The sequence below is a fragment of the Humulus lupulus genome, chromosome 2 (genome assembly GCF_963169125.1).
Source record: "Humulus lupulus chromosome 2, drHumLupu1.1, whole genome shotgun sequence".
NCBI classification, from domain to species: Eukaryota; Viridiplantae; Streptophyta; class Magnoliopsida; order Rosales; family Cannabaceae; genus Humulus; species Humulus lupulus.
In genome coordinates this window covers 224,380,121-224,524,299 of record NC_084794.1, presented here as the reverse complement: position 1 = coordinate 224,524,299, position 144,179 = coordinate 224,380,121, and the positions used below count along the sequence as shown (strand labels likewise).

General features: G+C 38.1%; 1 long non-coding RNA gene, 1 other non-coding gene and 1 pseudogene across 2 annotated transcripts; 2 read left to right on the top strand and 1 right to left on the bottom strand.

Moving 5' to 3' along the window:
* Nucleotides 1-31,518: 31,518 nt before the first annotated feature.
* Nucleotides 31,519-31,624, top strand: LOC133820784 (small nucleolar RNA R71). The gene has a single exon (XR_009887183.1). It is a non-coding gene; the product is annotated as a small nucleolar RNA R71 (small nucleolar RNA).
* Nucleotides 31,625-32,974: 1,350 nt separating this feature from the next.
* On the bottom strand, nucleotides 32,975-35,377 carry LOC133819001 (uncharacterized). Its single transcript, XR_009886224.1, has 3 exons — nucleotides 35,109-35,377; nucleotides 34,730-34,764; nucleotides 32,975-33,561 (listed from the first exon to the last, which is right to left on the bottom strand). It is a non-coding gene; the product is annotated as an uncharacterized LOC133819001 (long non-coding RNA).
* A 25,452-nt stretch (nucleotides 35,378-60,829) lies between these two features.
* On the top strand, nucleotides 60,830-98,463 carry LOC133815208 (mitochondrial arginine transporter BAC1-like; annotated as a pseudogene).
* The last annotated feature ends 45,716 nt before the right edge of the window (nucleotides 98,464-144,179 follow it).

Genomic DNA, 144,179 nt, shown 5'->3' with positions numbered 1-144,179 from the left:
TGTAGCTGGGGAGAACACTTATCATTGGTGGAATTCACTTATAATAATAGCTACCATGCAAGTATAGGCATGGCTCCTTATAAGGCCTTATATGGGAGACCATGCAGATCACCTTTGTGTTAGGCAGAATCAGATGAGAATCTCACAATTGGACCTCAAATTATCGCTAGTATTGCTGAGAAGATCAAAGACATCCAAGAGAGACTTAAGGTTGTTCAAAGTCTTCAGAAGAGTTATGCCGATCTCCACCGACGAGAAGTTGAGTTAAAGGTTGGTGACTATGTCTTCTTGAAAGTTACTCCAATGCGTGGTGTGATGAGATTTGGAGTGAAGGGTAAGCTAGCTCCGAGGTATATTGGACCTTTGGAGGTTATCGAGAGGGTTGGGGAGGTCACTTATCGATGGAACTTACCAGCGCAGTCGGGGCATGTTCACAATGTGTTCCACGTATCGATGCTGAGGAAGTATACTCCAAATCCATCGCACATCATTGAGTACGAGACTATGTCCTTCTTCAAGAGGACATGACATATGAAGAACAACCTATCAGAATCCTGGGAAGAGAGTTAAAGGTGCTAAGGAATAGAGAGATTCCAGTAGTCAAGGTCTTATGGCGAATCCATAGAGAAGATGAGGCTGCTTGGGAGTTAGAGTCGAAGATGTATGAGAAGTATCCTCATTTGTTTAGTTTTCATCTTGAGGTTGTACTTTGAAAATTTTGGGACAAAATTTCTCTAAGGAGGGAAGAATATAAAGACTTATTTTTTTTCCTTATATATTAAATTTATTTTTTTAAGAAAGGTGGGACCCACCAAGTAAATGAGACTAAGTCTCTTTGTTTTTCTTTTTTTCTTCTTCCCTTCCCCGACTACTCTCTCTCTCTCTCTTTTCTTTCTCTTTCTCTTATCTTATTTTTCTCTTCTCTCCACGGCAACACACCACCACATAGACCCAACCACTGTTGACGACCATTTTTAACTCATTGGATTCCCCTTGCTCCGGTGACCTCAACCACCAAGCAGCATTGGCTAACTCGCCGTCATCTGTTCGGAATAGTCAGCCAAAATTTTGGTCTATCAACTTTGACTGTGTTTTTTGGCCTACTCTGACCACCTATCAACGAGTGGTTGGTACCTTTGGAACCACTATGGAGAGAGAAACAAAACCCACTAAGCCATTTTTGGTCAACTCGCCATTTTTCTCTAGCGAGATTTTGGGTATCTCCGCCACTTTCCGGCGAGTCTGAGCACTTTTTCACTGATGGTTGCCATGAACATGATCTACTCCCTGATGTGGTAATTTTGATATAGGTCACACCTACCTTTGTAGACGTTTTCGATACACTGCTCATTGCCGCCACCAACCGCTGCTATGCACCGCTTAGGTGAGGTTCCAGAACTTGAAATTTTAAATATGGTCATATTATATGTCGTTGGGCACAATTTTGAATAAGGAAATCAATGATGATAATCGTTTGCTCATTTAATGCACGTAGGAAAAATATGATATTAACAATTGGACTAAATCACTATAGGATCATCGTTAAGCTTAGGAGCGTCGCCTTGGGATCAGATTGAAAATTCTAAGGAGATAGGGACTCAAATTGACTATTACACTTATTTTACTCATATTGAATGGCATTAAACATATTCCAATTTCGATATTTATAAAATATTTGAAAATTTGAAACTTAATCTGCATGTTTTCTGATATGTTCTGAGGGCATTGAGTGCCAAATATATTTTTGTTAACTTATTTATGCAAGTTGTGATTTTTAGGTTTTATTCAAATGCAGCCGTTATGCTGCCCAATTTTCTAAAATATAAAGGGAATATGTTTATTTCTTTTCATGTTTAACTGTATTTTATTATACTGATGAGAGCCATAGTGATCATGATTTCTAAATGTTGTTGTTTCATGACTTAGTCTCTGTGTCGTCATAGGTAGATCAGGTGTGCACTCACCTGTAGGTGTAAAGACCTAGAATCTGTATATATGAAGTGTTATGAGCCTCCCCCTTGTGGTGGTTATTAGGTTCAGCTACCCGATTTAGGATGTTGGTTTTTCTATGATGGTTAACGGGAACTAGGGATCTAGTGGACGGTGTGATCTACACATGTAGCTATGCTCTTGTGATTATGTGTGGTTTCTCTCTCTATTTTTGTTTATACATGGTGATGTATGTTTTATTTTTAAAGCTAAGTTATGGATATTACAAATCTGTCACACCCTAGGGCTCGGGTAGTGACAATATTATTCAAATCACACATTTATGATTGGAGAAGAATCTTGTTTATTCTTGATAGAAGATAAATATTATTCTAATTTCTTATGTAGTTACACATGTATACTATTTGTACACACACGACACTTATATATATAATGTATTTATAATGTTTGTTATTATTTAATATTAATATATATTTAGTTAAGTTACTTTAAGTAATAAAAAAACATGTTTTCTTTATTAATATAAATGATACACATTTCAATAAAAATTATTAAGATTATGTATAATATATATTATTATAATAATGATATTTTATAATATTTTAATTTATATTAATATAATTAATAAATATCTACTTTTATAGTTGTTAAAGGTATATTCCGTTAAAATTAACAAAAAAAAAAAAACACCGTTAAAACAAAAAATTTCTATTATCTACACAATTTCTTATATATAAAACCTATATTTCTATGTTAGTAATTAAGTAATCAATGCAATTTTTATTAGTTAGTTAAATTGTTATTTTAAAATTACTTTTTAAATAATTATTAAAGATAAAAATTGAAATACTAATATTTTGGGCCTTTTGCCTAAGGAGCCTTGTGCCTAGGCCCAAATAGCCCTACCCTTGAGCTACCCTTGACTCTAAGCATTTTTTGAGATCAAATGTTCGAAACAAGACTCTTGAGATCACAACATCCATCAATAGCATATTTTTTTATCCAAATCAGAGCAAACATAAATTTTGTTGACGTGGTGTTTTGTCAACAAGGGATTTAGAAATCCGAGACAGAGAGATTAAGCATTCTATAAACCTAATATATAAGAAATAACAAAAAATAAGAACACAAAGCACTCACACAATTTTACGTGGTTTAGTGGTTAAAATCCACCTAGTCCACCAGTGACTCTTATTGATCTGTTATGGAATCTTGATGAAATTGTTTATGAACGTTTTAGCAAAGTTTTGGCATACAGAATGTTGGTCCTTTTTACATCCATTCCCTTTATATTTATAGGGAAAAAGTGGTGGACACTATTGGGCAATCGTTCATTAATATGATAATTGACAAATTTGGGTAACTTCTCATTTACATAAATACATAATTCCCTATTAATTCATTTTCTTTTATATCGAGTAATAAATACATGATAAAATCTGGGCATTTATTAGGCATATGAGGAATCTTCAATTCTTTTGGGATCCTTCACTCTACGTCATAGTCAAGCTTTCGCAAGTTGAACATACTCCTCAAGCTGTATGTTGTAAGTCCAATGCAAACTGACGCGGGTCATATCCGGAGTTTCACGAGGGCGATCCGGACATTATATACCTTGAACTAAGTGGTTGGCATAAGAGGCGATCTAGAAACCCGGGTTGCCATAGGCTGTCAAGTAAGCTCGAGCTACTCACTCAAGAGTTAAGAAAATACTTTATATGTATATTTTCTCCATGCGCTTGTCTGCCAGTTGTACCTCGTGCTGAGTAATTAAGCCGTTATTTTTGGGGTACAACAAGTTCAATAAATCCATTATTATGGTTTAAAAATTGTATTGAACTTGAATATGTGGAATATGGGTTGCAAACCAAATTAAACTTTTGATGAATATGTTAAATAATATGGCTATGAATTATTTTCTATGTTTTGAATTGCGTTTTAGTGTTGTTGGCAGAGGTTTTGGTCAACTAATAAAAATAAGCTGGCACTGTTCAAGAATGATAACTAAAAAAGTAAAATACAGAGCACTGACACATGTCTTTTTAACATGGTTCGATTAAGACAATTGCCTATTTCACAATTATGGTATTAATCAGAGATAAGCCTCTGTTTGATAGTTAATATCAGTGACAAAATCATAAACTCAATTGATCCTACAACTAGGGTTCAAAACCCTTATTTATAGAGATTTTCAGTTGTGACCTTGCGTGGGGATCTTTTCTCCCAAGCTCGCCATAGGGTACTCAAGTAGATTTTATCACAACCTTATCTTTGTTTAGAGCTCATCGGGGGTACTCGAGTATCTCTGTTGAGTGAGATCCTTGCTGATTAGAAAGGTGTGAAGTGCAGCCTTGAGATATTTATGGGTACACATGTCTATGTATGATTGGAAAGGATTTTTCCCATGCAACAACTACCCCGGCTCTAGTCATTTTCGTGGTTGCGACAAGAAGGTCGAGAGTTTTCTTTGGAAGATGGAAAGGTCAAATTCGCTACGAGGTCATCGTTTCCCTTTTAAATGGTGGATAGGTGTCCATTTTTCATAAGTCGTAATCTAAAAGGTCATATCCGCATTAAATGCATATCCGACGACTTTTGCCCGTCTCGAGTTGCAGAAGTCAAATCAACCCCTCTTTTGATTTTTCTCACCTGTGACCTCCACGCTTCCATGTGAACTGTTGGATTGAGGAGCTGCTGCCACATGGACAACATCAGTTCATCTACCGTTTTCATCTACAAATACTCAGGGATTTCAAACATTTCATTTACAAAAGCCCCCATTTTCACTCATTTTCTTAGCCCACGTCGCCCATCTCGGTTGTTTCTCGAACTTCAATCAAGTGTTTTGCTTTCGTTTTGTGCTTAGACGACAGTGATATTGACTATCATAGTCCACGAGCTCACACGACTTATAATAATGTACAAGACTCTCTACTACAAAATGCATTTTGATGACTTCATATAATGTCTTATACTATAAATGTAAGACATTAATAATTAGAAGGGATCTTTAATGTCTTATGTTAGGACACATTGAAAGTGTTTATTTATGATTGAGTGGGTAAGACATTTAAAGGGTTGAGAGGAGTTAAAAATTAAATAAGGCTAAACTTGAACTGCTTGACATGTATACCCTATGGAGACGTGAAAGTGTATTATAAAAAATAAATAAGTAAAAACTATTTCAAGCTCACACCATCAACAAAACATTTCCACTTTACATTTTCTCTCTCACACATTTCTACCAAAAAGGATGACAGCCCATACACATGAGTTAACACATTTAAAAAAAAAACATCTATATAGCATACAAGACTCTCTCTCTCCCCCCGTCTATGTTTTTTATAGTTCATTTATTTTTTTCTCTCTCTTTTTATATTAAAAATAAATCATAAATAAACTAAAATATATACACAAACCCTAAAACTCTCACTTTCTTTCTCTCATAACTTCACTGTCGTGCCCCTTCCCTTCTTCATCTTTTTCTCTCAAGACTATTCCATCTCTTTCTCTATATCTCTCTTTGTCTCATTGTTTCTTCTCAGTTTAGCAACGAACGAGGTCGAGCACAGCGTAAACAGTGGGGTTGAGAAAGGTCTGGGGCGACTCTTGGCGACATGCTCTCGACGGTGGGATCTCAATGTTTGTTTGGGGGTTTTGGTTCTTTTTTGTATATATTTAATCTTCTTCTTGGTACATTTTTGACAGATCTAGTTTTCTTTGTTTTATAAGTTATATTTTTATCTTCTATTTGTTTTTGGTGTAAATATATTATTGTTCTTTGTTGGTGTAAATTTGTATTATTGTGATTTTTTATTTAGATTTGGATTGTGGTTTGGATATGTATTTTTTGTTGTAGAATAATTTGTTGATGGGTGATTAAATTTTATTTTTTGGAACTTTTGAAGTCATTTATGAATCATTGTTTTTTTAATGTGATTATATTCAATCCAACTTGCTTTAAGGTGTTTTAGCTTATGTTGGGTAGGGTGGAAAGAAAGCAGGAAAGATTGAAAAAATAAAGTGGATTGAAAAAGTAAAGGAAAGAAAAGAAAGGTATTTTCTCACCCACTTGTTTGGTAGAAAGAGATGAAAAAAATTTACTTTATTTCATTTGTTTGGTATTAGAGTTGAAATTGAGAGGAAAGAAATATATTTTGACATTTTTGCCCTTATATTTATATGTTATTTATACTCATATTAATTTTTATATGTATTACTTCTTATTTTGACTCCAAAGTTTTATAAATTATCCTGCCTATTATTGAAAATTAGAATTTTTTTTAAATAAAATAAATAACTATGCCTACCCTTTTCTATTTTTGTTTCTTTCTTTTCTTTCGTATTCTTAAAATAAAACATATAAATAATTTATATTACAAAATTTAGAATAAAAATAAATAAAGGACCAAATATAAAAAGCTAAAATTATATATATATATATATATATATTATTTTTTAGTGGTATATAAAAATATGAAGATAAAACATAAATGAATGATTTTAACTTACAAGTTAAAAAAAAGTATTGTGAATAAATTAGTGAAATAAATATAAATAGGATGTTTATATTGGTAGTAGTAATGATATTCATGTATAAATAAAATAAAATAATATCTTTAAAGAATTAATTTATTAAAATGGAAATAGACAAATGTAGGAGTAACACAAGGTTAGTTTAGTCAAATAAAATTATTAAGATTTTTCTCTCTAGTTTTCTCTCCAATTTGGAGAGAAAATATTTGTTGTGGTCCCACCTTTTTTTTCCTCACACTTTTCTTTCCCTCCACTTTTTCTCTTCTACCAAACAACCTTCACTTTTGTTTCTCTCCAATTTTCTCTCCAAAACTTTATTTCCTCCAATTTTTCTTTCCTAACAAACAAAGGGTTAGAGAGAGTGGCGATGAGAGGAGAGAGTACCAAATAAAAAAAAATTAGGTAATGGGTATATACCAATTTCAATATAATTAATTTAAAACAATTTCAATTTAATAAAATATATATTTTAATTGAATTAATTAATTTCAATATCAAATTAATTAATTTAAATTTAAATATCAATATCAATAAAAAATGGCTTTATAAAAAAAAGATTCTATAATGTCTCCCATATGGAGACATTAAAAGTCTCTCATGTCTTTATAAGAGAGATGTGAAATCTACACCTACAATGACTCCCTCTGTTTCTTTTCCCCTACCATGTCTTCCAAATGGAGTCATAGAACCTCTCATTTTATTATAGTTATTTTATGCTTCATGTGCGACTTTTGTCGTATGTGAGGCCGCAAATCACCCTGCCTGGTCATTATGCCATTTTTGAGGCACTTATGAAATTTGTCCTAAATCCTCATCTCCCCAAATTCATAGTGGACGTGCTTAATTATCATGACATCGCACCCTTGCAACTCACCCCAACTCTAATAAAGCCTTGGTTGGGATGTACATTGTCTATCACAAGTGTTGACGCCGTTTTTCGTCAACTTAAAATGTAAAGCAATTAAACAATAGGAACTATGGCGCAGATAAATAATATGGTAGAACAACAAGAGTTTTACGTGGTTTAGCAGTTAACTCTGCCTAGTCCACGAGTCAATTTTATTAAGACTTGGAGTTTTCTAGAAATCCTTCAGAGGTGAATTCTCCAGAGTTTCTCTCAAGATAGCAAAAAATCCCTCCTCTACAAGTGTTCATAACCTCTCTATTTATAGAGAGTTTTCAAAGTTCATTCCCACATATTTCGGGAAGATACTCCTGCTTATTAATTAAAATAATGATATTAAATGCTATAACTCCTATATACAAGAAAACGTCCCCTGAAGACCAGGAAAATGGATAACAGACTTGTTAATATTCCTTTAATGTCGGGACGTTACAACAATAAATATATTTAATGATTCATCAAATCTCCGAGATCAGCAATCAACATCGCATCAGTCAAGGTTTACAGACAGGTTACGAACTGGCCATTTTATTCCAAGACCTGCTCAGAGCAGATAAATTCTATCAAGGCTGTCATGATTCGAGCCTGCACTCTTTATGCTCGGACTATTCGATCTGAAGGCACTTGGTAACGGATGTATCCCGATGCTATGCCTTTCGAGCCTGGAAAGAATCTCTAGGTTACATGTCTTCAAGATTTCCATCTTGCCTCGGAGGTTTGACCTTAAACATGTGTTTTATATATCTCGAGCTCATACTTGACGAGTCCAGCTTTCGAGGTCATAATTTCTAGTCTCGAAAACAGGGTGTATTTGTTCGAATCCTATGAGAGGGAAACTTTTGAACTACTTCCATTGGGAACCGTACCATCAAATATACACGAGTGTGGACACGCACCAGCTGGGTATTTATCACTCAAAGTACTTGAGTACCTTGGAAACCTGCCCACGCCTATCCGTCTGCCATCCTGTATAGTACCATCGAATCAATTGTCCCTGACCGTTGGATCGGATACGAAATATGGCCAATGGCTCAGAACAATTTGACCTTTGATATTTCCAGGGGCCTATATATACATCCCCACTCTACTTTCATTTGTGCTTTCAAAGAAAAAAGAAGAAGAAACCAGAGTTCAATTTTTCCTAGTTCTTGCATGTTCTCCAAACCAAGAAAACAAAATAACGTTAGCTTATTCGACTCTGTGAGATTGTTCTTGCAACCACTCCTTTGGTCTTCGATTTCTCAATACCCGCCAGCTTCATTGTGTAAGTATATGTTCTTAACCTCTTATATCCGCATTCATACTATATCTTTGCATGCACGTTTATGCTTCTGTTGCACTTTAGCACTAGGATTTATTTTTGGTCCATTCATTAGTTTAATGCACCAGGATGCTTCGAATGATAGAGATTAGATTCAAACCCAATTCTTGTGTGAAAAGGTTCAAATATAGTTCCTTCTCTGGGTTTTCAAACTTCAGAGTACATATCTTGCACACCAAGATATCAAGTACAAAATAAGGGCTTTTTAAAAAAAAAACAAAAGAATGCATGATTCCAAAAATACCACCCTTTTAATAACCGCCACCATTTTTCCCCGATATTTTGGGATTTCCCATAACATATCCACCTTCTTTCCTTTCGGTGGTATACACACTTTGAGATTAGCCTCATCCTTTGGATCGAGCTTGCCTTGTAGCCTCGATCATTTGAGCTTAGGTATTATTTATCTCATTATTTCTTGCTCTCTTGGCCCTCACCCTTTTGCTTTCTTGTTAGATGCCGCAGAATTCGGGAAAGTGGAGGGGGTCAAAGCTCGCGATTCCTTACTGACCAGTAGCTTCGAGCCTGGAGTGTCCTTTTACTCGGAACCAGCTCTTAATTCGGGAGCACGAACTGAGGCGTGAGCAAGAGGACACCCGAGACCACTTCCGATGTCAGATAGACAAGGTCGAAGAAGGGAAAAGGAAAAGACTAAGAGTCGCCCTTTATCCAGATCCGGACACCGAGCCTAGACCGATTCCTCTCGACCCTACATTCAAAGTAATAATTGCCTTCAAGCTGGGTGATCTTCAATTTTCACTGATGGGGGAACCTTCTACCTCGCAGCCGAGGAGAGAATTTTTAAAGGCCGAGCATCATTGGAGCTCGGTTACGTCGGTAGGTCAGATAACTGATATTTTGGCCTTTCATGGCATAGGATTATCGGGCTCGCTGAGGTGTCGGGCTCCAACCTCCCATGAGCAGAGTTATCCCGCTCTAGGAGATGGAAATCCTGACAGCAAGCTGAGATACGCAGCTTGGAGCCAGGAGCATATGAAGGCAGGGGCAATACTGCCCTTGAAGTCTTTTTTCAAAGACTTCACAGACTTTGTTGGGCTGGCTCCCTTCCAGCTCAACACCAATTCTTATAGGGTTTTGTTTGCCCTGCGGTTGCTGTACTATGAGCTGAAGTGGGCAGGACCTCCACCAGAAGAGATTTTGTATCTCTTTTGCTTGAAAAGAAATCCCTCCCGAGCTCGGGGAGGGGACGACTTCTATTACCTTTCGAGCTATCCCAAGGAGCCAAAGATCTATGGGGATTTACCCAATCATCCACCAAACTTCAATAAAGCCTTCTTCTAGACGGATGGCCTTGCTCCGTCTAGATATTACGCGTTTAGACGAATTCGTAAGTATCTCAACTTCTTTCTTTTTTGTGCTCGAATTTCGCTTAGGCTCGTATTTAGTTGAAATTTGTTTGATCTTCCAGCCAATTACCATCACCCTACTTCCACCAAGGAGATGAGGGAGCACAGAGAGACTTTGCTCTAGCTTCCCTATGGCAAGAGGTCCCTTTCCTATCTCCTGCATGAAGACAAGCTCTGGGCATGCGAACTTTTGGGGGAGGATCAGTCTACATCTGATTGGTCCAATAAGAAGTACGACCAGTGGGAGCTCGTGCCTCTTCCAACAAGCAACCTTCCTCTGAGGAGAAATGCGAGGCCTCCATCTCCAGCTCAGCGTCGCAGGAGTCCACAATCGGGGAATGAGGCCAATGATGAGGCCTCCAGCTCGGGCTCGGATGAACAAGGTACAGTCATCCTTAGCTCAGATTTGTGGTCTCCCTCATTACTTAAACATAAACCCGATAGATTAATATTGTGCGAGGACGATAGGAACCATTTCTATGTATGGTCTTGGGTAGATGAGAGGGTACATAGGTTCGATAGCTGGCTCGGGAAATACGACACCATGTATAGCCTAAACGAGGTATGGGACGGAATAGCCGTCCAATATGGGACTAATGATTATAGGGACCTTTCGAGGTTGACATCCACCTATAAGGAAGGCACTCCCCCCACCTCTTTTGAAGATGGAGGAATTTCGTGGTCGCCGAGCACAAGCTCGGGGGAGAGCTCCAGTTAGGTTTCTCTCCACTTGTCTGTCTACATCATGTTAATTTATTTTGTTTTGGGATAACTCATAATGTGGTGTAAATGTGCAGGTGAGATGGACTCCGACCTTGACAACATCCTAGTGAGTGGCGGAGCCAAGAGGAGTAAGCACCCGAGGGGGTTGCGAAAAACAGACCGGCCTGCTAAGGTCCTTAAGAGGACCGAGAAAACGCCTCCTCCCCTAGCTCCGGTTGCTCCGAGCCCCGTTTTGAGTCCACCTACTCTGGCTGAGATGTCCTCTTCGACCTTACCTCCTACTCCTCCCGTAATCCAGGTCCATTCCACACTTGGCCTACCTCCGAAGAAACCCTCAGCCTCAAGAACACAGTTGCTTTCGATTTCTACTCACGTCGATGAGTATGTGATTGACAATGCAGCTGGATCCCACGGAGCTACGCTAGGCTCGGACGTTCTATTTTGGGTGGGCCAGAGTTTTGGTAGGTTTGATGCCTCTCACTGGCAGTTTTTAAACAATGCTCGATATTGCAATACTCTTTACGAGAAGAGCATTGAGCTTACTGCTGCAGTAACCTTTCTTCTCTTGCTTCTAGCTGTATCTATATTTGGTTCATATGCTGATTTGATTTCTTCATATGCCAGACTCTTGCTATCTCTACTGAACTTAATTACAGGTTGAACCACGAGGTCCACACGAGTATGTCTTTTGCTCAGGAGGCAAAGGATCTCCAACTCAAACTGAGTGACAAGCTCAAGGCCACAAAGGCAAAGGTGGAGGCAGGAGCTGAGGAGCTAAAGGTCAAGACATCTGAGCTTGAAAAGCTGAATGCCCGGCTCGTAGAGCTTGACAAGGAGAATGCTCGGGCCAAGGAGATCAATACCAAGCTCGAAGAAGAGAAGGCTGCCACTTTCGAGATCATGGAGGGTGAAAAGACTCGTCTTCTTGAAGAGTTTAAGGAGAAGAAGGATCGGCCAGTCGACATGGCCATGTACAGAATCTGGGCCAACAATGTCGACCTCGACACCAGCTTCTTAGGCCCTCTTGAAGCAAAGCTCGTGGCTAAATGGCAAGCTTGGCTTGATGAGGTGGAGACCGCTCGGGATGAGGCAGAGGGAGCCAGGGGTGATGCCGATGCTGAGAAGGCCAAGGAGAACGCTTCCTCTTCTTAAATCTTGCCTCGGGGCTGCGTCCCTCTGAATCTCTTGTAACAGTTTTTTATGTTTGATTTTTCATTTTTTATGCCCCCGGGGCCAAGACAATTTTACAGCTTGTGAAAGAGCTGCCTTTTATGATATTTGAGATATCATTTTTTGAATTTATTTTAATACATTTGCTTTACATTTCTTGGGTTGAAATATTTTGCGCATTTTATATTAAAGTGTCATATATGCCTATTTATTCATACAAACATAGTTTGGATTTCAGCTTGAGGTTCAATGCATTCATTCACAGTTTGCTCGAAATATCTATTTTCGATCTCGTTATATTATCAAGGTCGGCGATTACTTTTACCATGCACCCGAAGGTACTTATATGGTGTGTAATGCAAATGGTTTAGTTATATCTTACTTTTTAGTTACTTTTTCTCATCCTCGGGTAGCTCCCTGAGGTTATCAGGTCGAAACTATTATTTTGCAAGATACTCCAGCCTCGATCTCGACTTAACGCGAAGTGGGTTATGCTCCAACTTACTGTCGATTAGTTTTAGCTGGTTTGTTCCAAACCTATTAAGGTCATGTTTGGTTTGTAATCCATACACTTATCTTGATAATTTGATTATGTTCAGACTTTCTTATCTCGCGCATTTGGTTACGTCCAAACACTTGTATGTTTTTGATAGTTTGGAAATATCCAAACTATCTTAGCTCGCGCATTTGGTTATAGCCAAACACTTGTCTGTTTTTTCCTATATGCTATTTTATTTTTTCGTGCTAATGGTATATATACCGCTAATGCCCCCTTAATATCTTATGAATGAGACCATAGGTTATTAAATTAAGAGAGATTGCAAAAAAATACAGCATATTAAAAAAAAATCAAACTTTATTTAAAAAATTCAAAAATAGAAAAACAGTACAGATAAACAAGCACAGTTATAGGCGACATCCTTCCTACACTATTGATAGTAAAGTCGTAGGTGTTCGCCATTCCATGCTCGTGGTACCAGATTTCCATCTAATCTTGCCAACTTGTACACGCCGGGTCGGATGACTGAATCAATCTGATAAGGTCCTTCCCAATTTGGCCTGAGCACGCCAGCTGCTGGATCTTGTGTTGCCAAGAATACCCGCCTCAACACCAAATCTCCTACGCCGAATTTTCTATCTCAAACTTGTTTGTTGAAGTACCAGGTAGCTCGCTGTTGGTATACAGCATATTTTAATTGAGCTTCGTTCCTTCTTTCTTTGATTAGGTCTAGAGTTTCTTCGAGCTGAGAGTGGTTCGAGGTTTGATCATAAGCGAGGGCTCGAATTGTGGGAATTTCGACCTCGTTTGGCAACATAGCCTCGCAACCGTACGCTAAAGAGAATGGGGTATGTCCTGTTGATGTACGGGCTGTGGTCCTATACGCCCATAGAACTTGGGGCAATTCTTTGGGCCATCTTCCTTTAGCTTCTTCCAACTTTTTCTTTAGTGAACTCTTTAGGGTCTTATTTATAGCTTCGACTTGGCCATTCGCCTGGGGATGGGCCACCGATGAGAAGCTCTTTATTATCCCATTTTTTTTTCGCAAAAGTTGGTAAATAGATCGCTGTCAAATTGGGTACCGTTATTGGACACAATCTTCCTTGGCATCCCATATCGGCATATGATGTTCTTCACCACGAAGTCAAGGACTTTCTTCGAGGTTATTGTTGCCAAAGGTTCGACTTCAGTCCACTTCGTGAAGTAATCTACGGCGACTACTGCGTATTTTACTCCGCCCTTGCCAGTCGGCAGTGAGCGTATGAGGTCGATTCCCCAGACCGCAAATGGCCACGGGGAGGTCATCATAGTTAGCTCGGATGGTGGAGCTCGAGGAATTGTGGCGAACCGTTGGCATTTATTACACCTCTTGACGTAATCAAATGAATCTGATTTGATGGTAGGCCAGAAGTATCCCTGACACATGATCTTCTTGGAGAGGCTATGCCCCCCAGTATGGTCTCCACAGAACCCTTCATGAATTTCTTCTATGATTTTCTTAGCTTCAGGTGGGGTCACACACCGGAGTAGCGGCATGGAATATCCTCTTCTATACAGCTTTCCATCTACAATGGTATACCTAGGGATTTGATACATCAATTTTCGAGCCTTGGTCCGTTCTTCTGGGAGAACGCCGGTCTCAAGGTATTCAACTATCGGAGTCATCTAGGTTGGCTCGGAATTGACCAGACACACATCCTCCTGTTCTGGCTCGTCTATACTGGGCGTCGCGAGATGTTCGATTGGCACGACATTCAGTTCGTTATTCTAGATAGAGGTAGCAAGCCTGGCTAAGGCGTCCACGTTCGAGTTCTGTTCTCGGGGGACCTGTTCTATTGCATAGAACTCGAAATGCTCCAGTGCCAATTTTTCCTTTTCTAAATATGCCACCATTCTCGTACCACGAGCCTGGTACTCTCCCAAAATTTGATTAACCACTAGCTAGGAGTCGCTATAGCAATGTATGGCTTTGGCTTTGAGCTCCTTGGCTATGCGGAGTCCTGCCAGTAGAGCCTCGTACTCGGCCTCTTTATTCGACTCGTCGAAGTCAAATCTTAAGGCAGAGTGAAATCGGCTTCCTACAGGGGTGATCATAATTACTCCTGCTCCCGATCTATTTTCATTAGAAGACCCGTCAACATAAAGTTCCCACAGCTCGCGGGCTGGGGTTATAACTTTGTCGTTGGCCATGCTAGTGCACTCTACTATGAAGTTTGACAAGGCCTGTCCTCTTATGGTCGTCCTTGGGTAATAAGTGATCTCGAATTGTCCGAGTTCAACGCCCCATTTGAGCAGTCGCCTGAGGCTTCTGGCTTGGATAGGACTTGTCTTAGTGGTTGATCGGTAAGCACATGGATGGGGTGCCCTTGAAAATAGGGTCAAAGCTTTCGAGATTAGTGAATTAGGCTGAGAGCTAACTTCTCCATTAAGGGATATCTCAATTATACCCCCCAGTAACCTTTTACTGACATAATATACTGGTCTTTGCACTTTTTCTTCTTCCCGCACGAGTACCACGCTTATGGCGTGCTCGGTCGTGGCAAGGTACAGGTACAGAACTTCTCCAGTAATGTGTTTTGACAAGATGGGGGGGTTTTGCGAGGTGTTTCTTCAGTTCTTGAAAAGCTAACTCGCATTTCTCCGTCCATTCGAATTTCTTGCCTCCCCTCAAAAGGTTGAAAAATGGAAGACACCTGTCCGTAGATTTCGAGATAAACCTACTTAGCGCCGCCATCCTGCTAGTCAAACTTTGGACATCTTTATGCTTCCGAGGTGAGGGCATATCAATCAGAGCCTGGATTTTTTCTGGATTAGCTTCTATTCCCCGAGCATTTACAATGAAGCCCAGGAATTTTCCTAAACATACTTTGAAAGAGCACTTCTGAGGGTTAAGTTTCTCGTTATATCTCTGTAACACGGCGAAGCATTCTTCGAGGTCATCCACATGGTTATTGTTAAGTTGAGATTTAACTAACATATCGTCAACATAAACTTCCATGTTATTACCTATATGTTCAGAGAACATCATGTTCACAAGTCGCTGGTAAGTGGCTCCAGCATTTTTGAGTCCGAATGGCATGACGTTATAACAATACAACCCTTTGTCTGTTATGAAATTCGTATGCTCTTGGTCAAGGGAATGCATGGCAATATGGTTATATCCAGAATAGGCATCCATGAACGACATGAGTCCATGCCCTGCCATGGCATCCACGAGCTGGTCGATCTGTGGTAAAGGGAAGCAGTCCTTAGGACAGGCCTCGTCGAGGTCCGAGTAGTCAATACAGGTCTGCCATGTCCTGTTAGGCTTCGGGACTAGTACCGGGTTGGCTACCCAATCGGGGTAAAAAGCATCCCTGATGAATCAGTTTACTTTTAACTTGTGGACTTCCTCTTTAAGGGCCTTCTTCCTATCGTCATCCAGTAGTCTTTGCTTTTGCTGCTTCGGCGGGAAGCTTTTGTCGAGATTTAACGCTTGGCTCACCACATTTGGACTTATCCCTATCATGTCCGAATGTGACCATGCGAAGACATCCTGGTTCTTCTTCAAAAAGCAAATTAATTTCTATTTGGTTTCTTTAGGGAGGTTTTTCCCGACCTTTACTATTTTCGGGGGGTCTGCTTCTTCGAGCCTGATTTCTTCGAGCTCTCCCAATGGTTCGAGATCAACTCTTTCCTCTACTCTTGGATCGATTTCTTCATCTATCTCCAAGAATGTCCCATCCTTATTCTGAATAACGACGAGCGCTTGTGCGCTTGTCTGCTTCTTTCCTCTTATGAAAATGTTATAGCATTCCCTTCCGGCTAACTGGTCTCCCTTTAGTGTCCCGATGCCACTAGAAGTTGGGAACTTGATGGCCAAATGCCTTACAGACAAGACTGCCCCTAGCCCTACTAGGGCAGGTCTCCCGAGCAGCACGTTGTAGGCCGATGGCAGGTCCACTACTACGAACTCCATCATCTTGGTTGTTGAGACAGGGTAGTCTCCCAAGGTCACACGGAGTTCAATGGACCCCATACAGGCAACCCCTTCTCCTGAAAAACCATATAGCGTCGTTGCACAAGCTTTTAGGTCACAAAGTGTGAGTCCCATCTTTTCTAAGGTGGCCTTATAGAGAATGTTCATTGAGCTCCCATTGTCAATGAGAACTCGGTGAACCCTCTTGTTCGCGAGCTGGAGAGTGATGACCAGTGGGTCGTTGTGAAGAAATTGGACATGGGACGCATCGTCCTCAGTAAAGGTTATAGGCTGATATTCAACCTTTTGGTACTTTGGAGCTCTGGGTTCGGGTTCATAAGGGGACCTGTCCCCAGTTTTTAGCTCGTTCACGTATCGCTTTTGGGCATTCTTGCCCGATCCTGCGAGGTGAGGCCCGCCCGAGATGGTTACCACATCTTCTCCATCAATCGGAGGGGGTCTCTCTTCTTCCCTAGCCCGGGAATTGTTGTTTTGGGCAGGCAGTAGTGCAGTTGTCCTCTGGCTGGTAGAAGCCTGATTATTGTTCTGGTTCCTGACATACTGTGTGAAGTATCCTCTCGAGATCAGACCTTCGATCTCGTCCTTCAATTTCCTGCACTCATCAGTAGTGTGTCCAGTATCTCTGTGAAATCGACAGTATTTACTGCAGTCTCTCTTGGACTTTTGGTTTCTCATGGGGTCTGGACGCATGAAAGGGACCTGGTTTTCATTAGCCAGGTAAATATTCTCCCAAGACTCGTTGAGCCCGGTGTACACCTTGTACACGGAGAAATACCTTTCCCCTTTCTTCTTCTTTCCCCCTTTCGCCTTGGGTTTACTTCCTTCATTATTCTTCCTTTTGGAAGGGTTTTCTGCAGGGGGTTTCGAGGCTGAGTTTATGTTTGTCATTGTATTTATTGGCTGAGAGGTCATATTCAGTGTTAACCTCACCTCTTCTACATTGACAAACCTCTGAGCTCGCCTATTAAACTCGGTTATTGACCTCACAGGCTTCCTCTGCATATCTTCCCAGAGGGGACTTCCCAGCATTACCCCAGCTCGGACGACCATTAAATGACCGCTTTCGTCTACATCCCGAGCTCGGACAACTTCTAGATTGAATCTTGTAAGGTAGCTTTTCAGCGTTTCATTTGGTTGTTGCCAGACATTGGCCAGGGCCGATACCTCAGGCCTTATCCTGATCATGGCTCGAAATTGCTTCTTGAAATCTTTTGACAACTGATCCCAAGAAGTGATTGAATGCCTCTTATATTTTTCGAACCAGTTTTTCGCTACTCCTGTAAGCGATGCTGGAAACAGCATGCATCTGAGCTCGTAACCCACATTACTTGCTCTCATTATAGTGTTAAATGTACTTAAATGACTGTACAGGTCAGATTTTCCTTCAAAAGGTGGGACATGGGGAATCCGAAACCCTTGAGGAAACGGAGTGTTGGAAATGCGGGGAGCAAATGGTTCGAGCTCCTCATCAGAATCTTCGTCTTGATTCCGACCTCACTCATTTTATAAGAGCCTAAATGCTCTTTCCAGTTGATCAATTCTTTCCTGAACTGGATCCACAGGGGGTCTCGCCTGAAATTGGTTATCGTTGATCACAATTCCAGGCTCGCGCCTTCACATGGGATCCTTGTGTCTATTTAGGTGATCTCTCAGGTCTGGGTTCGAGGGATTACCAGTACCACGATTTTGATTTAGGTGTTCTCGCAAGTCAGGGTGGTTCCTTTGGTTCCCAGTATTTCTGCATCCTTGATCATACATACTGACTGATCCGGTGTCCCCTGATTCGTCGCTGGCGAGGCTCGTCGCATGATTGTTTTGAGATGGACTCCTTTTAGGCTGCCTCGTCTCTACAGTACGAGATCAAGACATTTGGCTTCTCGTAGGCTGGGCGCCTCTCCGTTCTCTAGCAGCTTCTCCATTTCCCTGCTTCCGTCCAACCCGCCTTTCCCTATCACCCTGAGTCGGTTGTGTGTTTCTTCGAGGCGGTGAGGGATACCTTATTGGCGATGGAGGGAACTGTATGGGTGATGGTGGCTGCCACCCATTTCGGGGTCTGGATGGTTTCGAGTTTGCCTGTGCCGGCTTGGTAATATTCTGCGTGTTACCAGGATTCTGAGTCCGAGCCTCTGTAGGGGGTCGGTTATTCCCAGTTTCAACTGGTAACTCTGCAGTTGAGTTAATCGGAGCTCTATCCCAGGTGTTTCTTCGAGGCCTTGAAGGAGCAGGCTGTTTTGCTGGTGGTGGAGGTTGCTCCGTTCTTCTTGTGGCAGTGTTTTTGCGAGGTCACCCACGAGGCCTGCGGGGAGGAACATGAACATCCCGCGGAGGTGGGGCTTGGACCTCAGGTGGAGGTTGGGGCTGAGCCGCCTGCGCTTCCATAACTAATCTAGCCAGCTCCTCTTCACTTCTTGGCCTCAACCAATTGTTTCTTAACTGTCAGTTTTTGAGTTCCACAATGGGGACATACCGCTCAGGATTATAATACATTTCCTCGTCGTCCCTGGGAGCCGGAGGTGCCGGAGGTCCTCGAGAATCGGAGGACTTACTTCTCTCTTTTGGTTCTGGATTCGTCATCGGCTGCTTCCCCAAGGTGGCGTGGATAGTTTTCTTCAGGAATATTCTGATCATTTGCACCCATAGCTAATAAGGGATTGTACTGCTTAAGGCTCTCACTGAAAGCACCAAACTATTGACGCCGTTTTTCGTCAACCTAAAATGTAGAGCAATTAAACAATAGGAACTATGGCACAGATAAATAATATGGTAGAACAACAAGAGTTTTACGTGGTTCAGCAGTTAACTCTGCCTAGTCCACGAGTCAATTTTATTAAGACTTGGAGTTTTCTGGAAATCCTGCAGAGATGAATTCTCCAGAGTTTCTCTCAAGATAGCAAAAAATCCCTCATCTACAAGTGTTCATAACCTCTCTATTTATAGACAGTTTTCAAAGTTCATTCCCACATATTTCGGGAAGATACTCCTGCTTATTAATTGAAATAATGATATTAAATATTGTAACTCCTATATACAAGGAAACTTCCCCTGAAGACCAGGAAAACAGATAACAAACTTGTTAATATCCCTTTAATTTCGGGACGTTACAACAATAAATATCTTTAAATGTACAAAGCGTGTTATATCAGATGATTCATCCACTACTACAAAACAGACATTTTAGGACTAGCATTACGAGTCCTAAAAAAGTTTTTAGGACTCGCAGAGTGCGAGTCCTCTATTTGAGAGTCTTAAAAACTGAAATTTTTTAGGACTTGCGTTGCAAGTCCTAAAAAAATGATTTTAGGACTCGTGTTGAGAGTCCTAAAAACTCTCGTTGAGTGCCTTTAAGTAAGTTTTTAGGACTCACATTGCGAGTCCTAAAAAATCGAGTTGAGTACCTTTAAGTAATTTTTTAGGACTCACAAGGCTAGTCCTAAAATATCCCGTTGAGTGTCTTTAAATTAAGATTTTAGGACTCATTTTGCATGCCCTTAAAAATAAATTTTTTTTAAAAAAGAGGGCTGCTAAAATTTTCATTTTGATTTAAAAAAATAATATATCCCTTTGAGAGTCCTAAATATATTATATATGTTAGATTTCTAAAATTTTCAAAAGAAAATACAACAAAATAACAAAACTTATACATTCCATGAGATAGTTACAAATCTAAAAAAAAAAAAAATTAGGAACAAAGATGAACATTCAATCTTATCACATTTATAATACAAAACTAGGAAATTTAATCAATCTAATGATTTTGCAAAAATTCTCATCATGACATCTACATCATTAAGATCCACACCCAAGAGCTCACAAACACATCTTCTAGACTTCCCTACTGCTCCAATACTATGGGCCTCATCAAAGTACGTAGATGTCTAGGATATAAGAAAACAAATATTGAGATTCAGTAATTTGAAAAAGAGAGAAAGTAACACATTCTTAGTAGAAGTAAATATCATAGACTTAGCAAACCTGAAATGATATATATATATATATATCAAGTATTAGGCTCTTAATACAAGAAAGTTTACCATAAGAAGTTCTAAAATTATTTCTATAGGAATTAATGTGCATACATCACAACTAAGAGCAATTGATCTAGGAATACCGAAAATTGATTCTTTCTAAGGCAAACTTAATCAAGCAAAATATGGTATTTAATCTATTCATATCTTATACTCACTTCAAAATTAATATTTTGTATTAATCTTACTTTTTTGAATTATCACATATAACTTATCATCATCTCAAGTCCTAGTGTTGTGAAAATTGATTCAATTAAAATGTGCAAGTGTACACAGTCACAAAACAAGTAATAAAGTAGTAAGTATTCAAGATCGTCTCCACAGGGATTGCAAATTAAAACTCAATGCAAAAATTAATTACTAAACAATTACACTAGTGAACAATTTGAATGTCTTTGATTTTCCAATTTAACCCAATAAAGTAAAATTACTCAAAGTAAACTGAACAAGAACCTTGAGAGAAATATATAAATTTTAAAATGGACTTGAATCATTGAATCCCCCTATATTATTTTTCCTGAACACATTGCGAACTTATTGCTGCAGCATTTTTCTAGCAAAACTCCCAGGATAACAAAAAGTTCATTTAACACGCATAAAACTTTCCCAAATCTTATGACCTTAATTCTTCTACCTAATTAAACATATTCCTATGCAAAAATCAGATTTAAGAATGCAATCACATTTCACTTCTCATATGTTACACAAGGTAATTAACATATCCCTATATTAATTACTCACATAACCTAACCTAGATTATGACTTGTGTCATTCAAGCTTTTCCAATTACATTCAACCTTTCCAGCATTAAATATAATTAAAATAACTTGCCATTGCTGGCCAAACAACAACAAGAAATCAATTTAAGCACACTTGAATGATCAAGGGAGATTTTACTAAAATAAAGTGCAAGAAATGGATAGATAATAACATAGGGTTCATCAATAATTCAAGCCACCAAGAAATTAGTTCATGGCTGATTTCATATACATTAATTCATAATCAAAACAGCCCATAATATTCAGATAAAATCCAACTCAGAAATTAATACAATAGAGTTTAGAAAGAAGAGAAAAACAAATCCAAAATGATGCTTTAGTTTCTTTGGTTGGACTCCTTCTTTCTTGAACCTCTCTTCTATTTCTTCCTGGCATTTTTTTATCTGATATTCTCTTTGGTTTTCTACAGTAACCTTCTGGCTCAAGTCTTGTCAAAAATGGAGGCTACTCCTTCCTTAATTAGCTAGGGTACAACCCTCTCCTTTTTCCTTCTTTTAATTTCTCTATTTTCCCCTCCTTCTTTCTCTCACACGTGGCCCACTTACTAAAATAACTACTGATTTAATATCTTTTTCCACACTGCCACGTCAGACTCCTTTACAGCTGGATAAATGATGCCACATGACCTCCTTTTTGAGCTACTGATTCCTCCTTCTTTTGCTAAAAAAATGCTGCAGCAAAAGCTCCTATCTTCAACAATCCCTATATTTTATCACAAGCAACACCTAATAAAAATCTGTTTGCTTTTCTTGCTTTCTTCAGAGAGCACCATGTAAAAACTCTCTAAGTGCTATTAAATGTTCAGATATTTCAAAAAAGATTAAAGGATAAGATAAGACCAAAAAATGGATAATAAAATGAGATGAAACCATTAAAAAGTATCACTCAGCTGATTCTTTTTTTGTTTATCATAGGCTTAAAAGTATGACAAATAACTCTTTATTCAAGAGTTATCACACCCCGAAACTTAAGACATTACTCACCCTCGAGTGATGAATCTCAAAAGATGATGCACGACACACAATAACAACAAATGAAAAGACTGAACAGAACAACTAAATAAACAAACAACACAGAGGATATACTTTGCCTAGCTAATGATTAAAAAGGGTAAAAGCTCTCAGGAATGTTGGTTTGAAAATGGGAAGCTGAATTTCAATCTTACACAAGTTTTAAATCAAATCCTTCAAGTATTAATGTTGCTGCCAAAAATATGAATCAAGTGCTTCACCCTTTAGTGCATGCATAGCTTTTCCTAAACAATTTCAATCACCAAAAATCAAGCTAGACCTTGGTCCTCAAGCTTAAATAATGTCTCCATAAGTTACTTAGTGATTCCCTCTCCACTAATGTAGACAAACACCACACCAAAGATCAATAGGACTTTATCAAGCTTGTAATGATAGGCTAGGGTAAAAGTAGGATAAGAGAGATAAATTTTTGGCTCAAATCACCCTAAACACCTCAATCTTTCTAGGACCTAAATACATAAATGCACACATTAGTTTCCCCCAAGAAAACCCCACAACACAATATAAATCTTGCCACTAGCCTTTATTACTAACATAATAAGACAATAACTCAAACACCTTTTTCCTTTTTTTTTTGAAAAGTACACCCCAAACTTATTTACAAACATACATACTTCTCTTTTTTTCTTTTCTTTTCCTTTGATTTCTGATATTTTTTTTTTTTAGAAGCTTTGATGCAAGGGAGTGTACTTCTTAATTTCTCTCTTCTTTTTTTCTATATATATATATTTTTTATTTTTTATTTTTTTTTATAAAAATAAACAACTAAATGGCAAGATTACAAGAAGATTGAGAACACACTCTCCCCCCCAAACTTAAAATCAACATTGTCCCCAATGGTGAAAACAAGCAAAATAAGAAAAGGAAAACGCTCACCCAAGTTTCCTGCTCACACTCAACTCATCACAACCCCCAAAATGCACAACAAATAAATCCTATAAAGATCAAGGTGCTAAAAGGGTGTGGTGAAAAGATGTGAATATATATATGTAAATCTAGGCTAATGAGTGGCTAAGAAAGAAAAATGACACTTAAGCTCAATAGGGTGACTAGGGATAAAAATGCATACAAGGTAGGCTGCAAAGGCTCAAACGGTCCAAAGATGGCCTAAATCATGTCATCGGTGTGGTATTGTCTAGGATTTCGCCTCAAGGAAAATCACTAAGTAATTCTAGAAACTTAAGCTTTCACAAGGACCTAACTTTCACTAGGTTCTCAAAACTGCTTAGTCAATCTATGCACATGCTAAAGAGAGAAACAGAGTCATCAAGCAGTGGCAAGCAACACTCACACCAAAAGGATATAATTTAAAACGAAAGTAAGATAGACATTCAGCTTCAACCTAAGGGGAATATATGGTCATATTATGCAATTCGTCATCGAGCCCCCTAATTAATATTAACAAGACAAAATATATCCTCAGAACAACACAAACATAAGACAAAATATACATCGAGTCTAAATCAAAATATCAACAAACATGACAACAATGAAGTCAAAAGTACAAAATAGCAACAATATAAAAGTACTGAATAAAATAAAAATTAAACAAGTTAAGACAAGAAACTCCCTCCGCCTATTCCTCGGAAGTGTCCTCCGAAGGAGTAGGGTCGTCTGGCGGCAGCGGGATGGTCCATTCCTTCAAGATGGCATCAGGAAACTCAGGGAAAGGCGCTGTGGGCCTGGCGAAGTTCCGCTGAAGAGACTTAATCAAGGCAGCATCCCTCTTCTTTGCATACTTAAAATACTCAATCTGCTGCTGCTCATTGTATGCCACATGACTCAGGATCATAGACAACATCATGGCGTTAGTGGAGGTAGGCAACACTTCATCAGTCACAGGTGCTTTGCCACGATCTGATTTAGCACCATGGCCTTGCACGCGGTGAATGGAGACCAAGTCATTGTCGACACGCCCTTGCAACAATTCCTCCGAAGGGCTGATAGTGACGCCAGCCTTCAAATATAGCTGCGTAATCAGCGCAGGAAAGAACAAACGCCCAGAATTTTTTTTGGCACAGCTGAAGATTTCTTGCGTAATTATCTGCCCAACATCGATAGTTTTGTCGGCCATAATACAATAAAGTAGCAGTACGCGGTCTTGATTTACTGTCGTATCATGGGTGATTGGTTGCAGTGCCCATTTGATAAAGGCCAGCCATGTACTGGCTTCAGGAGTCACGACAGCATAGGATAAGGTACGACGACCAGTGGCGGACACAGTCCACGAGGCAGTAGGAATTGCCACTGTACGGAGTGCCTCCTCAAAGTGCTCTGCCGTGGGGGCAACAACTAATTCCTGGAAGTCAGCATCGATATAAATAGGCAACCCATAAAATTCATTAATAACCTCTGCTGAGAAGGACACAGAGGTACCACGGACTAATACTTCAGGGCTGGCGTCGTTCACCAAGTTGGCATAGAACTCACGCACAAGGGGCACACACGCCCGCTTGGGCTTCAAACAGAACCTGGCCCACCGGTGCTTCTCGATAACTGCTGTGATGTAGGCTGGCAACTCAAAGGCAGCAGGCAAAAACCCCCGTTCAGGCCAAAACTTTTTATTTTTAAGCTTCTCAAAGTGCTTGGCAGCCTCGGCGTAATGAAATGTCTCTGCATTGCGGGGTTCAGTAGATGGACCCGCCGTGGTGTGCTCGTTGGCCCTGGATTGGGTCTTGCGTTTCCGTGGCGTTGTTTCGGGAGGGGATGGTATAGGGTGGGTGGTCTCTTTTTGCTTGGATTTGTGGGTTTGTTTGGGCTGCTGTTTCTTGGGATGTGCTGGAGTGGTTTGTTCTGTTGTAGCTTGTGATGGCTGAGGAGCAGGTGGTCTGGGGTCAGGTGTGGTAGTGGAGGCCTCAAGGTTGGTGAAATTTGGTGAGGCTGATGGTGGGGCAGGGGAAAGTGGTGTAGATTTTTGTTTCTTTCTCTGGGCTCTCGTTTTAGTGGTCATGCTGTAAAATCAAAAATCCAAATCGACAAAGACAATCGGTGCCTCACAAGACAAACCAACAACCACAAATAGCTCAAATGATGCCTGATATCAATCAAAGTACCCCAGGGCCTAGAACAGGTCACAACAGATTAATCAGAAGATTAACACAATGCACAAACGGCTGAGAAATCAAAGCTGCTCAATACTCAATGCAACACTACTAACTCGACTTCATCAGAAGGAATAATCACATCTGTGCCAAACTCATAGAGGAGCCCAAAATTTCCAGAACAGCACAACAGAACCCAGCTAGTAAGGAGGAGATTTACCCAGTAGGAGTCGAGTCGTGGTAATGAATACCCGGTGCAAAATGGAGAGAAATGGCTCTCGGCTGTGACACACGGAGCAGTGACGCTGTAGGCTTGGGTCTCGTCTGACCACAATTGAGGCAGGGACTTTCGGATGTGCTTGGGGAGACGCACGAAGGGGTCGTGGCTCACTGGGTTGTGTCGCGCGAAGGGCAGGGGCCTGTGGTAGTGGGTTTTCTGGTGCTGGGTGGCTCAGGGTTCGACGGGGTGGCGCGGTGAGACGAGGGCAGAGACTCGCCTGGACTGAGGCGCGGCTTGCTCGGTTCGTGGTGCGGCTGAGTGGCGGGGCCGACTGGTGGGGTCGACTGGGAGGTCAATGGGGGTAGTGAGCTAGTGGGGTCGGGACTGGGTTGGAGGAGGTGGGGCCGGTGGGGTCGGTGTGGGGTCGCGAGTGTAGAAGAGAGAAGGGTATGGGGTATTAGGTAATATACAGATATATATATATATATATATATATATTATAAAGTAAAAATAAAATAGATAAAAATCATATACAGTAAATTGATAATATATATATATTATACTGATAGATAAAACGCTCCTCTCTTTTTTTTTTTTTTTGTATTTTTCTATTGAGGTGTATATGCCTGTAGTTATATAAATATATATATATATAAAGTAAAACATGTAGAAAGGATATTAAATATAGCACATATATGTATATATGGATAATTTTTTTTTTTATAGTAATATATATATATATCTGAATGGCACCATGACCTAGGTTTGTTTCTCTGCCCAGATTGCTACAGTGCCCAAGATGTGCTTCAGCAACCCAACATTGACGAAACTCCTCATTTTTTTTAGAAATACTTGCTGCCATTTTGCTGCAGCAAAAATTTCGCAAAACCTTCAGACTTCAAACTCACTTCCAAACACCCTGTTTCTTGCTTTCTTAACTCCTGAAACACCAAAATACACATAAAACTACTCCAAAACATCACACTAAAATGAAATTAAAATTACAAAAAATAAAACTAGGAATAAAAACAATTAAAAACACTCATATGTATGTATATATATATATATTTTTCTCTTTCTTTTTTTTTTCTTTTCTTATACATATAAACTAATATTTCACACTTTCTTCTTTCTGGGTCGTCCTTAAATTAGTGCCTGAATCACTTGACAACCCAAAATAACCTCAGCCTTATGGATCCTCCAAGGTGATGGAGGTCTTCTCTCGGTCGACCTCACCTCCCAAATAATGCTTAAGTCGCTGGCCATTCACTTTAAACTCTCTACCAGACTGATCTTCCCTTACTTCAACAGCCCCATGAGGATACACCTTGATGATTGTGAATGGCCCCGACCACCTAGATTTCAATTTACCAGGAAATAACTTCAGCCGCGAGTTAAAGAGCAAAACTCGCTGTCCTTCTTCAAAAACTCGAGGTTGAATCCTCTTATCATGCCATCTCTTAGTCTTTTCTTTATACAACTTGGCATTTTCATAAGAGAACAACCTCATCTCTTCAAGCTCATTCAATTGCAACATGCGAGCTTCCCCAGCAGCTTGAAGATCCATGTTAAGCTTCTTAATGGCCCAATAAGCTCGATGCTCTAACTCCACGGGCAAGTGACAAGCCTTCCCATAAACCAAGCGGTAAGGGGACATTCCCAATGGTGTTTTAAATGCAGTTCGGTAAGCCCAAAGAGAGTCATCTAATCTTTGAGACCAATCTTTGCGAGATGGATTAACAACTTTCTCTAGCACACCCTTGATCTCTCTATTGAAAAGCTCGGCTTGACCATTTGTTTAAGGATGGTAGGCAGTGGCGATCTTATGTTTCACACTGTATTTAGCCAACAAGGCTGCCAAAATCTTATTCACAAAGTGGGTGCCCTCATCACTTATTAGAGCTCTTGGAGTGCCAAAGCGGGTGAACACATGCTTATGTAGGAACTTTATGACCACCTTGGAATCATTGGTAGGACTTGCCACTGCCTCAACCCACTTATAGACGTAATCTACCGCCACCAAGATATACAAATTGCCAAATGACTGTGGAAATGGCCCCATGAAGTCGATTCCCCAAACATCAAACAATTCCACTTCAAGGATGCTATTCAAGGGCATTTCATTCCTTGCTGAAATATTTCAAACACGCTGGCAATGATCACATCTCTTAGCAAATTCATGAGCGTCCTTGAAGATAGAAGGCCAATAGTACCCCGATTGAAAAACCTTAGCGGCTGTCCGCTGCCCCCCAAAATGTCCACCATAAGGAGCTGAATGACAATGCTCTAGGATGCTAGAAACTTCCTCCTCAGGCACACAACGCCTCATGATTCTATCTGAACATTGTTTGTACAAATAGGGCTCATCCCAATAATAGAATCTCACTTCATGAAAGAACTTCTTGAGTTGCTGCCTATTCAAATCAGTTGGCTGCAAACCACTCACCAAATAGTTGACAAAATCAGCGTACCATGGAGTAGTGGTTTGGTTCACAACCAACAATTGCTCATTGGGGAATGTCTCTTTAATAGGCCCTTCATTTTGTTTTTCACTTCCAGCTTCAAGTCTAGATAAGTGGTCAGCCACTTGGTTCTCCATTCCTTTTCTATCTCGAATTTCCAAGTCAAATTCTTGAAGAAGCAACACCCATCGAATAAGTCGTGGCTTAGCATCCTTTTTGGCAATTAGATACTTGATTGCTGAATGGTCTGTATAAACTACCACTTTAGTCCCCACAAGATAAGCTCTAAACTTGTCAAAAGCAAACACCACCGCCAAAAGCTCTTTCTCGGTGGTAGTATAGTTCAATTGGGCATCGGCTAATGTCTTGCTTGCATAATAAATGGAATGAAAAACCTTATCTTTTCGCTGCCCAAGTACAGCCCCCAAAGCAAAGTCACTAGCATCGCACATCAATTCAAAGGGGAGAGACCAATCCGGAGCTACAATGATGGGTGCGGTGATAAGAGCCTTTTTTAAAGTCACAAATGTTTCTTGACACTCCTTGGTGAACTCAAATGCTCGATTTTGCTCAAGTAAAGAACAAAGGAGCTTAGAAATCTTTGAAAAATCTTTTATAAACCTCCTATAGAAGCCCCCATGCCCCAAAAAGCTTCTAATCCCCTTGACTATAGTAGGTGGTGGCAATTTTTCTATAACTTCCAGCTTTGCTCTATCCACTTCTATGCCCTTGTTAGAAATTCTATGGCCCAACACAATGCCTTCTTGAACCATGTAATGGCATTTTTCCCAATTGAGTACCAAGTTTGTTTCTTCACATCTAGCCAAAACTTGCTCCAAGTTAGCCGAACAAGTGTCAAAAGACTCCCCAAATACTGAAAAATCATCCATGAAGACTTCAAGAGACTTCTCCACCATATCTGAGAATATTGCCATCATACAACGTTGGAAAGTGGCGGGGGCGTTGCACAGCCCAAAAGGCATCCTCCTAAAGGCAAAGGTGCCATAAGGACAAGTAAAGGTAGTCTTCTCTTGGTCTTTCGGCGCGATGGAAATTTGATTATAGCCTGAATACCCATCAAGGAAACAATAGAACTCCTTTCCCGCCAATCGATCAAGCATTTGGTCAATAAATGGCAGCGGGAAGTGGTCTTTGCGAGTAGCCTTATTCAACTTCCGATAGTCCATACAAACACGCCAGCCCGTCACTTGTCTTGTGGGAATCAACTCATTGTTTTCATTAGCCACCACCGTGACTCCACCTTTTTTAGGAACACACTGAATCGGGCTGACCCAAGAACTGTCTGAAATTGGGTAAACAATGCCATAATCCAGCCACTTAATTATCTCTTTTCTAACCACTTCCTTCATGATAGGATTAAGCCTTCGCTGCTGCTCAACAGAATTATTACAGCAATCTTCCAACAGAATTTTATGCATACAAAATGAAGGACTTATCCCCTTGATATCCGCCATAGTCCAACCAATAGCCCTTGTGTATTTCTTCAAAACAGCCAGCAACAAACTCTCTTTTCCAGCTCCTAACATGGCTGAAATAATCACAGGCAAGGTCTCATCATCTCTCAAATAGGCATACTTCAAGTGACTAGGCAAAGGCTTCAACTCTAATTTTGGTGGCTCTTGAATAGAAGGCTTAGGAGGCTTGAAATTCCCTTCCGAAAAGTTCAATGACTCAAAAGGCCTCCTAAATTTGGCAAAAGGCTACTTTGACTCCACCCATGTAACTTAGCTTTCTTCCTCTTCACTTAAGCTTTCAAGCTCTTCAAGTGACCTCACCCCCATTCCATCTTTACAAACTTCCTTGTGGAATTTTTTTAGCAACAATAGACTCAATTACACTTAGCCTATTACATTCCTCAACCTCATCCGGAAACTTCATAGCATTGAACACGTTGAAAGTCACTTGTTGGTCATTCACCCTCATAGTAAGCTCCCCTTTTTGTACATCAATCAAGGTCCTCCCGGTAGCTAGAAATGGCCTACCCAAGATAATAGGGACATCTATATCCGCTTCATAATCAAGGATGATGAAATCAGCCGGAAAGATGAATTTGTCAACTTGCACAAGTACATCTTCAATTTTTCCTTCCGGGTGCGCCATAGAACGATCCGCTAATTGCAAAGTTATTGTGGTTGGTCTTGCTTCTCCAATCCCCAACTTCTTGAAAATTGACATGGGCATCAAATTGATACTAGCCCCCAAGTCACAAAGTGCTCTACCAACGTCTCTACCACCAATAGAACAAGGAATTGTGAAGCTGCCCGGATCCTTCAATTTAGGAGGAATTTTACTCTTTAATATGGCACTACACCCTTCAGTCAACGCCACTGTTTCAAACTCACCAAGCCTCCTCTTTTTAGTTAAAATGTCTTTCAAAAACTTCACATAGTTGGGCATTTGCTCCAAAGCTTACACCAACGGTATATTGATGCGAAGTTGCTTCAAAACATCTAAAAATTTCCGGAATTGGCTGTCTTGCTGCTGCTTTTGAAAGCACTGAGGAAATGGTGGAGGTGGCTTGCTTGTAGGCTCTCCTGTAGCATTTTGCGGAGGAATTGCTGCAGCAATTGCTTCAGGATCAGCATTTAATTTTTTTGATTTCACATCTTTGTCTCCTTTGTCCACACTACTTTGGATTGAAGTGGGCTCGCTGTTTCTAGTACAATTATCCTCAGTCAATTCCACATTTTTGCCACTTCTCAAGGTAACCGCCTTGCAATGTTCCTTGCCATCTTCTCTTGGATTTTCTGTATCACTAGGCAAAGTGCCTTGTGGTCTATTCCTTAGCTCATTAGCAAGCTGCCCCAGCTGAGTTTCTAGATTCCTCAAGGATGCCGCTTGACTCTGAATTACAACATCGTTCTTGGCCATATATTCCTTCATTAAACTCTCCAAAGAGCTTGATTGAGACACTTGAGGATGAAATGGTTGAGCTCTTTGTTGTTGATGTTGAGAAAACCCCGGTGGATATGTAGGCTTGTTTTGCATGGGTGCTCCGCTTGAACTAGCTACTTGACCCCCCCATGAGAAGTTCGGATGGTTCCTCCAACCCGGATTGTAAGAGTTCGAATATGGGTTGTTACGGCTCACATTTTGATTCCCCAAGTAACAAACTGATGCAGGATTTGATGGACAGCGGTCAAATGTGTGCCCATCTCCACAATAAACACAAGAAACATCTGCCACTTGGCCCATAGCAGCTGGCTGTACCATTCCCCCCAAACTCATATTCTTGAGAAGGTTAGTCATTGAAGAAACTTGAGCTGTCAAAGCTGTCAATGCATCAACTTCAAGTAAACCAGCCACTTTTCAACTTGTTGAGGCTCTAACATTGGACCATTGATAATTGTTGCTAGCTATCCTCTCCAAAATCTCATAGGCTTCATTGTAGGACTTAGAGAGAATAGCCCCATTGGCTGAGGCGTCTAACACCATACGAGTGGAAGAATTGAGCCCATTGTAGAAAGTCTCCATTTGTATACAATGTGGGATCCCGTGGTGTGGGCACTTTCTCAATAATTCCTTGAATCTCTCCCACGCTTCACAGAATGATTCATCTTCCAGCTGCTGAAATGACATGATTTCATTGCGAAACTTGGCATTTTTGGTAGGGGGAAAGTACTTCATCAGGAATTTTTCAGCCAACTCATTCCATGTAGTCACCGAGTCGGGAGGAAGAGTGTTGAGCCAAGCTCTAGCTCGATCCCGCAAAGAGAAAGGGAACAATTTCAACCTTAGGGCCTCATCAGTCACTCCTTGTAGCTTGAAGGAGTCACTCACCTCCAAAAATGAACGAAGATGAAGGTGAGGATCCTCAGTAGGCAGCCCACTAAATTGACCCACTATTTGCAACATTTGGAACATCACGGGCTTTAACTCAAATTGGGGTGCTTGAATTTCAGGCCTAACAATGCCCGGGTTTAACTCATTAAACATGGGGGCAGCGTACTCCCTTATGGCTCTCTCTCTATCATCAGCCATAGCAATTGTATTAGTGAAATTATTAGCACCCTCAACTCCTTCAACCTCTTCAGCCATATTAAGGCGATTTTGAGCCCGTTGTTCCCTTAGTCTTCTTCTAATTGTTCTTTCAATCTCGGGGTCAATAGGAGCTAGTTCAATGTCTTCTTGCTCGTTCATATAGTAAATCACCTAAGAAAACACAAGAGCAAGCAAACAAAGTCAGCTCAACAAAGAAACAGAAAAAAATTAAAAATAAATTGCAAGTAATTGATTTTACAAGAAATTCTAATTTCAATCCCCGGCAACGGCGCCAAAAACTTGTTGTGAAAATTGATTCAATTAAAATGTGCAAGTGTACACAGTCACAAAACAAGTAATAAAGTAGTAAGTATTCAAGATCGTCTCCACAGGGATTGCAAATTAAAACTCAATGCAAAAATTAATTACTAAACAATTACACTAGTGAACAATTTGAATGTCTTTGATTTTCCAATTTAACCCAATAAAAAGAAAGTAAAATTACTCAAAGTAAACTGAACAAGATTCTTGAGAGAAATATATAAATTTTAAAATGGACTTGAATCATTGAATCCCCCTATATTATTTTTCCTGAACACATTGCGAACGTATTGCTGCAGCATTTTTTTAGCAAAACTCCCAGGATAACAAAAAGTTCATTTAACACGCATAAAACTTTCCCAAATCTTATGACCGTAATTCTTCTACCTAATTAAACATATTCCTATGCAAAAATCAGATTTAAGAATGCAATCACAGTTCACTTCTCATATGTTACACAAGGTAATTAACATATCCCTATATTAATTACTCACATAACCTAACCTAGATTATGACTTGTGTCATTCAAGCTTTTCCTATTACATTCAACCTTTCCAGCATTAAATATAATTAAAATAACTTGCCATTGCTGGCCAAACAACAACAAGAAATCAATTTAAGCACACTTGAATGATCAAGGGAGATTTTACTAAAATAAAGTGCAAGAAATGGATAGATAATAACATAGGGTTCATCAACAATTCAAGCCACCAAGAAATTAGTTCATGGCTGATTTCATATACATTAATTCATAATCAAAACAGCCCATAATATTCAGATAAAATCCAACTCAGAAATTAATACAATAGAGTTTAGAAAGAAGAGAAAAACAAATCCAAAATGATGCTTTAGTTTCTTTGGTTGGACTCCTTTCTTGAACCTCTCTTCTATTTCTTCCTGGCATTTTTTTATCTGATATTCTCTTTGGTTTTCTACAGTAACCTTCTGGCTCAAGTCTTGTCAAAAATGGAGGCTGCTCCTTCCTTAATTAGCTAGGGTACAACCCTCTCCTTTTTCCTTCTTTTAATTTCTCTATTTTGCCCTCCTTCTTTCTCTCACACGTGGCCCACTTACTAAAATAACTGCTGATTTAATATCTTTTTCCACACTGCCACGTCAGACTCCTTTACAGCTGGATAAATGATGCCACATGACCTCCTTTTTGAGCTGCTGATTCCTCCTTCTTTTGCTAAAAAAATGCTGCAGCAAAAGCTCCTATCTTCAACAATCCCTATATTTTATCACAAGCAACACCTAATAAAAATCTGTTTGCTTTTCTTGCTTTCTTCAGAGAGCACCATGTAAAAACTCTCTAAGTGCTATTAAATGTTCAGATATTTCAAAAAAGATTAAAGGATAAGATAAGACCAAAAAATGGATAATAAAATGAGATGAAACCATTAAAAAGTATCACTCAGCTGATTCTTTTTTTGTTTATCATAAGCTTAAAAGTATGACAAATAACTCTTTATTCAAGAGTTATCACCTAGCAATCAGCATTTATTCAATAAAAACCAATACTATAAAATTAAAAAATTATATGAGCACATTTATTATCAAACAGGTTATGTGCCATCTTCTATACTAAAAAGATGATCAATAATTAAATCAAACAATAATACTTAAATACATCTAAAACTATACAAGATCATCAATTAAATATAATTTTATCTCAGAGGTACCTTTCATCAAACAAATTCAAGACACAAATTAGTACTTCTTTTCACAATAATCCTTCGGGTCAAATAAAGCTTCAACAATGAATAAAATTCAGATACAAAATCAAAATATATACTTTACCATAATGTTATCTATTATAAAAGAATCATATCTATTATAAATGCCATGCATTATTTTAATCACGTGACAGAAGAATTACATATATATATTGATTCTATTAGATTAAAATTACATACACAAAACTTTATCCAAACATGTGCTCATATCAACTACCCGACAGTATAATAAATATGAGTTAGAAAAGAAAAATATGAATAAAGAAATTAATTTGGTAAGAGATATAAAGAAGAAACAAAAGCAACTTTCTTTGCTCACTAAAAGTTTCAAGAGACCAAAAATTAAACAAATTCAACAAGTGTATACACATGCAAGAAATAGAAGTATTGCCAAGCAAACCAGAAGCATCAAATTCAAAATGTTATACACTACAAATTTAAAGAGTAGGCAAAAAATGGTTAACATAAAGAACACACACAAACAAATTGACAAAGATGATCCCATGCCACCATAATAAAGTAAAGAACAAATAGTTAGAGATTTTTTTTTCATAACTTTGAAATAAAGAGTTTCAGCACCATATAGTTTAAACAAATGCCATATACCATATACCAACATATCGAATTGGACAAGAAGGCAGAAAAGTAAAAGATTAAGCTTACCCGCTTAAAAAATGATTGGGTCCTTCATTTCTGCACTGCCAAAACAATTATAATGAACAAAAAGAAAAACACTAAGTCATAAAACAATGCGTATATAATAGAGGTAGTTATGACTTGACATTAAATTTGAATGAACATTATTTCATAATGATTCTAAACAGTAGCTTCTACTATAGAATTGTTCACTTCATGAAACTTAAGTTCCCTGAAAAATAAATTCAACAATAAATGATAACCATTCATGGAAATACTAATACAATCAAATCATATTTAGCAATTGGGTCATCTCCATGAATCAGTCCCAAAAATGAAATTTAGTATAACGTAAAGTAAATCAGAAACAATAGCTCTAAACTAAGTAGGTAAGTTATTGCATTACATGTCATTGTGAGTGTCCCAAGAAGAAAGAGTAGCAAAGGAGAACCGTGGTACAGCCAGAGAGAGAGAGGAGACCCCGCTTATCGCCTAGTTTCTGAGACTCCACCCATCGCCTGGTTTTCAAGATCTTGCCGTTCAGTGAGAGAGTGAGAGGGAAAGGTTAGGCTTCGTGCACGAGAGAGAGAGAGAGGAAGATAATGGAGACAAAGTGTGAGGGTTAGGCTTTGTGCAGCTGAGAGAGTTAGAGATGTGAGGTAGGGTATTTAGTGTATAAGGAAACGGGATGGGCTTTTAATTTTTTACTAGTTAACCTTTATTTATTTATTTATTATTATTATTATCAATACTCTTTTAGGATACTCAAAGTGTGCCTTAAAAGTCTCTACTAACTTAAATTTTTTCAGTCGTTTAGGACTCACATCAATAATTAGGACAATTATTGCAAGTCCAAAAATATATTTTTTAAGGACTTTCACTGAGTGTCCTAAAAAAATGTCTTAAAAGCTAGTTTTTGTAATAGTAACTTTTAGGACACACATAAGTTTTTAGGACTCGCAATGCGAGTCTTAAAAAGTCCAGGAGTTGTTTTTAGGACTTGCATCTAGGTGAGTGCCTTAAAAAAGTGTCCTAAAAATGTGTTTTTGTAGTAGTGATCAAATCTCCGAGATCAGCAATCAACATCGCATCAGTCAAGGTTTACAGACAGGTTACGAACTGGCCATCTTATTCCAAGACCTCCTCGGAGCAGATAAATTCTATCGAGGCTGTCATGATTCGAGCCTGCACTCTTTAAGCTCGGACTATTCGATCTGAAGGCACTCGGTAACGGATGTATCCCGGTGCTATGCCTTTCGAGCCTGGAAAGAATCTCGAGGTTACATGTCTTCGAGATTGCCATCTTGCCTCGGAGGTTTGACCTTAAACATGTGTTTTATATATCTCGAGCTCATACTTGACGAGTCCAGCTTTCGAGGTCATAATTTCTGGTCTCGAAAACTGGGTGTAACAACAAGGAAATGTATGATACGATGACTCCAAAGGACTTCGAGTTTTTCTACACCCTCAAGTCTGCACTGAGCATATAGAGTTCTTCTATTTCTACAAGATTAGGGTAACGGGCCTAAAAAGGATAAAGGACATGCTCTCCAACCTAAGGCCATATGCTAGAAAATGCTTTTGGGTGACAAATCGCGAAGATTTTTCTGTAGAATTTAATACCTCGAGTGAGTACAAGCTATCTTCCTATCTAAGTGTATGTTGTTATTTTTTTTTAATCTAACTCCATGTCTTTTTGGTCTTTTGAAACAAATTCACTGCTTTAAATTTCCTTATTTTCTAGTTCAATAAAAATCATAATAAAATTGGTCATGTTCTTGATGCATTTGTGGCTTCGGGCAAGGTTTTTGTTATCTTGAACTCATGGGAGGTGATCCCCAATGTGATCAGCACTTTATTTTCTATTTTTAGTTTTATAATGCTTTTCTGATAATAAAATATATATTTTTATAATATATGTTTTCTCGAAAGGGTCATTTTATAATTTTTCCACTGAGAGTATTTTGTCATTTTACATATTTATGGGTTTAGATAGGCATGGATTCTAATGATAACAAAGATTCTCGATTTCTTATGCTTGAGAACCTGTAATGAGATTTAAATCTCGGCATGTGCATAATGCCTAATAAATAATTAATTAAGTGGGTTAATTTAATTATTTATTTATTTATTTATGTTGTGAATGTTATTATTATTTTGAGCATAATAATATTAATAACATGATATGAATTCATTTTATTTTATTATACGGTTTATTGCATTATTATTTAAATGGATTAAATAATGGTAATTGCATGTAATTATGAAATGACCATCATGTCCCTATATTTGAATTTAGTTGAGGGGCATTTAAATGACATTAGAATATGATTTTAAATGCAATTAACTGATTAAATTCAAAATTTAAATCAATTATAATAAGATCACAATTTCTTTTATTTAATTTTAAAAGAAATTCCTTAACCATAGGCAAAGAATCGGTCAATAAAAACCAAGTGGTTAAGCCTTCGTTTCATTTTTGTTTAAGCACCATTTAGATGCCCTCTCAACAGTTCAAAATCGTGGGAAGAGAGGGAGAGTCGCACTAGTGGAAGAAAATAGACGTTCTTGAATTTTGTAGAGAGAGAAAGAGAGATTTCGGTTTTGAGAGCTCTAGGAAATTTCTGGGTGGTTTTGAGTGTTTGAAATATCTTTCCTATGATCTAAGGAACGTTTTTGACATGACAAAAGGGGCTAGAAATGTCGTTTTCAAAAATCACAAATTTTCACCATTAAAGTGGGTGTTCTTGAATAATTTTGGATCTAAGGGAACATGAGAAGTTCCAGATTTGTTTGAAGTGTTTAGAAAGCTTAGAGGGACCCTAAGAAGTATTTTGGACCTAAAGAAACGGATCAAAAAGCTCTAAAACAAAATTTTGTATTTTGACCACCATTTTTGGCAGTACACCGGCGACATGGAAAACAAGCATGATCCGGCCATCATGGGTCGGTTTTCTTGAGCTTCAAGGGTTATTTGAGGTGCTGGGATCTTTGGAAACAAATTCCAACTAGTTTGGAGTGCCAAAAACTAGTGGAAAGAGGAGTTAGAATCTCGCCGGCGACGAAAAAGTAGAAGATTCCGGTGAGGCTCCGCCGAACCCAATCTGGGTATTTATGGAGGTTTTTTCTTTGTTTTTTGAATCCTAAAAATTAGTACATTAATTTTAGAGCATTTTCCAACTATTTTGATATTTTTCTAATTCTTCTTTGAATTACTATGATTTATTTAAATTTAAGTAGAGATTAATTATGAAAAATATTTTTATTGTTCAGAAAAATATGAGTTTATTTTTGAATGATTTCTCTATGATTTATAATTGTTTTGTACGTTTAGATTTAAGTTTTGATCGTATTTGATCATTTTCTGCAATTATTTGCTTTTAAATATGTGATTTAAGAAAATAAATGTGGAAAAATTATTTAAGATATTCTAAATTTTTTGAGAATTTTTGTATATGTTTGAAATAAGATTCTAAGGGTTTCTGTAATTTTATTTCTAATTTTTATCATTTATGTAATTTCTATTATTTATTTGGCCTATTCTATATTTTAAATATGAAAAATATTAATGTTACTGTTCTGAACCCTAGATAATTTTTATGTGTTACTGTATGGTATAGAAACCCGTCTGTATAGTTAGATTTTATTTTTAAATTGTTATGTATTTTGCTTGAATTAATTGATTTTTCTATTAAATCAATTAAGAAAAATAGTTTTATTGTCCAGAAAATTCTAAAATAATTTTTATAAGTTTATTTAGGCTTTTTGAACAGTTATATATTCTTAGTTTGAATTTTGGGCAGGCTGTATAATTATTTTGAATTATTTAAATTATTTGGGAAATTGAGGAAAAATAATTTATAAATGTTAAAAATTATTTTTCTGGTCTAATATGAGTCTTTGTTGATTATTTAGGGTTTTGAAAAAGTTGTTTATTAAATTTTGTTGTTATATGATAATTTTTAGAAAATTATTGAGTCTTTAATGTAATTATAATATTAAAGGGTATTTTAGTAATTTTCACATAAAAAATACTTATATGAATTCATGTGATATGTTAGAAACATCATTGTTTGTGCATGTGATATAAAGGTTTGAACCTTTGTGGAAAATGATTTTAATTTACGTGTCATGCATGTTAAATAATTAGGGTTTCGAAATAAAACCCTAACGCCTATTTTTATTTTCCCTGAATTGTTGTTATGTAATTGGACGTCTAGGAGCCAGCGGTCGTCGATGTGACACAACAAGTGTTTTGGGACACGTCAGTGGACAATTCACTGCTGAAGGTAAGAAGAGTGGACATCTGTGCACAGGGTGTACATTATGCGTACAACATTGTTTTCTTATTTGTTAATTATGTAATTATATTTGTGACCTGAATTGTTGCATTACATTGACTAGCATGAGGATAGTGCTAGGGATTTTAGTTAGTAGACATGCTTAGATGATAGAGTGGGCATGCTACTAGATTCTAGCTGCTTGTGTGAGTATAGCACTTGCGGGAATTATCTTGGGTGTGTATAACTCAGGATAATAGGATGCCACCACGGAACTGCCGAGTGTGAGTACAGCGCAGGCAGGGCAACGATGTCTCGAGGGAACGACCGAGTGTGAGTACAGCGCAAGCTAGACTAGGTGCCACCGTGGGATTGCCGAGTGTGAGTACAGCGCATGCAAGGCAGATTACATTTCATGTCCAATCAACATGACCTGTTAGTATTTATGTGTATGAGTGTAACACATATTATGTTAGTGTGATATGGTGCTTATGTATCGCACGATGATTATTAAGTTTATGATATGTTTATTTTTTATTTTCTAGTTTGGGGAGTTACGTCGTAAATAGCTTTTCTTACTGGGCGTTAGCTTACGGATACTTTGTGTGCAGGTAAAAGCAAAGCAAAACAATGAGTGGTGTGGGCTCAAGGAAAGGACAAGACATATTAGAGGCTGGGCTCCACTTATTTTATGTTTTTTTTTAGAAATGAATGTCATGTTTTAAATTTTCGGACTTGAATAGTTATTTTCTTTATGTTGTTGTTATTAAACCTAGCGTCCAGCATTTTTACTTTTAAATAATGAGATCTCATCGTCTCTTTAAATTTGAAATAATTTTTTTTTTAGCGTTATAAAGTATTTATTGTTTATTATTTTAAACAGACTCCCTAAGTAACGTCTCAGAAAATTGGGGCGTTACAATTTTATTAGTATTTTTTTCATGTTTTACAAAAATTATACTTGTTTCTATTTTTTTTAAATTATTATAATTTATTTAGAATGTTTATCATTAATTTATCATAACAATATTATAAATTTTTATCCATATTTGTTACGTAAACGTAACCAAATTTAATTATAAAACATTATAATTTCATATATATTTATGATATCGTAAGCAAAAGATACAAAAAGACTCCTATCCATAAAAAAAAACCATATAATTACTAATTATTTATACATTTACAGACTTGTCACCAAAATTTATATTAAAAAATAGAATATAATATTATAATTATATAAGTATTGGAAACGAATATTCCAATAACAAAATAACACATAACAGTTAACAAGCTTGTAACAAACTTTTACAAAAATAAAAAATAAGGTAAATCCAAAATAACAATTAACAAACTTGTAACAACCTTTCACAGATAGATAGCATAATATAGAAATCCAAAATATAAACTTAAGTTATAAACCCACGAGAACCTTTTACATGCAACAAAAAAATGGTCTAGCAATTTAGCTTGATTGACAAAGGGGTTAATATTGCGAAAATGTCCAAAACAGGTTTTACTAACAAAACTAAGGGTGCTCGAAGCGCGGTAGTTTGCTATTTTATTGGATCGCACCGCATATGTATTTAAGTCATTTTCCAAACTGCAACTGCTCTATGCATGACCTTAAACGACATCACACCACAATATGCAGTGTAGTGCAATGCAGTGTGGGCGGTTTACAAGTAACACCAAATAATTTAGAAACATTCAAGTTCAACATTAATGACCACAATTAAATATAAACAATACATCACTAAACTTTAACAATACAACATCAGTTTCACGTTTCAACAACACAATTAAATTTTTAAGTTTCAAGTTAAACAAGATAACCAAAGTTTGAACAAAAAAAAGTTTAAAATCAAAATTAAATAGTAAAAATGAAAAAAAATATATTTATACAATGCGATGTGGCGGGTTTTTTCCTGTAATTATAAGATTTTAAGCTGCGCATGGCACCGCACCACATGATTTGGAAATAAATACAATCCACACTACACCGCAAAGGGTTTAAAACTACTTAGTTTTGTGTGAGTTGGTGCGGTGTGAGAGGTTTGTGTGAGTTGGGATTTTTGATGAACACCCTTAAACAAAACTTTTTTGGGAGTCAGTCAATTTATCTTTAATAGCCTCAATATTTTTAAAACCTCAATGAAAAATCACCCTAACTTTATAGTGTTCTTCAAGTTTGATAAAATAGTCAATAGCCTAAAAAAATATCAAATCAGTGATGAAACATTACATTATCATAAAACTGAAAAATCTAACATTAAGAAATTGTAACAGATTTGTAAAAATAGCAAGATCGTTCGATCGTTAGAGAACTAAAAAATAACAGAACTTATAATAAAATTGTAAAGTATTCTTACATTACATAAAACTGTAATCATACTTTAAAAAACTATAATAGATTGTTACAAAACCTGCATATTAGCATAAAACAGAAACAATTGCTTTCATATTGAAACTCATTTCATTAGTTTTTCTTTCATGTCACTGTCTTAACCAAACCTCACACAAAAGTTCATATCCCTATACCCCATTTCCAATATTATACTTTCAAAATCCAAACTCTATAAGATCAAAAGGTTCTTTCTTAATCTCCTCTATAGTATTGATTTCTTTATCATTTACAAAAATCCTAAAACTACTATACCAAAGAATAACCTCAAAAAATGAATCCCCAAGACCTCACTCAAGTACATAAATCATCCACTATATATATATATATACATCAACATTACTTCTTTGAGCACATAATGGCATATGCAAAAAACGAAGGCAAAGTGACGGATCGGAATGATGAACTAATGACATGTCATCTTATGAAGATGTTCAAGTGATATGGCAAGTTCTGTATAAGTCCAAGTCCACCACACTACCTTCCAAAATCAGTTTTAATTAACATATATCAATATATATATATAAATATATACACAGTTATGTCTCTAAGAGATCAATACAAGCTAACTAGAACAAGGTTATTTCCTATGTTAATATAATGGGGGCAACAACAAAGGAGGTTTTTTCAAAGAAGGTGAAGCAAACCCTGATGATATGATAGCCATTTTAAGGAAAACCTAAATACTTGAAAACAGATGGTTCGAACACCAAACAAACCAAAATGGTGAGTAGTGAGAGTTTGATGGTGAATAGTCAAAGATGGAAATTGACAAATGAGGATATAAAAAATTAAACAAAAATAAGAGAGAAATGTTGAAAGGTTGGCTAAGAAAGAGTCGAGGACAAATTGACTGATAAACAATGATGGAGAGAGGTAGCGAGGGTTTCAAAATGAAAACAGAGCAAAAAATAAGCTAAAATAAATTAAAAATATATCCATCTAATTTTTTTTTTTTTGAAGATTTGGTATATTTGAAATACAAAACTGTTACTCTTATTTTTTTCGAATCATTGTCAAATGAGGCTCTTTTTGGGGCATGTAAGTTGACCGACACATATCATTCCCAAACATATGTCCAAATCTTTGGGGAGCAGCCAGCCGCTAAGGATATGGTGGGGAAACAAGTTTGTTGGCCCATCAAGTGTCCAGCCACACACATCTCTGACTACCTTCTTGGGGCTCAAGAATTCCTTCCTATCGAGGTAGTCCAAAGGGTGGAGTCCGATGTGGCGATATAGATTATTGCTCTCTGGGCATGGCATTACTTTGTATAAGATTCACAACCATGCACTTGGAATAGGATCAAGGAATGGGGACCACACCAGATCCCCTGACATGCATGCCCACCTATCATTGACATAAGTTGTGGTTACCTTGGAGAGTGGATGTCCCCTCTGTACTGCCGACAAAGAGGATGAACAGGCCCACTGTAATCCCTTGGTTGGCCAAGACCGTCACACTGTGTACTCTAAATAGTGCTTAACTCGCTAAACGAGTCATTAGGCCATAAATGTGCATCTAAGTGTTATTAATGGGCCAGGGTTAAAATCTCGGTCAAAAGGAATAGATTTAAATTATTTAAAACGTTAAACTGTGTATGGGATCCCATAAAAGTGTTTACAAAGTTATTTACAATCCAAAATGGTCATTACAATTCAAAAGTTAACAATTCGTCGACCAAAGCAGCAAAAATAGGGTTAAACCCTAGTTCCCCTGAGAAATACCTTGGCCGTGATGGTTAAGCGACCGCATATGTACACGTCGCCTAAGCCTTTTAGCCCTAGCTCTGAGTAACTAGCCATAGACTAGCCAAGCGCTTTAGTTTTCTTTGGCCAATAGGTCGAACGAGCATATAATGCTCTTGTTGATTAGATCTAATCATATCGACCAGCATTCAATGCACTATTGCCTCTCTTGACTCATAAGTCAATTCTATACGACCAACACTCAGTATTATTGTCGATCTTGACTGATAAGTCAAAGCTTCACGACCAACACTTAACACCATTATCGTTTCTGACTAATAAGTCAGTGCATTGCTCATATAAACAATGCATTCAAGCATTCATAATGCAACAGATATCCAAATATAGAGCAATCAACATGATTTAACAATAATCATGTATGTCACATAATGGGTGCAGTTTTCTTACCTCAAGCTCGAGCGTAAAATAAGTTAAGAACGACCCTTGAGAACAATCCTGTCCTTAGGACCTTAGAGGTAACCTAATCATAACCAAATATGAAATCTCATCAATAAAATGAGTAATAAAAGATTCTTGGACCAATTCCTAGCCCTCGGGACCTCGAATCCTACTAAAATGGTTAGTAGATTCAATCTCGAGCATTAAAGTTTGAAAACCCGCGCTTAAAACCAAGTAAAACTAACCCTGGCCAAAAACAGACAGGCGGGCCGCGACCTGCCCCCAAGGGTCGTGGCGCACCACCCAAACAGACATGCCCCCTGTCTGGGTGCCAGGGGCCGGCTGCGACTTGCCCTTGAGGGTCGCAGCGCGCCTACTAGACACAGCCCTGTGAAGGCTCTGGGGTTCACTCAAGTCGCGTCACCCATGAACTCGGTCGCAACTTAACCCCGCAACCTAACTCCCCTACATTTTCCTCAATTCAAACTCAACCAAAAACACAACCCAACAATCCCAATATCAAAACCAAACCTCAACACAACATAACCACCAATCTAGCAATAAAACCCAAGATTCATATCACCCAAAACACCATCAAATATTCAACTCCATAATCAAACTTCCAAGCTTATAATCATAACTAAAACCAACCAAGAACATAATTGAAAATTCACCTCAGCTATGAATTGAATCTCTTTGTTACACCTAGATTTTTAGCATGAGGAATTACGATCTTGAAATCTAGGCTCGTTAGGTGTAAGCTCAAAATAAGCACAGTCATCATTTGATCAACTAGTCAGAGATAGTTTCGCTGTAAATGATGACCTCGTGAGCTCGAGCAGTGTGTAGCCTCGAAGATGCTCCGAGCTTATGAGATAGGCTCGCAACTCGCAATAGCAAAGGTTCAACACTTGTATAAGTTGATGCATCTCTTGCCCTCAGATAAGATGGTTCGAGCCTGAGAAGTGTAAGCTCAAATGTGATGACTTCGTCAAAGGTCACTTGTTGGGAGTATAGGCGAAGCCAGATGACGAGCTCGTGATAGACAAATGGTCTCGATGGTGTAATGAATCCAGTGTCTAAGCTAGTTGGTTGTATGTGAATGTGCTTATTGTTGTAAAATCCCTATGTTTAAGGGATATGATGTAATTAGTTATCCGATTTTACATTCTATGGGATATTATCATGGACGTAGCAAATAATGCATTAATTAGCATTATATTATTTGATTCACATAATATATTCCCGAAATATGTGGGAATGAATTCTGAAACCTTCTCTACAAATAGAGAAGGAAGCTCCATTTTGAAAGAAAGGAAGTTTTGAGATCTTGAGAGAAAACTCTGGGCAACTATTCTTTTAAAGTTTCTAGAAGACTCCCAAGTGCTAATAACACAGACTCGTGGACTAGGCATATTTTAACTGCTGAACCACATAACAGGATCCCGTTTTCAACTTTTTATTTCACTTCCTCTGACATATTCTTGTTTAATTGCTCTCATTTTTAAGTTGACGAAAAACGGCGTCAACAGTTTGGTGCTTTCATTGAGAGCCATTAAACAGTGTGTGAGTCTGTTTAGTCAGAATGCCTCTCGGATTAGCAATGGCTGCAAACGATCCCAATATACTTGAGGAGGAAATTCTTGATGAAGACGAATACCCCCGACGGCCTGGGAAGCAGCCTATGGTGGATCCCGATCCCGACGAGAGGAGTGACTCGTCTAACTCCCGGGGACCACCTGCTCCCAGGGCCGACGAGGATATGTGTTATATTATTTTATAATATAATGTAATATTATATTATATTATAATATAATGTTTTAGATTAAATAAATGTGACAAAGAGTGTCACATATTGTAACATATAATAGAGAGTTACAATGCTTATATATATGAGATATATCCAAATAATGTAACATATTTGGTGTTACAAATTTGTAACTTCCAAATATTACCCTTTATTGTGTAAATTTGTTGTTACACAATATTGAGATGAATTTCATAAATCCATATGTGTTATGGCTGTTAGAGATATGATTTTAACCCCAATAATGTGTTTTGGGAGGGTTTGGAACCGTTTGGAAAAACATCACATTTTTTAGTGCTGAAAATGGTTGGTGGCCGCGGCCACTGAATGTTGGTGGCCACGGCCACTAATGTCTGTGGTCGCGGCCACAGGCTAAAAACTGACAATTTTTTCAGTTTTTTGAATCTTTGTTGAACGGCTCAAAAAAACCAAATAACTCCCAAATCTCATTTTTAATTCCATATTAATCTAATTAAACATTGGTAACAGCCATGGGGGTTGGTGGAATTTGAAATTCAAAGGGTGTCTCTAAACTTTATAAATAGGAGCCTATAGCTCACTTGTAAGACACAACATTTTCTATCCATTAGAGCACTTGGCTAGAAACACCTTGAGGCTTGATAATTCCAAAAAAATTTTCCAATATCTGTGAGAGATCCCTTAGTGCATGAGTTAGGGGGAAATAATCTTTTGGACAAAGGTTTCAAACCTTGTCCAAGTTGGTGATCCCCAACACTCTTCACTTTGGTTGTGTGAGTGAGAGTTTATTGTTTTTGTTCTTATTCTTATTTTCTTCCATTTGCTTTTCTACTATTTTTTCTTGTTCTATTTACTTGTACCTTTTGTTTAAGAGTTGTAATCCTTTTATTTCCTTTTGTTCAAAAACTTATAGTTTATTTGTATCTTTTGTAATAGAGTTGTATTTTCTATTTCTATCATCTTACATCGCCTTCTTCTTTTATTTGTAATTTTCAGTTATAGAGTTGTAACTCTTTTTAATCAATCATTATTTATTTGTAATATATTGCATAGAGTTATAATTTATTATTATTTCCATTGAGGTCCAGGTCAAGCCTCCTATAGATCCAGTCCAAGAGAGTACTGAACAGTTGGAAAGAATGTTCAGGCTCTTACAGAATGAGTGCAACCGGGAAAGGGATGAAGAGTTCGATGAAGAACTCGAGTCGTTTGCCCCGCTTATCTCCAACACTCCTTTTCCTCAAGGGTTTAGGATTCCTCATGTCCCGCCATTTGACGGAAATTCCGATCCCTACAGCTATTTGAGCACGTTCGACACAATTATGTAGGCCAGCAATGTGGGCTATGAGCACAGGTGTATGTTATTTCCAGCCACCCTCATGGGACTAGCAAAGAATTGGTTCGAAAAGTTCAAAAGACATTCGATCGCATCTTGGGATCAACTATCGAGAGATTTCAAGAAACAATTTAAAGCCACGGTTGGCATTAGGCCCAAGGCTTCAGCCTTAACCAATGTCTGACAGTAGCCAAACAAGTCACTAATAGGTTACCTCACAAGGTTTGACCTAGAAGTGGCCCGAGCCCGAGATGTCGACGATAATGGTCGTTCAGGTCAGAGTAATGCCTGGAAGTCCTCTCTGGGAAAACTTGTAAAGAAAGCCTGTCAGGTCCTTAACTGAGTTCAATCGAAGAGCTCAGAGGTTTGTTAATGTAGAGGAGGCTCGGTCAGCATTGAATATGTCCTCTCAGCCCATAACTACAACAACAAACGCAAATTATGCCTCAACCTCGGTGAACCCTACAACTTCAAAACCCCCCGGCCAAAACCTTTCTAAGAGAAAGAAAAATGAAGGGAGTATCCCCGAGGTGGATGGGGGGAAGAAGAAGAAAGGGGAAAGATACTTCTCCGTACACAAAGTGTATACCGAGCTCAATTAGTCTCGGGAGAATATCAAACTGGCTAATGAAAACTAGGTCCCTTTCAGATGACCTGATCCCATGAGGAACCAAAAGGAGAAAAGAGATTCTAGTAAGTACTGTAGATTCCATAGAGATATCGGACATACAACCGATGAATGTCGACAGTTAAAAGACGAGATCGAAGGATTGATCTCGAAGGGATATTTTGGGCAATATTTAAGAAATCAAAACCCCAATCAGGCTTCCACCAGATAGAGGGCAGCAACTGCACCACCTACCCAGAACGATAACTCTCGAGCTCGGGAAGATGAACGACCCCCTCCGATTGACAGAGAAGATGTCATAACTATCTCGGGGGGACCCCATATCGCAGGATCAGGTAGGAATGCCCAGAAAAGATATGTAAATGAGCTAAAAACTGGTGATGGTTCTCCTTAGGAACCCGAACCTATAGCCCCGAAACAACAAAGGGTTGAAACTCAACCCATAACTTTCACTGAAGAGGACACGTCTCATGTCCAGTTTCCCCATAATGACCCCCTGGTCATCACCCTTCAGCTTGCGGACAAGAGGGTGCGCCGAGTCGTGATTGATAATGGGAGCTCGGTGAATATCCTCTATAAATCAACTTTAGAAAAGATGGGACTCGCGCTTTGCGACCTAAAAGCTTGCACAACCACGTTGTACGACTTTTCAGGAGAAGGGATTGCCTGCATGGGGTCCATTGAACTGCCTGTGACCTTGGGAGATTATCCAGTCTCTATAACCAAGATGATGGAGTTCGTCATACTGCTCGAGAGACCCGCCCTAGTGGGTTTGGGGGCAGTTTCATCTGTGAGACATTTGGCCATCAAGTTCCCAACTTCTAGTGGCATTGGGACTCTAAAAGGCGACCAGCTCGCGGGGAGGGAATGCTATAGCATTTCTGTTAGAGGGAAGAAACAAACAAGTGCACAGGCACTTGTCATAATCCAAAATGAGGACGGCACGATCTTCGAAATAGATGAAGAAATCAAACCTAGAGTAGAGGAGAGGGCTGACCTCGAGCCGCTAGAAGAGCTCGAAGAGGTCAAGCTCAAAGAAGTCGATCCCCCAAAGACGGTGAAGGTGGGGAAAAACCTTTCTGAAAAAGAAAGTAGCAATTAATTTGCTTCTTAAAGAAGAACTAGGATGTTTTCGCATGGTCACATTCAGACAAGGTAGGGATAAGTCCAAATGTGATAAGCCATGCACTCAATATTGACAAGAGCATCCCCCCGAAGTAGCAAAAATGAAGACTCCTGGACGATGATAGAAAGAAAGCCTTAAAGGAAGAGGTCAACAGGTTAAAGGCAAATCGGTTCATACGAGATGCCTTCTATCCTGATTGGATCGCCAATCCAGTATTGGTTTTGAAACCCAACGGAACATGGCAAACTTGCATTGATTACTCTGACCTCAACAAGGCATGCCCAAAGGATTGTTTTCCCCTACCTCGGATCGATGAGCTCGTAGATGCAACAGCTGGGCACAGTCTTATGTCATTCATGGATCCTTATTCTGGATATAACTAGATCATCATGCACACACCGGACCAAGAGCACACGAGCTTTGTAACCGATAAAGGGTTGTACTGTTACAATGTACGAGCGGTTCGGGCTTAAAAATGCTAGAGCAACGTACCAAAGACTCATGAACACAATGTTCTCCGAACAAATAGGTAATAACATGGAAGTTTATGTTGATGATATGTTAGTCAAATCTAAACATAACGATAACCATGTAGATGACCACGAATAATGCTTTGCCATATTACGAAAGTACAACATGAAACTCAACCCCCAAAAATGCTCCTTTGGAGTATCGTCGGGGAAGTTTCTGGGCTTCATAGTAAACGCGCGAGGAATAGAGGTTAATCCTGACAACATCCAAGCGTTAATTGATATGCCCTCACATCAAAAGCATAAAGATTACCAGAGTTTAACTAGATAGATGGCAAAATTAAGTAGGTTTGTTTCTAAATCTACAGACCACTGTCTTCCATTTTTCAACATTTTGAGAGGAGGCAAAAAATTCGAATGGACAGAGGAATGCGAGCTCGCATTCCAAGATCTAAAGAAACACCTTGCTGAACCTCTGATCTTATCAAAACCTATCACTGGAGAAGTCTTATACTTGTATCTCACTACAACCGAGCACGCCATCAGTGCTGTGCTCGTCCGAGAAGACAAGAAGGTACAAAATCCTGTGTACTATGTCAGCAAGAGGTTATTGGGGGCAGAATCGAGATACCCTTTAATGGAAAAAATATCCCTCAGCCTAATCCACTCATCTCGAAAGCTCCGACCTTACTTCCAAGTGCACCGTATCCATGTGTTGACTGACCAACCACTACGACAAGTCTTGTCCAAAACGGAGGCCTCGGGCATATTGTTAAAATGGGTTGTTGAACTCAGACAGTTTAAGATCATTTATCATTTGAGAACAACCATAAAGGGGCAGGCCCTGGCACACTTCATCATGGAATGTACAGGAGTATCCGAGGACGAAGTTATAATCCCAGCCCGCGAGCTGTGGAAACTTTATGTCGACGAATCTTCCAACGAAAATGGATCGAGGGCAGGAATCATATTAATCACTCCAATAGGAAAGCGATTTCACTCTGCCTTGAGGTTTAGCTTTGAAGCATCTAACAACAAGGTTGAGTACGAAGCTTTATTGGCAGGACTCCAAATAGCCAAGGAACTCAAGGCCAAAGCTATACACTGCTACAGTGACTCGCAGTTGGTGGTTGACCAAATTCTAGAGAAATATCAGGCTCATGGTATAAGGTTGGCTACATATTTAAAAAAGGCCAAGGCCACACTCGAACATTTCGAGTTTTATGCCATAGAGCAAGTTCCTCGAGAACAAAACTCAAATGCGGACGCCTTAGCCAGGCTCGCCACATCCAACGAGGCCGACACGCTAAATGTAGTACCAATAGAGTACCCGTCGACTCCCAGTATCAGCGAGCCTAACGAGGAAGACTTATGCATGATTGACTCTGAACCAACTTGGATGACCCCAATAGGTGATTACCTCAAAACCAGCATTCTCCCAGCAGAACAAAACAAGGCTCAGAAATTAATGTAATAGATTCTGAGATACACTATTTTGGAGGGAAGTTTGTATCGGAGAGGATATTCTATGCCATTACTCCGATGTGTGACTCCACCCGAGTCAAAGAAAATCCTAGAAGAAATTCATGAAGGATTTTGTGGAGACCACACTGGGGGGCATACTCTATCAAAGAAAATCATAAGACAAGGATACTTCTGGCCTACTATCAAAACATATGCATTCGAATATGTCTACAAATGTGATAAATGCCAGTGATTTGCTACAATTCCTCGGGCTCTGCCATCTGAGCTAACCATGATGACCTCCCCATGGCCATTTGTGATATGGGGAATCGATCTCATAGGTTCATTGCCAATTGGCAAAGGTGGAGTAAAGTATGCTGTGGTTGCGGTCGATTATTTTACAAAATGGGCCTAGGCCGAACCCCTAGCAACGATTACCTCGAAAAAAGTCCTGGACTTCGTGGTAAAAAAAATCATCTACAAATACAGAATGTCATGGAAAATAGCCTCAGATGACGGTACTCAATTCGACAGTGAATTATTTACCCATTTTTGTGAAAAAAATGGAGTAATAAAAAGCTTTTCCTCCGTTGCCCATCCCCAGGCGAACGACTAGGTTGGAGCGATAAATAAAACTCTCAAGAGTTCTATGAAAAAGAGGTTAGAAGAAGTTAAGGGAAATTGGACCGAGGAGTTGCCCAAAGTTTTGTGGGCATATCGAACCACAACTCGCATTTCAACAGGGCATACCCCCTTTTCCCTGGCATATGGATGCGAGGCCATGTTACCAATGCGGGTCGAAATACCCACGATCTGTAGCCATGCTTATGATCAAGCCTCGAACCAATCCAAGCTCGAAGTAAGTCTGGACCTTATTGAAGAAAGATGAGATGAAGCTCAACTGAGAAATGTAGCATATTAGCAACGAGCTACCCGATATTTTAATAAAAAGGTTCGAGATAGGAAGTTCAGATTGGGAGACTTAGTGTTAAGGCATGTGTTCCTAGCTACAAAGGACCCGACTGCTGGCGTACTTGGACCTAATTGGGAAGGACCTTACCAAATTGAGTCAATTATTCGACCTAAAGTCTATAAATTGCTGAGATTAAATGGAGAATTGGTATCGCGAGCTTGGAATGGCGAGCATCTATGACCTTACTATCAATAGTGTAGGAATGATGTATCATTGTAACCAAGCATGTTATTTTTTACATAATTTTTATTAATAAAATATTCGATTTTAAGCAAAAGCCATTCTTGTTCTTTTTATGTTGTATGTTTTGCAAACTCTCTTAATTTAATAACCTATGGTAGCACTCATAGGATATTGAGGGGGCATCAGTGGTATACATACCATAAGTTTGAAAAAATAAATAACATAAAAAGAAAAATGTCTGGATGGTTAACCCGACATGAAAATATAGCATACACGAAAACTAGAAAGTGTCTGGACCATTAACCCGACATAGAAGTTATAAGTATATGCTCGAAATAAGTGTCTGGACATAACCAGATGCGCGATCTAAGATAACTTGGACATAACTAGATTATTAAAAAATTAGTGTATGGATTACAAACCAAACACGACCTGAATAGGTTTGGAACAAACCAGCTAAAACTAATCGACACAAGTTGGGAAAAAGATAAACCTGCTTCGAGCTAAGTCGAGATCGAGGCTGGAGTATTTTGAAACAATAGTTTCGACCTCATGACCTCAAGGAACTACTCGAGGAAGAGGAAAAGTGACTAAAAAGCAAGATATAACTAAACTACCTATCTTACATACCACTTAAGTACTTTCAAGTGTGTGGTAAAAGTAAGATCCGACCTTGACACAAAATGAGATCGGATATGGATACATCGAGCAAACTATGCATGAGTGCATCGAAACTCGAGCTGAAATCCAACAGTTGTTTATATGAATAAAAAAACATAAAGGCTAAATTTAATATAAATCGCTTAAAATATTTCGATTTAAGAAATGTAAAAACAAAATATATATATAAACATATGGGATCTATAACAGAAACTTACACACAGTAGCTTGCGGATACAGAGAGATTGACGACTGGAGGAGTGGTTGCTAAAATGATCTCACAGAGTTGAACAAGCCAAAATTATCTTGCTTTCTCGGTTTGGAAAACATGCAAGAACAGAACAAAGTTTGGGTTTTGGTATTTTCTTCTTTTTTCTCTGAAAATTCAAAATGCGAAAGTGAAGGGAAGAAGATGATATGGGCATATTTATAGGCTCTAAAGAATGTCAAACATCAAACTGATCTGGACCATTGGCCGAATTTGGTATTTGATCAAACGAAAGGGTATAGACATGACGATGGCGGCATAAAGGTGGCAGATGAATAGACGTGGGCATGGTACAAAAGCACTCGAGTACTCTAGTTGAGCAACCCCTGGCTGACGCGTGTCCATTCTTGAGTACATTAGATGGTTCAGTTTCCAAGGAGGGCAGTTCAAAAGTTTCCTTCTCATAGGATTCGAAATGAAACTTTTGAGGGGGCAAAATGTTACATCCAGATTTTGACCATGAGGAATTATGATCCCGAAATCTAGGCTCGTTAGGTGGAAGGGAGAAATAAGCACAGGCATCATTTGATCCACTAGTCAGAGATAGTTTTGATGTAAATGATGACCTTGTGAGCTTGAGCAGTGTGTAGCCTCGAAGATGCTCCGAGATTATGAGATAGGCTCATAACTCACAATAGCAAGGGTTCAACACTTGTATAAGTTGATGCATCTCTTGCTCTTAGGCAAGATGGTTCAATCTTGAGAAGTGTAAGCTCGAATGTGATGACTTCGTCAAAGGTTACTTGTTGGGAGTATAGGCGAAGCAAGATGACGAGCTCGTGATAGACAAATGGTCTCGAAGGCATAATGAATTCAATATCTAAGCTAGTCAGTTGTGTGTGAATGTGTTTATTGTTGTAAAATCCCTATGTTTAGGGATATGATGTAATTAGTTATCCGATCCCACATTCTATGGGATATTATCATGGACGTAGCAAATAATGCATCAATTAGCATTATATTATTTGATTCACAGAATATCTTCCCGAAATATGTGGGAATGAATTCTGAAACCTTCTCTATAAATAGAGAAGGAAGCTTCATTTGTAAAGAGAGGAAGTTTTGAGATCTTTAGAGAAAACTCTGGGCAACTATTCTTTGAAAGTTTCCAGAAGACTCCCAAGTGCTAATAATACAGACTTGTGGACTATGCAGATTTTAACTGCTGAACCACGTAAAAGGATCCAGTTTTCATCTTTTTATTCAATTTCCTCTGATATATTCTTGTTTGATTGCTCTCCTTTTTAAGTTGAAGAAAAACGACGTCAACAACACCCTTCACTTGCTGAAACTCATTCCTAGACTCCAAGTCTAAATCCTCAAGCTTGAATTCTCTAACTTAGCTTCAAATTCCAAACTGAGTGAGAGAGAGGGAAAGTGATTGAGAGAGAAGAGAGAAAAGCTCTGTTTTTACCCTGTTTATTCTACAACCTTCCTCAAATCAAAACTATCTAATAGACTTAAATGACTAAAATGCCCATAGGGCCAACCTAATCCATCAAAGCCACCCAAGGGTCATTTTGTCATTACCACCTACCCCGTTAATTATAATTAATGTCTCTCAATTCCTGTTACTCCCAATATCCACAAATATTTAACAAATCATTTCTCATTACCCGCTCATTCCCGATAATGTACTAAGCACCAAATTAACCCTAGGCTCACCCCCGAGGTCGGTAATTAACCCTGTTAAAACAAAACCACTAACTTACTTCCTAGAATCGTCTCATGCTGAATAACTCAAATATATCCACATAATAATGTGGTCTCAACCATATATCACATACATGCACAAAGATATACAAATACAACCATATAATAATACAATGCACATAATAATTCATTAATTAATTATGGCCCTCATGGCCTCCTAATCCAGGAACTAAGCCACATTAAGGAATTTGGGATGTTACAATTATTCCCTTCTTACAGAAATTTCGTCCCCGAAATTTACTTGAACAACTCAGGATACTGATTCTGCATATCTAACTCCAGCTCCCAGGTCGCTTCCTCGACCTTGCTGTTCCTCCATAATACCTTAACTAAAGGTATTGTTTTACTTCTCAGGACCTTGTCCTTTCTGTCTAGTATCTGGACTGGCTATTCCTCGTAGGAGAGATCTACCTCATGCTCCAAATCCTCGTAACTCAATACATGAGTCAGATCTGACACATATTTTCGAAGAGCTGAAATATGATATACGTTATGTACGGCTGATAGTGTCGGAGGTAAGGCCAACCTATAGGGCACCTGACCAATCCTCTCCAGGATCTCTAATAGACCTATGAATTGAGGGTTTAGCTTTCCCTTCTTGCCAAATCTTCTCACCCCTTTCCATGGCGAGACTCTAAGGAAAATGTAGTCTCCCACTTGGAACCCCACGTTCCTACGTTTGGGATCAGCATAACTTTTTTGTCTGCTTCAAGAAGTGAGCATCTAAACTCTAATCTTCTCAATGGCCTCATTGGTCCTCTGAACTGCCTTAGGACCCAAGTATTTCCTTTCTCCTGTCTCATCCCAATGAATGGGAGATCTGCATTTCCTACCATACAACATCTCATAAGGAGCCACCCCAATGGTCGAATGATAGTTGTTGTTGTAGAAAAACTCTATCAAAGGTAGATACTTATTCCAGGACCCACCAAAGTCCAGCACACATGCTAGCAGCATGTCCTCTAATATCTGGATCGTTCTCTCAGATTGTCCATCTGTCTGAGGATGATAAGCCGTACTGAACTTCAACTGTGTACCCATGGCCCTCTGCAAACTTCCCCAGAACTTAGAAGTCAATGTGGGGTCCCGTTCTAACACGATCGACCTTAGTGCCCCATGAAGGCGCACGATCTCTTTCACATAGAGATCTACGTACTGGTAAACTGTATAAGTTGTGCTCACTGGTAAGAAGTGAGCTTACTTGGTGTATCGATCTATGATAACCCACACTGAATCATGTTAACCAACAATCTTGGGTAACCCCACCACGAAATCCATCGTGATGTTCTCCCATTTCCACTCTGGGATGTCCAGAGGCTGTAATAGCCCTGTTGGTCTCTGATGCTCAGACTTGACTTATTGACATGTCAAGCACTTAGCTACATACTCTATCACATTACTCTTCATCCCAGGCCACCAATACAGTGATCTCACATCATGATACATTTTCGTGGTGCCTGGATGCAAAGAGTAAGGAGTAGTATGAGATTCATCCAGAATCTCTCGCCTCATAGCATTGTCCATCAGAACACATATGCGACCCTTGTATCTCAACAAGCCCAAATCTGACACTGTATAATCTTTGGACACTCCAACTTGAACATCCTCTCTGATCTTTGTCAGTTGTGGATCACCCAACTGACCTTACTTTATCCTTTCCAACATCGTAGACTATAACGTAATGTTGGCCAACTGGCCTACCAACAACTCTAGGCCATCTCTGGTCATATCCTCTGCTAACTCTCTGGATATCAGCCTCTCACTAAAAAATCTGTCTTGGTGCCTTCCGGCTTAAAGCATTTGATACCTTTTCCTAGGTGATACAAGATCTCACAATCATAATACTATACTAACTCCAGCCAACGCCTTTGTCTCATGTTCAGATCTTTCTATGTGGAAAAGTACTTCAAGCTCTTGTGGTCAATATAAATCTCACACTTCTCCCAATAAAGATAATGCCTCCATACCTTTAATGCAAAGACCACTGTTGCCAACTCAAAATCATGAGTGGGGTATCTCTGTTCATACTATTTCAACTGGCATGAGGCATAAACAATCACCTTCCCTGACTGCATAAGAACACAAACCAAACCCTGATGTGAGGCATCACAACATATCACAAACTTCTCCTGATCTGTTGGAAGACTCAGAACTGGAGCTGTAATCAAACTCCGCTTCAGTTCCTGGAACCTATTCTCACACTTGTCTGACCACACAAACTTATGATTCTTGCATGTTAGTTCAATCAAAGAAGTAGCAACTTAAAAAACCCTTCCAACGCCTGTAATAACTTGCTAACCTAAGGAAGCTCCTAATGTAACGCCCTACGTTCCAGGTACCTTTAAACGACTCGGGTCGGGATTGTTTTCCCCGAGTTAAGAATATTATTTTAAATAAAATTATACTCGTTTGGAATTTATTTCCATGATTTATTGCTAGCCAAATTATAAAGTTTGTGTTTAAAAGTCAAGATAAGACTTTCGGTCTTGGACCGACACAAAAACCCTAATCCGGTAAAAATCTCGAAAAATAAAATGAAAAACCTTGGAAAATATATTTTGAGCATAAAATACATTCATAAAAATTAAAGTTTGGTAAAAAATAATAAATCTAAGAGGAAATAGAAATTTTAGGGCATTTTGTGTTAAATGCTTAATTTTAATGAATTGGAGAATTTTATTCCATAAATGGACCATAGGTTAAATTGTATTGTGTGATGTATTAAATTAAATGTGAGATACATTTAATTTAATTATTATGTGTTAAGTTTTACTTTTTAAAAAACTTTATAAGAGTTAAAAAGGTTATAGAAAGTCATTTTTGGATTTTTGGAAAAAAAAGAAAAATTCTTAGGAAATGTTTATCAATATTTATAAAAAGTATATATATGTATATCTACGTCCTGAAATTCAGCACGAGCCTTTTAGATAGCTCGGATACAGCTGGCTAGCCAGGAGCTGTAATAGATGATCCATAAGTTCATATTTCCTCTGTAAAGACAGTGCGATTCCCCAAGCAAATAGCAAGAGCTGATGAATACAAAGCAATAGGCACGAGCTAGAAACACTTATGAAGCATACCATCCGAGACACGAGCTGACGCTACACTCAGCTCAGGGTACGCTAGAGATCTGCCATTTCCATGGATCTTTATAAACCTGGATACGTTATATAAACGTGCGTGGACAAACATTACATGTCCACAAATCCTTGAATTACCGGACACATAAGATAATCGTGCATGATCAGACATCACATGTTTGTTTATCCCTGACGACCCATGATTAGTTTTACCTAATGATTAGACCATACCTTAATATAAATTGTAATATTTATGTTTAATGTGAGACAGGTCACACGAGGGATTTGGATTCACGTGATGACCCCAATGCATATCCAGGGATTTTCTATATAAATACTAAGACCTTGGATAAGGAAAAAGGAGGGTTATTTTTCTGTAATGCAAAAACTCTGTCAAAATATAGAGAGATATACAGTAATAAATAGACTCGTGGACTAGGGGGATTTTAACCTCCAAACCATGTAAAAAGGGACAAGTGTTCTTGATATTTTGTTTCTAGTATTTTTAAGTATCATTTTCTTATTACGGTTTACCATTAAGCACTAATCCATCCCAGCTATTTTCATAATTCACTGTTGGTGAAAAACTACATCAACAGTTTGGTGCTTTCATTGAGAGCTGCAGATTAGTGCTATTGTAAAAGTTTCAGATCAAAGTTCATCAAAGTGGTTACTCGCTCGAAACACGGCAATGAAACAGAGCAGCATGGTGGGCAGGAGGCTCACCATGCCGCTGTTTCTGATGAACAAAACCCTGAGATCCAGCAACAGTCGGGAAAACAACCGATGGGACACATCGACACTGGGAGTTCATCGTCATTACCGACAAATCCGAACCCATATTACTTGACTACGTTAGAGTTGGAAAACATGCAGTTAAGGATCCATCTAGCCAAAGAAAACAAACAAATCGAGGAGATTTTGGCTCAACTACCCCCTCTTACAACCGACGTTAATGTCAGAAAGAGGCAAGGTGGGACTCACAAGTCCCACCGGGATAGTCGATCCAGACCAAGTCGATCGATTAGAACCTCGACCCCGAGTTCTGGGCCCATGGCGCAAGATCACCAAGAAATTTTGTTTGATGGCCCTCCCAGGGGCCATCGGCAAGTCAGTCGGTCGATTAGGACCCCGACTCCGAGTTCAGTACCACCATCGAATATGCCTAGAAGCACCCATGGCAACCCACATAGAAGGTCAAGGGAAAACTAGCAAAGACGTAATATTCCAGCCGACCCCCTGCGTCACGATCAGATCGCTTGACCTAGGGAGTTAGAAATGGCAGAGCAGAGCGACCGCTAGCTAACTTGGTACATCCTGACGGGACAAGAATTGCCTCACCGATTAGGAATCCCCTGTCGCCTATAAGGCATCCAACAACACCGCGTTCTCCTCGAAACGTTCCTACCTATTGGGACAGCAGGAGGAGTCCTCCTCCCGTTGCCCCTACTTATGTTCCACGAGCACGTGGAAATATCCCAGATCCTCATCCTCAACCGCAAGCTCTAAATTTCTCTAATGGAAGTTATTGGACTAAGGGCCGTCGAAGTGGTAGGACCAGCGTAGATTTGAGAAATCAGCTGAGTTCGGCTCAGAGCCCTCAAGTTGATTCGCAGACCGATCTACGAGATCGCCTAAATTCACAAAGGAGAAATCCAGCCCGTGATGGGGTCAGTAACACTCACCACAAGGGGGGCCCTTCTGAAGTACGTGACAATGGGAATGTCCCGCCAAACCAAGCTTAAGCTAGGAGGGACAATAACCCGTCGAACGCATACGACCGGATGGGCTATTGAACAGCCCCATAACAATTAGGGAACCAAGGACCAAACCATGGAGACGTTAGCCCAGATGGAGGAGCTGATGAAAAGACTCCTATCGGAGAAGGAAAAAGACGAATATGACTCAGGGGATGAGCTTGAAATTTTTTCCCCAAACATCGCAACAACAACCTACCCGCTGGGTTTCAGAATGCCCCATCTGTCAAAATTCGATGGAGATGGAGATCCATCTGACCACTTGGGAATGTTCAACACCTTGATGATGGCCCACAATGTTGGACCCGAGCTGAGGTGCCTGGTATTTCCCTCGACTCTTGTCGGGCTGGCTAGACGATGGTTCAAGCAATACAAGAAACATTATATCAGCTCGTGGAAAAGTTTCTCCGCTGATTTCGAGAGGGCATTCTGGGCTTCTCAGGCAGCTCGCATTAAGGTGGACTCCCTCGCAAATGTAAAGCAGCAGCTCGGAGAGCCTCTAAAAGCATATCTGAGTAGGTTTGTTAATGTTGCTGCGCGAGCTAGAGACACGGATGAAAGTTCTAGGCTCATGGCGATGAGAACGTGAATTCTTGTTGGGGGAGACCTATAGCAAGAACTCCAAAGGAAGGGAGTGAACACCGTGGATAATTTCATGAACAAGGCTGGAAGGTGGATCAACTTGGAAGAAGCACGAGCTTCAGTCGCAGGAACCAGCCAAGTCCCTACCCAGCCCATTGGAGCGGTAACGGATGTTGCAGCCACGACCCAAACCGTTACCCAGAATAACCAAGGGGGAAATAACAAGAGGAAGGGAAATGGTGAAAATGGCCAAAGCGGTTTAAAGAAAGAAAAAAAGCCCGTGGATAAGTTTAAGCCGATCTATATGACTTATGTCGGCCTCACAGATACTAGAGAGCGTATCTTCTAGGAAAATTCTGCCCGTCTTCCGTGGAGAAAGCTAGAGCCATTGAAGAATCAAAGGGCGAAGAGAGATCCCTCAAAATTTTGTCGATTCCACAATGACATCGGTCACAACACTGATGATTACAGACACTTGAAGGATGAGATTAAGACACTCATCAGGTCCGGATCATTGGCTCAGTATGCCCGGACAAAATATTTCATCAGCTCTCGAGGCCCCAGCGAATTAGATCGGAGCTCAGGTGAATCAGGATACCCCTCCTCCGATAACAGGGGGAGAAATAACAACCATCTCCGGAGGTCCTCATCTGGCAGGCACGAGCAGAGGTGCCTAGAAGAGGTATATCAATGAGCTGAGGTCTCACAACGGAGTTGAGTTTGTCCGGAGCATCGTTTATCTAAGAAACAACGATTGGAGAAACAACCAATCAACTTTACTGAAAAAGATGCTAGCCATGTCCAATTCCCGCATAACGATCCTCTGGTCATAACTGTCCAGCTCGCCAACCGGAGGGTTAGAAGGACACTAGTGGATAATGGAAGTTATGTAAACCTACTATTCAGGTCCACACTAGAAAAGATGGGATTGTCTGTGACCGAGCTAAAGGCCACCTCCATGATGTTGTATGGGTTTTCCGGTGAGGGATCGGCATCTATTGGAACAATCAAGTTAGTGATAACCTTGGGTGAAGGACAATGAATTGTTTTTAAGCTTCTCAAGTTTGTGGTCGTCGATTGTCCGACCGCGTACAATGAAATCTTGGGTCGACTAACGTTAATAGCGTTCGAAGCCATAACATCTGTCTGCCACCTTGTGATCAAGTTCCCCTCATCTATAGGAATATGTACTATCTGAGGTGATCAGCTTGCTGTCAGGGAATGCTACAACATTTCCATGAAGGGATGATCACAACCCAGGCAGCAAACGATGGCCATACAGGATGAAGGCGAGGAATCCCAGGAAGTAAGGACTGCTCCTGGAATGGAAGAACCTCAGCAAGCCAGTAGCAGGGATACTACCCCGAGTGATGATATCGATCCACGAGTAGGCAAAGAAGTGAACATCGATCCCAGAGATGCTTCAAGAGTCGTTAAGCTTAGGAAAAATCTTGGTGGTGAGAGGAAGGCGGAGCTGATAAATTTTTTACAAGGGAATCTAGATGTTTTCGCCTGGTCTCATGAAGACATGGTAGGGATAAGCCCGAGTGTGATCATGCATACCCTAAACTTGGATAAAAGCATGCTAGAAATAGAGGCATCTAGGTACAACCCGAGCTGAGGCCGTGGAAGAATAAGTAGCTCGACTATTAAAATGTGGGTTTATTCGCGAGGCTAAATATCCGATCTGGGTCACAAATCCTGTCCTAGTCCCAAAGCCAAATGGAAAATGGCAGACCTGCATCGATTTCTCAAACCTAAACAAATCATGTTCCAAGGATTGCTTCCCGTTGCCAAGGATTGATCAGTTTGTGGATGCCACTGCGGGCATGAGCTCATATCTTTCATGGATGCGTATTCTAGATATATCCAGATCGCGATGAAACCCGCGGACTAGGAGCATACTAGCTTCATGACTCCAACAAATGTTCACTGTTATAAAGTTATGCCCTTCGGGCTGAAGAACGTTGGGGCTACATACCAGCGATTGGTCAACAGAATGTTCGCTGATCAGATCGGGAAAAACATGGAAGTGTATGTTGATGATATGCTGATCAAATCTAAGACTGCCAACAACCATGTTCCCGATCTGAAGGAATGTTTTGGGATCTTGAGGAGATATAGCATGAGGTTAAATCCCCAGAAGTGTACTTTCGGAGTGGCATCAGGAAAATTTATGAGATTCATAGTCAATACTGGAGGGATAGAGGTGAACCCCGACAAGATCAGATCGTTATTAGAAATGCCTTCGCCCAGGTCGCGTAAAGATGTCCAGAGTCTTACTGGAAGAGTGGCAGCCCTTAATCGGTTCATTTCTAAGTCCACGGACAAGTGTTTGCCACTCTATAACATGCTCCAAGGAAATAAAAAGTTTGAATGGACTGAGGAGTGCGAGCAGGCATTTCTCGATCTAAAAACACATTTGGCCGAGCCACCAGTATTGCCTAAACCAACGGCGGGGGAGCCCCTTTTTCTTTATTTGGCTGTTACAAAAAATGTAGCCAGTGTCGTGCTGGTAGGAAGAAGACCGGGTTCAAAGACCAATATATTATATAAGCAAAAGACTTATCGGAGCTGAATTGCGGTATCCCTTAATGGAAAAGATGGCGTTCTGCCTTATTATAGCCTCCAGGAAGCTTAGGCCATATTTCCAATCCCATTCAATCCATGTCATGACCGACCAACCTTTAAGGTAGGTATTGTAGAAACCTAAAGCATCGAGACATCTCTTAAAATGGGCAATCGAACTCAGCTAGTTCAAAATATTGTACATACCACGGACTACGATCAAAAGCCAAGCCCTGGCTGATTTCATGGCTGAATGCACCGGATTTCAGGAGGAGCTTTTGAGAGAATCGGTACAGGCGTTGTGGAGAATCTTCGTGGACGGTTCATCTAATGAAAATGGGTTCGGAGCTAGGATCATTTTGATCTCTCCATAAAGGCATCGATTCCATTTCGTGCTATGGTTCGGGTTCGAGGCGTCCAACAATGAAGCCGAATACGAAGCTCTGTTGGCTGGGCTTAGAGTGGCAAAGGAATTGAAGGCCAGGGCCGTCCAGCGCTATAGCGATTCCCAGCTCGTGGTAAACCAAGTGTTAGGGTAATACCAAGCGTGGGGGGCCAAGATGGTGGCTTACCTAGCCAAAGTGAAGAAAGAGCTATCAGTATTTGAATATGGCCTCGTCGAGTAGATACCTCACGAGCAGAATGCCAACGCTGATGCCTTGGCAAAACTCGCTACCTCCAAAGAAGCTGAGACTCTGAGCATAGTATCGGTGGATTTCTTGGAAAGCCCAAGCGTGGCAGGAAACACGATGGAGGTCAAGATGATCGATAGACGCTAGGAGGGAAGTTGCCTAACGAAAAAAAAGACGCTAGGAGGATACTCTATCAGGCTCCAAGGTATACAATCTTGGATGGGGCATTGTACCGACGTGGCCATTCCTTTCCTCTTCTACGATGTGTTCAACTAGAGGAGGCCAAAACTATTTTGCAGGAGGTGCATGAAGGCTTCTGTGGGGATCATGCTGGGGGGCAAAACTTGGCCATAAAAATAGTAAGGCAGGGATATTATTGGCCCACTTTATCAAAGGATTCCATTTCCTATGCCCGAAAGTGCGACAAATGCCAGCGGTTCGTCACAGTCACCCGAGCTCCACCAGTCGAGCTAAAAATGATCTCATCCCCATTGCCATTCGCAGTATGGGGGATTGATTTAATAGGAGCTTTACCCTCGGGAAAAGGAGGAGTTTGCTATGCGGTGGTAGCCATTGATTATTTCACGAAGTAGGCAGAAGCTGAGCCCCTGGCAACAATCAACTCAAAATGAGACCTCGAATTTGTAGTTAAGAGTATTGTGTGCCGATTCAGACTGCGCAAGAAGATTGTATCGGATAATGGGACTCACTTCGATAGTGATCTCTTCATCGAGTTCTATGAAAGGCATGGCATAATTAAAAATTTATCTTCGGTGTCCTACCCACAAGCCAATGGGCCAGGTCGAGGTCGTGAATAAGACCCTCAAAGTGAGCCTTAAGAAGAGATTACACGAGGCCAAGGGAGTCTGGCCTGAGCAACTCCCTCAAGTGCTATGGGCGTACCGAACCTCCCATCAAACTTCTATGGGATACACCTCTTTCTCCTTGACCTTCGAAAGTGATGTCGTCCTTCTCGTCGATACAAAGATAACCACGCACAGGATCCAAACATTCAACCAGGATCGAAATGATGAGTTGCTCAGTGTGTCTCTAGGCCTAATTGATGAAAAATGAGAGGTTTCGTAGCTACAACTCACACATTATTAGCAAAAAATCACTCGTTATTTTAATTCCAAGGTCAAGAGGTGTGTCTTTGATTTAGGCGACCTGGTACTCTGAAGGGCCTTTTTGGCAAGTAAGGACCCCAAAGACGGTGCTTTGGTACGAGCTGGGAAGGACCCTATCAAATAGTGGAGGTATTACATGAGGGAACCTTCAAGTTAGCTCGACTTAATGGAGAAACAGTCCCATGGACATGGAATGCTATGCACCTAAAGAAGTATTATCATGGATGATACCACCCGTCTATATAAGGCTTAATTATAAAAGTTGTTTGATTAAGAAATCAAGGAATCATTGTGTACTTTTTATCTTTCATATAATTCATTTATGTATTAGTTCATGTGATAACATTTGTCCATGAAACCAAGAAAGTCCACTTTCTTGTTACTTGGGGGGCATATAACCCGAGAATGGTCAAAAACTATCCTGGATACAACTAGGTCCAAAACTTGGAAGTTAGTAAAATTGACAAACCAATGTTTTCTTTTAAGAAAACACGAGGTGTCAATAAATCTAGCACGAACTAAGTTTTAATTAAAAATATTGGACATGACCAGGCCCACGACTTAGAAGTTAGCAAAATTGAAGATCCAATGGCTTCCTTAGAAGCTCGGGATAGTAATAAAACCTAACAAGAACTAAGTTTGGAATATTCAAAATCCCAGATATGACCGTGTCCAAGGCCTGATACTTAACAGGTAGGATATAAATCAAATGTTTATTTTGGTTGTAACCGAAATTAAAATATCTATCCCGGTCCAAAAGTCATTTCCTAAGATTTTGAATGCACAAGTCATAAACATAAGAAAAATCAAGGAAAAGATAGGTGGATAAAAAAGTAGGTATTCCAATTATAAATAAATTGTCTCGACGAAAATAACCTCGTACCGGGCCAAAATGGCAAATGTTTACAAAAAAAAAGAAGAAGAAAAAAGAAAATTAAGACCCTCCAGGGCTCTCTGAGGACGTCACCTCCTCGATCTCCTCCTCGCCAGCGGTGGAAGACTCCCCGGTCTCGGACGGCTCTTGTTGAATCCGAGCCTTGAACTTCTAGAGGTACGGATCCCACACTCCAGAGGCTAGGAAGGAGAAGTTTCCATCCTGGTTGAAGGCCCAGCAGTGATATAACATACTCTCCATGGAGGATATAAAGGTCAACTTTTCCTCCTTAGTAGCAGTCTCGGCCTCCAATTGCTTGGCTTTGGCCTCCGCGAGCTCGGCTTGAAGAGCAGTCAGAGAAGAATTCGCAGCCTGCTCGCCCTCTTGAGCCATTGCCAGGGCAGCCTTGGCTCCTAATTTGCTTTGCTAAGTAGTTGCGAGGGCGGCCTGGGTAGCGGTTAGGGTGGCCTGAGCGGTCTGGAGCTTGACCCTAAGTTCTTCGTTCCTGGCCCTGGCCCGAGCTATACTACGGTGGTGAGCCAAGACTGCCTGCAAAGAGTAAGAAATAAGTTAGACACATACTGGGATAACATCAAAAGAATATATTCAACTAAGGAAAGTGGGCTTACTGTAAGGTTCATCCCCACCGCGGATTCCATGACTCTCTCCAGGCTCCTCTCCTTGATCACCCTCAGATCCTTCAGATTGGCTTTGTAAAAGTGCTCCACTGTATGGTTTGCTGTCTCATAGATACTCCCCAGAAAGGTGTCTAGGATCATCTCCAGGTCCTAGGCATTGACCGGGATGCATACGGTAGTGGCAGGGACAATCGGAGTTGGGGGATAAGCCGGTGCTGCCTGATCCCGAGCAGGGCCGGAAGGAAATTAGGGAGGAGGTGGAGGCGGAACCCTTTTCTCCTGAGTAGCAGTAGCTGGAGCTATTGAGCTCTGGCCTTTCCCCTTAGACGGGGATTTGGAGGTCGTCCCTGCAACAGGAGGTGCCTTCTTTGGTGCAGGCTAGGGATTCTTTACGAGTGGCCCGGAGCTGGATTTTCCCTCTTGGAAAATCGCGCAGATATCAGGAACCCCGTGTTGTGCCATATCCTCGCCTGAAAAAGAGTGGGAAGGATGTTAGTATACATACAGTCATTAGTTTACATAAAATGTGTATACATGTATAGGATATAACAAAAGTCCTACCCTCCGAGCTAGAGGAGGAGTCTATTGGCACGGCCTCCAGCCTTAGAACCGCTATAGGAGAAGGGGAGCCTAAGTCTACATCTTCTTGGATTAGGGGAGGTTCAAACTCAGGTTCTACCTTGGGGCTGGAATCCTCTACGTATTGCCTAACTCCAGGGGCAAGGATACCCTGAAGCAGGGAGGGCCACGACCTAAGGTCGGTGTTGTACTCTTCAAAAAGGGCTGACCTAAAGGATAGGGTATTGTCTACAACTAAAGTGCCCTTAGGATGGCCCATGTCGTGGCGTAACACTAAGTGATCAATGCACTAAAGCAAGGTTATGTTACGGTCGGGTTCATTGGGGTGGCGATGTACCAGCTAATTAGGGTTAAACCTAACTAGCCTAAGGTCGGCGACAACCCTATCTAAGTCCCTAAAAGGGTATGGGTTACCTTGGCTGGAGGGGCCGACTGCTGCCCCGATGAAGCTCGCTCTACGTCAGGGTCCCGAGCAGCCTCGGGAGCTTACCTCTTCCACACGAGGGGTACCTCGTCTTCTTCTTCCTCTTCGCCTTCGTCGGCTTCAGCACCCCCTTCGGGGATGGGCGCTAGCTCACAGACTATCGGGAAGTTAGCACGAGTTCTTCTCAAGGCCAGATTCTGGCCTTCGGTAATTAGCTTACACGCCAACATTGTGTCATCAGACATGAGCTGGCAGTAATCCTTCTCGCTAGGTGGTAGCCTCGAGAGAGTATCGTATTGACCCCCGAGGGTCCCAGATTTGGCCGTCCTCGCAAAAATGGCTGCACGAAGATACTACTCAGTTAATATACATGTGAGAAGACTCTAGATACGATGAATATAATTTCACGAGCTAAGAAAGGAAAGAAGACTTACGAGGATGGTTGAAGTATCGATGTTCTCAGTTGCGAAACCCATTTGACATAAAGAATTGGTCTTTATAATCGTTGGGATGGCTGGGCAGCTCGATGACTACGAGCGAGTTTGGGAATCGAGTCAAGTAGTAAAACCCATCACCTCGCCCTCGTTGTTCTAGGCTGGCCTTGAGGCAAAAAAAGTAGAGAATGTCCGCGGGGGTGGGGACCTTCTACTCATACTTCAGGAAAAAGTACTTCAACCCCGCTAGCAGTTGGTATGAGTTTGGGGGGAGCTGAAACGGTGCCAACTTCACGTAATTGAGGAAGTCGGGAAAGTAATTATCAGGGGGAAGGAAGGCCCCTGCCTTTAGCTGCTCATCACTCCAGGCCGGAAAGGCATCCTGGAGTGGTGCGCAGCTCCGCTCCCCTTCAAATGGAGGTCGAGCAATGAGGACGCCAATCCCGACCTTAATGTCGTGGGACAACATAATCTTGTTGACCTTTCCTTGGGTCATGATCTTGGAGACAATCCTCTCTGCCTCGAAGAATGCGTCAGGTCCGACCACGACCTCCTCCTCCACCATGGGGCCAAACTAAGGGATAGGGGATTTAGAGGCGACCTCTTTTCCCTTGTTGGCTCGTTGGGACAATGAGCCGGTTGCACTCTTCTTTGGTACGTTCTTCTTGGGCATCATTAGATCACCTAACGAACAAGAACGATGAATCACTTAGTAGGTGACCTAGAATGTTTTATATAGGCAAAAAAGCACGAAGGAAGGCTAAGGCTTTTAATGCCCGAGCTAAGCTAATCTCAGCCCGCGGCGTGATGCCACGCACTACCTACGCTACGCTCCCCTGGTTTCCCAAAAGACCCCTAATGTTTAGGGATCCGTGTGTCAGAAAATCAGGCCACTATTCTCCTAGGGGGCCGGTTTAGAGAAAAACTGACCAAGAAGCGTAACCCCTAAGCAACCTAGTTTCGAACCCTAGAAACTCTTTATCTGAATGAGTATTTCCTAAAAGCCATATAGTGCCCAGGTTTACCCAGAAATTACCCAGTTTTACGAATATCACAGTTCTAGAGATATTTTAAGACCTACTCAATAAACCAAAGTCAAAGCCTATGTGCCAAAAACATTTGGAGAACAACCTAATATTGACTACGGCGAAGTGCGGATGAGCATGATAAAAAAAACGCAGAAACCAGTAAAAGAAAATTTTCTTCAAAATCAATAGACTTACAGTATGTTCTTCAGTAAAAGAAGTAGACTTTGCAGGGGAGAGTTCCTGGAAGACTCCTGAGTAACTGGGTTTCCGAGAGTTTTTGCAACTGATGGTTTTTGGATTCTTCTAAGAAAGAAGAAGGGTTGGAAATGCAGAAGAGAGAAAATGTAAAAAGATTTCGAATGAATAGTGGTGACTCCCAGAAATTGCCAACCTTATTTATACATATATGGCATAAAGCGACGTGGACCGTCTGATCAAACTAGTGCAAGATCCGAGGATAGTGTTTCGAAAGACGAAACGATGGCAAAAAGTTGGCCAGGCCATTTATGCAATCCTCGAAACCCAAACAGACGCCAATCACGGCGTTCCACGTGTCCAGTACTCAAGTAATGGACAAACTTGGATAATTGCGACAGAAGTTTAAAAGTCCCCGCCGTGTAAGTCAGAAAATGACGTCATAGAATATGAGTAGGGACTTGGGGGCAAATGTATGTCCTGAAATTCAACACGACCCTTTTAGACAGCTCGGATACAGCTGGCTAGCCAAGAACTGTAATAGATGATCCAAAAGTTCATATTTCCTCTGTAAAGACAGTGCGATTCCCCAAGTAAATAGCACGAGCTGATGAATACAAAGCAATAGGCACGAGTTGGAAACTCTTATGAAGCATAGCATTCGAGACACGAGCTGACGCTACACTTAGCTCGGGGTACGCTAGAGATCTGCCATTTCCATGGATCCTTATAAACCTGGATATGTTATATAAATGTGCATGGACAGACATTACATGTCCACAAATCCCTGAATTTCTGGACACGTAAGATAATCGTGCATGATCAGACATCACATGTCCGTTTATCCCTGACGACCCATGATCAGTTTTACCTAATGATTAGACCATACCTTAATATAAATTGTAATATTTATGTTTAATGTGAGATAGGTCACATGAGGGATTTGGATTCACGTGATGACCCCAATGCATATCCAAGGATTTTCTCTATAAATACTCAGACCTTGGATAGGGAAAAAGGGGGGTTGTTTTTCTGTAATGCAAAAACTCTGTCAAAATATAGAAAGATATACAGTAATAATACAGACTTGTGGACTAGGGGGATTTTAACATCCGAACCACGTAAAAAGGGACAAGTGTTCTTGATTTTTTGTCTAGTATTTTTAAGTATCATTTTCTTATTACGGTCTACCATTAAGCACTAATCCATCCCAGCTATTTCATAATTCACTGTTGGCAAAAAACTGTGTCAACAGTATATAAATACATAAATAGAAAGAGGTGGCCGGCCATGTTTGGGTTTTAAATTGTGTGGACCAAATTAATTAAGTTTTAAATCACATTTAAATTAGGGTTAATGACACAAAGTGATACATGTAAAAACACTTAAGTGTTTTAGATATTTTGGAGTTGTCTATGTTCTTCCAACCACCCCAAAACTGACCCCCCTTCTCTTATATCACTCTCATCTTGTTCAAAAATTCTCTCTCAAGTTTTCTCATCATTTTCAACTACCAATAACACTAAGAAAGCTTGGAAGCTCAAGCTTTGGTCTTGGAAGAGTTTTTCCTTAAGGTAAAAGTTTCAAAAACTTGACTTTTATAGAGATTTTAACCATAGATCCTTCAATAACTAACTATATATGTTTTTGGGGGAGTTGGTTTAAGGTTTTGAAAGAGTCTTGAAGGATCGAAAGCTAGTATAAACATCAAAACCTAAAGCAAGAACAACATGAGGTAAAAAACTTACTTTCTATGGTTGTTTTTGTATGGTTTTTATTTTAAGCATTTTTTTTTTGGGTATTTAATGCTTAAAGTTTCTTATTGATGGTGTAATAAGGCTATGGTAGTTGCTCCAAAAATTTTATGATGCTTGTATGTTGATTTTTGAAAATAGGGACCCAAAATCTCCAAGGGTTTTGTTGAAAGCCCTAAAACAAAAATACAAGTTTTGGGCTGTGACTTCTAAGGGGTCAAGCATCTACTGTATACTGATTTTGTAAAATTAAATTATACTGTCATGTTATTGGGATGTAGTACATGAATTTGAGCTTTTGAAACACTAAAAACGCTTAGAAATGAGTGAGATATGTTATTTCAAAGTTTAGGTAAAAACTGTTTTTTTTTCGTATTCTTAAATTCAGACCAAGTTTGGACAGCCACTGTATAGGGAAAATGAACCCATTTTTTTCTAACATTTGGTGGACATATTCTTGGCATAACCTAGTATTCCACTGTAAAATTTGGTAACAAAATACTAAACGGTTTGAGAGTTATTAAGTGTAAAAATTTCAAAAAAATAAGAACTTGAAAATAAGGTCATTTTTACCTCAAAGTTTGGAAAATATTTTCACCAATAAAAAATGCTCATTTTTACCTAAGATTTTACAAAGTCCTAAATGGCATATGAAAGATTGAATTGGGAAATTTCGGTAACAATTGAGTAAGTAAATTTTATGTTATGACCTAACAAAGTATATAGTTAAAAATATAAAAAATGAGGTTTTCACACTTGGTGCAAAAATGAGATTTTGGAACTTAAGAAAACAATATATTTTTGTGCATATTGCAAAGATAAAAACTTGGTAAGTCTTAAAAGAATTATTAATGGCTTTTCCTAATTAAGTTAAAATTAGGTTATTTTCTTAAAATGGCTTTTAGAGATAAAAGCTTAAGAAAAATAAAAGAAAAATTAAGAGATTATTTTCTTAAAAAATAATTGAGGAATTTAATTAGTATTTTCTGGATATAATATCAAATAGAATCTTTTATATATTTAACTGACTTGTTGAAAGTACGGGTTAATAGCAGAACTTTTAAAGAATATGATTTTTAGTGGATTATGGGAAAATACTATTGTGATACCCAAGCCTAGGTAGCGAGACCATAGGATAGGTCTCACCGAGATGACCAAACTGCCCAAAATAATAATAATAAATTATGAGTGCCATAATTAATCCGAGTATACTATATGGATAATTACAGTATTGGATAAGCGTAACTGGACTGTACATTGGAGGGTGAAACCCTACTGAGAGCTAAGGACTCCAATTAAGTCAACTTCTATTGTTTGGCTACAACATGAAACAACTGGTGTAATGTATGTTAGTATAGAAACACATGCACATGTACACACTGCCGTAGAAAGTTTACATAGAGACGTTAGTCTAGTAGGTGTTGATTAAGAATATATGAATGGTAGATATTTGCCATATCCTAGACGGTTAATCCTCGTCACATTGCTTGTTTGATTTTATTATGTCTGGTTTACTACCGCGACGAGTGGACAAGAGGTGAGGATTGTTTGTTTGAACCTACGGGCACCAAAATGATTAGGACCTAGGGGCCCTCACCGTCACACTGATTGATTAATATTATATTGTTTGATTAATTACCACGACGAGTGGCCAAGAGGTAAGGATTACTGGTTTAAACCTAGGGGCGCCAAAATGAATGGGACCTAGGGGCCCTCATGCTTACTTAATCATTGAACGGTTAGAACCCAAGCAAGTGCTCTGATAAGTTATTCTCGGATAGTAGTCGTGAATATTGGCCATTCAGTGAGAGTGCCTAGAGATACTAGGGGTTGCCAAGTTTGAGTGAGGCTGAACACATTAGGGGCAACTGCTCACCAGCACCACTAATTAACATAGAAGTCTCTGTAAACTCATGTAACTTCGATTACACTCTTGAATAGTAGCGATGCCCTAGGTAACTTGATGGTTACCCTTGTGAGTGATTTACTCTTGGATAAGTAGTGATGCCTTAGGTAACTTGATAGTTACCCTTGATGGGGATATTTATTGGCTAGATCTTAGTGTTGAGTCTCAGTTCTCCCCTACTGTTTAGCATAATTGTTGGAGAGCGTGATAAGCTCGAATTGTTGGAAATTGTTGAGCGTCGCTCTCGAATTATATTGTGATATATTATATCTGCTTGCTCTAGGATTTTCTTAATGAAGGGATTTATCTGTTTATATGAAATAGTTTACCTTTGGTTATAAGGCATAACCATAAGTTTGCCAAGACACTTTTTCGTTCTTGAAATTGATTGCATAGGGTCTGGATGGATCTGAAACCCTAATTTTGTGAGTTATTATTATCAGTGGACAGTAACTTGGTCAGTGACCACCTGTCTTCTCTGCATGCTTTTGTTTTAAAGTTGAACTTACTAAGCATTTTCTCTTACCTAGTAGTTTCCTGTTGTAGGTAAGAACAAGGGCAAAGCAGAGCAGTGAGCGCTGGAGTCTACTTTGTGGATGTACATGTGGACCAACCTTTTAGAAATCTGTTTTGTTTTTGGAAATGTTGTTTTATTTTCATAAAAAAACCTCAGTTTTCTCTACACAAACTATGTTTGTATTAAATATTAAGTATGGCCATACGATTTTTAAAAAAAATATATGAGTTTTTGAGACATTTTGTTACAAGAAAATGTTTATATTTCTGCATTATCGAGTTTGAAAAATATGGGACGTTACACCTAACCTCTGAAGCATTCTTTGGTCTTGGCCAATCTCTGACCGCCTCAATCTTGGCTGGGTCCACCTTAATCCCCTCCTTACTGACAATATGACCAAGGAAAGTTACCTGATATAACTAGAATTCACACTTCTTAAACTTTGCAAACAATCTGTGTTCCCTCAGTCTCTGTAGAACCAACCTCAGATGCTGCTCATGTTCTGACTGTAACTGAGAATAAACCAGAATATCATCAATGAAGACGATCACAAACTGGTCCAAATAATCCTTGAACACTATGTTCATCAAATCCATAAAAGCAGCTGGGGCATTAGTCAACCCAAAGGACATGACTAAGAACTCATAATGCCCATATCTAGTGCGAAAGGCAATCTTCAGTATATATCCTTCCTTGCCACTCAGCTGATGATAACTAGATCGAAGGTCTATCTTTGAGAATACCCTTTTACCCTACAATTGAGAAAAAGGTCATCTATCCTTGGTAGAGGATACTTTTTATTAATTGTTAACTTGTTCAGTTCTTTGTAATCAATACCTCCTCGGAGAACCATCCTTCTTTTTCACAAACAGAACTGCTGCACCCCACAGTGAGAAACTAGGTTTGATAAAATCCAAATCAAACAACTCTTGCAAATGTACCTTCAATTCATTTAATTCTGTTGGGGCCATTCTGTAAGGTGCTCTAGACACTGGCTCCATCCTGGGTGCCAGTTCAATCACAAATTCAATCTCTCTGTATGGTGGCTACCCTGGTAAATCTTCTGGAAACACAACCAGAAATTCACAAACTAGTCTGGTCTTCTCTGGTCTCACTGGCATGACTAGAGTGGTATCAATCACACTGGCTAAGAATCTTATGCATCCACCTTGCAATAGATCTCTAGCCCTTAGAACATATATCATGGGTATACGGGGTCCATGCACAGTGCCAACAAACACAAAAGGATCTTCATCTTCAAGCTCAAAGATTACCATCTTCCTTTAGCAATCTATGGTTGCCCCATACTTCACTAACCAGTCCATACCCAAAATCATGTCAAAGTCGGTCATAACCAACTCTATCAAATCACCTGATAACTCTCTGCCCTCCATTATCACTGGCAATGATCTGACCCATCTTTTGGATACTACTAACTCCCCAGTGGGTAATAAGGTTCTAAACCCCACATCATAATAATCACATGGTCTACACAGTCTATCAACAATTCTACTAGCAACAAAAGAATGTGTAGCACCAGAGTCAATCAAAATAGTATAAGGGGTTCCAGCACTAAAAATCTGACCTGTAACTACAGATGGACAAGCCTCAAATTTTGCTTGAGTCAATGCGAACACTCGAGCTGGGGTCCAGCTGTCTGCCTTTCTTGGCTCTTCCTTTCTTTCTCTTTGGCAATCTTTCCTAAAATGCCCCACTAACCCTGCATAAAAAGCAAGCTCTTGCTTGACACTCCCCTAAATGGCACCTCTTGCATCTAGGGAACTCAGGAAAATCGGCCATACCTTACTGCCACTCTGGTGGCCCATTGCAATACCACGTGGTCTTTTTTCAGAGCCTGGTGCGGGGAAGGCATCAAGAGCCTTCCTTTTTTGATCACTGGGGCCTCCGCCCCTACCTAAACCCATAAATGGAGGTCTCACCCTCCTAAAGTCTCTTCTGGGTGTGTTTTCCTACCAGATCTTGTTCTCTGCGCTCTCAGCTGTGAGCACCTTCTCAACCACCTGTGCATAAGTAGTCACTCTAGGAATAGTGGTAATACAAACATCACGGGAAATCCTAGGATGTAGCCCTTGGAGAAACCTCTCCCTTCTGGTCCCATCAGTGGGCACCAGTTCCCCTGCAAACTTTGCCAGCCTCTCAATCTTTAAGGCATATTCAGTCACTGACAAACTCCCCTGAAATAGCTTGCTAAACTCTTTAGCTTTTACAGCCCTTATAGCATCATTGTAGTACTTTTCATTATACAGAGTCTGAAACTCTTCCCAACTCTAGGCATTAAAATTTCTGGTTTGGAATATCACTTCCCACAAAATTCGGGCATCCTCCCGAAACATATATGTGGCACAAGCCACCCTCTCATTACCAGACACCCTCATAAAGTCTAGGATGGTGGTAACCATGCTCATCCACTGCTCTACCTTAGCTGGATCTGCACTACCCTAAAAAACTGGAGGGTCCTATTTCCTGATCCTTTCATAAAGAGGTTCCCATTTATTCCCAGCCTTTGACAGCTGCTCAAGGTGGTGCCTCTGGTAAAATGTTCCCTGCAGGAACCTGGTGTTGTCGCGGGAGGCATATTTCTTCTTCCTGCCTCATTACCCTGGCTTGTAAATCAGCAAGCAACTGCTGCCAGTTCTCAAGAACTGGCTGAGGGTTCTGACCCTAGTCATTATTCTAACCCTGTCTGTCTATCTGCCCCTGATCTTCCTGGCCCTCTGATAAATCTACCTATCTTAGGAGAATACTTTCAACTTATACCTTGCTGCAGTAATCAATATGGCCAGTTAGGTAGTGATAACTGAACCTCTTGCCGCCTCACGGTCCAAGATCACGCAGATACTCATCCATATTCGACGGTCATGCTAATAAGCATGTCGATTCATAAGCACAATACAATTAACATTTATCACTCAACAATTAACAATGCTAATAAGCATGCTCTAGCAATATCCGTGCTAATAAGTACATTCTTGCTTATCATGCAGCAATCAAGGGCTAGCCTTATTAGTGTATCTCATGCATGTAGGTAAAGCATTTATATTCTATTTAAGAAGTTCAACAAATAACCACATAAATAGTTACTGAACCATGAGTCGAGCTTGTCTTTAGTGGAGAGTGTACATGCTCAGCCAGTCTACAGGAAACCTAAACCTTGGCACATTCTGATACCAAGTTATAACGCCCAGGTTGGCCAAGACCTTCACATTGTGTACTTTAAATAGTGTTTAACTTGCTAAATGAGTCATTAGGCCATAAATGTTCATCTAAGTGTTATTAATTGGCCAGGGTTAAAATCTCGGTCAAAAGGAATAGATATATTTTATTTAAAACGTTAAACTATGCATGAGATCCCATAAAAGTGTTTACAAAGTTATTTACAATCGAAAATGGTCATTACAATTCAAAAGTTACAATCCCCCAATCTAAGTGGCAAAAATATAGTTAAACCCTAGTTCCCTTGAGAAACACCTTGGCCGTGGTGGTCAAGTGGTTGCATATGTACACGTCACCACCTAAGCTCTCCACTCAAGGCTAGGTAAGCTTTTCTTTTCCTTTACTTGCACCACATAGCACCCGTGAGCCAAGGCTTAGCAAGAAAAAATATTATTACATGTATACAAGTATTAAAAATGATCATGAAATCATTCTGGGATTCGCATCCCTAATCAAATGATCACTGTTAAGTCATTCTAGGGTCCTGCGCCCTGAATAGATGACTAATAAGACATCCTGGGGCCATCTCCCCTTAATAGATCACTAATAAGACATCCTGGGGTCGTCTGCCCTTAATATATGACTAATAAGACTTCGTGGGGTCCTGCGCCCTAAGCCATGTGACTATCAAGTCACCTGAGCCTTTTAGCCCTATATCTGAGTAACTAACCATAGGCTAGCCAAGCGCTTTAGTTTTCTTTGACCAATAGGTCGGACGAGCATATAATGCTCTTGTTGATTAGATGTAATCATATCGATCAGCGTTCTATGTGCAATTTCTACTCTTGACTCATAAGTCAATTCCATACGAAAAATGCTCAGTACTATTTTCGATCCTGACTGATAAGTCAGTGCTTCACGACCAGCACTTAACACCATTGTCGTTTCTGACTAATAACTAAGTGCGTTGCTCAGAAAAACAATCCAATCAAGCATTCATAATGCAACAGATATCCAAATATAGAGCAATCAACATGCTTCAACAATAATCATGTATGTCACATAATGGGTGTAGATTTCTTACCTTAGCCTCGAGCGTAAAATAACTTAAGAATGACCCTTGAGAATGATCCTGTCCTTAGGCCCTTAGCAGTAACATAATCATAACCAAAAATGAAATCTCATCAATAAAATGAGTAATAAAAGATTCCCAGACCAAGTCCTAGCCCCCAGGACCTCGAATCCTACTAAAACGATTAGTAGATTCGATCCCAAACCTTAAGGTTTGAAAACATGCGCTTAAAACCAAGTAAAACTAAGCCTGGCCAAAAACAGACAGGCGAGTAGTGTCCTGCCCCCAAGGGTCACGGCGTGCCTCCCAGACAGATAGGCCCCCTGTCTAGGTGCCAAGGGCAGGCCGCGACTTGCCCTTAAGGGTCGCGGCGCGCCTGCTAGATAGAAACAAGGGAAGGCTTTGGAGTTCACTTAAGTCGCGGCACCCATGAACTCGGTTGCGACTTGACCCCACAAACCCAGCTCCCCTACATTTTCCTCAATTCATAATCAGCCAAAAAGACAACCCAACAATCCCAATATCAAAACAAAACCTCAACACAACATAACCACCAATCTAGCAATAAAAACCCAAGATCATAACACCTAAAATACCATCAAATACTTAACTCCATAATCAAAATTCCAAGCTTATAAACATAACTAAAACCACCCAAAAACATAATTGAAATCTCACCTCAGCTATGAACTGAATCCCTTCACTTGCTGAAACTTAATCCTAGACTCCGAGTTCCTCAACCTTGAATTCTCTAACTTAGCTTCAAAATCCAAACTGAGTGAGTAAGAGAGAAGGTGATCAAGAGAGAATAGAGAAAAGCTCTATTTTTACCTTGTTTATTCTATAGCCTTCCTCAAATCAAAACTATCTAATATCCTTAAATGACTAAAATGACTTTAGGGCCAACCTAATCCCTCAAAGTCACCCAAGCGCGATTTTGTCATTACCACCTACCTCGTTAATCATAACTAATGTCTCTCAATTCCTGTTACTCTTAATATCCTCAAATATTGAACAAATCATTTCCCATTACCCGCTCATTCCCGGTAATGTACTAAGCACCAAATTACCCTTAGGCTTACCTCGATCCCGGTAATTAACCCCGTTATGGAAAAACCGCTAACTTTCTTCCTTGGATCATCTCATGCCCAATAGCTCAAATATATCCACATAATAATGTCGTCTCACCCATATATCACATACATGCACATAGATATACAAATACAATCATTTAATAATACAATGCACATAATCATGCATATAATCACATAACAATGTATTTAATAAATTATGGTCCTCCTGGCCCCTTAATCCAGGCACTAAGCCACGTTAGGGAATTGGGGACATTACAGCCACAAAATCTTTCTTGGGAACAGCTGGTGTGCTGCTTGAAACTGCCGCTACTTCCCAAGAATGTGTTTGTACATCATACACCTAGACATCCTCAAGAAGCTACTCGTGAGGCAGTGAAAGACTACTTACATAATAGACAAGTCTGATCTAGCTCATCTACCACACTTAGCACACTTTTTAGTCTCTTTTTTTTTGTAAATACCATGTTATCTTATAATGACAAATTATGACATATTTTTCTCTAATTAGCGAGCCTTAATCCCACCAATATCCTATAAACAGGGTTGGGGTCTCATTGTAAAACAAGTTAGCTTATGCATGCCAAAACGTTGCCAAATTGCAAACTCTAAAGAGAACATGAACTTTGTGAATTCGTAAGTTAAATAACATTAACTCGTGGACTGCGTCTCGTTAAAGGTTAAACCACATAAAAATCATGTTGTTTCTCTTAATTGTTCCACTACTTAATCCCTCTAAATTTTAGTTCACAAAAAATTGCATCAACAAATACCATATAAAACCAGACACCATATATTTTTAAATTTTTAGATATTTTGATTTATGTAATTTTTCCATATTTAAATGAACAATGTGATCAATGGGTGTGGTCGCATGTAATGTTTTGAATATATACTATCTTGAAATGCATGATATTGATTCAACTTTTTCATGGTTAAGCACCACAACACCAAGGCTTGAAGAAATGTAATTGTAATTACAACATGAACAACTCAAAGAACATACAGAACTTTTCTTAAACAGTGAGCAAAAAATATTTGCAATGCTTCAAATAGAGATGAAACAACAAAGATTGTAACTTAGAAAAATAAAAGGCAAGAATTTTATACTAGTTTAGCTCAATATGAGACTACATGCAATCCAAGCCATCTTCACTATATGAACAAGAAGTTACAGAGTATAGTGCTCTACAAATCTCTCTCATGTTTAGTACATGGAACGCCCAATGAGCACTCGCTTTACAACAACAATAAACCATGAACACTCAACAATGTACTAAACCATCTCTAAGAAACACTCTTAGGGCCACTGTCTAATTATTGCTCTAAAGTCATCTTTCTTTATCTTATACTGCTGCAAATGTGAATACTATAAATATATAGAGTGGTTTAGGCACCCAAAAACAATAAATTTCTTATATTAAAATGCTTAGACCTTTCAAGATATACAGGGTTCTTACTGAGGTGTATTGTTGATTGGCTGTCTGAATAAATAGTAACTTTCTTTTGCAACAACTTGATTTCCTTTAGCGACCTTTGTAGCCATATTACTTACTTTATTGCTTCTATGACAGCCATAAACTCTACCTCAGTGGTAGACAAAGCTACCACAGGTTGCAGCTGAGTTTTCCAACAGATGCAACAACCATTTAATAGAAACACAAATGAGGTTAGAGGCTTGCGATTATCCCTGTAAAATGCATAATCAAAATCTACGTAACCTTCTAGCGATATTGGCCCTTTCTTTTTTTCAAAATGCAAACCATATTGAAGTGAGCTAAGTCGAGATTAGCCCTATACCTATTTAGAAAACTCATTGGGTGAGCTAAGTATATTCTTGTGTTCACCATTGAGTACATTAGACATCCAATGGTAGTTGAGTATAGAATCTTTTCTATTTTCTTCCTTTCATCTTCATTTTTAGGACACTGTTCTTTAGAGAACTCAAAATGGGCAGCTAAAAGAACATTGACTACCTTTGATTCAGTCATGTTAATTCTCTCCAACATTTTTAGCAGATTTCTTGTTTGAGAAATAATCAATTGTCCACCATTTTTGTAATGACCCACTAATCTAGACTATTTGGACCATTAACGAAACTATACATAAAACTTACATTTTTACGAAAATACCATAATTTTATTGAGTAACTTGTAACATAAGAGTTACTTACAAATAAATAGAATACTAAGAAGGATATGAGATCCCATTGTCTTTAAAAACAAAACATGATTTAAAAATAAAAGACATTACATAAGAAATGCGAAAAATACATGTAAAACCATAAAAAAGTAAAATGAGACTACATCCTCGAATCGAATAACGCTCGGCCCCTTAACTCCATTCACCATCGATACACATCCTCTAATCGTCACGAATCTTTCCGCCTCTAAAGCTTATTTCCTGCACATAAACAGAAAGGAATGAGCCTAATGCCCAGCAAGAAAAAAAAAACACATAGTCATACACATCAATTTCATAATAACGTAAAGACATATCATAACACATAATACACTTATTATAATGGCCATTATTACTTGGGGTCCCATAGACTAAACAAGCTTATGCCCATGAGATTAGTGGGGTCCTACCAGCTAAATAGGCATATGCCCACAATCTTTTTGGGGTCTTGTTAGTCAAATAGGGCATAAGCCCAAGCCTACAACAAACATATGTATAACATATCATAACATAACACATAAGATAACATAAACATAAACATATAGATTCTAGCCTATTTTCCTTACCAAGGTTACCGGGATATAATGGACTGTGTTAGGACTTTTGGAACACTCCTAAAACCATATGAGAAAGAGTGAGTCTTAAGAAGAAGAAGAGATGAAAATGAATAGGAAGACTAAACCATTAAAAGAAAATATGCTTACCACAACTTATGTGCTTAAGAACTTGGATTCCCTAACCAAAATAAGAATGAGGTTAGGAAACTGAGTAGGAGACTAAGAGAAGGGAAACATAACATAAATCAAATGAACTAGAGTTTCGGGTTTACCTCAAAGACTTGCAAGATCAATCTAACCACAACCGAAATACTAACGAATCTCACTTCCCAAAGTGTTTGATAAGCTTATGATGTTTAAGCTTATGATTTTTCCCCAAACCAGGTGTTTACACTCTCACACTTACTTAGCACTAGCAGCTTCTGAACTTAGAGTAAAAGGTGAAGAAATGGCTGGGTACTAGGTCCTATTTATAGAGTTTGGGAATGAAAATATCTTGATTTTACTTGAATAAAAATAATGGCCTTTTAGGTGAAAATCATTTGAATAATCGTTCAGCAGAGGCTGAAGACTCGTTCAAAAGATGCTGGACTGTTGAAGGAGTTTGAATGGCTGAAAGGAAAAGAATTCAAAAACGTTTGAACATATGCTGGAGGAGGCGATATATCGCCCCCTGTAGGCGATATATCGCCTGGGCCAGTATGCCCGAGGCGACCGTGCATCGTCTCGTGTTTTCCGTATCTACGTGCTGCGATATATCGGCACACGCTGAATATTTAAACACGAAATTACACATTTTTAGCTAAGTTTGAATGGAGTAAACAGCCTTGACTAAGCCCTCAACGTACTCAAAACTGCTGACTGGCCCTATAACATTCAAACTTTACTCCTTATTAAATTTAATCCTCAAAAATACTTAATCCTTAATCACCATTCATAACATGTGCTTAAAATCCTATTGGTTGATGTCTAAACCTTATAATATAATAAATATAATCCTTAATATCAGTCACATTAATCAAACCTTAGGTTATACTTAATATTCTTAAACTATAGATTAAACTTAGAAAATATATAAGTACTACTATGAGTGTCCAAATAATTCCCGGTCTGAACCAAAAATCCACAGTTACAAAGATAATACTAAACATACTATAATACTACTAACAATTAGCTAAGTAAAGTTCTTGGACTCTACAATTCTCCCCTACTAAAAAGAATTTCGTCCTCGAAATTTACTTACCAAATAACTCTGGATACCGGCTCTGCATGTCCTCTTCCAACTCCCACGTTGCCTCGCGTTCAGAACTATTGCTCCATAGGACTTTGACTATAGGAAAGCTCTTGGACCGTAACTACTTCATCCCTCTATCTAGGATGCTAACCGGTCGTTCCTCGTAACTTAAGTCTTTCTGGAGCGCTATGGTATCGTACTTGAGGACGTGAGATGGGTCTGACACATACTTGCGTAACATTGAGATGTGGAAGACGTTGTGACTATCGGCTAGTGCTGGCGGTAGGGCTAGTCTATATGCAACTGGTCCCACTTTTTCCAATATCTCAAAAGGACCTATGAATCGGGGACTGAGCTTGCCTTTCTTCCCGAACCGCTTGACACCCTTCATAGGAGATATTTTCAGGAAGACTTGATCTCCAACTTGGAACTCCACATCGCGTCGCTTGGTATCCGCATAGCTTTTCTGACGGCTTTGAGCAGCAAGCATACGCTGTCTAATAAGCGCTACTGCTTCTTGTGCTTGTCTAACAGCTTCGGGCCCTAGAAGCTACCTTTCTCCTACCTCGTCCCAGTGCAACGGTGATCGGCACCTTCTTCCATATAGCAACTCATAAGGTGCCATTCCGATCGTCGACTGGTAGCTGTTGTTGTACGAGAACTCGATCAGTGGTAAGTACTTGTTCCATGATCCTCCGAAATCAAGTACACATGCGCGTAGCATATCCTCTAAAATCTGAATCGTACGCTCAGACTGCCCATCTGTCTAAGGATGGAAAGCTGTACTAAGGCTTAACTTAGTACCCATAGCTTGCTGTAAACTTCTCCAAAATCTTGACGTAAATATTGATCCTCTATCTGACACTATCGTCTTGGGGATTCCATGCAATCGTACAATTTCGTGGATGTAGATGTCTGCATGTTGATCTGCCGTATATGAAGTCTTAACAGGCAGAAAATGAGACGACTTGGTTAGTCTATCTATGACTATCCAAGCGGAATCATGCTGCTTATTCGTCTTTGGCAGACCCGTTACGAAGTCCATGGCTATATCGTCCCAGTTCCATTCCGGTATGCTAAGCGGTTGCAATAATCCTGCAGGCCGCTGATGCTCCGCCTTCACTTGCTGGCATACCAGACACTTAGATACATACTCCGCTATGTCCTTCTTCATCCCTGGCCACCAATAGACTGCCTTGATGTCATGAGTCATCTTGGTAGACCCTGGATGAACCGAGTATGGGGTGTTGTGCGCTTCTTCTAGGATCGTCTTCTTAATACTCTGATCGTCTGGCACGCATACCCGATCCTTATATCTCAATAAACCTTGACTGGATATTGAGAAATTTGTAGTCTTGCCTTCTCTGACTGCATCCGTGTGTGCTGCTAGCGAGTCATCATGTTTCTGACCATTCCGTATGTCTTCTAGCAGATTTGATTGGATAGACAAGTTAGCCAGCTTGCCTATAACCACTTCGATTCCGGCACTGATCAGCTCCTGCTGTAGCGGCTTTTCTATTCTGGATAAGGCTGCTAAGTTCCCATAGCTTTTCCGGCTGAGTGCATCGGCAACTACATTTGCCTTTCCCGGGTGGTATAGGATTTCGCAGTCGTAATCCTTTACTAACTCTAACCACCTGCGCTGCCTCATGTTGAGCTCCTTCTGCGTAAAGAAGTATTTTAAACTTTTGTGGTCCGTGTAAATCTCGCACCGTTCTCCGTAAAGATAATGGCGCCAGATTTTTAACGCAAAGACCACCGCTGCCAACTCCATATCGTGAGTTGGATAGCGTTGTTCATACTCCTTTAACTGACGTGAGGCGTAGGCTATCACCTTGTCATTCTGCATCAGTACGCATCCCAATCCTAACTTTGATGCATCGCAGTAGACAAAGAACTTATCGTTGGGTGTTGGGACACTAAGTACTGGTGTTGAGCAAAGCTTATCCTTAAGTAACTGTAAGCTTTCCTCACACTTATCATTCCAGTTAAACTTTTGTTGCTTCCGGGTCAGGTTGGTGAGTGGAGTGGCTATCTTAGAAAAGCCCTCTACAAACTTTCTATAGTAACCTGCTAGCCCTAAGAAGCTTCTTACTTCTGACGCGTTCTTTGGCCTAGGCCAATCCTTCACGGCCTATACCTTCGATGGATCTACTGCAACTCCGTCTTTCGATATGATGTGCCCGAGGAACACCACTTGCGAGAGCCAAAACTCGTATTTCTTGAACTTTGCGTAGAGTTGGTGCTCCTTCAATCGCGTCAAAATCATCCTCAAGTGTTCCCCGTGCTCCACTTCATCCTTGGAGTAAATTAAAATGTCGTCGATGAACACAACGACGAATTTATCCAAGTAGTCTTTGAAGAACCTATTCATCAAGTCCATAAACGCGGCTGGCGCGTTAGTAAGACCAAAAGACATAACCAAGAACTCGTAATGTCCATAACGAGTCCTAAAGGCTGTCTTAGGGATATCTTCTCCCTTTACCTTGAGCTGATGATACCCGGACCATAAATCGATCTTAGAGAATACAGTCGCGCCTCGGAGTTGATCAAACAAATCATCAATCCGAGGTAGTGGGTATTTGTTCTTAATTGTTACTTTATTCAGCTCACGGTAGTCTATGCACATGCGCATACTTCCGTCCTTCTTCTTCACGAATAGTACCGGAGCTCCCCATGGTGAATGGCTTGGCCTAATGAAACCCAAGTCTAGGAGTTCTTGTAGCTGTGTCTTTAACTCCTTGAGTTCCGTAGGTGCCATCCGGTATGGTGCCTTAGAGATAGGCTCGGTGCCCGGTACTAATTCTATCGTGAAGTCTATTTCTCTAGTTGGCGGCAATCCTGGCAAGTCATCGGGAAATACTTCTGGAAATTCTTGTATGACTCGAACATCTCCAACCTTAAGTGATGTCTCCTTCTCCACATTCGTGATGTTGGCTAAGAATGCTTGACATCCTTTCTCCATCATTCTCTGAGCTTTGAGAGATGATACTAACGGGGTGCGTAGTCCTGAAGCTTGTCCCATGAAACATAGTTTCTGGCCGTCAGGAGTATCGAATGTCACCTTCTTGCGTCTGCAGTCGATCATTGCGCCATGCCGTGCTAGCCAATCCATGCCTAGTATGACGTCGAAGTCTTTGATCACCAACTCTATCAGGTCTCCTTCTAGTTCCTTGTCCTCAATCTTGATTGGTACGCCTCGTACAATTCGTGATGATAGAACTACTTTGCTCGAAGGCAACTCGGTTGCAAACCTAGTTCTAAATCTTTCACTAGGTTTGTCTAGTTTATCTATCATTCCTAACGAAATATACGAATGAGTGGCTCCCGAATCAAATAATACATGACATAATTTATTGAGGATGGAAACCTGACCTGTAACCGCCTTGTTGCTAGCATCCGCCTCTCCTTGGGTTAAAGCAAAAACCCGAGCAGGAACCATCTTTTCATCCTTCTTTCCGTCTGGCTTTTGCTGAGGACAATCTTTCTTGCGATGCCCCTCTTGAACACAATTGAAACACTCCTTGGTGTTGGCACAGCATTCTCCGGGGTGCTTCTTCTGACATTTGGCACATGGCGGGTATTCCACGTAGCCCGACCTATTTCCCCCATTATTTGGTCGTGCCCTTTTATTGCTGTCAGCTTGCTTGTTGTCAGGATGCCTTCTCTTCTGTCCGTTACCATTGTTGTTGGACTGATTGTTGCTGCTATTGCTAGACTGATTGTTGTTCCGACTGGCCTGAGGTTGGCTCTGCTGTTTGCGTTCAGGCTTGCTAGCTTCTTCTTTGCTTACGTTGGCCTACAACCTTTCTACTTCAATTGCCGTCTCGAGAACGTCGGCATATGAAGTGTTTCCCGGGTTTGCTAGCTTCACCCCCGTCTCGATCTTTGGTCGGAGTCCTCTCACGAATTTGTTCACCCTCAGATAATCGGTTGGAACTAACTCTGCCGCGAACTTGGCTAAGCGGTCAAACTGACGAGCATATTCCGCCACTGTTAAATTCCCTTGCTTCAGATTGGTGAACTCCTCAACTCTCGTAGCAAGCACCGCTGAATTGTAGTACTTCTTGTGGAAGAGCTCCACAAATCGGGTCCACGTCATGGTGACAGCATCGTGGGATTGCTGGACCAAATCCCACCATATCCTGGCATCTTTCTTGAGTAAAGACGAGACGCAGGATATGCGGTCAGCATTACTGAGGTTCATGTGGGCTAGGATCGACTCCACATTCCTTAGCCATTCTCCTGCTTCAAAGGGGTCCGTAGTCCCTTCGAAGTTCGGAGCGTGCTGCTTGCGGAACCTCTCGTACACTGGCTCCATGTGTTGTACAGGATATGGAGCGTAATTCGTCATAGGCCATCCCCCATATGGACCAACTTGTTGGGGTGCTGGGGCCATTTGCTGTGGTTGCGGCTGCGGCTGTGGCGGAGGCTGAGGCTGAGATTGAGCCTGTTGGCGTTGTTGCTGCAGAAGTTCCTCGACTTGCTGTCGCAGTCTGGCAATCTCTGCAGTGTTGTCAGCTGGCTGTGCCGGCGCGTTGCGGCGAGCAGTAGCACGCACTCCCCTTCGGCGAACAGTAGGAACCGCATTGGTCGCTGGAACATTGTTGGAGGCGTTTCCGTTGGTGCGTGCGGATCTTCGGAGAGACATCGTAGCAGAGTTCTAACAGTTTCTAACAGTTGAAAGAAACATGTTAGAACTTTTCCTAATAGGCTCTAAGGCAAAAACTTATTCTAAAACAAACATATCTCGGACCTATTTATTATGACTTCTTTATTTATTATTAGAGCGGGTTTCTATACTTAGAAAAACAAGTCATCTTTATTTTCTAAGCGTGTTTCTAATCATCCTATATGACTTAATTCTCAGGCTCGAAACTTATCTTTGTTCCAAAGTTATCCATATTGAGGGAGGGCTGGGATCAGTAAAATCGTTCCCACTACTAAGGCCCCCTAACTCTCAATAAGGAAACCAGGTTCATTGATTTGTATCCACCCTCACCGAACTTAGTCATTATTCATTTTATTTAGTATTTATTATGATTGTGAAAATAGAATCAAACTCACACATGATATTCAAATAGCATGTTATTCATTTGGAAAAACAATTTTACTTATTACAATCAAAAGTAAATAAAACAAATATAAACTATTAATCTAAAAATCGGGATCTTCTACATTCGATCTGTCATCTAACATATCATCATCTAATTGTTCATAATCATCATTGTCATGAGCATCAAAACGTCCTATAGGAAGGTTGGTGAGAATCCTATTCTTTTGCTCATTGGTGAACTGAAACTCAATTTTTGAGGTGAACCTAACTAAGAGGAAATAGTATCTCATTGCTAAGGGTAGTTCATCCTCCTCATGCATCTCTTCCCATATTTCTTCTAATGCTGCTATAACAGAATGAAAATCTTTAAACAACCTAATTACTAATACATATTGCTCGGTTGATCTTAGCATTATTTGTTTAGCCTCTTGAAGGCCACCTATCTCTTGGTGAAACAAAAGCAACCTTCGAGTGATCCTTTCTAGGGCTCCTACGGTGTTTCTTGGCTCCCTTATTCTTTTTAAGGCCTTAATGGCTCGGATATCTTGGTAGGTTAAAGCTCCGTTCATTTTTAACTGAAACATAAACACTAAAGTTGTTAGCTATACACATAAGTAAAGTAACTTGTAACTTAAACACGTACTTGGCGGTCCGATTCGGAGCTTTGAGCATGTGTATCGAGGAGAACTTCATGCGAAGGAACCGTTCTCTCTGATACCAACTGTAATGACCCACTAATCTAGACTATTTGGACCATTAACGAAACTATACATAAAACTTACATTTTTACGAAAATACCATAATTTTATTGAGTAACTTGTAACATAAGAGTTACTTACAAATAAATAGAATACTAAGAAGGATATGAGATCCCATTGTCTTTAAAAACAAAACATGATTTAAAAATAAAAGACATTACATAAGAAATGCGAAAAATACATGTAAAACCATAAAAAAGTAAAATGAGACTACATCCTCGAATCGAATAACGCTCGGCCCCTTAACTCCATTCACCATCGATACACATCCTCTAATCGTCACGAATCTTTCCGCCTCTAAAGCTTATTTCCTGCACATAAACAGAAAGGAATGAGCCTAATGCCCAGCAAGAAAAAAAAAACACATAGTCATACACATCAATTTCATAATAACGTAAAGACATATCATAACACATAATACACTTATTATAATGGCCATTATTACTTGGGGTCCCATAGACTAAACAAGCTTATGCCCATGAGATTAGTGGGGTCCTACCAGCTAAATAGGCATATGCCCACAATCTTTTTGGGGTCTTGTTAGTCAAATAGGGCATAAGCCCAAGCCTACAACAAACAGATGTATAACATATCATAACATAACACATAAGATAACATAAACATAAACATATAGATTCTAGCCTATTTTCCTTACCAAGGTTACCGGGATATAATGGACTGAGTTAGGACTTTTGGAACACTCCTAAAACCATATGAGAAAGAGTGAGTCTTAAGAAGAAGAAGAGATGAAAATGAATAGGAAGACTAAACCATTAAAAGAAAATATGCTTACCACAACTTATGTGCTTAAGAACTTGGATTCCCTAACCAAAATAAGAATGAGGTTAGGAAACTGAGTAGGAGACTAAGAGAAGGGAAACATAACATAAATCAAATGAACTAGAGTTTCGGGTTTACCTCAAAGACTTGCAAGATCAATCTAACCACAACCGAAATACTAACGAATCTCACTTCCCAAAGTGTTTGATAAGCTTATGATGTTTAAGCTTATGATTTTTCCCCAAACCAGGTGTTTACACTCTCACACTTACTTAGCACTAGCAGCTTCTGAACTTAGAGTAAAAGGTGAAGAAATGGCTGGGTACTAGGTCCTATTTATAGAGTTTGGGAATGAAAATATCTTGATTTTACTTGAATAAAAATAATGGCCTTTTAGGTGAAAATCATTTGAATAATCGTTCAGCAGAGGCTGAAGACTCGTTCAAAAGATGCTGGACTGTTGAAGGAGTTTGAATGGCTGAAAGGAAAAGAATTCAAAAACGTTTGAACATATGCTGGAGGAGGCGATATATCGCCCCCTGTAGGCGATATATCGCCTGGGCCAGTATGCCCGAGGCGACCGTGCATCGTCTCGTGTTTTCCGTATCTACGTGCTGCGATATATCGGCACACGCTGAATATTTAAACACGAAATTACACATTTTTAGCTAAGTTTGAATGGAGTAAACAGCCTTGACTAAGCCCTCAACATACTCAAAGCTGCTGACTGACCCTATAACATTCAAACTTTACTCCTTATTAAATTTAATCCTAAAAAATACTTAATCCTTAATCACCATTCATAACATGTGCTTAAAATCCTATTGGTTGATGTCTAAACCTTATAATATAATAAATATAATCCTTAATATCAGTCACATTAATCAAACCTTAGGTTATACTTAATATTCTTAAACTATAGATTAAACTTAGAAAATATATAAGTACTACTATGAGTGTCCAAATAATTCCCGGTCTAAACCAAAAATCCACAGTTACAAAGATAATACTAAACATACTATAATACTACTAACAATTAGCTAAGTAAAGTTCTTGGACTCTACAATTTTTGAAATATTCATTCCAAGGATCTTCTTGGCTTTGCCAAAATATTTCATCGCAAACTATTGGTTGAGGTTCATCTTGAGCCAATCAATCTTCAATTTTTCTTTCCCCAACAGTAGCATATTGTCTACATATTGTAGCAAAAATAATGCATACCATTCTCCAGCATCTTTGTAATATAAGCAACTATCAAATTCAAATCCTCTAGGAGAATGTTTTAGATCATATAGTGATTGTTCCATCTTACATACAAGTTCAACACTTTGTTGTTCCACCTTAAAAGCTTTAGGCTGACTCATGAAAATTGTTTCCTCCAAGTTTCCATTAAGAAGAGTAGTCATCCATTTTTTCAATTTCAACCGCCAATTAAACTGCCAAATCAAGCATAATCCTTATTGTTTTAAACTTAACCACCAATGAGAATATTTCAGAGTAATCTACCCCATCTTCTTGTGTAAATCACTTCGCTACCAAGTTGTCCTTGTGCCTCTTTGGTTCCCTTGGTAGTGATCCTTCTTTAAGCTTGTATATCCACTTGCAAGCTATAATTTTCTTGTTTTCTGGTCGTAGAACTAACTTCCAAGTACTATTTTTCTTCAAAACGTCCATTTCTTCATCTATAGCTGTTATCCACGTATCCACTTCTTTGCTTATAATAACCTCTTTAAAAGTGGGAGGTTCATTTTCTTTTAGTCGCTTTGCTACTGTCAAGGCATAGGAAATCACACTTGCTTCTCCATATCTAGTTGGAGGTTAAATGATCCTTCTAGTTCGATCTCGAGCTAACTGATATGTTGATAACGTTGATTGCTCCATTCCTGAATGATGTTCAAATTCTGATGTATATTTTTCACCCATTTTCTTCTGTCTTTTATGTTCTATAATTGGTTCAAGTTCAAGTTGTGCTTATTATGAAGATTCACTTGTTCCACTTGCATCATAAGCTACAATTACCATTCTCTTTCAACTAAGAAAATTCTTTCTCATTAAAGATTACATTCATACTATTATTAATTTTATAACCTAGTTGGTCTTTGGAACACAACCTTTAACTTCTAATACCACTTGGATATTCCAAAAATAACAAAACTAGAACCAAGCTTAACATTATCTTGGTGTGCATATGCTGAACAACCAAAGATTTTTAAATAACTCAATGAAGTTGGGTCACCAGATTACCTTTCTTCAGGAGTCTTAAGTCAAATAACACAAATAGGACTTCTATTGACCAAATAAGTGGTTTTTGTAATAGGCTCACCCCAAAACTATTTTGGTAAACCATAACTTATTAACATGCATTGTACTTTGTTTAATAGTGTTCTATTCATACGTTCAACAACTTCATTTTGTTGTGGGGTGTGTGTTATAGTCTTATGTCTTATTATTTCTTCTTTATTACACCATGAGTCAAATGTAGCATTTTCAAATTCCAAGCCATTATCAGTTCTTATTATCTTTAAATGTTTACCAATTTGTATTTCAACCATATTTTTCCATTCATACCTTTCTCACTCTACTTCACATTATTACCAACAAGAAAATATAGTAGGAGTAGTAATAGTAGCAGCAGCAGCAGTAGCAGTAGCAGCAGTAGTAGCAGCAGCAGCAGCAGTAGCAGTAGTAGTAGCAGCAGCAGTAGTAGTAGCACTAGCAGTAGTAGTAGTAGCAGTACCAGTACCAGTAGTAGTAGTGGTAGCAGGAGCAGTAGGAGTAGCAGGAGCTAGGGGTGTTCATGGTGTCGTTGGTGCGGTTTTTCTCTAATTTTTTTTACCGCACCGCATATGTGGTTTGAAAAATTTTCCAAACCACAACCCGTACTGCATAGACCTCAAACTGCATAAACTGCACTGCAAAAATGCAGTGTGGTGCGATGCGGTTTTGGCGGTTTATACCTATCGCCAAATAATTTAAAAATTAAATATTATAATTAATAAAGATTCATAAATAAATCTCATAACCATAGAGTGTTTAACAAAATAATTAAATGTACAACAAGCTAATAAACTTTAAGCAAAACAATAAAAATATAACAAACTAATAACAAATAAAAAATGTAATATAAAAGTAAATATTATTTTAATTAAGGAGGAATATCTTTAGATTGAAGTAGAATATGTGTTAGCATCCTATGAAACATTATATTTCTTTCTAGATATTGTGTAAATTATATTATACTATATAAATATTTATGCATTAACTTTAAAAGTAGTAAAATTGAAAAAAAATATATAAAAAAGTTAATATATATAATGATGCGGTGCGGTGTGGTTTGAACCACATTTTTAAAATTTAAAACTGCAAACCGCACTACACCGCGCGGTTTGGCAAAAATACAAACCGCAAGTGCACCGCGAAGGGTTCTAAACCGAAAATTGTGGTGCGGTGTGGGAGTTTGTGCGATGTGGGAAGTTTTATGAACACCCCTAGCAGTAGCAGCAGTAGCAGCAGTAGTAGCAGTAGTAGTAGTAGCAGTACCAGTAGTAGTAGTAGAAGTAGCAATAGTAATAGCAGGAGCAGTAGTAGTAGCAGGAGCAGTAGGAGTAGGAGTAGAAGTAGGAGTAGGAGGAGCAGTAGTAGTAGCAGGAGCAGTAGGAGTAGGAGTAGAAGTAGGAGTAGGAGGAGCAGTAGTAGTAGCAGGAGCAGTATGAGTAGCAGTAGAAGTAGGAGTAGCAGGAGCAGCAGCAGCAGCAGCAATAGTAGTAGTAGTAGTAGTAGTAGTAGTAGTAGTAGTAGTAGTAGTAGTAGTAGTAGTAGTAGTAGTAGTAGTAGTAGTAGTAGTAGTAGTAGGAGTAGGAGTAGCAGTAGGAGTAGGAGGAGCAGTAGTAGTAGTAGGAGCAGTAGGAGTAGCAGTAGGATTAGGAGTAGCAGGAGCAGCAGTAGCAGTAGTAGTAGCAGGAGCAACAGCAGTAGTAGCAGGAGCAGTAGTAGTAGCAATAGCAGTCAGTAGCAGTAGCAGTAAAAATAGCAGCAGTAGTAGCACTAGCAGTAGCAGCAGCAGTAGCAGTAGCAGTAGAATTAGCAGCAGCAGTAGCAGTAGCAGTCAGTAGCAGTAGTAGTAGAAGTAGTAGTAGCAGTAACAATAGCAGCAGCAGTAGCACTAGCAGTAGCACTAGCAGTAGTAGTAGCAGTAGAATTAGCAATAGCAGTAGCAGTAGCAGTAGCAGTAGCAGTAGCAGCAGCAGTAGCAATAGTAGTAGCAGCAGCAGCAGCAGTAGTAGTAGCAGTTGTAGTAGTTGTAGTTGTAGTTGTAGTAGCAGCAGCAGCAGTAGTAGCAACAGTAGTAGCAGTAGTAGTAGCAGTAGCAGTAGTAGTAGCAATAGTAGAAGTAGCAACAGTAGAAATAGCAGCAGTAATGGCAGTAGCAGCAGTAGTGGCAGCAGCAGCAGCAGCAGTGGCAGTACAAGTGGCAGCAGCAGTGACAGTAGTAGTGGCAGCAGCAGTATAGAAATAGTTATGGATTTTATAAGGTTAACTATAAGGTTTAGATAGAATAATTAAGAGCGTGTCACTTGTCACATGCATGTTTATTAAGGATTTAAGCATTTTAGATGAATAATTTAATAAAGGATAGATCTAGAAGCTCTAGAACCTTCCAGCATCTATTAGGATCACGTTTTACTCAGTCAAAGTTGTTTAAATAAATTCAAAATATGCCGAAAAAGTGGAAAAATGTGTTCGATATATCTGTGTATGCCGATATATTGCCTATGGATGATACGGAAAACACGTCGACTTCGCACAATTGAAACCACGAAGGCTCGGAACATAGGGACAAACGATATATCGCCTATATGGGCGATATATTGGCTACCTTTATTCATTTTTGAAACTTCGTGGAATTGAATTAGAAATAGCCCTCAACAACTTAGATCTGCTCCTGAACGTTTTTGACCAAGTTCTGGGCATCTGTTGAACCAAAATTCGAATTTATTCAATTTATATTCATTTATTTATTCTGGTTTGTTTCACTCCTTGAACTCTATAAATAGGACCTAGCACTCAGAAATTTCATTCATCATTCTAGCATTCTTCAAAGACTCCAAGCTGCTAAGTTTATTCTAGAGAGAAAACACTTGGGTTTGGGATTTAAAAGCTTTTCAATCTAAGAATTATAAACTCTTGGGAAGTAAGATAGAGTGATATTTCGGTACTGAGGTGTAGATCGAAGTTCTAGTCTATCAAGGTATTCTTATCCTTAGATTTAGTTCATCATATTTATTTTATTTTCTTTCTTTTCTTTTAGATCCTAACTTGAATTTATGGCTTTTGGTTAGGTGTTTAAGTTTCTTGAAACTTAAGGTTTTCGATAAGTTTCTATCTTGATGGTTTAGATCTCCTTTTTATCTTCATTTCATTAGAGACTTAGGATTCTTACTGTTGGTTTTAAGAGTTTTCCAATCCCGTTCTTGTCTCCAATATCCCAGTTTTTGGTAAGGAAAATAAGTTAGATTATATGTGTTATGATATATTTATATGACATGTTATGTTATGTTGATATGTTAGTTATGTATATGATATGTTTTATGTGATAGTCACTTAGGTATTATAGTTGCTTAGATAGCAAATCAAATCCCAAGATTTTTATCATTATCGTAGATTAGAGCTATGATTTAAATGTTTACCTCAATTAGTAGACAAAGGACCTAGATGGGTTATCATATACTACTTTGTGATCTAACCTACCTCGATTAGTAGACTGAGGACCTAGATGGTTTTATCACATGCTAAGGTAATGAGTTAATGACCATTAATATAGTAGTCCTATTTTTTTATGATTTACATTTTTACGTCATATGTTTTATGATATAGTCTTATGATTTATGATATGTCGTAGTAGATTTTCCTTGCTGGGCATTAGGCTCATTCCTTTTATTATTAGATGGTGCAGGAAAATGAGCATGGAAGGCGAGATGGATTCTTGGCAACTTTGGCATGTGTATTGGGGAGGGACTGAATGGATGGACTGCTGGAAGATCAAGGATGAAGTTTATATTTTTTAGTCTTTTCAATTTATGTATTTATTTTCCGCATTTAGTATTTGAACAAATAATCAAAGGTTTATGTTTTCCTTATGTTTTTATGTATTAAACAATGGGATCCCGTATTTCGGATTATTATAATAAAGTTTTATTATCCTATGTATGTATTCCAAAATAGTAGATATGTCTTAGTAGTTTTGATAGTCTGAGGTCTTAAAATTAGTCGGGGCATTACAACTAATTGACATTCGATTCCTCCTTAAATCTAGTATTTATCTCACAACCTTGAAAATCTTGTTTATGCCATCAAAATGCTTAATTGTAATGGAGCCTATTCCTTCCACTTTACATGCTTGATCATTTCCCATAAAAACTCTATAGTTATTTACTTATTTGTAATAATAAAAAAAAACCACTCTTTAACCAGAGACTCATGAGGTAAGTGCACCCTGAGTCAATTATCCATTCAATTGAATTTTTCTTTTATTACATTACAAAAATTATTTCCTTGGACAAGAGAAAACACCATCAGCAAGAGCAGTTGAGTTGTCACTGGTTTGATCATCCTCTTTTTTTCTCTTGAGATCCCAACAAAATCTCCTCAAGTGACCAATCTTCCAACAATGCTGGTCTCCTTGCCTCTTTATTTCGACTAAGCAAGTGACCACCAAACTGAGTGGTCTTTTCCTTTACTGAAACTTCTTCTTGTTGGCCTTCCTCACATAAAAAATATTAATCTTTCTTAGTTTTATCTACATAGAATTCAAACTCTTTTGCGTTCAAAATTGAATGGAACATCTTCAAGAAACAATACGTCTTTGTGTTATTCAATCACTATTTTGAGCTCTCTGAATTGGTAAGACTGTGAAGTAATATATGCTTGATCCTCTTCCTTTACTTCTTCACATATATTAACTAAATCATGAATAATTATGTTAAAGTCATCAAGTTTTTTATCCAAAGCCTTTGTAGGATCCATGGTAAACCAGTAGAACTTTCCTTTCAAATAAATTTTGTTTGATGTGGTTTTGGTCATATATAATTGCTTTAATTTAGACCACATACCAGCTGATGAATTTTCTTCAATTACTACCTCAAGACACTTTAGATAGATGCATAATAATTGGATACTAGGCTTTTCTTCATCAATATTTTAAGTTCATTGAGTTTAATTGTCTTAGCCAATTTAGGTTCACCATTTAGTCACTACAATAAATAACTATATTAATAACATAGAAAATGGACATTATTAAAAAAACACTATAAGAAATTCAGAATTAAATGGTTTATATACATTATATATACAAAAAAAGCGCCTAATTTGGGGGGTAAAATTTCGGTCTATCCGCCATTTTTTTTTCACTTATCCCACCAAAAGAAATTAAGTCTTAACAAAGGAATAACCCTACACTAAACTATACTGCCACCCTAGCCTCCTTCCTCTCTCATGACTCATTCTTAGTCTCTCTCATACTTTGTTCTCGACATTCCCACTGCCATTACACACACACACACACTCTCTCTCTCTCTCTCTCTCTCTTTTGTGTTTGGCACCGCCATTGGCTGACCTCCCTCTCTAAATCTCTCATCCTCTCTCAACCGTGGACTAAGGCTCGACGACGAAGGGAAAGGTAGGGGCTAAGGTCGACAATGAAGGGATGCAGGAGTGGGTTGACTGTGTCTTTGTTGCAGAGGTCGAATGAGTAAGTTTTTTCCTTAGCTTGGTTTTTAAAAATATCTGGGTTCAAAATAGAAATATTGTGATGTCCCGAATTTGATATTAAGGCTGAGTGCCTTGACTACAGTACCTGGAGGGCCTAATTTGAATTATATCACTACACCAAACACCCATTACCATAACACATCATTATAATACTATTTAAAAAGAGTTATTGTATATATAAAGTTAATGAATAAAATCACACGCGGCAAGTTAAAAAAAAAGCGGCAAGTGAAAAAAAAAAGAGGCAAATTTTCCTTCTCATTTTCCTTATCTCGGACCGAAGTCTTCATCTCTTTCTCTCTTTGTCTCAGTCTTCATCTCTTTCTCATTTTCCCTATCTCGAACCAGTCTTCATCTCTTTCTCTCTCTGTCTCATTTTCCACCATATTTCCTTCTCTCCTTTCTCTTCCTGCTATACCCATCACCACCTCCTCCTCATCCTCTCTCGGACCGAACCACTGCCTCTCTCGGACTGAACCTCCTACTGGAGCCTTGACAAAGAAAAAAAAATGGAGCCAAAGTAAATCTCTCGGACATATTTTTGTTTGATTGCACTCTTAGTGAAATTGATAGGACTTGGGGTTCAAAACCCAGAAACCAATTTTGTTTTCTTTCAATGAATCTAGGCCCTATCATGGTGAATTAAAAGCATCAAAGTTTAGAGCAAATGCATTAGAAAACCATATGACTGGGTTGCCCTGCTAATCGTTTTTTAAAAAGTTTCGGGATGAGAATGAGATAACATAAGTATTAACCAATAACATCTTACAAGATTATCTCTGTGAACTGAAAATGAATTTAAAGTTTGTATATTTCCATATTGGTTATACTTTCGTGTTTTTGATTCCTCTGATCTATGTGTATATTTATTGAGTGTGTTAAACTTTTGTTTGTTTATTAGGTGAAGCTGCAAAAACACAATACCGAAGCACATGGGATCAAGTACAAGAATAGTTTGCATTGTACTGCTAGGATACTAAGAACTGAAGGAGTATGCTTCCGATTTAGCTAGATTCATTATTTTCTTATATATATGCTCATTTAAATTGGATGAAGATGTGATAATATGCTTGTATCTTGTTAGGAATTTTTTGTAAACAGGACTTGAGATACAAAAAATTGAGCTAGAGTTCTTAAATATTTCTCTTTTTCATTTTATTTAGCAGGGCATTCTTGCCTTATAAGAGCTACGTTTGGTGCCACGTGACAAAGATTTTCAGTATCTTTAAATTGTCTAAATAACACATTTTCCCTTTTTTTGGGAAAGTTAACTGATATTTTTTTGACAGATTAGAGGACTTTATAGAGGTGCTACATCATCTTTTGTGGGGATGTCTTTTGAGAGTTCCCTCGTTTTTGGCATTTATTCCCGGACGAAACAGTTTCTGCAGGTAAGCCAAAAAGTTGTTCAGATAATCTGTCATTGGCTTACGTATTGTAATAGTGATCTGTGGAGTGTTTTAATTTTGAACATGTAACTCTATAGTAATAATCATAAGAGATTTTCTCGTGAAGTATAGCTATAGACATATCATGGTGGTAATACACTTCTCATAATTGAGGATGTCTCAAGTTCAAATTCCCTTTACCCCAAGTTAAAGAAAAAGAAAAAGAAGATTTTCTTGTGATGTAGCGGTTGTCTCTCTTATGTGGTTGAACTACATGGCTTCACTTTTCTTATTCATCTTTTTTATTCTCACAAAGGGAAGTACGCAGAGTAGTGCTCCACAACCCCATGTAATAATTCCATCTGCTGCTTATGGGGGAGCTATCATCAGTTTTGTATTATGTCCATCAGAGTTAATTAAGGTAGATACAAATGGGAGAGCTTTGGATTTCACAGTTGCTTCTCGTGGTATTCTTACTGTGCCTATATCTCCAGTGTAGGATGCATGTTCAAGGAACTGATTCTTTGGTTCCATTAACTAGCAGATATAGCGGTCCTCTTGATTGTGCTGTTAAAAATGTAAAAAGTGAAGGGGTAAGAAAATTCTCTGCCTCTTGATGATGAACCTATATAAATTATGATATGGTTATGTGCTGATTGAACAATGTTCAGGTCAAGGGAATCTTCCGTGGAGGTGGTGCGACTTTTCTGAGGTAATCCATTGGAAATGCGGTCTTTTTAAGTGTTTACGAGTTTGTCCGCTATCACATGCATTCACAACTGAATTCTGCTTCATCTGAAAACAATAACTTAATTGACGTGGGAGTTGGAATTGTGAGTGGTGATCTTGGTGGTATTGCGGTATGCATCTTAATGACCTAGCCTTTCTCTGAAAATAAAAAGCAAAAGAGCACATATCTGTCTGTTTCACTAGAACTTTCAAACTAAAGAATTTCTTTGGGTTTTACACCAGTTTTGGTCTGTTGTCTTGCCCTTGGATGTGGCTAAACCTATAATTCAGATTGCCCCAGATAAGAACACGACACGAAATCCCTTTCAAATCTTGAATTTAGTAAGTGTATTCTGATGCCATGATTCTGATAACATAAAAAAATATAATAACCATAAGCTTTATAAATCTTTTTAAAAACAGAAAGGAAAACAAGCCTAATTTTCAGCCATGAATATTCTGATGCCATGATTCTGTTAGTAACAGCTTTGTCTTAATTTATTATTGCTTTGTTTGTCTTTAATTTTAATTTTGTATTAATCTTTTAGGTATTGATTATATTCCTTTGGTTGTGGATCGAATTGGCAAGGAGCAAATTTAATTAACTTGATTATTAATAGCAAAAGGTACATAAGTATGTTCTTTTAACTCCTTTATTAATATCATACAAATGTTAGAGGAGTTTGAATATCTTAAATATTCATCCATACAGAAGTAGGTTCTGAGATTAAAATTGTATGTTGCGGTGATAACGGAAGGTTGAAAATTTGTGTGTCTTAGAGAAGTAGGTTCTGGAAAATTTATTTGTGTGTTGCGGTGATATAAGGATGAAAACTTATTGTGTGTTGTTTGAATTTTTTACTTGGTATTGATAGATGGTTAGGTAAGCTTTTAATTTTACTTAGTGGTTGGCATATTAATTTTATTTTTGTTAATAATCAATTGTTGACATATAAAGCTAAAAGTACTAGTAGACTATTCCCATAAGAATGATTACTTTAATAAATTTATAAGCGTTTTATTACTTCTAAGCTAGACAAAAGCTAAACAAATTTATCAATAAGAACTATATTACTTTTAAGCTAGACAAAAGCTCAATGATTGAACAAAACACAAGAAGATCCAAAAGAACATTGCAGACCTTAGTAAATGGTAAAAAAAAAAGATAGTTGCAACAAAGAACTAAACCAAGTATTGCACCTTTAAAAAAACACTAATACAATTAATGAAACACTAATACAAGTATTGCAACAAAAGAAGTATGCATTTGAAGACTTTAAAAATGCTACACATATACAATTAATGAAATGCCTTCGTGAAATCGAATTCCATAATCTAATTAGTATTTGTAATCTCTATAAATTAGAAAACTATATTAAAACTCATAAGCCCTGTACCCAAACAGAAATAGAGATTACTGGAGTCATTCATCACACTATAAATATATCAATTAGTCTTATAGTATTTCAGGGGAACAAATTGAGGACTTATAAATACTTTGTAAGTATGCATATTTGTGATACAGAGGACCTATTTTTAAGCTCTTGTAATACTACATTTTTTTAATGGAGAAAGACATACTTCATGTAATTGTCATAATATATTTTACATATTCACCTACTACTCTCAATTCCCTCATGATTTCCTTAATATTATTGTAAAATAATATTATATGCATGCACTTCATGAATCATGATATGATGATATATACGAACTTATAAATTCAAATCTTAAATCTCTACCTAGTAATGTTATCCCTTCCCAAGCTTATAGTATTATAAGTACTCTTTGTGCTTGTAGTGGATTAGGCTAATCATAAGTACTCTTTGTCTTATTTTTGTTAATTTCTTTGCTGAATATTTGAATTATATATATGCTTTTTGAGTGAGTTTATATAAACTAAGCAAATAAACTTTGGGCATGTAGTTGAGTACTTGAAATTGAATCTTTTGTTGTGGGCTAATTTTGGGTCTTTTTCTGTGTTATATGTTTGGGTATTGTGGAGATGAAGGGTAACTTGTATTACGAGCTTAATTATTTTGGGCTGAGAGTGTGGGGTGGGCTGTGGAGAGAAGAATATGTGTAATCAAATATAAGAGTGGGTTTCTGTTATTTATCAATATAGGAGAAGAAGTTGTTGATATTCCATAGCCCAGAAACAGTAAGGTGCTTGAATATCTTCTTATTTGTCATGCCTTTTCATCTATTGATTACGGTGTACATGTAGTGATACATAGTATAGAATAGTACAGTACAGTATAGTATGTATATAGCAACACTTCAAACTACTGACAGTCAAGTTACATTCTTTAAATAATCGATTTCATTACCCATTTTGCTTTGATCACATTTTTTTGTACTTCTTAATTTCTAACCATTCTCACATTGCTATTAATATTTGTGGTTTCTATTAACTATGGTTGTGCTATTATTAGTTTGTTTTGTTAATTTGTTTTGAGTCATATTCTGGCTGTTGGAATCTTCAGTTTTGAGTCACATTATTAATGTTATTTTTCTTCAAATGTTACTTCTTTATTTTGATTGTGTCAGCAAACTTTTGATGAATTGACCTCTTTTACCCTGCTTTTTAAGTCAGTTTAGCAAGCTTAGAATAAGATTTTAAATTTTAGCAGCAATAGAAAATTCTTCACGTCAAGATATACATTTGCTCAACCTTTAATTCCTAATATTATATCTTCCAATATAGTTAAAAATTTCAAGAAACTACTTTCTCTATTGTCTGACATATTGAATGAAAATGGGACTGGGTAATGAAAATAGAAATTCTTCTTAATTTCTAACCATTCTCACATTCTAGGTGCATATGTAGCAAACTCAAATCTTTGGGTCAAAGCTTAGTTGGCTAGTGATGAAGGTATCAGTGGGCATATTCCTGTGAGAAGGCCAAAGTAGAGTTGAATTACAACCCTAGAAGCTTGAAAGAAGGGCTAGAAGAGGTTCTGTCGTGGCGTATGAACTTAGGCAGGTTTTTATTGACCCCTCTCCTTTCTAACAGCCAGGTTTTTGTATAATAATGCTTTATGTATAATATCATATTCTACATGAAAATCCTTGGTGTATGTATAATATGAAAAGCCTTTGGTGTAGAGTTGTATGGTACGTTCGTATGCAAGACCTGATTCTGTTTTGGAAAGCCTTTCATTTTATTTTACTTTTCCATAAAACTTGTGGAAAGATTTTAAAGCAAGACCTAATTCAGTTTTTGTTTGTGTAAAAATTATTTATATAAATATACAATTAATTTCACCTGATTTTACATTATATATGGAAATCTCATGCTTTTTGTATAGAGAAGCAATGCTAATATATATGTTTTTGCCTTGCTTTTTAACCTGTTTATGCTTTAGCCAGCCATGGGTAATGTTTCATGAACAATTTTTTCTTCAAATAATGCCTGTGTCATGTTGTTTATGGTATATCTTAGTTTCTTGTTAATTATTTAATTATTTAGGTTTCTTCCTCCAGTAATGGATGTGAGATTCTAACTAGTCTAGTATTGGTTATCTGAAAATCTCATCTTCTCAAGCTTCATATTTTTTTTAATTCATTTTGGTATCTTAGTAGTGATCACTGCAAGCATAACAGTTGTTATAGGTCCTTTCTTTCATTCTCTCTCTCTGACCATTTCTAAATGTTGATGTTTGTCTGTGTTGCTCTTATAGATATATTTGTTATCTTGATACATTTCACAAGTCTTGTTTTAAGTTGCATGTTTTGTTGCTTCAGTCGTTGTTTTGCATGGTAGTACATCTTGCTATACCTTGCTGTTTTGTCAATTTTTGGAGTTATTACAAATTTAATTTAAACTTTATATGCTTACAGGTGGAAACTAGCTTAAGTCTTATGTTCTTAATAATAAAAGGACTTTTTTTTTTTACAATGTGCAAGTATATTGAGATGATTTCTTTGGAGCAATTCTTGACAACATTTGTAGTTGAGGCCTTTAGAATGGAAGAATGTATTTCACTAATTTTTGTATACATTTCTTGTTTTGTATTTAGTGATAAAGGAATCTGAATTGGGCATAAATTATGTTGTAATATGATTGCTTAAGCCTAGACTAGTAGACTAAATATTGTAATTACATTTGAGTAATTAATAAAAATCTATTTATGTTACCTTATTTGGCTTCAACTTTCATATTTGTTTTCCTAGTTTTGTGTAAGTAAAAAAAGATTATGTTTCTCTAAGCTAATATAACACATGTGTTATACTAAAGTGTAGTATAACACAAAAAATGTGTTATACTAAAGTGTAGTATAACACAAAAAAAGTGTTATATAATCGACAATAAATAACATAATTAAACACTTATCTATATATTAAAATAACACAGAAATTGTATTATCGTTGACAGTACAATAACACATCTGTATAAGACTGATAAAGTGTTATGTAAAGTACCCTGACCTACGATAACATAGTCGGTCTTAACACATCAGAAAGTGTTATCGTATGTTTTGATAACACATTTTTGGTGTTATTAAAAGCATTTTTTCTTGTAGTGTATGAGTGAGTAATGGATTATATGCGTGATTATGTGATATAAATTAATAGTGTGATAATGTGATAGGACATGCATGTTTGTGTGTATTAAATATACATGTGGGCCCATTTCAGTAAATTAGAGCATGTTTGTAATTTTGGCCCATTGAGGGCATAAATGTAATTATATATTTGTTATGAGTGAGACCCTGGTGTTGTGGGGATATATTTATGTTGTGCGATCTGAGACAGTCCTAGGGAGCAGAATAGAGAAATAGTTACAACGGGGTCGAGTATCAGGCTCGAGGGGAGCCTAATGGTATTATGGGAACATAATACGTGTTCGGATTGTCAAGTAATGGGTAGTGATTTAGCAATTCTTTAATTATGTTTGGATTAAATGGAATTTGTAGGAACACTCAAGGAATTAGCAAGATGTGGCAAATGACGTGATTGCAATTGGTGGCATTAAGGGATTAAGGATAGACCTAAGGGTACTTTGGACATTATGTCATTGAGGATAGACTTAAGCTAAACAGGGTACTAGAACTAAAGAAAAAAAAAAAACTCTAAGCCTCTCTCTCTCACGGCTCTCCCTCCCTCTCTTAGTCTTTGGAGAAGCTTTGAGAATTTTAAAGAAAATAGCCGAGAAGTTAAGGAATTGAGTCTGTGGATTTGGGGGAAGCAAGGTGGAAGTAATAGGAAACTATTCTAAGGTCGAAATTGTTACTGAGGTAAGATTCAAAACAAGTTTTCTTTTTGAATTATGTGGTTTAATTTAAGTGTTTTAAGGTTTAAGCTTTGGTTTGATTGTTTGAATTTTAATGGCTTATGGGCTAAGAATTGCAGTAGTTTTGATGGTCATGTTGTGTTGTTATATGTTTGGGATGTGAATCTGAGTTTTGGGAAAGTTTAGGTTGGAATTGGTGATGTTATCTTGAGAAAATGCAGGGGATTTCTGGGTTTGTAGGCTCGAGTCGCGGCCCTGTTCTTCTGTTGTTGTGGCCCATATGCACAAAAGTCTTTGGAGCCTCTGATTTTTCCCAGGAGCTGCAGCGCATGATGAGGCGCACCGCGGCCCGCATCCCCTTGGCAAGAGTCCATGGCTCTTTGACTTAAGCACGCCATGGCCCTTAAGGGCTGAGCCGTGGCTAAAATAGACAATGTTGGGCAAGCAAAGGTTTTTAGGCTCAGGAACCCAAATGTTAAGGCTCGGGAAGGATTCTACTACCTAGTTTAGTAGAATTCAAGGTCTCGAAAGCTAGAATTATATTCCAAAATTTTTAATTGATTTAGATCGTGATGAATATTTATCATTATGTTGTGACTAGGTTTTTGCTGTCCAAGCTCGGGTTTAGGAATCGTGCTCGAGATCGCTTTGGGTTGTCAGCTCGGGACACCAGGTAAGAGAACTATTTGTGCCCGTAGAGCTACGTGGTCTGTAGTATTGTATGCATTGTTTATATTTGTTATGTCATACATGTGGTTGTGACTGATTAGCAAGAGCCGGAAACGGCAAGAGCGAAGAGCAGCAAGAAGCGGGAGCTGCAAGAGTCGAAAGCGGCAAGAGCCAGGAGCAGCAAAGTGCTAGGATCGGCATCTAGCATGTTGAATGCAGGTCACCAGGGTGAGACCCTCTAAGGGTGATGTACACACTTGCTCAGTTGATTGACTGTGATGTTGTGCTACTATATTGTTATGTTGTTATGCCATTGTGCTATTATGCTGTTATACTATTGTAATGTCGTGTATTCCAATATAAACTTGTACTTGTTTACTATCTTTGATTAAGTATGTATTTGTTGAAAAAAATTATTGTATGCTTTGTTGTGAAGTTGGGTGCTCTGTAGTTCAGGTAAGGGTAAAGGAAAGGTTGATCAACCATGAGTTGGAGGGCATGGAGCGAAATGTACATGTTTGGCCTACCTAGCCGCCGCGGCTAGAGTATCATGAGGAGCAGTTATAAATGTTTGATTTTGTCACTTAGGTCGACTGTAAAGTAACCTTTTGATTTGTACATATGTTTCTAAACAGTATTTTGGGATCCCAATGTAACATTTTCATGATTTAAATGAATGTCCAACCTTTTATACCAAAATATTATTTAAATGAGTCTTCGTTTTTAATTATCCACACTTTTCAATCTAATACCTCGATTAGCGAGCTAATGGAACATTTTAAAACCACATGGTAACGACTCTAGGGTAGTAGGGCGTTACAACTTGATATCAGAGCGTGCCAAGGTTTATGGTTCCTGGAGATTGATTGAACATGTGCGCTCGCTGCCAGAGACAAGCTCAACTCAGGGTTGGTTGGTATTAAATGCAACATTTGTTGCCTTATCTGCTAGAATAGGGAGGATGATGGATATGTTTATGTTTTTTAGGATTGGGGTTTGATAAGTGATGCATGAGTATTTTAGATTTGCTTCTTGGTATGTGTATTGTATGGTTATTGTGTTGTTTGGCCTTTTATGGTATAGGGCTGAATAATAATATCAGGGTTGGTAGGCCAGGTTTTCAGCTGGAGAAAGATTTGGAAGTTTGTATCCAAGGCAATCAATTGGATCAGGCAGTGCTAACGATGGCAACTGAGGCCAGAATCATTTGTCAGCCTTGGGATTGGCAGCATATGTTTGCTAGCATGCAAGCAAGATTGTAAAGGCAAGAGGAAGAGATTAGGTGATTGAGGCAGTGGGTTCTGTCAGGGAACGTTGCCCTGTGTGAGTTGGCAACAATGGCACCAGTTACGACTTAACCTAAGGGTTGACACAAATGAGAATTTCCATATGAACGATTTCAGAAGTGCCATCCTCCAGATTCTGAGGGAGGTTTGGATCCGTTCAGAGTTGAATAGTTTATGGGCATGGATAGCTCCGTCCTTGACTATATAGGAGCGAAAGGCAATGATAGAGTGGCGTGGGCCACGTACATGTTGTAGGAGGATGGCCGAACATGGTAGGAAGTTGTATCCCAAACCCAGAATGTTGTTATGAAGAGTTGGGAGGAATTCAGACAATGGTTCAATAGAAGGAATTATTGTGACACAGCTGGAATGGCGAAGACCAATGAGTTTATGAACTCGGTTCAGGGTAGTACGACAGTGACAAAGTGTTTCAGTGAGTTTCACAAATTGGCCAAATTTTCTTTTGATTTGGTATCAATGGATGTGGCTCGTAAGGAGTTCTTCACTTGAGGATTGAATCTTGGGACAACCCAGAGCATTAAGATCACTCCAGTATATGAGATTGTTACCTATGTTTGAGGAATAGGGAGGGCCCGTGTTATAGAGGACGAAAGAGATGAGATATAGAGTAAGAGTACCATTGGGTAGGAAACTCAGGCAATGGTACCCCTATTTGCGAGATAAGGTAGGGGCGGAGGCCCAGTAACCAGAAAAGAAAGACCCCTGATAGTTCTATTACTCCCAGTCCTGACAAGAGAGTTCATAGTGTTCAAGGCGGCCGCTAGGACGGCGATGAGGTCTGGAGGAGTTATCTCGTATGCGCCAGGTGGAGGAGATGCTATCTGGGAGAATGCCGATAGAATACATGTATTCTATGTGGAATAGTGGGGCACATAAAGAGGGGTTGCTTGAAGTCAAAGGCGGGAGGACCAAAGAGTACAGATAGCTCTACCTCAATTTGAGTGACCGTCTCGATACGGTTAGAGTCCGAGGCTAGCCCCTCAGTGGCGACCAGTTGGCTTTCTAGTTCTTGTTCCTCCTTATAAATTTAGTTGATTGAGTTTGGTGTTACGTACCTCTTGTTAGGAGTGTGTCCTAAAAGCATGTAAAGACATTTGTTTTTTCTGTGAATAAATAAATACAATGGTTTATTATTATTGTCATATTTAGATTGTTAAATTATTGTTTGAATAATTTTGTAAATATCAGAAAAATTCCATATTCATTATTGAGGATGTGATCTTGTATTATTACGAGAGAATTAAGATCACATGAATGAATAAAAATAGTCAACAACAACAAATTAAAGTTATGGAATTCTTTAATTGGAGTTGTAAGTACGGTTTACTGAGTATCATAATGATACAAATAATCTAGATTCGGATTATTGATGTGGAAAGACATCTCGGTAAAAGTGCTTTATATAATATGATTATATATGACATGGACCGATATGAATTAAAGTCTTTATCCAAAAACCATTTAATAATAAAGACTTGTAATTCATATCATAACTGATGATCATTTTTAGATCAACCTAAATCTTGAGTGTTCTTGAACTCCTGTTCATGTTTATTAAATCTTTTGATTCATTCGTTAAGGTCTCTTCAAAGAATGAGGCTAATGACTTTTGTTTTGAAGATTTAATATCATGGATGGCTGGGAACATGTATCAACAATACGGAATCTAATCTTTCCTAATGGATCGTATATTAGTTCCCTTAAGGGTTAATTCTGGAACTGAATGATTTTGAGCTCAAATCTATAATTAGATTATAGATTAATTATTCACTAGTGAATTAATGGTACTTAAGGAATAAGAAGTAAATTAGAAAGGTAAAATGGTAATTCTTCCATTCTAATATATGAACTAATTAATTAGAGGGTTGAACTATTGTAAGATGGTTATATCAATGGACGACTTAAGAAAAAGATTTCTGTAAAAGTATATCTATAACATAAAGAGTACAATTCTGAATTTATAGTGGAGTAATATCATAATTAATAAATTAACTATTATAATTAAAGAGTTTAATTATTTAGTTTCAATTTATTGGAGCTTAACGTTATAGGTCCATGGTCCCCGAAATGGCTCAAACAATCACTTTCAAAGGCAAATACAAAAATGGGCAAAAAAGACTTATGTGATAAGTAAAATATTTTTCTATGTATCAAACATAATTATTGTTTAATTATGTGCAATTAATTAATTATTTGATTTAACAAAAAATATAAGTAATTTTGAATTAATTTATTTTTGGGATTTAAATAATAATAAAAATTGGGAAAAATCACATGCCATCACAGGCATGTGGTACACGTGTGGCACAGTGCACAGGCACTGTGCTACACGCATAAGAGATGTACTCAGTCTCTTGATTCCACAATTTTAGTTATTTAAATATTAAATAAAAAATGAGATATTATAATATGATTAAAATATTATTATTTAAACAAAAATCTGATAACTGATCAGTTATTTTGAATTTGTTTAAAATAACAAATATTTTAATATATTGGATATATTAAATATAGGATATCAGTTTACAGAACGTAACTTTTCAGGGATAGAAAAATATCTAGGAATCTCTCTCAGAGAAAGAGAACAGTGACAAAAACTAAAGTCATTGTTCTTCACAAAACCTAGGTCCAAACTTTATCAGATCTCATGTGTTGAGAACATCTGATAAATAGTTATTGCCTATTATTTGTATAGCGAGCCCACACTCGTTCTTTGTGTGCTTGAGAACATTTTGGAAAATCTTTGTGTGAGATCTCGAGGATTTAGCCATACAAAAAGATAGCAGCAAGGAAGGACCTGAGGTAATTTTTCTGTTCATGCCCTTGATTCAATATATATATGCATGTGAAGAAGTAGATCTACAAATCTTATGGGATTAATCTAACAATTTGATTGTTGTTCCGCTGTGTATAATCTCTGATTTGATCAATAAAAACCAATACCTCTTAGGAGAGACATCAATATGTGGCACATGCTATATGGTTGTCACGCCATGGGGCTTGAGATTTTAGCGTTTACCTGAGAAAAATTGGTAATAATTGATTGAGTTGGTTCTATGAGGAATTCTAGGTGATTCTGAGTGTAGATTTTTCTATCAAAAAAGGGACAACCATGGTCTATAAGATAAGATGGTGACTTTTGAGATTAAAAGGAAAGGACTTAGTTGCAATTATAGGGTGCCTAGTCGTTGAGGAAGATACCACTGAGGTTATATTAGCTAGACCAGATGGAAACTGGATCGGTCAGTGAAGTTTTAGATGGGTTACGAAGATTCGCGGGGATTGTTGTCTCATCAAAGGAATGAGTGTGTAATGGGATTAAGGCATGGATAGAATCGGTATCCGGTACATTATGAAGAATGACACTAGCTCAGCAGAAAGAATTAAAGTTTCAGTTGAAGAAGTGTTCAACTTGAGGATTGATTAGACAGAGCATCTCATCATGAGACACGTCAACACCGTTTGTCAAGAAGAGGACCATGTTTGCAAGGATATGTACCGCGTATGGATAGTCAAAGGAAGTAATTGTTAAGGATAGGTACCCATTTCCAAGACTAAATGTTTCATTACTCAGTTGCGAGGGTAGGATAATTCTCTCAAGAATTGACCCTCGATCTGTTATTACCAGCTGAGGATCAAGGCAAGAGACATTCCAAGAATTTCTTGTTGCACTAAGTAGGATGTGATGGATTATCAGTGAAGGCTTTTAAACTGACCAATGCTTCAGCAGCCCAAGTAAATTCGAGAAGCAGAGAATACATGGATGGTATGGACAATTCGTATTCAGATTGATCAAGGATGTTTTAGATTACTCCCAATTAGAAGCAGAATGTGAATAACAACTTCATTGGTAGTACCAAGGCTAAGGAAGTAGGGTTACGAGTAAGGTTCCAAGAAGGACAAGTTCTGATTTCTCCAACGAACATTCAAGGTCATGCTATGTGAAGTAATGGGATCATGTATGAGGTACTTAAGATGGAAACGATAAGGAAATCTCTAAAGGAACGTCTTAGGGGAGAGAAGCACAGTGAAATCAGTGGGGCACATCGGCTACTACTTGAAGCATCTTTGAGGACAACCATACCTTGATTGAAGTAACATAAGAACCTAATGTTTTTCTGAATGGATAGTTGCATATTGAATTCCCAGAAGTTAAAATAAGGGTTAGTTAGCACGTCATGGTATTAGGAAATGCATTTGATGGACTGGTACAAAAGGACGGTGCGATGGACACTGGCCTTGCTTAGATAATGGGATATTGGTGTGGTGCGACAAAAGTTAGGATGCACTTGTGTGTAGACTGAAAATGAAGGTTGTTCATGCTTCATGATGCAAACAAGAATAAGAACATAGATTCTCTGCATGGGATTTGGATGCTCTACTTAGGATGTCAAGTTGACCGTAGTGCCGGTTAGTCACGATTAGACTAAATAATGATCGGGATTGATTTGGAACTTGCGATTGATAATTGGCAGGTATATCTCTATGAATAAATGGTGAAACAAAGAAGGAAGATCTTGTAGGGATGGTTACGAATCCTACCACTTTATTATAGATAGGTTAAGATATGTAGATTGGATGAGTGATCCGAAGGATCCTTACATTCAGGGGAAGATGTGGTACGAACCTTAGGATACCCTTACAATTATTGTATCTAGGAAGTTTGAATGGGTGTTGAGACTACAATTTGTATATCGGGAGGCGCACAACCTAATTGTTTAGTAAATAAGAGATGATAATCAGAAGCCAGAAGGGCTATTATAACTCTAGTGTATCCTAGAGCTAGTATGGAGGGATGTAATTATGGACCCTAAGGGTTGATCACCTCAGGCTATGAACGAGGTGAGTGGATGCGAAAGTTGTGATTTGACCTATTGGATTGACACACCATGGTTGGTGTGAGTGAGATATTAAAAGAGGGAGGGGTTACGAAAGGAGACCGTACGTCTCCATTGGACACCGAGGTCGATAGCGTCAGATTGAGACCCATGGACTCCCACGTTCTACAAAAAAGGTCATAGAGTGACTCTGAGTGGGATATTTTGAGACAGGGAATGAGAAGTGCTTATTCCAGAAAATGAACCTAGGGTTAAGAAGTATCTTGGTTCAAAAATGGCTCAGAGGACCAGTGAAATTATTATGGAACATTGAGGGCAGGAATGTCTGCGTTATTATAAGGACATGAGAGTTCGCATGTCTAGATATGGGAACGCGAAGTTCCAGGTTTAGGGACTTTGTATTCTCTGGGTATTATGAACTAACAAGGATATGATTGTTCGGACAGAAAAGAGGAGTTTGACTCTAGATTCAGTATATATTTGTGAGATCCTAACGAGGATTAGGCCAGGGGCCTACAGATTGGCCTTACCCCAGCATGGGTGAGGTTCACAAGGTGTTACTAGTGCCAATTATGAAGAAAGGGGTGACGAGTACGACCTCTGATTAGGTGAGGAGACCTTGGAAATTCAGTGAAACTTATCGTGTAAGGAAAAGCCAGTGGAAATTCGGGATAACGTCTCATAGATAAAAACTATCGTTCTTGTGAAAGTGTTGCAAAGAAAAGACGAGGTAAAGGACCTGACTCTGGAGATGTGTTCAGGTTTGTGGAATTAGTATCCTGAGATGTTTGACCAAATTTTGAGGACAAAAGTAGGGGATAGTTGTAACATCCTGAATTTGATATTAAGGTTGAGTGTCAGGAGGGCCTAATTGGGATTATATGAGCGAGTAATGGATTATATGTGTGATTATGTGATGTAAATGAATTGTGTGGTAATGTGATTAGACATGCATGTTTGTGTGTATTAAATATGCATGTAGGCCCATTTCGGTAAATTGGGGCAAGTTTGTAATTTTGGCCCGTTAAGAGCATAAATGTAATTAGTATGTGTTATGAGTGAGACCCCAGTGTTATGGGGATATATTTGTGATGTGTGATATGAAACGGTCCTAGGGAGCGAAATAGCGAAATAGTCACAACGGGGTCGAGTACTTGGCTAGAGGGGAGCCTAGGGGTATTATGGGAACATAATACGTGTTTGGGATTATCGGGTAATGGGTAGGGATTTAGCAATTGTTTAAGTATGTCAAAATTAAATAGGGATCTGTAGGAACACTCGAGGAATTAGCGGGATGTGGCAAATGATGGGATTGCCCTTGGTGGCATTAAGGGATTAAGGATAGACTTAAGGGTACTTTGGACATTAATTCATTGAGGATAGGCTTAAGTTGAACATGGTACTAGAACTAAAGAAAAAAAAATAGAAAACTCTCATCCTCTCTCTCTCTCTCTCTCTCTCTCTCTCTCACAGCTCTCTCTCCCTCTCTTGGTCTTTGGAGAAGCTTTGAGAATTTTAAAGAAAATTGCCCAGAAGTTTAGGATTTGAGGCTGGGGATTTGGGGAAAACTAGCTGGAAGTATTGGGGAACTAGTCTAACGTCGGAATTGTAACTAAGGTAAGATTCTAAACATGTTTTCTAACTGAAATCTGCGGTTTACTTTAAGTGTTTTAAGGTTTAAGATTTGGTTTGATTGTTTGAATTTTAATGGGTTATGGGCTAAGAATTGGGGTGGTTTTGTTGGTCATATTGTGTTGTTATAAGTTCGAGATGTGAATCTGAGTTTGGGGCAAGTTTAGGTTGGAATTATGGATGTTATCTTGAGAAAATGCAGGGGATTTCTGGATTCGTAGGCTCAAGCCACAACCCTGTTCTTTAGGTGCTGCGACCCGTATGAACAAAAAGGCTTGGGAGCCTCTAATTTTGCCCAGGCGTCGCAACGTATGCTGAGGCACGCCGCAGCCCGTGTCCCATTGGCGAGGGCCCAAGGCTCTCTGACTTGAGCGTGCTACGACTCTTAAGGGTTGGGCCACGACTCAAATAGGCAATGTTGGCTAAGGGAAGGGTTTTAGGCTCAGGAAGGATTCTACTACCTGGTTTAGTAGAATTGAAGGTCCTTAAGGCTAGATTTATATACTAATGTTTTTAATTGATTTGGATCGTGACGGATATTTATCATTATGTTCTGAGTAGATTTTTGTCTCTCATCCTCAGGTTTAGGGATCATGCTCGGGATTGCTTTGGGTTGTCAGCTCGGGACACCAGGTAAGAGAACTATTTGTGCCCATAGAGCTATGCGGTGTGCAGTGCTGTATGTATTGTTTATAGTTGTTATGGCATAAATGTGGTTGTGACTGATCTACATGAGTCAGAAGCGGCAAGAGCCGGGAGCGGCAAAGGGTTTGGTTCGGTGTCAGGCATGCTGACTGCAGGCCGCTAGGGCGAGACCCTCTAAGGGTGCAGACTTGGTGCCTGATAGCGCACCTCGATCGATGAAGGCCGCTATTATATTGTTGTGCTTCTGTGCTACTGTATTGTTATGCTGTTATGTCATTGTGTCTTTATACTGCTGTAATGTTGTGTATTCCAATAGAAACTTGTAATTGTTTCTTGTCTTTGATTAAGTATGTATTTGATGAAATAATTTATTGTATGCTTTGCTGTGAAGTTCTCTTGCTAGGCCTCGGCTCATGGGTGTTCTGTGGTACATGTAAAGGCAAACGAAAGGTCGATCAACCATGAGTTGGAGGGCATTGAGCGGTTCATATATGTTTCGCCTACCTGGCCGCCACGGCTGGTGTATTTTGAGAAGTGGTTATAAATGTTTGATTTTGTCACTTAGATCGAATGTAAAGTAACCTTTTGATTTCTACATATGCTTCTACAAAGTATTTTGGGATCCCAATGTAACATTTTCATGATTTAAATTAATGTCCAACCTTTTATACCAAAATCTTATTTGAATGTGTCTTCGTTTTTAATTAACCATTCTTTTTGGTCTAATATCGATTAGTGAGCTAATGCCACATTTTAAAACTACATGGTAACGACTCTAGGTAGTAGGGCAGTGTTACAGATATGTAATATGATATTTGGGTATATATTTTGTGTTTTGAGATCTCTGTATATATTTGGGTTCAAAAGAGAGATTTGAATTGTTGGATTAATCATTTTCCTCAGTTTGTTCTTCTGTTAGATCTAATGGCTAGAACCCGATTATCATCTTTAAAATTGAGGTATTGTAGCTCTACTTATTACCTCAAGATGCCTAATTTCTCTACTATGAACTTCATTGATTTATATGTGTTAGTTTGATATTTTTTGAATCGTCAAATTCTGATTTGGGAGCACGAGGTATATGTATTTAATTTAAAGTATATATTGTTTGAATGATATGATGCATGATCCATCTCCTATTGTTTAATTTTTTATTATTGGTAGTACTCCAAAGGTTTATTTGTTCGGAATGTTGAAGAGGATTTTCCAAATTGGTTGGCTTTGAGACTAATTCTCAATACTTGGTTCAATATAAGAACCGTGACCAGAAAAGCAAAAATGAGTGTCCATTTAGGAGTAATGTATAATGATTAGATATGAGTATTTCGTGATAAATACATAGGTATTTCTGGTCATCTTTCTTTTAGACTTGCTTTTGATCTTGTTGGTGATGGCTGCAATATAGATACCAATCTTTATACACAATATATAATAAAAGCGTATGACTCAACTGTTTGTTATTTCTAACAAATAAAATTTTATCTCTTCTCTAGAGATTTTGACGATCATTTTGTTTTTCCCTTCTTCTACTTGTTGCTCTGTTGATCTATTACATCTTGCTCTGGTCTTTCCTTGTCTTCAACTTAGTCATATCTGATTTCTCTTTAAATTATTTAAGGCCTTCATCCAATTTGCATTGTTGAAAGGTAATTGCTCCAATTTATTTGATGCATTTGTTTTGGGTTGATTATTGTGTTTTTCAGAATAATAATTTTGTTGGGTTTTCTTTTTTCAAATGAGGAATTTTTTATCTTTTGGTTCATTGTTGCAGAGTTGAATGTCAGCTCTTCTGTTCTCTTGTTTAGGTTTAGGATTTTATTTGCTAATCTTTGAATCTGAAAGATTAGTTTAAATATCTATTAGTTATATAATTCATACTTCGAGTAGAAATGCTGAAAATATATTTTTTTTTTTGTAATTTCTTTGACATTTTTAGTCTAAATTGTAACGTTTCTAAAGAAGTTTCCAAATCCTCATAAGGGGATTATTTGTGGTTCTATAATAACAAGACTTTTATATGTAAAAGTTTCAAACTGAGATGCATTTTCTTGTAATTTATTTTGTATTCAACCTAAACACTATTAAAAAAAAACGTTAGTTTTAGTTGTGATGGAATTGGTATTTAAGACATACTATAGGACTTAATGTTTATGAATGAATTGAATCTCACTCTATTTGATGTGCTCATTATTTATATTTACTTCCTACACAAATATAAATAGAATGTAGATGACCATGTTTTTTCTCAAAAAAGACGTGAGAAATGTTAGAAACAGATGGAAAGTGTTATGGTCTATGAATTTTTTTTAATATACAAATAAGAGCTTTAACTCGAGCTTCAACTGCCAACTGATAACTTATTCAAGTAATCTTTGTGGGATAAGGTGGATGAAGATATTCAAAATGGTAGCATAGTTTGACCAAACAAGTTCTTACAAATTTCAATTGTTTAGTTGTACTTCACCATTTATTGGATCTTTATCCTCAACTTTCTTTTCAGCCATGTTTATATGTTTACACTTGTTGCTATATTTGTTTACGTTTAAGTGGGCACAAGATCAAAGCTGTTATTTTCTTGTCTTTTTTAGTGTTCAAGTTAGATATATATAAGGTCTTGATTAATTTTCCTACATCATCTCTTTCTTGCCCACTCCAATCCTATTTGTTATGTTAGAAGGTGAGCTAGACAAAATAGAAAATGGAAAAGGTTCAATATACCTATATTCCTTGTGTAGAATAGTTCATATAATGCATATATTTATTTGTGGAATATGTTCTGAGTGACTCTTAAACCATTGGTTTTAACTAATTTTAGGTTATCTTGAACATGTATAATTAAGTTTCTTTTGTTAGCTTACCAAGAGTCCAGTGAACATTTTAATGTGCGAGTGTGAATGTAACTTGTAGTTGATATGATACTAGGTTTTCTACCTTAAAATGAAATTGCTGAAAAATCCCTTTGAAAATCCTGAAGTAAAACTAATGCTATAGAACACTTCAAAGGTTGTTGCAATTAAGCTAGTTATAAAAGAAAATATCCCAATTTTATTTTTTTTAGATTTTATTTTAGTAATGATTTGATATGTTTTGGTTCTTGTGAAATTGAGTGATTTCATATTTCAATGCACTTTTGATCAAGTACTGCTAGTTTCTCTTTATATTTCATTACTTAGTGGATTTTTGTAATTTAGGAAAGGAATCTAAGATGTTTGAAATTCAAGAAGAATCTTTCACCTAAACAGGGCAGTAGTATTATTGGTTTTTATCATTTGATTCGAAAGAGTCCCTTTCAATGGAATATGTAAGTTTGTTTTAATGATTGAGGTTTTTAGTTTTGAGGATTTTATTTGATTGTTTGTGCCAGGACTTTCTTTGTAGCTCTAATGGCAGATTTGTTGAGAAGAATGTTTCACAACTTTCTCCAATATAGTTGGTTTTGGCTTATCTAGTTATTTGACACTTTTTTAATATAGTGAATCATTCAGTTGATGTATTTTGAATGGAAATGCTTAGTTTACATGTCTTTTTCTTGTTAACAATGCAAATTTATTATTGCCTTGATAAATCTACATGTACTTGTGATTTAATTAGTTTTTTCTGTTTGTAATTCTTATAGCAGTTCTACCGATTTCCTCAAACTCGTATTACCAATATCATCTTGTTGCAATTGAGGTATATTTCTTTCTTTTTCTTTTTTTTTTTTAGATTTTATCTTTATTCACTCCGTGTTTTGTTTTGTTGTTTTCTAGATTGTTTGTTTATAGTTCTTCTCTATCTACTAGAAGGTCAGGAACATTGGCTGGCTGTAGAGTATATGTTGAATCTATTTGTGGCGCTAAGCTCTTGATTTTATAAAAGCAATGGAGCAGAGTGGTCAATCAAAACAAATAACTTTGAAGCTTCAACAAATAAACTATCAAAGGGTCTAAGAATTTCAAACAAAAATGGGTAAGTATTCTTTTCATTTATTATTTTAACTATATTTTTTATTTAGGTTATTTAGTTGTTTAAATTTTTTGTGTTAGTACATAAATTCAACTAAAATTTATTTCATTTTTATATACCTTATAAAATTTAAAATTCTAAATATAATCAATTCTTAAATTGTAATATCCGCCTTTGTTTTTAAGGGTATTTTGGTAATCTGGCTTGGATCAGGGTATTATGGTTAAATTGTATGATATTATGTGTTTAATTATATGAACTATGATATGCATGAGTTATAGTGTATGCTTATTTTATGTGTTCCATCAAGCAATCCACACACATTAGTTTCTTCAAGTGTTGGGGGCTAAAGTGTAAAAGAAGTTGTGTATTGGGGGCCAAAGTAGAATTATGATTTTTATGATAGAAAGCGTAATTATCAAAAGTTAAAACTATTAGTTTTTGTTGAAAATTACAATAAGGGTCTTAAGTTATCATTAAGGATTAATTTGAGGTTAGAGACAGAAAGGTCAATTGGTTTTTTACGAATTAAGTCAGATTGAATAAATCAAATAATAAGTAAAATAAGTTTAGAAGTCGTATCTTTTCAGACTCTGGTTTTGTGATAGACTAAAGGGGTGAAAGACCAAGAACAATCTCTCGTTCTTGATCTAAGTTTTTGAGGGCTTGAGGTTTGAAGAAGATCACCAATCTGGGTTATTGAAGCACTACTACAAAAATAGGCTTTAACTTTAGTTTTTATACATAGAATTGTTGGGAAATACATAAAAAGCGAAGTTAAAGCTTTTGATGAACTTTTAACTTCGCTTTTTTGGTTTGGCACTGAAAGGAATTAACCTATTACTTCAGCTTTATTGAAGATAAGTAGAACGGAGCTTTTAACTTCGGTCTTTTTTAAAAAACGATTTTATTACTATTGCACATACTTATAGAATTATAGTTAATTTATATTGAATTTAGTGAAAATTAAATTTGAAAAATACTGAAGTAAGTTCTGGAATATTTGTGTATTGCAGTGGTATAATGATGGAATTATGCATGTTGATTGTTATTTTTCTTTATATTGAATTACTTGGTACTTATGAAATTGAGATATGTTATAGAAACAGAGGAAACTCTACCCAATTTTTTGAGGATTTATTAATTGAACATGTTTTTAAAGATGTAGTATTTATTCATATAGTTGTAATTTAAACTTTTTGGGTTTGACAGTAGGTTTTGAATAGGATTTCGAGAATTTTTGTGCTGCTGTGATAGCCATAAGTCCCTACTTTGAAGTAACCTTATCATGCCTCTTGACTAGATAAGGTTACTTTGAACTACGAGGCTTATGGATACCGTCAAAATTCAAGGCAAGCATTCAAGATGGAAGATGGATTAACGTCAGTTCTATAGTAATTGGAGACTAAGTTTTGCTTTTTGGTATGAGGTATTTCTCCAATTTCCGATAAACTTGACATGATTAATGTATTCTGCTCTATGAACTGTTGCAAATATTAGTTGTAAATTGAATGTCAAAAGGTTTGGGTAGTACTATTTATAGAGAAAATTTTGCTAAATTTTTTAAAAAATATTTAATACATAACAAATTTCAATATTTCAAATAATTACTTAGGTGAACTTCACATTTTTAGTTGTATGAACACTTTAGATGTTTATGTGGTACTTAGCTTTTATTTTTTTATGAATGTGTATATATATGTGTATTAAGTCTATATAGTTTGTGAATTTATTTTATTTTAAGTTTATTGGAATGTTCAAATATATATATATATATATTAATATTAAAATAATTGCAAATTAGAATTAAAAAAATAATTATTAAAATATTTTATAAAAAACCAAAATAATAAAAAAAATATTTCTTTTAGGAAAAAATACATTTACCTTCGGTTATTATGTAAAAACAAAAGTTAAACGATACCCTTTAACTTCGGTTTTTACATAATAACTGAAGTTAAAGGGTACCCTTTAACTTTAGCTTTTAAATAATTTTAACATCGCTCGAATTAAGTTCGGTTAATATCTTCGCGAGATTCAAAGAATAACAAGCGAAAAAACCAAAGTTAAAGCCTATTTTTATAGTTGTGAAGGGCTAGGAGTCTCATAGACAGCAAGGGTCTAAGTTTTGGTGGTTGGATCTTGATCTATAAGTGTTCAAGTTCTATTTTAAGTTTTTTAAATTTTGAGACTGTTGTTATTGTTTCTGGGTTGATGAATGTCTAATATAGGTTTAGATATGTTAATATCAAGATTCATGGGGTTAAAAACATGTTAGGATACCTGTTTGGGAGGTTCAACTCGAGATTTTATGTTTTTCCTCGAGTTCCAGGTTTAGAAATCGCAATTGTGATCTCTAAAAGTAGAGACCTAGCGCGACTGCGCTACTAGTCTAGCTTGGCCTGGTGCTCTGTGAGCGCGACCACGCTAACTTTCCAGAAATGCATATTTTTGATGTTTTGATGCATCCATTTGATACAATTGGAACCTTTTTCGATTGGGGTTTATTGCAGTAGAGTTTTAAGATCTTCTTAATAATATTTTGAGTATGAGTTATCTTTAAAAGGGACATGGGTGTATTCTTAATATGGTTTTTGGTTTGGCTTGAGTTTTAAGCTTTCGATGTAATATGATATGATAGGCTCGCTAATGATACTTGAAGGGATACATTAATGTGTGTGGAGCGCTACTGGATCTGAGGTAAGAAGAGTGGACACCTGCACACAAGGTGTACGCTCGACGTACTTAAGTGTGGTAACTTTGTATGATATATTACAGATTATGTTATAACCTATACTGTGAATTATGTTAGGAATTTTGTTACGAATTATATTGTGAACTATATTATGAATTATGTTAAGAACTATAATATGAAGCATGTTATGAATTATGTTAGGAGTTATGTCATAAGTGATGCATGTTGTGTGTGACTGAATATGTAAGAATATGTGGTATGTTTGCGTGTAATGCTCACGATATGAAAATGCATGCTCATGTTACGATAAATTGCATGCTTACGTTACGAAAAATGCATGCTTATGTTAATGCGTGCTCGGTTGCACAACTAACTAGATTAGCACTGGTTTACGGCCGGAACGACACAGGTAATACTTGTAATGGATTGAATATGATATGCTAGGATAGGTTATTTTATGCTATGTTTATGTTACACTATTTTTTGGCTGATAGATTTCATTATATTATGGTTATGCTAATGACAATTTGATTGATTATGGAACTTTGTGTGATTAGATATCAACTAGGAGTTGTTTATTTTTTAGGTTGTGAAGGTATGAGTTAGTTTATGTTTATCTTTATGTTTTACGTTTTATGTTTTATGTCTTATACTATTGGGTTTTGGGGATAGTGTCCTATATAGTTCTTCTTGCTGGGCGTTAGCTCACAAGTACTCTGTGTTGCAGGTAAAGGCATAAGCGTGGTGATGAGGCGATGATTTGGAGCAGGCTCGGTCAGATGTGTGCATGTCGTGATTGATTGACCTGAGGGTCAAAGGGGTTGCTATGTATGCATTGTTTTAAAAGTCTTCAAGTCTTGGTTATATGTTAAGTTTTAATAACTTGTATTTTAGCTACGATATGCATGTAAGGAAACGATTTATTTTAGATAACGAGATCTCGAGTTGCATATTTTGTAAAAGCTTGTTTATGGCCGGAATGACACTGGTAATACTTGTTATGGATTGAATATGCTATGCTAGGATATGTTATTTTAGGCTATGTTTAAGATATGCTATAGTTTGGTTGGTAGATTACATTATACTATAGTTATGTTACTGGCAATATGATTGATTTTTGAACTTTGTGTGATAAGATATTGACTAGGAGTTGTTTATGTTTTAGGTTGTGAAGATAGGAGTTAGTTTATGTTTATCTTTATGTTTTACATTTTATGTTTTATGTCTTATACTATTGGGCTTTGGGTATAGTGTCCTATATAGCTCTTCTTGCTGGGTGTTAGCTCACGGGTACTCTGTGTTGCAGGTAAAGGCATAAGCGTGGTGATGAGGCGATGAGTTGGAGCAGGCTCGGTCAGATGTGTGCATGTCATGATTGATTAACCTGAGGGTCAAAGGGGTTGCTATGTATGCATTGTTTTAAAAGTCTTCAAGTCGTGGTTATATGTTATGTTTTAATAACTTATATTTTATCTACGACATGCATGTAAGGAAATGATTTATTTTAGATAACGAGATCTCGAGTTGCATATTTTATGAAAGATATTTAATTCATGTTTGTTTTCAAATGAGTTTCGATAATTGTTTTATAGTAAATCATTTAATTTATGTCGGGTTGTTACAAAAATAATTAGCAGACTTCAATCAGTGCACTCTTCATACTTAGTGAGACTATTTTAAATTGCTTGGTAAATTATGAGCTTTTTTTTCTTCTTCAAAGTAATCAATTAGTCCCACTTTCAGATTTTACTTTCTCATAAACTTATTAGGTTCTAGTTTGAGGAAGAGTAGTCTAAGTTAGAGTCATTAATTAATTATAGTAGAATACGTAGTTGGTCTTATATTGTTTTTACATTCCTGAACAGTTGAACTAGGGTAATTTTGCTCATTTTCTCTATAATTCAGTGAACACTTTAAGCATAGTGAGCGCCTTTTTTAATTCTTTTTAAATTTTGGGCCAATGAGTTAACAAAAGCACATTCTATGATCATACAGGAGCTTGAGGAAACACCTCATGCAATGGTTTAAATTGTTGGGTCATTTTCATAAACTTGTTTTTAATTGCCAAGTTATGTATATTTATTATGTAATTTCTCCGTTGGTGATGATACTTAATCACTCTATCTTATCATATGTTTATTGTGGCTTGTTTTTAATGATTGTTTATATGTTGTGTTTTGTTCTTTTTTTTCTTAAGCAATTTATTATGTTTTCTTTTTGGTATTGACACAAGTGAATGAACAAGTGAATATGCTATAATCTTTTGGATTAGTTGGGCTAAACAATATGGCTGAATTATTTTGTTTCCACCACTTTGTATTTTTAAATTATTGTATTAAAATGTAGTTTAGTACTTTGCGATATAGATGTTGTAACTTTATGATTTGTTCAAACTACTAGATATATTGTGTAAAATATAATTTAAATTAATTTTTATGAATTTGTTCTCATTATTATTTCTTTCAACTTGATTTATATTATTGAGCCAAGTGTATGTAAGGATATTATAAGAAGAAAAAAAAACTTAATTCTTAAATATATATGCATAGTGTAATTGCATATAAAAAATAAAATATATGACAAATAAAGTCTAGTAAAATTGTTCACGTTAAAAAAATGCCATGAAAGTGTTGAAGATATGTGGAAATGTCATCATAGGACAGCATTTGTGATGTGCACATAAGCAGAGATGACAGACACAAAATGTTATGACATCTTTCTATTATATTTATAAAATGTTATAGTATTAGTTTCTATTGCAGACCCGTATCACATTTTGAAATCGTTTTGAAATAGTTGGAACTTTTTATAACATGGGATGGCATAGTATTAGATTTAAAGCTATCTATTTTAAATAATAGCATTTTAGAAACATTATGGTAAGGTATGGGTGGGCATACGCGCCTGGAAGGGTGCATCAGGTAAAGCTCCACTTTTAGTACGGTAAATCAAAAGGGTTACCATAGTTAGTCCCCCAACATAGTTGTGAGTCCTCTCCTTAAAAGCAGCTATGAATTAGAGGGGTAACCTAAATGCCCTACTATGTAGTAAGAATAATGTTGTCATAGATACCTATGTACTCTACATATTTTTAATGAATATGTTTCTTATTGGCACGATATGCTTCTCATTTACATGAGCACATATCTAACTCTCGTGTACCTATCACCAAATGGAATTATCAAAGTGCATGAGCAAAATGATCAAAGTGCCCGACGAGATAAATCTCGCCAACCACTTGGGGGCAGAGTATACAACCAAAAATGGTCCTAAAAGAGACCCTTGTAAAAAAAAAAGAGGAAATAAGGAAGAAAACCTTGCATGGCATCTCTTGAGTTCACAAGGATTAGCTACCCTTATGAACATCAAGAGGGTCAAAAGGTCTTGCAGGAAGAGCCTCCTAATAAAGGCTAATACCTCCACGAGAGGAAAGGCCTCAGGAAGAGCCTCCTAATAAAGGTTGATACCTCCATGAGAGGAAAGGCCTCAGGAAGAGCATCCACCAATAAGCCTAGAGTGGCCACCAAGCCGTCTAGCCAAAAAGGGTCCTAAAAGAGACCCTTATAAAAATACTACTATGCATAATGACGAGAAGGATGCTTCTCGCAAGAAATAACAAGCGCACACAAAGAATATAAAAGGATGCCGAGAACCCAAGGAATTAACATGTCCTTACAAGTATAGTCAAGGTGCACCAAAAAGACTATCATCATTAGACCAAGGAAGAGATAAGGAATTCATCAAAAAAATAATAAGAGGGACTTACCAAAGTCCCTTAAGTTTAATAATCAAGAGAGAATGACAATGGCTAGAAAGGCCAATGCATCCCCATAGTCGATATAAAAAACAAACATGGGCATACAAATCAAGAGCTCCACGCACCATTAAAGATTTATGAGTTTAAAAAAAAAAGGAAAACAATATGGAGGATCCAGAATATGCGTTATGCTTATCCTTGTAGCAATATATGTTATGTTCAATCATGAAGCTAGTGTGCTCTTGGTCTGCAGGGTTCATCACGATTTGGTTATATCCAGAGTATGCATCTATGAAAGACATGAGCTCGTGACCGGCTACTGCATCTACCAACTGATCTATTTGAGGTAGTGGAAAACAATCCTTAGGATAGGCCTTATTGAGGTCGGAGAAGTCAATGCAAGTTCTCCACTTTCCATTGGGACTTGGGACCAAAACAGGGTCAGCAATCTATGTCGGATATTTTTCTTCCCTTATGAATCCACACTTAAGTAAGCGAGCTACTTCATCTTGAAAAGCTTCTAATCGCTCCTTCCTCAAAAGCCTTCATTTTTGTACCTTTGCAGGCACATTACTGTCCAGATTCACAGTATGCTTTTTAACATTTGGATTGATTTCAACCATATTCTCATGTGACCAAGCGAACACGTCCAGGTTATTTCTCAAAAACTCGACCAACTTCTTCTTCCTTTCAGTTCCAAGATTCTTTCCAACCTTTACCACCCTTGAAGGTATTTCTAGGTCAATAGTGATTTCCTCAAGCTCCTCCAATGCTTGGAGCTCAGACCTGTCTTCGCCTAATGTTGGGTCAATGTCATCGTGTTGGGTGACCTTGTTACCTCCTTCCTGAGGTTTCCCCTGAGGTCCCCCCCCCCCCCCCCATGAGCAATTTCCATTACCCAAGGCTCCTCATCCCCCTCAATGGTGACCATTGCTTGCTGCCTGGGTTGTGATTTTCCCTTCATAGCAATGCTATAGCATTCTCTTGCAGCGAGTTGATCTCCTCTTATAGTACATATACCTGAGGTCGAGGGGAACTTCATTGCTAGATGTCGAATTGAGGTGATAGCTTCAAAAATCATCAGCGCGGGTCATCCCAAAATTGCGTTGTATGCAGCCGGACAATCGATTATGAAAAAATCGAGCATTTTAGCAACAGCTCACGCATCATCTCCTAGTGTCACCATGAATCTGATCATCCCTATAGCTTCCATTCATTCTCCTAAGATTACTTATAGGGTCATCGAGGTCGCCTCAAGATCAGCTGCAGACAGCCCCATCTTTTCTAGGGTGGACCTGAATAGCACATTTACAGAGCTCCCATTATCAATAAATATCCTCTACTCTTCAATTGGCGAGCTGAACAGTTATCATCAGGGGATCATTATACGGAAATTGGACGTAGCTAGTGTCCTATTTCGTGAAAATGACTGGTTGTTTCTCCAAACATTGTTGTTTTGATAACCTTTTCTCTGGATTGAACTCCATGCAATTGTGGGTTTTTAGCTCCTATATGTACATTTTCTGAGCCCCATTACTCGTGCCCATTAGGTGAGGTCCTCCATTGATAGTGGTTATATCCCCTCTCTTCTACTAGAGGGGGGACGATTTGGTCCTCCTGATCTGGTTGAGCCCGAGGTTGACTGACCAAATTTTCTAGAGCTAGATGAATATTTTGCCCGACAGGCTGATTGGGTACTACTCGGTTTCGGGTGTATTGGTCTAATGGTCCAGCCCGAATGAGAGTCTCGATCTCATCCTTCATCTGATGCCAATCATCAGTATTATGGCCAATGTCGTTGTGAAATCAGCAAAATTTTGCAGGGTCTCTCTTTGCCCTCTAGTGCCTTAAGGGCTCCTAGTTTTTCCATGGAAAGCGATTAGAATTTTCCAGGAAGATACGTTCTCGCGTATCTATCAAGTCAGTATAGGTGTTGTAGATGGACTTGTACTTTTCCCTGGCCTTGTTCTTTTTTGTTCCATTCTCGATGCCCTCACTAGTCCCCTTCCGCTTATTGCTCCCCGTTTGGTTATTCCGGATAGCAGGTTGAGTCATAGCTGCAACATCCATCATCACTCCAGCGGGTTGGAAAGGGGTCTAGCTGGTTCTTGCGACAACAAACAATGCCTCCTCCAGATTTATCCATTACTGAGCCTGAGCTAGGAAGTCATCTACACTCTTTACTCTTTTCCGTTGGATTTCTTTCCATAAATAATCTCCTACTGTGATCCATGTCCTCATAGCCATGAGCTTGGAGTTGTCATCAACATCCATAGCTCGTGCTACCGCATTGGTGAACCGGAATAGATATGCCTTCAGGGACTCACCTGGTTGCTGTTTAATGTTAGTCAGCAAATCGGCTTCAACACGAGTTTCCTTCCCAGCTTGGAATTGTCTCTTAAACTAGGAAGACAATTTTTTCCACGAGGTGATTGAATGTTTCTCGTACTTGTTGAACTGCAATCTGGACGGTCCAGTCAGTGTTGCAGGGAACAAGATACATCTTAAGTCGAACACAACGTTGTGGGCCATCATTAATGTGTTAAACGTCCCGAGGTTATTGGACGGGTCAGTGTTTCCATCATATGCGGGCATGGTCTGCATCCTAAAGCCAATAGGATACGAAGCTGCCGTGATATTAGGAGCGAAAGGCTCAAGCTCCTCATCAGAATCACACTCATCGACTCCTTTTCCAGATACGAGTCTCTTCATATGTTCTTCCATTAAGGCCAGTCGCTCGAGGGATAGATCCTTGGCATATAGGTTATTTGTGAGTTGATTATCATCCCCCATCCTGTTGTACGGGTTAGATGGGTTTTTTTTCCACCAAGCTTGAGCTCTGTTAGGTGGGACATTCCCATTGTTCTGTATAATAGACGGATCTCCCCTGGGCTGAGTATAACTCAAATCATCAAGGCCAACAGGATATCCTCTTTGTGGATTCAGATGATCACGCAAGTCGGGATGTGGTTCTGAACAAAGACTTTGTGTGGAGCTCAACTAATTCCTCAGATTGCTCTCATGCCTGCCTCCGCATTGGCTCTTAGTCTAGTAACTTCCATTAGCAAAGCTTATAGCTCATGGCTGGAATCGAGGACCTGGATTATTAGCACGAGGCCATGGGATATAGATGTCCTCTGAGGGAGAAGGATTTATCCTGCTATCCCCTTAAGCTAGAGCGTTCCTCTGTGGGCGAGGTGGCGTTGGAGGTCAAACCGGTGATGACAGATGTCTTATTGGTGAAGCTATCCTTGTTGCATCAGGGTGCACTAGATTAGCTCGTCCCTGATGTACCCCAACTTCCCGGGTTGGAGGTAGACCGGTTCATTTCTCCATGTCGGAGGCTTTCATCGTTGCACGAATGGATTTCTTGGGGTGTCTCGCCTCCTCGAATTGGTCTCAGATAACCATGTTTGGCCAGGGTGGTTCCTGGGAGTGTAGTTGAATGATCATTTCCACGAGGGTTTGTAGGATGAGCATTTCATGGGGTGTGTTTAGAAGGTATGAAGCTCGGGGTTGCAGTCCGAACAGAACGACTTACATGAGGTCGATGACTTCTATGAGTATTAGCAGGTTGAGAAATTCGTTGGATCCACTCTAAAGGTATGGAGATTAGAGTTGCAGTTCTAACAAAGCGACTAAGATTGGGTTGATTATTCCTATGGGACCCATTTTGCCTCCTAATGTTAACATCGCTTGCAGGAAGTGGTCATTGAGCCAAGATCTCCTCAATCTGCTTGTTATCCTAAGCAAGATGGCTCCTTAACTGGGCATTTTCCACCTCGATGGTTGTCAGGTATCCCAAATGGAGATTTGGTAGGCGTGATGCTGAGCTCCCAACGTCATCTTGGCCCACATGTTACTTTCCAAGGTGACGTTGAGCAGTTGAGCCTTCTCCAGTGGGGACGGCCACACGGTGCACCTCCTAATCATCAGGTTGTTTTGTCTCATTGTCACGCATAGACCGGGTGACCACCATGGTGAATGTTAGGTGAAACTTGCGTGAGGAATTAAGCCTAATTTGCTCTCAACAAAAGCACCAATCTGTTGACGCGGTTTTCACCAGCAATGGATTAAGAAATCCAATAACAGAGATATTTGGTTTTTCTAAACCGTAATTGAACAAATGAAAAATATCATAAGCACTCAAACTTTTACGTGGTTCAGTGGTTAAAATCCATCTAGTCCACGAGATAATGTTATTGATCTATTTAGGACTCTAGAAGAAATTGTTAATGAAAATTTCAACAGAGTTTCAGTATATAAAGAGTTGGTCCTTTTTTCTATCCATTCCCTTGGTATTTATAGAGGATTCTCCTGGACAGCTTTGGGTAACCGCATACATAAATATGGTAAATAATAAATTTGGGTAACTTCCCATTAACATAAGGATATGATTGCCTATAGAATTTACATATGTTCTTCTCGGGTAATAAATGTGTAATAAAATCTGGGCCTTTATGAGGTGTATAAAGAATCTCTGAGTATTTTGGGATCCTTCACTATGCGTCATAACCAGGCTTCTGTGAGTTGAACACTTCCTTCGAGTTGGATGTCAAAGAAATAACCTATCCTAACATAGTCCAAGTTCAGAGTTTCTAAACGGCGATCTAGCCTTCCCACATCTCAAACTAGATGGTTGGCACAAGAGGCAATCTGGAGACTATCTGGTTGTCGTAAGCTGTCAAGTTTGACTCGAGCTGCACACTCCAGAGTTAGCTAGATGTTCTATCTACTTGCTTTCTTCATGTGCTTATCTGCCAGTTGTACCCTGTACTGAGTAATTCATCTCATATTTATTTTGGGGTACAACATATATTATGTGAATCATCAAAATGTAATAAAAGCTTGACACAAATTAAGATTTGTTGTCCAAAAATCTCTATTCGTAACCTTCTATTTGAGAGTGCTTGAAGCTACTCCAGTGGAATGAGATTGGGATTCACAAACATTGAATCTTCATGATAGTCAAGCTTTCTTGATGAAGATCTTAGAGAAAACTAGTAATCTTTAGATCTAGAGAGAGAGAGAGAGAGAGAGATGTGAGTGATCAATTCACCAAATACTCAAATGACCCCTTTAAATAGTATAAGAACCATTAGATTCATCCAATGATATTAGAGCATTTGATTTGAATTTCGGAGCTAAAAACACATAATTGTATAGTTATGCACGGACCATCACCTACACCCAGGCGATGCGTCACCTGTGTTGTGTTTCCAGGGACCAGTGACGTGTCACCTCCCAAAGGTGACACAACGCAGGTCCCTTTGACTTGGCGTCCCAAAACTTGTCTCAAAACATCCCTAAATGCCTCCAAACTTTTTGAGTACTCTTGTATACTCCAAAGAAACACTTTGGACCCAAAAATAAACTTTATATATGCCTATACCAAAATTCAACTCTCACGTGTTGACTTTAGTGAAACGTTATGGTTTTTGCACCTCTTCGTGCCTAACCAATTTCACTATGTATTTAACTAATTATAACATGAACTATGCTATGTCATAGTGGATGGTCGCATGTATCGAAGTTGTTATTTCATGCCCATACAACAATGTGTCACCCAAGAGGAAGCTCAGCCATTGATTCGTGAGGTGTACAAAGGATTTTATAGCGACCACGCTGGGGGGCAGAGGTTTTCCATAAAGATACTTCGCTAAGTGTATTTTTAGCCCATCATGAACAAGGATTCCATGGAATATGTGAAGAAATGTGACAAGTGACAATGATTCTTTAAGATTCCACGAGCTCCTCCCAACAAGCAAAATCAGATGAAAAGCTTGTGACCACTTGTAGTCTGGGGGATAGACCTAATCAACAAGCTTCCTAAGGGTCGCAGAAGAGACATGTTTGTTGCAGTCATCGTAAATTACTTCATGAAGTGGTGTGAGGTGGAAGCCATGGAAACCATCATTTTTGAAAAGGTCCTTCAGCTTGTAGTAAAAAACGTTATATATCGCTATAGTTTGCCCAAGAAGCTTGCATTACACAATGGAACCCAATTTGACAGTGATCACTTAACAACCTTTTGTGATCACTATAGAATTATAAATATTTTCTCCATCATCGCTCACCTTTAAGTAAATGGGCAGATTGAGGCCATTAACAAGACACTTAAGGATACACTGAAAAAGTGGTTATAAGATGCAATGGGGGTCATGGCTAGATGAGATCCCTAAAGTCCTATGGTCGTATAAATTGACGATAAAAACTGCCACTAGGAAAGACCCTTCCATTAGTGAAGTGCTACACCTCGAGACATATATGCTCATGCGACTTAATGGAGAACAAATCCCAAGATACTAGAATGGCGAGAACTTACAAAAATACTACCAGTGACAAATAATTGCTTTACTTGTTTTTATTTGTTATTTAAAATTAGCGACCTAATTTCGAAAAGGTCACATATAAAGTGGATAGGCAGCAACATAAGGCCATAAAGGCAAAGTCGCTAAAGGCATGGTCTAGCAAAGCCAAGGGTAAATGAAAAATAATCAAAGACCTCAAAAGGAAGGGACATGACCACAGAGAACCTCACATATTTAAATAATAGAGCCTTTATAGGCAATGTGGTGCTCCCAACTATGGGATCGATTTAAAAAAAAGTGACCTAAGAACCACGAAGCTTCTTGGTCGCTTAGGGACATATAGAGCATATAAACATAAAATTATACTAATGATAAAAGAAAGAATAAAGCATGCAAGCTCACTAAGAGCTAAGCAATATAAACAGATTTCAAAAGTTTTTAAGCTTTTTCATTACAACTAAGTTTCGTAAGATAGGCAATGTAAAGTTAGTATTTATATACATAGATTAAAAGTCAAAAACAATGAGCTGCTCAAAAGAATAAATCACCAAAGTGACAATTGTTTGTAGAACTATGGCCGAAGTGGCCTTGAAAACAGAAATTATAATTACATAAGTGAGAGAGAGAGAGAGAGAGAGAAAGAAAAATGTGAGTTCTGATAGCCATCAAGATGCAGGGGCTGAAGAACCTAAGTTGGGTAGAAGGTCAGTAGACTTCTTAGCAACGTCGGTGACTTGTACATTGCTAGTCAGCTCATCACCTTATGATTCTGTCACTGCCGCCTCCAAAGTTTCTTTGATATTGCCAACCTTGGTATTCTCCACTTCGGCCTCCTCGATAACAAGCAAGTTCTTGCAACCCATAATAATTGTGACCTCCTTCCCCAAAAGTAATGGCAAGTCAGCATCCTTGTTATACCTCTGGATGAGTTAAAACATATTGTTGGCGTCGTCATTAGCCTCTCGCATGCGGCCATTGGGGGTCGCTAGTTTTTTCTAAAGGTTTCCAACCTGATTCTTGAGTTTTCTAACCCCCGACATCCTTACAAGCATCCTCGAGCTTAGTCTTCATCCCCCAACCTCCAAATTATCATGCCGCAAGGCCTCATTCTCGTCGGACAACTTCCTTGAGGCCTCTCGTAAGTTTTTGTGAAAGGTGCACCGAGATAACTTGTAACAACCCGACTAATTCTAGACCTCAGACAATTAAAAACCACTAAACATAACTACTATTTTGGAATACATTCAAGAAATAATAGAACTTTATTAAAAATTCGAAATATGGTACGAAATACAAAATATGGTATGTGATCCCATTGTTATTTATATAAAAACTTAAAACATAAGCATAATCTTTAATTAATTATTTAAAAACTAAGTGCGAAAATACATAAAACATAAATTAAAAGACTTTAAACAACGTCATCCTCAATCTTTCCGCAGTCCATTCAATCCATCCATCCCCAATACACATGCCAAGCTTCCACGAATTTGTCCCACCTTCCAAGTTCAATTTCCTGCACAATCTAAAATAAAAGGAATGAGCCTAATGCCCCGCAAGGAAAATCTACTAAAAACATATATAAAAAATCATAAGACTATATCATAAAACATATACTATAAAACATATGACGTAAAAACGTATATCATATATGACTACAATATTAATGGCCATTAACTCATTACCGTAGCATTTGATAAAACCATCTTGGTCCTCATTCTACTAATCGAGGTAGGTTAGATCACAAGGTAGTATATGACCCATCTAGGTCCTCAGTCTACTAATCGGGGTAGGGTAAATCATAACTCTAAACCACGATAATGATAAAAATCTTAGGGTTTGCTATCTAAGCAACTATAAGCCCAAAGTGACTATAAAACATATTTATCCAAATATACATAGCACATATCATAGGATATAAACATATCATAACACATCATATAAACACATAGAATCTAACCTATTTTCCTTACCAAAAACTGGGATAATCGAGACAAGAACGGGATTGGAAAACTCCTAAAATCAACAGTAAGTATTGTGAGTTTTTAAAGAAAATGAGATGAAAAAGAGAACTAAACCATTGAGATAGAAACTTACCGAAAAACCTTAAGTCTCAAGAAACTTAAACACCTAACTTAAAGCCATAATAATGAGTTAGGATCTGAAGGAAATTGAAAGAAAATAGAAGAACTATGATGAACTAAATGTGAGGATAAGAATACCTTGAATGATCTAGAATTACGATCTACACCTAGATACCAAAATGTCACTCTATCTTACTTCCCAAGTGTTTATAAAGCTTAGATTGAAAAGCTTTTAAATCCCAAACCCTAGTGTTTTCTCTCTAGAATAAACTTATAAGCTTGGAGGCTCTGAAGAATGCTTGCATGATGAATGAAATGGTGAGTACTAGGTCCTATTTATAGAGTTCAAGGAGTGAAACTAACCCCTTTTAAAATGAATAAATAAATGAATATAAATTGAATATACTTGCATTTTTGGTTCAACAGATGCCCAGAACTCGGTCAAAAATGTTCAAGAGCAAATCCAAGTGGTTGAGGGCTGTTTCTAGCTCGGATTCCACAAAGTTTCAAAAACCAACCCAAGGGCCATTATATCGCCCTACCCTAGGCGATATATTGCCTTTCCTATGCCCCGAGCCTTCGTGGTTTCGTTTGTGCGAAGTCGACGTGTTTTTCGTATCTTCCGTAGGTGACATATCGGCCCCTATAGCTGCGATATATCGACATACACTGATATTTTAAACACGTTTTTGCACATTTTTAGCACAGTTGACATTTATTAAAACAACTTTTACTGAGTAAAACATAATCCTAACAGCAACTGGAAGGTTCTAGAGCTTCTAGATTCATCCATTATAAATTAATTCATCTTAAATCCTTAAATAAACAAGCATGTGACAAGTGTCATGCTCTTAATAATTTTATCTAAACCTTAGGTTATAATAAATAACATTTCTAGGACCAGCTATATTAATCAAACCTTATGTTATAATTAATATTTCTAAACTATAGGTTAAACTTATATAATCCATAACTATTTCTACGAGTTTCCAAATAAATCCTGGCTTCAACCAATATCCACGAAAACTAAGAAACTACAAGCTACTACTACTACAATTCTCCCCTACTTAAATGAATTTCGTCCTCAAAATTTACTTACCAAAATATTCTGGATACCGTGCTAAGATGTCTTCCTCCAAATTCACAATTCTCCCATACTTAAATAAATTTTGTCCCCGGAATTTACCTACCAAACAATTCCGGATACCATGCAAAGATGTCTTCCTCCAACTCCCACATTGCCTCTCGTTCTGAACTATTACTCCATAGGATCTTGACTATTGGAATACTCTTACACCGTAATTTCTTTATCCCCTTCTCTTGGATGCTAACCGATCATTCCTCGTAACTCATGTCTTTCTGGAGTGCTATCGTATCGTACTTGAGGACGTGAGATGGGTCTGACACATATCTACACATCATCGAGATGTGAAACACATTGTGGCTATCTGCTAGAGCTGGTGGTAGGGCTAATCTATATGCAACTATTCCCACTTTGTACAATATCTCAAAAGGACCTATAAATCGGGGACTAAGTTTGCCTTTCTTCTCAAACTGTTTCACTCCTTTCATAAGAGATATCTTTAAGAAGACTTGATCTCCGACTTTGAATACCACGTCTTTTCGCTTGGCATCCGCATAACTTTTCTGTCGACTCTGAGCAGCGAGCATACGCTTTCTAATCAGTCTCACTGCATCCTGAGCCTCTCTAACAGCTTCGGGTCCAAGAAGTTGTCTTTCTCCTACCTCATCCCAATGTAACGGCGATCAACACTTCCGATCCTCTGGGTCCAAGAACTCATAGGGTGCCATACCGATCGTTTACTGGTAGCTATTGTTGTAGGAGAATTCTATAAGTGGCAAATACTTACTCCATGATCCTCCAATGTCTAGTACACAAGCACGCAACATATCTTCTAAAATCGGTATGGTATGCTTAGACTGACCGTCGGTCTGAGGATGAAATGTCGTACTAAGACTTAACTTGGTACCCATGGCTTGCTGGAAGCTTCCCCAAAATCTCGATGTAAACACCGATCCTCTATCAGATACTATGGTCTTAGGGACTCCATGCAATCCTACTATTTCTCGAATATAAATGTTTGCGTACTGGTAAGCAGCGTACGTAGTCTTGACAGGCAAGAAGTGAGCTGACTTAGTGAGTCTATCTACCACAACCCAAGCCGAGTCGTGTTGTTTATTTGTTCGTGGCAATCTTGTCACGAAGTCCATGGCGATATCGTCCCACTTCCATTTCGGAATACTAAACGGTTGCAATAAGCCAGCAGGTCACTGATGTTTTTCCTTCACTTGCTGGCATACTAGGCATTTGTACACATATTCTACTACATCTTTCTTCATTCTCGACCACCAGTATAGTGCCTTAAGGTCGTGAGTCATCTTGGTCAACCCCAGGTGAACTGAGTATGGGGTAGTTTGTGCCTCTTCTAAAATCTTCATCTTAATTCCATAATCATTCAACACGCACACCCATCCTTTATATCTTAAGAACCTCTGTCCTGATATAGAGAAATCTTTGGCCTTGCCTTCTTTGACTACAGCCATATGTGTTACTAATGTGTCACCATGCCCTTGCCCGATCCGTATATCTTCTAATAGATTCGACTAGATTGACAAGTTAGCCAGTTGAACAATGACTAGTTCTATTCCAGCATTAATCAGCTCTTGCTGAAGCAGCTTTTCTATTCTGGATAATGCTGCCAGATTTCCATAACTCTTCTGACTTAACGCATCTGCAACTACATTCACTTTTCCTGGGTGGTATAGGATTTTGCAGTCATAATACTTTACTAATTATAACCACCTGCGTTTCCTCGTATTGAGCTCTTTCTGTGTGAAGAAATACTTTAAGCTCTTGTGGTCCGTATAAATCTCACACCGTTCTCCATAAAGATAGTGGCACCAGATTTTCAATGCGAAGACCACCGCAGCCAACTCCATATCATGTGTTGGATAGCGTTGCTCGTATTCCTTTAGCTGCCTTGAAGCGTAGGCTATCACTTTGTCATTTAGCATCAGCACACAACCCAAGCCTTGCTTTGACGCATCACAATATACTACAAACTTGTCGTTGGGTGTCGGTACACAAAGTACTGGTGCTGAGCTGTAATGACCCAACTATTTCTAAGACCTTGGACCATTAAAAGTACTAAACATAGCTACTACTTTGAAGAGAACATGCATAAGAAATATTCATAACTTTATTAAAAACTTCAAAGTAAATATTCGAAATACATAAATGTGCGGTATGGGATCCCATTGTTTAAAATAAAACATAATTTTAAATTAAATGAAATCGTTTACAAAGCTAAATGCGGAAAATAAACAAAAACGTAATTTAAAGAGACTAAAAATAACGTCATCCTCAAATCGACACACAGCCCATCCAATCCATCAATCCTCAATACACAAGCCAAGCCTCCAAGAATCCTTCACCTCCGTATCTAATTTCCTGCATCACACTAAAAAATAAAGGAGTGTGCCTAATGCCCAGCAAGGAAAAACTACTAAAAATCATATAACATAAAACATAAACATAAGACTATATCAAAACATATACTATAAAATTCTAACCCATGTACATGGTAAACATTGGGGTTTACTAGCTAAGAAACTATAAGCCTCAAAATACATTGAGGTTTGCTAGCTAAGCAACTATAAGCCCCAAGAAACATAAAAGTATTGGGGTTTGCTATTTAAGCAACTATAAGCCCCAAAAACATATATATCATAACATATCATAACATAACATATAATAGCATAATAATAACATATAAGCATATAAAAACTATCATATTTTCCTTACCAACACCGGGATATTTGAGAACAAGGACGGGATTTGGAACACTCTTAAAACCAACATAAAAATGTATGAGTATCTATAGAAAAGAATATGAAAGAAAACTAAACCATCAAAGAGGGAAACTTACCGAGAACCTTAATGTTTAAGAACTTAAACACCTAACCACGAAACCATAAAAAGAAGTTAGGATCTGAAAGAGACTTAAGGAAAACTAAGGAATCATAAAGAATAGAACTTATGAATAATATTACCTTGGATGAACTAGGACCGATCTAAACTTCAATATCGAAAACACACTTTATCTCACTACCCAAGTGTTTATAAAGCTTAAGATGATAAAACTTTTATTCCCCAAAACCAAAGTGTATCACTCTATAGAAATCCTAGCAGCTTGAAGGCTCTGAACATAGCTTGATGAATGAAAATAATGGCTAAGCACTAGGTCTTATTTATAGAGTTTGAGGAGTGAAACTATCATATTAAAAAAAAATACTGAAATCCTTAAATAAACATGATTATGACAAGTGTCATGCTCTTAGTGGTTCTGGAAGATTCTAGAGTTTCTAGAACTTTCTTTTATAATTAAATCCTTAAATAAATATGATTATCACAAGTGTCATGCTCTTAGTGGTTCTGGAAGGTGCTAGAGTTTCTAGAACTTTCTTTTATAATTAAATCATTAAATAAACATGATTATGACAAGTGTCATGCTCTTAGTGGTTTTGGAAGGTTCTAGAGTTTCTAGATCTTTCTTTTATTTAAAAAAATACTTAATTTCATTCTAACTATAATCCAAATTTAAATTTAAATAAAATAGAATCCTAACTTCTAACTTTCTAAATCTCGTAACTCTAAACTCACTTGTAGTAAAATCAATATAAATAGAGCTGTATGATTTCGATTTAGACCATCTTTATACTGTTAGAAAGCTAATTCAATTATCTACAACTTTCTTGAAATACTATTTTTCGAAATTCATAATATAAATGGGTCAAAAATAGGTCGGAAGTTACAGTAGCCTAAAGTTACAGAAAATCTATTTAATTATCTAAATAACAACCTAATCCACAAATATCTTAACTAACCATAAAATAACAAACTCTAATTCCCTAGGCTGATTTCAAATTTACTAAGCCCAAAATATTATTGGGCTTTTGGGCTTTATGTAGGCTCCATCCATAACACTTTTTAATAATATCATAATTAATTTATTCTTATGAAATCACCCATTTTCCACGAACAAGACTATTAATATCATAAACCTATATTATACTATAATAATCATAACTACTAAAAAAATTAAACCTTATGTTATAATTAATATTTTTAAACTATAGGTTAAACTTATAAAATCCATAACTATTGCTATGAGTGTCCTACTATGTCTCGGTTTGAACAAAAATCCACGAAATCTAACATACTACAAACTAATACTAACTACTACTATTACTACTATCAAGTTAGTTAAGTAAATATTCTGGGACTCTACATGAGCATAACTTATCCTTGAGCAACTGGAAGCTCTCTTGACATCTATCCGTCCAGTTGAACTTTTGTTGTTCTCAGGTCAGGTTAGCAAGCGGAGTGGCTATCTTAGAAAAATCTTCTGCAAATCTCCGATAATAGCCTGCTAGCCCGAGAAAACTTCTCACTTCTAACACATTTTTAGGTCTTGGCCAATCCTTCACAGCCTCTACCTTAGCTGGATCTATAGCAACTCCGTCCTTGGATACTATATATATGGCCGAGTAACCCTACTTTCGATAGCCAAAATTCGCACTTCTTGAACTTGATGTAAATTTGATGCTCCTTCAATCGCAGCATAGTCAATCTTAAATGTTCCTCGTGCTTGACTTCATCCTTGGAGTACACCAAAATATCGTCTATGAACATTATGACGAATTTATCCAAGTAATCCTTGAAGACCCGATTCATTAAATCCATAAATGCGGCTTGATCATTGATAAGACAAAAAGACATAACTAGAAACTCGTAATGTCCATATCGAATTCTAAAAGTTGTCTTTGGTATATCCTCTTCCTGTACCTTGAGCTGGTGATAACCGGCCCGTAGATCAATCTTTGAAAATACAGTCGCTCCTCAGATTTGATCAAATAAGTCGTCAATCCAGGGTAGCGGGTACTTATTCTTAATTGTCACCTTGTTCAGCTCGCAGTAATTTATACACATTTGCATGCTTCCATCCTTCTTCTTCACAAATAGAACCGGTGCTCCCCATCACGAATGGCTTGGTCTGATGAAACCCAAGTCTAAGAGTTCTTACAACTGCTTTTTCAACTCCTCTAGTTCAATACGTGCCATCCGGTAGGGTGCCTTGGAGATAGGCTCAGTTCCCGGTACTAGTTCGATTGTGAAGTCAATTTCCCGAGTAGGCGGTAACCCTGGTAAGTCATCAGAAAATATCTCTAGATATTCTTTTATAATGCGGACTTCTCCAAAATTTAGTGGTGTTTCTTTTACTACATTTATGACGCTTGCTAAGAATGTGTGACATCCTTTCTCTATCATCCTCTGAGCTTTGAGAGAAGAGATTAACGGTGTTCGTAGTCCTGAAACCTTTCCCATAAAACATAGTTTCTGACCGTCAGGAGTTTCGAACGTCACTTGCTTACGTCTACAGTCGATGGTTGCGCCATGCCTTGGTAGCCAATCCATGCCTATTATTACGTCGAATTCTTTGATTTCTAGCTCTATTAGGTCTCCTTCTAGTTCTGCGCCCTCAAATTTGATCGGTACACCTCGCACTATTCATGATGATAGGACTACTTTCGCCTGAAGGAAATTCTATCACAAACCTAGTTCTAAATCTTTCACAAGATTTGTCTAATTTCTCTATCATTTCTAACAAGATATAAGAGTGTGTTTCTCCCGAATCAAACAATACTGAACATATATTATTGAGGATAGGAATCTAACCTGTGACCACTTTGTTACTAGCTTTGGCTTCTCCCTGGGTTAAGGCAAAGACTCTGGCTGGAACCATCTTTTTGTCCCTTTTTTCTCTTGTTTCTGTTGTGGACATTCCTTCTTCCGATGACCATCCTGGCCACAATTGTAACAACCTTTGGTGTCCGTACAACACTCCCCAGGATGTCTTTTATGGCGATTGTAGCATTACGGGTATTCTACATAACCTAACCTATTATTTCCATTGCAATTCCATGATCTTTTTTCACCATCGTCCTGCTTACTATCAAGATGCTTCCTCTTCTAGCCATTATTGTTGTGCTGGTGGTTGTTGTCGTTCTTTCAACCATTCTGCATCTGATTCTACTTTTTAGGTTCAAACTTGCTGGCCTCCTCCTTACTAACATTTTCCTTAAGCCTTTCCACTACTATAGCCGTTTCTAAAGCATCAGCGTAAAAAGTGGTTCCAAGATTTGCTAGCTTGACTCTTAGCTCAATATTTGGTCTGATTCCCCTGATGAACTTGGTGACCCTCAAGAAATTAGTTGGGACCAAATCTGGCGCGAACTTGGCTAGTCGATCTAATTGTTGAGCGTACTCGACTACTATCAGATTGTAGAGTCCGAGAACTTTACTTAGCTAGTTAGATAGTAGTATTATAGTATTTATAGCATTATCTTTGTAACTGTGGATTTTTGGTTCAGACCGGGAATTATTTGGACACTCATAGTAGTACTTGTAGATTTTCTAAGTTTAACCTATAGTTTAAGAATATTAATGTTAACCTAAGGTTTGATTATATGACTGATATTAAGGATAATATTTATTATACTATAAGGTTTAGATAAGGACCAATAGGATTTTAAGCACATGTTATGTATGGATGATTAAGGATTAAGTATTTTGAGGATTAAATTTAATAAGGGTAAAATTTTGAATGCTATAAGGTCAGTCAGCAGCTTTGAATACGTTGAGGGCTTAGTCAAGGCTGTTTACTCCATTCAAACTTAGCTAAAAATGTGTAATTTCGTGTTTAATTAATCAGCGTGTGGCAATATATCGCAGCTATAGAGGCAATATATCACAGCACGTAGATACGGAAAACACGAGACGATGCACGACAGCCTCGGGCATACTGGCCCAGGCGATATATCGCAAACAGGGGGCGATATATCGCCTCCTTCAGTATATTTCAAAAGTTTTTGAATTCTTTTTCCTTTCAGCCATTCAACCTCTTGATAAGTCCAGCATCTTTTTGAACGAGTCTTCAGCCTCTGCTGAACGATTATTCAAATTATTTTCACCTAAAAAGCTATTATTTTTATTCAAGTAAAATTAAGATCCTTTCATTCCTAAACTCTATAAATAGGACCTAGTACCCAGCCATTATTCATCTTTTTGCTCTAAGTTCAGAGGCTGCAAGTGCTAAGTGAGTGTGAGAGTGTAAACACCTGGGTTGGGAAATCATAACTTGATCATCATAAGCTTATCAAACACTTTGGGAAGTAAGGTTTTATAGTATTTCGGTTTGAGGTGTAGATTGGTCTTACAAGTCTTCAAGGTAACCCAAAACTCTAGTTCAATTCTGTACTTGTTCTTTTAAGTTCTCATAGTCTTCTACTCAGCCTCTAACCTTAATTTTTATTTTGGTTAGGAAATCTAAGCTCTTGAGTAAAAGGGTTTTGGTAAGTATGTTTCTCAATGGTTTTGTCCTTCCATTCCTTTCATTTCTTTTTCTTCAAATCTACTCACCCTGTTATATATGGTTTTAGGAGTGTTCCAAAAGTCCCAACGCTGTCCTCTTATCCCGGTAACTTTGGTAAGGAAAATAGGATAGAATCTATATGTTATATGCTTATGTTATCTTATGTTTTATGCTATGAAATATGTTATAAAATATGTTATGAAATATGTATGTTTGTAGGCTTGGGCATATGACCCATTTGACTAACAAGCCCCAAATAGATTATGGGCATATGACCCACTTAGCTAGTAGGACCCCACTAATCTAATGGGCATATGACTTGATTAGTCTATGGGACCCCAAGTAATAATGGTCATTATAGTATGTGCATGATATAAGTGTTATGTTAAATTTTTATGTTTCTTATGAAATTTATGTATATGAACTATATGTTAGATTTTTCCTTGCTGGGCATTAGGCTCATTCCTTTTTGTTTATATGTGCAGGAAAATAGCTGTAGTGGCGGTAAGATTCATGGATGCTTGGGGAATGTGTATCGGTGGTGAATGGAGTCAAGGAGTCGAGAGTTCGATTTTCGAGGATGTAGTCTTGTTTTACCTTTTTATGGTTTTACATGTATTTTTCCGCACTTTCTATGTAACTCCTTTTTATTTTAAATTATGTTTTGTTTTCAAGACAATGGGATCCCATATCCTACTTATTTTATGAAAGTAACTCTTATTTCTACAAGTTTCCAATAAAGTTATGGTATTTTCGCAAATGTAAGTTTTATTAAGGATTTGTATGTATAGTTTCGTTAATGGTCCAAAAGTCTAGAGTAGTGGGTCATTACACAGATTTCCCTGCTTCAGACTGGCAAAATCTTCCACCCTGGTAGCGATAACAGTCAAGTTGTAATAATTTTTGTGAAACAGATCAACAAATCTAGTCCATGTAATGGTGGAGACGTCGTGAGTCTGCTGTACTAAATCCCACTAGATCCTGGCATCCTTTTTCAGAAGAGAAGAAATGCAGTATATACGAACCGTGTTGCCAAGGTTCATGTGTGTAAGTATCGGCTCCACATTCCTGAGCCATTTTTCTGCCTCGAATGGGTCGGTTGTCCCTTCAAAGTTTTGAGCGTGCTACTTACGGAAACACTCATAGACTGTCTCTATGTACTGAGCTGGATAAGGGGCGTAGTTCACCATCGGCCAACCCCCATATGGACCTACTTGTTGGGGTGCTTGAGCCGCTTGCTGAGGCTGCGCTTGTGCTGAGACTGGGACTGAGTCTGAGGTTAATTCTCAGGTTCGAAACTCGTCGCTGTTCCGAAGTTAACCATATTGAGGGAGGGCTGGGATCAGTAAAATCATTCTCACTACTATGGCCCCCTAAACTCTCAATACAGAGCCTGGTCCATTGATTTGTATCCACCCTCACCAAACTCAGTCATTATTTATTTATTTTTTATTTATTATTTATTATGATTGTAAAAAAAATCAAACTCATACATGTCATTCAAATATAACAATTTGTTCATTTGGAGAAAGGTTTTCACTAAGTACAATCATAAATGCAAAAATAAATAAAGAAATAAGTAAACTAAAAAAATAACTAGGGTAAATCTAAAATTCAGGATCTTCTACATCTCACCCTTCATCTAACATATCATCATCTATTTCTTCATAATCATCATTATCTTGAGCCTCAAAACTACCTTGGGGAATATTCATCAAGATATTATGCTTTTGTTCATTTGTTAATTGAAATTCAAACTTAGAGGTGAACCTTAGTATAAGGAAATAATATCTCATGGCTACTGGTAAATCATCCTCATCATCTATTGTCTCCCATAATTCTTCTAATGTTGAAATTACAGAAGGAAAATCTTTAAAAATCCCAATTACTAGGACATATTGTTCCATAGCTCTCATCAGAATTTGCTTAGTAGTTTGATGGTGAACTATCCCCTTGTGAAATAGGATCAATCTTTGCGTGATTCTTTATAACACTCCTATTGTATTCCTTAGCTCTCTAATCCTTTTTAATGCCTTAATGTCTCAGATATCATGATAGGTTAAGGCTCCATCCATTTTAACTAAAAACATAATGGCTAAAACTTTAGCTATAAACATAAACATACTAATCATAACATAAACACTTACATTGGCGGTTAGATCCGGAGCTTGTGTGTGTGTGTATCAAGGAGAACTGCATGCATATGAACTGTGGTCTTTGATACCAGCTGTAACAACCCGACTAATTCTAGACCTCGAACCATTAAAAACTACTAAACATAACTATTATTTTGGAATACATTCAAGAAATCATAGAACTTTATTAAAAATTTGAAATATGGTACGAAATACAAAATATGGTATGGGATCCCATTGTTATTTATATAAAAACTTAAACATAAACATAATCTTTAATTAATTGTTTAAAAACTATGTGCGGAAATACATAAAACATAAATTAAAAGACTTTAAACAGCGTCACCATTGATCTTCCCGCAGTCCATTCAATCCATCCATCCCTAATACACATGCCAAGCTGCCATGAATTTGTCCCGCCTTCCAAGTTCATTTTCCTGCACCTTCTAAAACAAAAGGAATGAGCCTAATGCCCAGTAAGGAAAATCTACTAAAAACATATATAAAAAATCATAAGACTATATCATAAAACATATGAAGTAAAAACGTATATCATATAGGACTACAATATTAATGGCCATTAACTCATTACTGTAGCATTTAATCAAATCATCTAGGTCCTCAGTCTACTAATCGAGGTAGGTTAGATCACAAGGTAGTATATGATAACCCATCTAGGTCCTCAGTCTACTAATTGAGGTAGGGTAAATCATAACTCTAAACCACGATAATGATGAAAATCTTGGGGTTTGCTATCTAAGCAACTATAAGCCCCCAAGTGACTACAAAACATATTTATGCATATATACATAGCACATATCATAACACATCATATAAACACATATAATCTAACCTATTTTTCTTACCGAAAAACCGGGATAATCGATACAAGGACGGGATTGGAAAACTCCTAAAATCAACAGTAAGAATCTCGAGTTTTTTAAAGAAAATGAGATGAAAAAAAGAACTAAACCATTAAGAAACTTACCGAAAAACCTTAAGTCAAAAGGAACTTAAACACCTAACTTAAAGCCATAATAATGAGTTAGGATATGAAGGAAATTGAAAGAAAATAGAAGAACTATGATGAACTAAATCTGAGGATAAGAATACCTTGAATGATCTAGAACTCCGATCTACACCTCGATATCGAAATGGCCTATATCTCCCCAAAGGCCTATATTGTAATGACCCACTAATCTAGACTATTTGGACCATTAACAAAACTATACATAAATCCTACATTTTTACGAAAATACCATAATTTATTGAGTAACTTGCAAAATAAGAGTTATTTACAAATAAACAGAATACTAAGAAGGATTTTGGGATCCCATTGTCTTTAAAACAAAACATAATTTAAAATAAAAGACATTACATAATAATGCGGAAAATACACATAAAAACCATAAAAAACATAAAAGGAGACTACATCCTCGAATCGAATAACGCTCGGCCCCTTGACTCCATTCATCATCGATACACATTCTCCAAGCGTCACGAATCTTTCCGCCTCTAAACTTATTTTCCTGCACATAAACAGAAAGGAGTGAGCCTAATGCCCAGCAAGGAAAATCTAACACAAAATCATATACATAAATTCATAAGAAAACATAAAGACTTAACATAATACATATAACATACACTTATTATAATGGCCATTATTACTTGGGGTCCCATAGACTAAACAAGCATATGCCCATGGGATTAGTGGGGTCCTACTAGCTAAGTAGGTCATATGCCCATAACCCATTTGGGGTCTTGTTAGTCATATGGGTCATATGCCCAAGCCTACAAACATACACATATATCATAACACTTTTAATAACATAAAACATATAGATAACATAATCACATAACATGTTGATTCTAGCCTATTTCCTTACCAAAGTTACCGAGATTATGGACTGAGTTGGGATTGTTGGAACACTCCTAAAACCATAAGAAAGAGTAAGTCTAAAGAAAGGAGATGAAATGAAAGAGATGGAAAGACTAAACCATAGAAAACATACTTACCGACTTATATGCTTAAAAGCTTGGATTCCCTAACCAAAATAAGAATAAGGTTAGGGGACTGAGTAGAAGGTTTTGAGAAAGGAAATAACATAAAAATACAGAAAAGAACTAGAGTCTTGGGTTTACCTCAAAGATTGCAAGACCAATCTAACATCCACCGAAATACTATAGCACTCACTTCCCAAAGTGTTTGATAAGCTTATGATGCTTAAGCTTATAGTTTTTCCCCAAACCAAGTGTTTACACTCTCACACTCACTTAACACTAGCAGCCTCTGAACTTAGAGCAAATGGTGAATAATGGCTGGGTACTAGGTCCTATTTATAGAGTTTGGGAATGAAAATATCTTGATTTTACTTGAATAAAAATAATGGCTTTTTAAGTGAAAATCATTTGAATAATCGTTCAGCAGAGGCTGAAGACTCGTTCAA